Source organism: Leucoraja erinacea, chromosome 24 (assembly GCF_028641065.1).
Source record: "Leucoraja erinacea ecotype New England chromosome 24, Leri_hhj_1, whole genome shotgun sequence".
Taxonomy (NCBI): Eukaryota; Metazoa; Chordata; class Chondrichthyes; order Rajiformes; family Rajidae; genus Leucoraja; species Leucoraja erinaceus.
In genome coordinates, this window is record NC_073400.1 from 23,708,314 (window position 1) to 23,830,209 (window position 121,896).

General features: G+C 44.2%; 4 protein-coding genes across 8 annotated transcripts; all 4 read left to right on the forward strand.

Moving 5' to 3' along the window:
• Positions 1–4,555: 4,555 nt before the first annotated feature.
• LOC129708808 (uncharacterized) lies at positions 4,556–20,684 on the forward strand. 2 transcript variants are annotated; one of them, XM_055654797.1, is made up of 8 exons: positions 4,556–4,878; positions 7,112–7,873; positions 13,145–13,237; positions 14,458–14,592; positions 15,767–15,910; positions 16,279–16,340; positions 18,288–18,548; positions 19,366–20,684. In XM_055654797.1, exons 2-8 carry the CDS (start codon positions 7,135–7,137, stop codon positions 19,378–19,380), a joined length of 1,449 nt encoding a protein of 482 aa, XP_055510772.1. In that variant the 5' UTR covers positions 4,556–4,878; positions 7,112–7,134; the 3' UTR covers positions 19,381–20,684. The 2 variants fall into 2 exon arrangements, with proteins under 2 accessions (XP_055510772.1, XP_055510773.1); XM_055654798.1 differs by having other exon boundaries at positions 4,559–4,878; positions 13,163–13,237.
• A 10,771-nt stretch (positions 20,685–31,455) lies between these two features.
• Positions 31,456–54,496, forward strand: LOC129708809 (methyltransferase-like protein 27). Of its 4 annotated transcripts, none has more exons than XM_055654799.1 (6): positions 31,456–31,481; positions 44,596–44,716; positions 45,253–45,381; positions 49,501–49,639; positions 51,375–51,467; positions 53,392–54,496. In XM_055654799.1, the coding sequence occupies exons 1-6, from the start codon at positions 31,471–31,473 to the stop codon at positions 53,592–53,594; spliced, it is 696 nt and encodes a 231-aa protein (XP_055510774.1). In that variant the 5' UTR covers positions 31,456–31,470; the 3' UTR covers positions 53,595–54,496. The 4 variants fall into 4 exon arrangements, with proteins under 4 accessions (XP_055510774.1, XP_055510775.1, XP_055510777.1 ...); XM_055654800.1 differs by lacking the exon at positions 31,456–31,481 and adding an exon at positions 32,261–32,493; XM_055654802.1 differs by lacking the exon at positions 31,456–31,481 and adding an exon at positions 43,516–43,721.
• Positions 54,497–57,198: 2,702 nt separating this feature from the next.
• LOC129708811 (methyltransferase-like protein 27) lies at positions 57,199–71,825 on the forward strand. The gene is made up of 6 exons (XM_055654803.1): positions 57,199–57,353; positions 64,281–64,401; positions 65,599–65,727; positions 66,433–66,571; positions 67,721–67,813; positions 69,798–71,825. Exons 2-6 carry the CDS (start codon positions 64,282–64,284, stop codon positions 69,998–70,000), a joined length of 684 nt encoding a protein of 227 aa, XP_055510778.1. The 5' UTR covers positions 57,199–57,353; position 64,281; the 3' UTR covers positions 70,001–71,825.
• Positions 71,826–87,598: 15,773 nt separating this feature from the next.
• On the forward strand, positions 87,599–120,095 carry slc5a8l (solute carrier family 5 member 8, like). Its single transcript, XM_055654804.1, has 15 exons — positions 87,599–88,244; positions 94,365–94,430; positions 96,491–96,542; positions 100,506–100,573; positions 102,134–102,288; positions 103,775–103,915; positions 104,951–105,080; positions 106,415–106,503; positions 108,193–108,302; positions 109,453–109,520; positions 111,389–111,475; positions 113,746–113,948; positions 114,529–114,632; positions 116,047–116,141; positions 118,458–120,095. The coding sequence occupies exons 1-15, from the start codon at positions 87,891–87,893 to the stop codon at positions 118,581–118,583; spliced, it is 1,848 nt and encodes a 615-aa protein (XP_055510779.1). The 5' UTR covers positions 87,599–87,890; the 3' UTR covers positions 118,584–120,095.
• The last annotated feature ends 1,801 nt before the right edge of the window (positions 120,096–121,896 follow it).

Here is a 121,896-nt window from a genome sequence, read left to right on the forward strand (position 1 = left end):
CTCAGCAGGACAGGCAGCATCTCTGGAGAGAAGGAATGGGTGACGTTTTGAGCCGAGACCCTTTTTCAGTCTGAGGAAGGGTCTCAACCTGAAACGTCATCCGTTCCTTCTCTCCTGTCCCGATGAGTTGCTACAGCATTTTTGACTACCTTCGATTTAAACCAGTATCTGCAGTTCTTTCCTACACAATTGTTGGAGTAACTCAGGTCCGGCAGCATTTCTGGAGAATATGGATAGGTGCCATTTTGGCTTGAGACCCTTCTTCAGACTCTGAAACTGTGCCTGGAATCCAGGTAAGTTAATGGCCCTGGCCTAGGTGGCACGAGCTGGGGGAGGCACGGGTGGGCAGCACTGCAAGCGGAATGGGAATTGGCAGGAGCGTCCAGCACCACCAGGGACAGCGGAGGCAACACGAGCTGGGAGTGGCATGGGCTGCCGTCGGTAGATGCATCCACCATAACCAAAATCAGTTATAAAGAGGTCTGTTAAAATGGGGATTTACTGTACAGCAGAACCCTTCTGAAACACTGTACTTTTAGTAAAGCACTTTGGGGCAATCTGAGCCCATGAAAGACAATGATAAACGGTGCTCTGATATTTAGTAATCCTGATGGATCAGCATCTGTCTCGCTGGGGGCCCAGTTCCGAGGCTCACTTCCTGTTGACGGGGCATAAGGTCCTGTACTCTTTGCGAGACCCTGCTCCTAGGTTCTCTTACACTCGCTGGCATTCCAGTTGCCATGCTCGCTTCTGGTTCTCCAGAGCCCCAGAGAGGTCGCAATTCTCAGTTGAGCTGTGAATAACACTGAACATGTCTACTAAACTGTGAGTGATTTTACTGACCTGTCAGTGCCCTTAATGTGGTTTGAAAATGTAGTTTGAAATGCAAAAGTGTGTTTTTGTTTGAAAGTTCTAAAGCTGCGTTGCCTTTGGTATGAAAGTGCTAAAGCTGTGTTGCCTTTGGTTTGAAAGTGCTAAAGCTGCCTTGCCCAATTAAAGTTGCCTTGCCTAATTAAAGCTGCCTTGCCCAATTAAAGCTGCCTTGCGTAATTAAATCTGGCCATCTTACTCAGAGTCCCCCTCCACTCATCAGGTGCCGAGGATTTTTCCCATCGATGAAAAATTAAAGAGTTATTAGTATTTTTAAAATGTTGAGATTCTCTCTCCTGTCAATCACGCCATGAAGGCCATGCCTCTTCTGGTGTGAGAGGGAGGGACTATAAAACCCGGAAGTGTGGGCGTGGCTCAGTCTCTGCAAGATGGGGGAGGGAGAGGTCACGACTCGCTGTCTTTAGTGGCCTTGCACCCTGCTTGAAATGGTATGAAACTGCACTTGAATTTGGTGGCCTTGCACCCTGCTTGAAGTGGTATGAAACTGCACTTGAATTTGGCCTTGCACCCTGCTTGAAATGGAATTTCAAGGAATAGCCGTGAGTCAACTGCGAGCCCACCAGCCATGAGTGAATGAGCTGCCAGCACAACAGGCTTGAGTGACTGAGCCGCCAGCCCAATAATCCATTCGACCCACAATATCCATACTAGCCCTCTGGAAATCAATCCCTTCAGCGCACACACCCATACTAACGCTCCAGAAAGCCCCACCCCCCCCCACTGGTCACCAATATTGGAATTGGTGGAGAGGTGGAATATTACAATGGGGGACCAGCCCTCCCATGTGATGCTGGGACCCAATGGGTCCCACTTAGTCTAGTATGTAATATAAAAACAAGTGAATTTAAAGTGTGCTGGTGGTATTAATAGATTAACATCCGATAGTCTGGAAAATCTGCTAGTCCAGCACCACCAACAATCTGAATGTGTATGAAGGAACTTCCTATCGAGTCCACATCACAAGATTCGAAATTGTTCAGCCAGAGCTGAACACACTTCTCGGTATCTGCATACAATGGCGTGGAGCGCTTCTTGTGTTTCTTGTGCGTGGTGGGGGGAAGAGTGGTGGAAACAGGGCCGTGACGTGAATGCTCTTTCCTTGACCCCATGAAGGAACTGCAGATGCTGGTTTACACCGAAGATAGACACAAAGTGCTGGAGTAACTCCGTGGTCCAGGCAGCATTTCTGGAGAGAAGGCATGGGTAACATTTCATCTCGAGATCCTTCGTCAGACTGGTGTCAGGGGGACAGGTAGATACATAGATAAGGAAGTGTGAAGATGTGAAAACAGGGCAATGGGAATGGAGGTCAAGGAAAATGTAGAATAGATCATTGTTCGCTGGGAGAAGGTAACAGCAAAGCATACAGAGATAGAATGAAGTTGAGACAGTAAGACTGGTCGGAGAACTGGGAAGGGGAGGGATGGAGAGGGAGGCAAAGCAAGGGTTACTTGAAGTTAGAGAAGTCAATGTTCATAATGCTGGGGTGTAAACTGCCCAAGCAAAATATGAGGTACTGTTCCTCCAATTGGCACTGGGCCTCACACCGACAATGGAGGAGGCCCAGGACAGAAAGGTCAGTGTGGGAATGAGAAATGGAGTTAAAGTGTTTAGCAACTGGAAGTTTGCTAAATCTGCCTAAACCTACCTGAACATCAAACTCCAACAACCATTTCTCATCTTAAGTGATCAAGATCCTACTGCAATTTTCCTCGATGAAAGGAGAAACAAAGTCAATATTTTGGGTTGAAGACCCTTTGTCAGAACCACTTTATTTTTTAACACCATTTTTAAACTCGTCCTTTATCAAACCATCTCATTAACAAATCTCACCGTGCTTAACACAGATTCTGTCAGTATGTCTGTGTTAACTTAGTAATCATGCACACAAACAAATGATTCCGATATAAATTTTGTAGATTGGTTTATGCATACAACCAATCATATATAAGTTAGCATCACTAAACCTGCCTTACTATATCATTTATATTAACACCTACTTCCTATGCTACGTAGTTCGGTAGCAGACAGGAGTCAGTGACTACTAACATGCTGTTAAGTCTGTATATGGATCTTAAGGTACGTGTTGTGTAGATGTCATATTTACAAATTTTATGTCAGTACTTATAACCAGGGAGAAAGAGTCAGAGTCAGAGTCAGAGTCAATTTAATTGTCATTTGGACCCCTGGAGGTCCAAACGAAATGCCGTTTCTGCAGCCATACATTACACACAAATAGACCCAAGACACAACATAATTACATTTTACATAAACATCCATCACATAGCTGTGATGGAAGGCCAAATAAACTTATCTCTCCCCTGCACTCTCTCCCCCCCCCCCCCCCGATGTCAGAGTCAAAGTCATAGCCCCCAGCTGGCGATGGCGATTGTCCCGCGGCCATTAAAGCCACGCCGGGTGGTGCGAGGTCGCACACCGGGTCTTGGTGTTGGAGCCCCCGGTGTGCGCTCGCAGAGTCCGCGGCCATTCCAGCCGCGCGGGGCAGTGATGTAGGCCCCGCTCCAGGAGCTCTTCGACCCCGCAATGTCGCTCGGGCGGGAGAAGTCGCCGTTGCAGAAGCCCCGAAAAGCGGTCTCCCTCCAGGGAGCCGCGGGCTCCCGATGCCGTCGTCCGCAGACCCGCAGCAGCCTCCGACTCTCCGGTAGCAGCAGCAGCAGCAGCAGCGGCAACGCTCCTCCACCGCTCCGGACTCGGCCAGCTCCGCGACGGCAACGGTGAGTCGGCACCTGAGTCCCCGGCTTCTTCCCGTTGGAGGCCGCTCCTCGTTGCGGCCTCAACGACACCTGAGACCCGACGAGAAAAGGTCGGGTCTCCGGTGCAGGGAGAGATTCAAAAAGTTTCCCCCCCCCCTCCCACCCACCCCCCCCCCCCCCCACACACACACCCCAACATAAAATAACAAAAACTACATAAAAACACAGACAAAAAATAATAAAAACGCGGACAGGCTGCAGAGGCCGCTGCTGGCCAGAGCCGCGCCGCCTACCGCGCCGCCTAAAGGAGTCCTTTCAATATAACTCCTGATAACAGTTTTTGTTTTATTTCCGTTGGTACATATTAAAGTCTCAACTGATAAGAATTGCCAGCTAAATTACCCGACTGGCAGGCCCCAGATAGGAGACACACTGGTTTCTGTAAGTTGTAAATTGCAAAGAAGTTAAGGCACAAAGAGTTTGCAGAGCAATAATGGACCGTGATAACATAATCACATTCAGCAGAGGTTGGTCGGGGTAAGGTAGGAATATGTCATGATGACACAAGCAGGTGGATGAAAAATATTTATATTGGCAATGTGCTGATCTAAACTCTTTTCAGGGTAAAACCATCACCGTGTGTGTTCCTGCAGTTGAACACCAAAGCTCCCCGAGCACTAGTGAAAGCTGTGCAGGTAAGTTTATTCCTCAGAGAGTAATCGAGATTATCTGGTCATCACCTCATTGTTATTAGTTGGAGTTTGCTGTGCAAAAGTGAGCTGCTGTTGTTTCTGACACAAACTTTGAATCCAAATTTTGCCTGCAAGGTGTGTTGAGAAGTCTTGCGAAATATGCTTTGAATAACAAGTTTTTTCTTGCAAATGGTTAGTTGGGTTTAAAGATTGTGGTTGAGCTGTTTAATTATGTCAACTTACCTGTTCACAAACCTGTCTTTTGAGTTCAGCAGGAGATTTATTCCACAGACTGATTCCGAGGTTAAATATATCTATTTCTTCCTTTTACTTCCGCGTGCAGATTTCACGTGATTTACGGGAAAATTACTGCAATGGAAATCTGAACACCCGATAAAGTAATTTGCCCCTAAACTGATTACGTGTCCTCCTCTATTTAACTTGTGTTCATATTGGAACGTACACTTTTGTTTGTAATCTGAATGCATCCCAAGGTGAACGTTGGATGCTAAGTGCTCAGGTATACTGACACCAGTCTTTCTACAGGTAAGGGAGAGAGGTCTGTCCCTACCGTGGCACAGGTAAGCACCCGAGATTTAATTCATTATTTCAAATGTTTATTCAGTATTCATTTATAGTATTTGAGTATTGCTGGCAAAAATTAGTGGGGAGGCAGCTTCATGAGCCACAATAGAAACAGATTCCTACAATACTTGGGGAGAGGAAGTTCTGGGGTTTAGATCTAGTGATAACGAATGTTGTGATAAATGTGATAAATTTCCAAAACAATTAAATCTGTGCCTAAAGGTTCTGTCATGAGCCAATTTGATAGTTCAGAGAATGTTCTGAATGTGAACTTGAGCGTATTCAAACCCAGAAGAGTGGTCGAGGTCTACGCAGTTTAAGTCTAGGAGAAGCTGATGCCAAAATCAAGAAAATGAAGTGGAGATCTCTTCCAGAAAATGCTTCACCAAGAAAGGTTTGCAGGGAACAGATGGTGCGCCATGCTTGAAACCTTCCTCTTTCTAAAGAAAAATTAACTTAAAGATAATGACATAAAAGGGATCTGAAGAAGGGTCTCGACCCAAAATGTCACTCATTCCTTCTTTCCAGAGATGCTGCCTGTTCCGCTGAGCTACTCCAGATTTTTGTGTCTATCTTATAATGTTTAGTCCATCAGGTACCAGCTGCTCAGCATAGTGGTTTGGGAGGTATTGTTAGAATAGCTCAGGCAAGTAAACTGCAATACAATATGTAGATGGTGCAAGCTCCAGCTAATGCTTGGCAGAGTGATGGGAAGGAATGTTTAGGGTGGCGGATGGGGATGGAGACTAGTGGTGGAGAAGATGAGACTAGTGGCGGAGATGGCGAAATTGTTAGAGGATTATGTGCTATATGTGATGGCTGACGGGGTGAAAGGAGAGGTCGAGGGGGACTTTGTCCCTGTTGCGACTGGGGGAAGGGAGAGCAAGAGTGGAACTGCGGTACCGAGGACACACGTGTGAGGGCCTCATCTATGATAAACGAGGGAGACCCACGTTCTCATGGTCTGGTTAACTGCTAGTACACAGGAGTAACAATGACATACGTTAAATAACACACTTTTAAAGGCTGTGCTGGATTCAGCCCCTCTGTATGGATTCACTACTGTCAATTTCCTGTTATGTCTTTGTTCATAAATGCTTGCTAGTTTGGCGAACTAGAAACCAAGAAAACTCTACCCATCAAACAATTGTTAAAATCTTCAACAGCTGGTTAACTAATTATCCCTTAGTTTAGATTGTTGTCAAATCTGTCAAAACTATGAACGTTGCTAAAACATTAAAAAAACTTTCATTTAAAAACCACTCAGGTACAAATCTGAAAATTAATTAATTTTTTAAGTTAATAAAACTAAAGCTCTGAAAAACTCAACAAAACTTAAAAATTAATTAACAATATTTAATTGAACTACTTAAAAATTATATGAATGGCCCTGTGCCTCTTCCTGTAAATTAACAGTATGTTCCTGCAATGAGTCTAACTTACCCCAGACTGCTGGCTGGAGAATTGCGGCACCTTTACAACTTTGCATAAAGAATCCAAGTTAAAAGGACTGGCCAAACGTAGCAGTGAGTTTGGGACTTTACATGTGTAGAAATACCGAATGGCAAAGACTGATGGTTCTGCACGGAACTGTCACATATCCTCACTAAATCTAGACCAGTTCTACTTATGTGAATCACCAAACAATTATTGTTGAATTACTCTTCCTGGTGTATTAAAGATGGTTTATTAATGCAAATTGTTATTGCTAATAAATCTGGAAAATCTGGAACGATGGAAACAGAGAGGTTAATTAACAAGTGGCACCCCATCTAATAGAACCACTGTTTCACACAGACCTGTGTTCAAACCTGTGCTTGGGTGTTATCTGCATGGAGTTTGCACATTCTCCCTCTGGATACTTTTCACCAGGTGCTCTGGTTTCCTTTCACAGATGGTTAATTGGCCCTTGTAAATTGCCAATATTGTGTAGGCGAATGGTGGAATCTGGGATGGGGCAGTTGTTAAGGATTTGGGGAGAACAATAAAAAAAATGGATGGTTACAGTATGCTGTATGGCTGTGTTTCTCTGTAATTCTAAAATTTAGTGCACCAAGATACATAATAGTTTTTTTTTTTAAATTCTACAAGCATTTTGGAAAATTGGGTAATTTGAATGAAAATATGTAATGGAAAGTAGAATTGAATTTGTGTAAAGGGAAGGTAAGACAAATCCACTTAAAATTGCATGAATGAACATTTGAATGAATAAATACATTTTTTCAACAGAGTGAATATCCGAAACTGAAGCAATGGATTCTGTGCCTGAAGGTTCTGTCATGAGCCAATTTGATAGTTCAGAGAATGTTTTGAATGTAAACCTGAGTGTACTCGAACCCAGAAGAGTGGTCGAGGTCTACGTCAAACGCAGTATAACTCTAGCAGAAGCTGATGTCAAAACGAAGAAAATGAAGTGGAGATCTCTTCCAGAAAATGCTTCACCAAGAAACATGAAATTCAAGGGGGGATCTGGCCTGAGTCGCCGAGGGAAAAATCGCAGGGCTCAAGGAAGACAACAGACTGAGCGAGAGAACCAAAACCATAGAGATAAGGTGGTGCCTTCAGGCAGCAACTCTTCAAATGTTGACTTGTGTGTGGAGGAAGCACCAAGCAATGGCAAGAGTAATGAAGGGAGTAAATGGGAAAAAATTCAAACATTCTTTGGAAGATTTGCCAATTTCCTGTGGAGGAGGAAAGGTGACGAGAAGAAAGATGATGGGCAAAATGAAGTGAAGGAAGCTGGCCCTCATCAGGCAGAAAACCCTCCAGAATGCAACGGACAGCAGCACTTTGCTAACAAGAAGGAGCCACCTGGAGAGATGTCCCCCAGTCACAAGCTCAGGGAGAAGAGTAGCCGGTGGAGAGTTTTCTCTTTAAAGAAAAATAATTCTAAAGTTAAAGACATTGAATCTGAATCCAGTAAGCGTACAGAGGTGCAACCCAATGTGCAGGATCTCAAAGGTGGCCGCAAGCTAGGGCATAAAGAACCAGGTAGGTCTTGTTTGACTGTTTTTGCAGTACGGCATTTGAGAAAATAATTAACATGTTACACATGCATTGGTAGGAATTCAAATTTGCCTGCCTTTGGAAGGATTCCACCACATATCCTTAATATAATTGTAATTGGAATTAATTTTATTAGCCAAGTATAAAAACAAAACAAGTATGTAAATCATGCGAGGAATTTGATTAGACTTACCAAAAATGCAACAAAACATGCAACCACATAACAATTTAGCATAAACTTCCACCACCACAGCTCCTCCACACTCCTCACTGTGCTGGAAGGCAATAAAGTCTTATCTTACTTTCTCTGTTTTCTCCCGCGGTCGGGGAAGTCGAACTATCCACAGTTAGGGCGATTGCAGCTTCCGCAGCTGGCGTTCGATGCTCCCATGTCGGGGCAATCGAAGCTACCATGATTGGGGAGATCGAAGCTCCTGCACCTTGCAGCTCCCAAAGCCGGCCCCTAACCAGGGACCACGAGCTCCACAATATTAAGTCCGCAGGCTCCCAGGGTTGGAGCTTCAGAGGTCGATCCCTGGCAAAGGGATTGACAGCTCCGAGATGTTAAATCCGCAGACTCCCACTGTTGGAGCTCCCAAGGGCAATCACCAGCAAGAGGCTGCCAGCTCCACGATGTTAAGCCGCAGTGCAGATGGAGATACGATAAGGAAAAGGTCGCATCTCCATCAAGGAAAGAGTTAAAAAAAGTTTCCCCCACCCTCCCCTCCATCCTCCACATTATACAAAACTAAAGATACACTCAAACAACATTTAACTACAGGCTAAAGAACAACAAAGAGAGTAAGGGATTGTCTTGTCCGCAAACTTGAGAAGCTTGACAGAGGTGTCTGTGGAGGTGCAGTCATTGGTGTAGAGAGAGTAAAGTAGAGGAGAGAGTACGCTCCTTTACTGAGCGTTTGCAGGTCCGAGATGTACTTTCCCAGCCTCACATGCTGCTTCCTGTCTGTCAGGAAGCGGGTATAAACCTGAGTCTATCTCAATACCCTCTTAAGTTCATTGATATAATTTATTTTCCTAAGAAGACCAAATATTTTATAACCTGCTTGCGTCAAAACATAAAGCTTTTCACTGTACCTTAGTATACGTGATCATTAGAGCCAGGATTTTGCCATAAATGCCATGTGCCTTTTCATGCCTTTTTTGATAATTTCAAGAAGATATTGCCTTTTTCACGATTGAGTGCCTAAATCAGCCTTTTTTTCCATTTTAACGTAACTTACAAGATAATTTACAGCACCAGGGCGAACCCGGGCAACCAAAACCCGAACACCAGGGCAAGTGGGTGTGAAGTGGTGATTGGAGAGGGGTGCATGGGAAAGGGTCCAGTCTTTGCAGACTGGAGTCATGCTTTAAGTCGGTACTAGACCAAGTGCAGACCCGTTGGGTCTGCTCCCCCAATGGTGTGATCCCCCAACCCAATATTCCACCATGCACCCGTCTCCTCCATTGGAACTGAGCCCGTTCCCAAATGTAAGATTCCAGCACTGCCCTGCCTGCTGCAGCAGTGAAAAGTTCAGTATTCCTGTCTTGCAACTTTGCTTCGAAGTGTGTTGGAAGCTGACATGTAAATGGAGAAGCCTGTTTATTTTTGAAATACTTGGGGGTGGGTGGGGGGGGGGAGAAGGATTTGATTAAAAACATGTACTTCAGCACGACGAAATGAAATGAGGAGCGGATACTTAGAAAGAAAAGCGAAATCTCTACCGAAATGGAATAGATCTCGGAGATTGAGCGTCTGGATTGGGCGTGGCAATGAATCAAAGGAAGAAATGCAGCCGGCAGCCGTACATGCAAATGAATCCATTCCGATTGGACATGTGCGAGCATCGGCCATTCCGATTGGACATCTGCCAGTATCGGGCACGAATCGAAAGGCAGGAAGGGATCCGTACTGCAGGCGGACGGACGGATTTGAGTTTTATATATATATAGATAGATATAGATAGATAGATAGATAGATAGATAGATAGATAGATAGATAGATAGATAGATGAAGTGGTGATTGGGGAGGAGTAGGTTGGGAAGGATCTAGTCTTTTCAAACTGGAGTCAAGCTGTGAGTAGGTGTGAAGTGTTGCTTGGGGATAGGGTGTGGGGTACCAGGGTTACGTTTCTGTTTATCGAACCTGCAGTAGAACTCATTCAGGTCATTGATCAGCTGACGACTTCCCGAGGAGCGGGGGGTTTTCCTCTTGTAGCGTGATTTCTTGCAAGCCCTTCCACACTGAAGAAGAGTAATCTGCTGAGAATTTCTCCTCAACTTCTCAAGAGTACCTTTCCTTGACAGCTCTGATTCCTCTTGATGAGAGTGTACGGGAGTGGTATATTCTCTACAGACAACTGTGCAGTCATGCAAAGCATGTGAGAGACCAGTGAATCATGAGAATAAATATTTCGACTCCCAGCATGTACAGACAGCTAAACACAAGTCCACGGCAGAGAAACTGTAGGTAGGAAATACGCAAGCTTGTCTCCTCACAACATTTACTGCTGGCTCCAATCGCAACTATGAGTTTTCGAGTGATCTGTGCAAAGCATTCATTGATGCTGGAATTCCACTGTGGAAATTGGAAAACAAATCTCTCAGAGGTTTTTTAGGGAAATACACAAAGGAACCTATACCGAGCGAGTCATCATTACAGAAAATTTATGTTGACAGCAACTTCAACATTGTTGTGCAGAAAATTAGAGATGAAGTTGCATGCATCAAAATATGGATCTCAATAGATGAGACAACCAATGCTGTGGGGAGATATGTTGCCAATGTGGTCATCGGTAAACTGGAGGCCGGTCAACCGTCAAAGGAGTATTTCTTGACATTGGAAGTATTAGTCAAAAAGCACAACTATTGCTCAGTTGTTTACATCTTCACTTGCTTTACTTTGTCCTTAAAGTTCCTGGCGATGTAGGTAAAGACATACAAGGAAAATATGAGAGGGGGAGTTTAGTTAACAAAGATCTTGAAGAAGTACAAAACATGGCTAAATTTCTCAAAGGTAGTTGTAATGCACAAGATATCAACATGAATGTAGAGTTTGTAGGTTTTCAGGAATACACCAGTGACCTCAACTGGGGTAGAAAGATGTTTTTCACAACTGAAGCATATTCTGTCTGACGGCATAGTTTAACACCAGATATTTTGAAAAAAATGCTAGTAGTTATGTGCAACCAGGCAATAATGTAGTATACCTTTATAATTATAATTTTTAACCATATTTTGGTGGTGGAAATACATGCCTTTTTTGTCAATAAACGCCTTTTTCGTGCATTTTTGGTAATTTTTTTTTAACCTTTTTGCCTGCCTATTTCAGAGATTTTTAGCGCCTAAACATCCTGGCTCTAGTGATCATAAACAAAACTAAACATAATCTATGACTGTGGCAAATCTGTTTTCTGCAATTCAGAATAGATCTATATCAAGCAACACCGAATTGACAAAATTCAACATTTGTCATTGTGAATATACCTGTTATAGTAAAATTAATCCCTAAATCTTGCCTAAATCCAATTATGCAGTTATTTGCACATAACTACATCAGTTGTTATGTGACGTTTACATTACATTTTAATACATTGCTCCCAACTATTTGTTGCCTGTGCTTTGAGATATTCTTAGGTTTACCTGTGCAGAAGGTCAACCTGTTAGTCTTCTTCTTCTCGCATATGGCGTGCACAGCCTAAAGTTGTAGGACAACTTGTTCAACTTGATCTTATTTGATTGTGTACGCCAGGTTGATTACATTAATTGAAACAGGGTGGACCACGTGAAAGTTGCAATCTGCCACCCCAACCTGTTAGTCAATTGTGGTTCACAGAGATGAGATTTTCCCAGCAAGAGAACAGTTTCTACACAGCTATATGGTTGCACGCACTACAGTGGGACAGTAAATCACTTTAAAAGCCTCAATGGCACTGATCACTCTTTTCTGTGCAAATCTGTGCGAAATGTCATGTAGTTCCGAGACATGGGTCACAAAAGTTGCTTTCTAGACACATTTTTGGTGCTCAGCCCACAGCCTATACATTTTGACAAGGGCTTGTTTAGTTGTAGTTATTCTTTACTTAACATTGAAATCGCTGATAGTTTGGACTCAGCTTTGTAGGAATTATTGATCTTTCCGATATCTGTAGAGGGTTGTGCTGATATATACAACACTTATGTTTCAGGAATGGAAAGACTAACTTTTATAAACCCGAGTCTGTTCACAATACCCTCGTGTTCAGTAATATCATTAATTTTCAAATATTTTATTCCCTGCTTGCATCACAACATTCTGAATGTAGAAACACGCAGAATGTGGCAAATCTGTTTTCTGCAATTCAGAACAGATCCAGATCAAGCAACATCCAAATGATAAAGTTCAACATTTATCACTGTGAATGTACATTTTTATAGTGAAATGAATCCCCAAATCTCCATTAGAAATCTAGTTATGTACTTGTTCACACAACTACATCAGTTGGTTTTGAATTTTGAAATTTGAATTTTGAATTTCTTCAATTCCACCCAACTAATTGTTGCTCATGCTTGTGTGATGTTCTTGGGTTTACCTGTGCAAAAGGTCAACCAATTAGTCAATTGTGGTTCACAAAAGTGAGATTTACCCAGCAAGAGAACAGTCCCGATGCAGCTAAATCACTCAAAAACCCTTCCTGGCGCTGATCACTCTTTTGTCATTATCCCAGATCAAGCAAAAATCAATTTTACTAAACCAGTTACTGGCAATTACTGGACTGACCATCAAACTTCATCTGTCGTTTACAGGTCCTCTCCACTTATGAACATTTGTACACATAAATGAGCATTTGAGAGACTGGCAATCAGGATTTGCTGGCTGCAGCTATCTTCTGCCATGTGGAGATTAAGTTCATGTCTGTATTTCTGACTTCCAAACTATTTGGGTTACAAACAGTTCTGAGGAACAGAACCCTGCTGTAACCTGAAGAAGACCTCTATAGTGGTGCCAGTCTAATCCGAGGTCTCATGGTATTTCACCTACTTGAACATTGGGGCCACTTTCAAGGACCTGTAGATACATTAACTAATGTGCTGCCTGCCCTTGAAAATAGTGCATCCTTATTTTTCTCTGAAGAGACACAATAAATGTTCTCATGCTAATGGCATTCAACACAAAATAACATCAGGTTCCGATACCAAGCTCCCCATTAGCCACAGACTTTCATCTGCAAGTACTTTCAGAGACGAGCAACAAACTAATGTAAAGTTATTGTGTAGAACCTTTGTGTTTTCCAGAACGAGTTTCTGAGGATCCATCTGATCAAGTGTCTGAGGATGTCAAGGTGACTTTGGAGTCCAATGAGGAAAAGGGTAAGCAAAAAAACAGAAGTACAGAAGAAGTATTAGAAGCACAATCTTGGGTGGGTTTGGTGAGTGTGTGACACAGTGGCAATCATCAACACATGCACAATAATTAATAAACTACTGGTTAGCTACTTTGGGGAAGCTTATTTTGAATGGTGTATTAAAGCCCAACCTCTCCCCCTCCTTCCCCGCCCCTCCCTTCCCCCCACATCTCCCCTTCTCTGTCCACCCTCTCCCTCTCCGCCCCTCCCTCCCTCCCTTTGTAGGTGCTGTTGAGGTACAGACTCGTATTCCGCCTGGGTAGCCTGCGGCCGGCGGGCATGAACATTGAATTCTCCCAATTTTGCTAGCCCTTGCTGTCTCCTCCCCTTCTTTAACCCTCAAGCTGTCTCCTCCCACCCCCCCGCCCTCGGGCTCCTCCACCTCCCCTTTTTCCTTCCTTCCCCCCCCCCCCCCCCCCTTAGTCTGAAGAAGGGTTTAGGCCCGAAACGTCACCTATTTCCTTCGCTCCATTGATGCTGCTGCACCTGCTGAGTTTCTCCAGCATTTTTGTGTACCTTCCTGTATAGTGTTGCCAGTCCAATCTATGGTCTCATGATATTTCACCCATTTGACCATTAGGGGCCATTTTCAAAGGACTTGTAGATAAATTAACTGATGTGCTGTTTTAACGCATCCTGATATTTCTTTGAGAAGACACAATAAATGTTCTCATGATAATGGCATTCAACACGAAGTAACCATAGGTTTTAATACCAAGCTTCTTTGTAGCCACTAAGTTGTATTTCCATGTAGTTCCAGAGATGAGCAACAATCTAAAGTACAGACTTACAGACTTACCCTCTCCAAGACAGACGTGAAGCTCACCGTTTGACCTGTTTTTACAAAATGTTAAATGCTCAGCTCGACATAGACTACAAGACCTACATCAAACCCAAACCAATTAGGAGCAGACGAGGGCATTCGATCCAATTTGTGATCCCAGCTACAAACGCAGATGTGTACAGCAATTTGTTCTTCCCCCGCACAATTAAAGCATGGAATAATCTCCACCCTACTATAGTTGCCCAACCAGATGCAACTAAATTTAAAGTAGCTCTTTCTTCCTAATAACCCTTTCTGGCTTAAGTCCTCCCTCCACCACCTCCAGTTTAAATTCCATTTGGAATATTTTGGAGGACCAAGAAACCAAGAAAGTTAGTGTGTGTGAACTTTGTGTGTTCCAGAACACCTTTCTGAGGATCCATCTGATCAAGTGTCTGAGGATGTCAAGCAGACTTTGGAGTCCAATGAGGAAAATGACAATAAGCAAGAAGACAAGACAACAGAAGTATTAGAAGCACAGAGCTTGGATGTGTCTGGTGAGTGTGAGACACAGTGGCAATCATCAACTCATGCACAATAAGCTACTGGTCATATGCCCTCAGGATCAGTGACATTCAGGACTGACTGATAATTCACTTACCTGTATAGAACCTCGGGGCAGCTTTTTTTTTTGAATGATGTATGTATTAAAGCCAGCTACTGTATGAAGGGATTAATCATAATGGTTTATAATTCAGATACACATAGCAAGACTCAATAGTGTTTTATTGTCATATATTCCAAAACAGAACAATGAAATTCTTACTTGCAGCAGCACAGCAGGTTTGTAAACACAACACTCAATAATAATATAATAAACATTTTTTTTTAAGACATAAAATGTATTTGCAAAAAACAAACCAAAGCTCAAAGTTCCTACTGCAATCAAGGCAGTTCATAGTTTGGTTTAGCCTACAGCATTTAGAAATTACAGTATTCAGACTCCTATACCTTATTACCAATGGCAGGAATGAAATGACAGCATGGCCAGGGTGGTGCGTGTCCTTAATGATGCTAACTGCCTTATTGAGACAATGCCTCCTATTGATCCCTTTGATGGTGGTAAGGTCAGAGCCCCTGATGGACTGGGCAGCATTCACCATTTTTTGTAATCACCTACATTCATGGGCGTTCAAGTTTCCAAAAGGCCGTGATCAAACTGGTGAATCTATGCTCTCTACTGTACTCCCCACTTACAAATGCCCAGCTTGTGTACGTTTGTGCGCACAAATGAGCATTTGAGACACCCGCGGTATGGATTTGCTGGCTGCAGGCATCTTCCGTCATGTGGGTATTTGGTTCACGGCTGTATTCCTGACTTCCAAACAATTCAGCGTACAAACATTTCTCAGGAACGGAACCCTGCCTTGACTGGGGAGGACCTGTCCAATCTGTGGTGTTTTGACATTTCACCCACTTGACCATTTGCGCACTTCCAAGGATGTAGATACATTTATTAATGTGCTGCTTTCCCTTGAAAAATACTACATCCCTATTTTTCTCAGTACCCTGCTACACATGACTATAAACTAAACTCAAAAGATACGATAAATGTTCGCACCACAGGTTTCGATACAAAGCTCTCCTGTAGCCACTGCATTGCCAAGTACTTTCCATAAACAAAGAACAAACTGATGTAAAGTTATTGAGTGTGACCTTTGTGTGTTTCAGAACAAGACACTGAGTATCTATATGAGCAAGTGTCTGAGGAAGTCGAGTGGATTGTGCGGACTTTGGAGTCCAATGAAGAAAATATAGAGAAACGAAAAAGTAGGGCAGCAGAAATATTAGAAGCACATAACTTGGATGAGTCTGGTGAGTGTGTGGTACAGTGACAATCAACAACATATCGCACAATAGCTACTGATTATATGCCTCCTTGTCATCTTCCCTACAGCTTACAATGAACCATTCTATATTTCCTTATCATCGTCTGCTTTGATCTGCCGTTTTCACACTTTACCCTTCCATATCTGTAGACTCCCTCTCTCCCAACTCTTAGTCTGAAGAAGGGTCTCGACCCAAAACACCACCCATTTCTTCTCGCCAGAGATGCTGCCTGCCCCACTGAGTTATTCCAGAATGTTGTCTCTTTCAGGGGATCAAAAGGATCTTGGTGTCTCAATGTTATATTCCCCTATGAATGATATTAATTATATTCCATGTTATTATTTGTATATCAGATGATGGCACTTGGAAAATCATCCAATTACTTCAAATTATTGGTGATGGTGTTGAATTACAGGTAAGATGTGTGAAATATTTGTATTAATATTCTGAGTAAAGGCATTGCTGGTAATTCTGAAACTTGTGGTCCATAGTTGTTTCCTTTCAGGAAGTGTTAGTGAGCTTTCTGTAAGAAATAACACAATGATTTGATGAATTTGATATTACCATAGAGATGGAGAAGTTGTTGAATTTTAGATGGTGTGTGGTTGGTAAGAGAGGATGTTCCATTGCACAAGTTGCTCCTGTTTTTCTTCATGACAGATTTCATTGTAATGAAAGCTCCTGCTGAAACAGCATTTCGTTAATAAAGGAGAACTCCATCATTCTAGCATGCTCGGGACTTTGGTTGTGTACTGTATTCGTTGTTCAAGGTGTTGACTCTTATACACCAGCGAGACCAAACGTAGACTGGGCAATCATTTCGCTGAACACCTTTGTTCTGTCCGCCCATACCTACCTGATCTGCCGGTTGCCAATCACTTTAATTCCACTTCCCATTCCCACACTGACCTTTCTATCTTGGGCCTCCTCCATTGTCAGAGTGAGGCCCAACGCAAATTGGAGGAACATCACCTCGTATTTCGCTTGGGCAGCATACAACCCAGTGGTATGAATATTGATGTCTCTAACTTCAAATAACTATTGCATCCACACTCTCTCCATCCCTCTCCACCCAAGTCATACTAACTTCAGAGTCGTCTTGTTGAGTCTCATTATTTATAATTCGTTTTCACCTAGGCCCAAGCTAACAATGTAGGAACCGGAGAGAAGAAAATAAAGAAACGTAGAACTATAATGAATAATAGCATTTTATATTCATGATGAAGTAATGTTTCACTCAAAGGAAATGTATGTCGGGAAAGGATTCGTTAAATACGTACAGATATGTGTCCATGTCCAAAGTCTTCTATTTGCACGCAGTCTATTTTGTAAATATGTATCAGTAAAGATGAAGCTTTTACTAATATTCATGTCCACAAACTCTGTTTTAGCTTTGTTTAAAATGCACTATCCTGAAATTCCTTATTCATTTCACGGGCCCTATCTATCGCTGACATGGGTACAGTAGGCTTTTTTCCTTACATTGCTTCTACCATCTCCCTCAGCTGACCCAGTCTCTGAGTTCTGACAGTGAGAACTCAGGTAGTTCCATTTGCATGATGTTACCAAGTCATTCTTGCTGATGGATACCACTGAGAGTACAAACAGTGCTGTATTAACCTCAGAGCCTCTTCCAAGTAGCATTCAACACAAAGGAGTCCTTTTGGGGAGAGGGGAGTGGTTGGATGGTAGTCAACAAAAGATTGTCTTATCTAGTATGGTTGTACTGCTGCTGCTATAAAACTTCATGAGATACAGGTTCAATGGTGAGGAATCCCAAGTCTACACCTTCTTAATTTTATAACATAGTACTGGCATTTCTGCTGGGTTCTTGTTACCATGGGCACAAAGATGGTGATGGAACTGTCTGCGATATGGTCTGAAAAATATAATTATGTGGAATTGCACTCCCAATTGAATCACTATGATTGCTGTACCCATATCATCTCAGAAACCTGTTTAGATGAAAAGACGGAGAATGCTGGAAAAATTCAGCAGGTCAGACAATGTCTGTGGAAAGAGATACAGTTAATGTTTCTGATCAAAAACCCTTAATGAGAGAGTATCAACTCCTAATCTCCCTGTAACAACACTGACTCATTCAAACCTGTCTTGGCCCACAGTCCTATTCAATGCCATAATTGTTTACATTTGCCCTTCCTTACAAAACGCCAAGATCTCGGACTTCAATAGCACTTGAATTCCAACACTTTTTGGGATTTCCCTATCTGTTCTCGTTCCTCTGATCTCCTCTCTCCACTACCTTTTGATTTTTAGTAATCCAGACATATCAACTTGGCAGCGGTTTGTAATTCTTCACAAAGTCGTCGAATGCTGAATTAATCACACCACTACTTTGCAGCTCCAAGACAATTCGCAACTATCCACTTTCTTCACAAACATTAGCTACAATGCCTTCAAGGAACTGGCAGACCAATACATCCAAGAAGAGGTAAAGAACACGGGACAGGAGGAGAACATGGAGATTATGCAGCTGGCTTTTACACTTGATTTTACTGCAAAGGTTGCAGGGACCTGCCTCCATCAGATCAAGCGGATCACAGGCTTTGGGAGCCAGTACCTCCAAGAAACGTGTTGGCATCTACTCGGTTTCAGTGACCAGGTGGGTGGAAAATTGAGTTTTCCCTTCATATGATGTCCGCTTCTTTAAACGTGGAAATGTGGGCTAAAGGACCTGTTTCTGTGCTAAATTACAATATGACCTCTATTCCCTAAACCCTCTTATGTGCATAATCCCGGATAATATGAATATAATGTAGCAATGTATTAGCTGAAAGCTTTTAGCAGGGTAAGGATTGTTTTTTGTCATTCCTAGAATGTGTGTATTGCTGGGGATTATTGGTGAAGCTGTGGTTTAGTGCCCATTGTGTTTGGCCCAATAACCTGGTGCTGGGTCTCACTTGTGAGCCAGCAGTGCCTGCAGCACTTTGGTGCCATTAAGCAGTTTGCATGATCACTTCAGTGGGCAAGTTAGATTCAAGTTGGTTAAGAAGGAACAGCAGATACTGGAAAATCGAAGGTACACAAAAATTCTGGAGAAACTCAGCGGGTGCAGCAGCATCTATGGAGCGAAGGAAATAAGCAAAGTTTCGGGCCAAAACGTTGCTTATTTCCTTCACTCCATAGATGCTGCTGCACCCGCTGAGTTTCTCCAGCATTTTTGTGTACCTTCGATTCAAGTTGGTATTGTTATATTGGAGACTCGCTTAGGCCACTCCTATCAAAATATATGAATAAACAAAATGAGATTTCACAACAATTTGGTAATCCTTACATACCACACCAGCTTTTCAAAAACAACTTTATAAATCCTAATTTAGACCACAATGTTGGAAATGTAACTTTTATATTTTTTGGAAAAAATAACCACCGAGCAGAATAGTTTTACTCATTTTGTGCACAATTCCCTAACTTTTCAGCAAGAAACAGTCTAGACTGAAGATGGAGGCTGACTGGACAACTACTACTGCTTTACTTCCTGGAGGATCTGCTATTTCCTGAATCACGAGAGGGGTGCAGTCTAAGCAGAACAAGAGCACAAACTGCCAAGTCCACAGCAGTTCCATGCGACAGACAAGACACCCACACCATAGCTCCAGGTTCTGCAGGATTTCTGCTCTGAGAATTATTGTTTTGTTTAGTTCTGGTTTAAAATAGTTAGGCACCCCTGCACCCAACTGCCGAGACAATCGCATGAGTTGAGTTGTAGAATGGAGACAGTTCTGTGGTGCTATCTCCGATCTCAACATCCAGTCTTTAAACATTATCCGACAGTGGCCATGGCTAAATGACCACTTTCTCAAGGTAGTGTCTGAACATTCCTATTTTGCAGAGAGTTTGGGTGGCACAGTGGCACAGCGGTAGAGTTGTTGCCTTATGACGCCAGAGACCTGGGTTCGATCCTGACTCCGGGTTCTGTCCGTACGGAGTTTGTATGTTCTTCCTGTGACCGCATCGGTTTTCTCCGGGTGCTCCGATTTCCTCCCATATTCCAAAAACGCGCAGGTTTGTAGGTGAATTGGCATCTCTAAATTGTCCCTAGGGCATAGGGTAGAATTAGTGTTTGGGTAACGTGGACACGGTGGGCCGTATGACCTGTTCTATGCTGTAATTTTAAATTAAACTAAACTAAGTTCCCTGTCATCACTCATCCCACTGTCTAATGGGCAGAGTGAAACAACTGAACAACTTCTTGTCAGTGCAGCTGTTGGAATGGGAGAGTTGCCGCCTTACAGCGAATGCAGCGCTGGAGACCAGGATTCAATCCTGACTATGGGTGCTGTCTGTACGCAGTTTGTACGTTCTCCCCGTGACCTGCGTGGGTTTTCTCCGAAATCTTCGGTTTCCTTCCGCACTCCAAAGACGTACAAGTTTGTAGGTTAATTGGTTTGGTAAATGTAAAAATTGGGGATAGGATCGTGTTAATGTGCTGGGATCGCTGGTCGGCGCGGACCCGGTGGGCCAAAAGGGCCTGTTTCCGCGCTGCATCTCTAAACTAAACCAAAGTAGGGGAACAGGGATTCCTGATCAGTTTGTACTCTGACACTGTCTCAAAGCCAAATATACCCCTCCATTGAATATCCATATGCTTTACAATTCATATAAAGATAGTAAGAATTGAGTATGCAAACTGACTATTAGGTAGGCCAATCAGGCAAGTGATTTTATTTCTTCCTTAAAGAAGGATCACATTTGTAATCAATTGATTTCCACAAAAATACAAATTAATTCTATCAAATGTGTTCATAGTTGCGTCTGGACTATCTTATTTTGTTCAATGTCTTCTGTGTTTTTTATATTGTTCTATTTATTGCGTTATTCAGAATATCAATGTGCCTTTACATTTTCAGCGGGATGGTGTGAGTTAGGAATGCTATTTACGAGTGTGATTGGTTTAAAAAGAAGAGACAGTCCTTTTATGGAACTGATCTCCACCGAATATGGGTAAGAACAGAAGGTGGAATACATGTTGAACAGCGGGGTGAGGGAAGCATGGTGCGCGGAGCTGGGATTGAAAGCATGACAGGATGTGCTTGACACTTTGGAAAGCTTCTGTGGAGAAGTACCTGGTTTGAAATTGAAGGTGGATCTTTGTATTGAGCATTAATATTCAGAAATGTTTGTACTACCCATACCAGTTTTTAGTAGGCAAACTGCATACAAAAGCCACGGGATGATTTTCAGATCAATGGCGACCATCAGAGAAATTGCTCTCATTACTTCTGAAAAAGACACAAAGTGATGGAGTAACCCAACGGTGTCACCCATCCATGTTACCCAGAGATGCTGCCTGACCCACTGAGTCTACCAAGGTCTACTGGATTTCCTGGTTGCTAACTGTTTTAACTCCCCTTTCAATACCTATACTGACTATTCTGTCCAGGGCCTTCTCCATTGCCAGAGTGAGACCACGCAAAAACTCGAGGAACAGCACCTTACACAGTATTCTGCTTGGGTAGATTACAGGCCAATCATACGACATTGAATTCTCCAATTTTAGGTAACTAACCGCAACTCCTCCTTCCCCACACGCATCTTTTCATCTCTGGCCTTTATCCAGCCATCTGCATATTAAAACTACCCATCACCTATAACTCGCCAGGCTTTGTCATGCCCCTCCTTTTTTCCAGCTTCTCCCCCCCTCCTCCAACCACATTTAGTCCAAAGGGTCCCAACCTGAATCGTCACTTATCCATGTTCTCCAGAGAAACTGCCTGACCTGCTGAGTTACTCCATCACCTTGTCAGTTATTCCATGAGTTACTCCATCAGCCATGATCACATTGAATGGCGATGCTGGCTCGAAGGGCCGAATGGCCTACTCTCCTGCACCTATTGTCTATTGTGCCTTTTTTGATAAACTAGCAACTGCAGTTCCTTGTATCCTAACACAGCTCAGCATTTGTTGGACAGGTAATTATGTCACAGGTTGCCTGGTGAACATTTCCTCCTCCACTGGCAGAAACTGAAGTTTCTGGAGGAAACATCTGACCTATTGTGACCTTAACATTAGGTCATAAATAAAACAGTGCAAGGTTTTGGAATGAAACATTCAATGGTTCAATTGTACTTTATTGTCAAGTATGCACTGAACAGCAAAATTCGTCATATTTTGGCGCCATTTACAAAAGAAAAATAAAAAGTCCGATCCATATGCTGGAAATACTGGAGAGCCTCTGATCCGGGTAAGCCCAGATAAGTTCCAGGCAGCTGCAGGCCTCCTCTGTTGCCCTCGACCAACACAGCCTGCCAACCAACGTCCCTCTCCTCGCCTGATTGCCTCTGTCCCGAGTGGCACCTCCTGCGGCAGGCGGCGATCCTACCAGCCCACGCATTGCGTCCGTCGCCACCGGCTCTCTCCTCCTCGACTGTCCGGTCTTTGTGACCAAGCTTGGTAGCTTCCAAGCTTCTCCTGTAGTCAGCGGCCTGCCGGATCCATCTTTGCAGCAGCGAACCAGGCCTGAGCCATGAGCAGCCTGCCAGGTCTTCGTTTGTGGCGGACTTTGTTCCTGGCGGCCCGACGAGTCTTTGTTCTCTGCAGCCATGAGGTTTGAGTAGTGGGGTAAGGCTTCCAAGACTGCCTGCTATCATTTTGATTGAGTCCGAGGGGCAGAGAAGGATGACCTCAGACTTACTCTCACTGCCAATGTAATGGACACCAAATTTGGAAACAGAAATAAGGTTGAAATTCTAATCTAGATTGATGGTAATCTGCCAGTCAAGTGAAATGAAACTATAAATTTTGAAAAGAATATATAGAGATAACTATTAAAACATTTGAGGAGACAAAAGACTGCAAAACTGGAATTGGAGAAAAATCAAATCGTAGGAGGAACTCAGCAGATCGTGCAGCATCTGTGGAGGCAGAGGGATGCAGATGCAGGGTCACAACCCGAAACATGGGCCTCCACCGATGCTGCCTAATCTGCTGAGTTTCTCCATGACTTTGTTTTTTGCAATTAATTAAAAGTTATTTCTGCTTAATTTAGCATTAATTAATTCACAAATTGTAAGTATATTTCAGCGATTCGGAATCATCTGCAAAGGGAGGGTGTGTACGGCGGAATTATCACTTGGGCCCTGTGGAGTTCGATGGTAGCCATAGGGCCAGCAGAGTGCACAGGGATTTTAGTTTGGTGCTGGAAGAAGAGAGGCAGGGAAGTTCTCAATTGTCTTACACATTCTCTGAGGTCATGCCTATGTGTCTAAAAGTTAAGGACATGATCAGAGTTATCAGTGTTCATTTAAAAGGAATTACCATATTCTGTTGCCACCCACTTTCAAGAATATTAGTCAAAATATTAGTCCTGACATGCTTTACAAAGGATAGAATCCTTTGAGGTTCTTGTATGAAAATGAAATTGGTGAAAGTCGGCATTAGCTCTGCTAGTTACCACATGATCTTTGCTTTCACATACATAAACAAGCTCTTTGGCCTACCATCAATCACCCGTTTACACTGGTTCTATGTTATCCCACTTTCTCATCCTCTCCCCACACACACCAGGGGCAATTGTAAGAGGCCAATTAATATATGAACTTGCACGTCTTTGGGATATGAGGAAACCGGAGCACCCAGAGGAAGCTGTCATGGTCACACGGAGTAGTAAGTTCCATACAGACCATCTGAAATCAGAATCAACACCAGGTCGCTGTGAGGCAGTGGCACCACCACCATTCTGTGGAATATATGATTGCTGGGAATTCCAGCATTTATATCCTATCCCTGGCTGCCTGCGAGAAGGTGGTAGGGAGCTGGTCTCTCAAATTGTCACAATCCATCTTAGTAACAATGAAGGAATGGCAATATATTTCCAGTACTACCTTCAGGGTGCTATGCAAGCTGGAGGTGGTGGTAATGCCAGGTACCTGCTGCACTTGTCCTCCAGATTGTTCAGTGATGTGCTTCTAGAGGAACCTCTGTGACACACTGCAGTGTATCATGTAGATGGCACATGATGCTGTCAAGGAATGTTCATGATGCTAGATGGAGCATCAACAAAGGCAGCCTGTTAGCTGGCCTGCACCATCAGCAACAGTGTAGATCATCTTTTGAGCTACAGAAAATAGCTGGATGATCTACCAGAATTGAAGACTCCATCCTCAGTACTGCATTAAGGAGTTGCCAACTCAAGGGCATCATTAATGGCCTATTCCCACCAGCAGGATCTGACATACTTAGTATAAAGGAAACTGGCATTAAAACCTCATCTGAAATCTGTTGGGCCAAGAATGCTGAAGAAACTTGTACCTGAACTCAGACTGGAAGCAGAAACGTTCCCAACAATTTTGCAGACTAGAGCAGTATGTTATTGTCTAACAATAGGTTGACGCAATGAACAGAGAATCCTTTGTTCACTATTTTTAATCAACACCTAGGTTAGTTGGCAATAGTTGGCAATATAGAAAGTCGTTTGACACGTTTCACAGCAGCGTTGGGTTGCTGTGGAACATGTTACGCCTCATTTTTAAATTTTAATAAGTTTAATTTTAATAAGTTTAATTCAAATCGCCTACCAAGATATTAAACAAAACAGATATATTTAGGTAACAAATGGTCACATCAAGAGAAGGGGGACTTTCTTTAGCCATATGGAGCAATTCTGTAACCTTCACACTTAAGGAGCACTTCAGTACATCATTCAGAGAGAGTAAGACTTTGTCCAACCTCCATCACATGGCTTACGTTACATGTCAATTTGCACACCAGCACAGCCATTGCAGAGCAGCTTGTATACATTCTGTAGACATTTGTACATCGGTCATATACAGACAACAAACAGTAAGACTATGTGGTCCCACTCTGAAAAGGGGAACTGACACCCTGGCACCTTAAGCACCCTCCACATGTGAGGGTTAAAATTAACCCTTTTTTTCTTCCAATGACTGCACACAACTCACTCCTGCCTCTGCCAGAGAAGGAGAGAAGGCCATTGTGGTCAGTGTGTGTCTATGAACCATTTTCGATTCTCACACTCCTGTCCACTTGCCTGGCAGGCCAATTGGATTGTGCATGTGTTTTAAAGACATGTCACAGACTTCAACTCTGCTCTATCCACAGCCACCTGATGATGCCAGCTTCCAGTAAAGGTGCAGGGCTGCATTGATCAGATTGCTTTTTTGTGGTCCTGGTTGCATGATAATCTGATATACGGGAAATGCTTTAACAGAGCTAAGTGTTTGAAAAGCAACTTTGATGTTTAAACAACAGCTGCATTGAGAAATTTGTTTGCGGTTTTCTGCAGGCACACAGCTGCAGCTTGCAGACACATGAATGACGTCAATCATTGCATGAAGCTGCAAACTGTGTCACTTGTATTGAATTACCGCAGATTGTTGGTTGCAGACAGGAGACCACATCTACTGTAAACATCAGGAACAGGCTCTGCACCAGCCATCAGTAGAGGACTCAACAGTTATTCACAAGAACATTTGGGGACCCAGTTGGTGAAGCCCGGGGTGAAGAGTTCTGTTTTTATAACAAAATTGAGGCTTCCGAAGTCATCCCAAGGCCTGCGGAGGTGACTGTGCCTGAGGCTCTACAGCAGTTAGTGAAACCACTGTGACATCTCACCGAGGTACCATTTCCTTTGCACACCAAAACCAAGGTGACCCAACATCTCCCTGTGTCGTTATCACCCAGCTTGGATGTAGAACCCATAGAAAAGGGTCCATATTTTCATGTTTCCTTTATGACATGTCTATGCCTGGTCACAGAGCAATCCCATCCTTCCCCTTTACCCCAATAAATTTCCCTGTAATCTATACCCCTGCATTCCTGTCAACTGGACAGGTATATGAATAGGAAAGGTTTAGTGGGATATTGGCTAAAGACAGGTGGGACTAGTGTAGATGGGGCAACTTGGTCAGCATAGGCAAGTTGGGCCAAAGGGCCTGTTCCATGCTCTATGACATTATGACTCTAATTCTAACATTCATGTCATAGCTGGGGCAATTTACAATGGTCACCTCTCTCACATCAACCCCATTGTGAACATTGAACTTTGTCTATGGAACTGTTGCACTACATTGCTGATAACTGTATTCTGCACTCTTTATCTTCTCCGCTGCTCTATCTATTGTACTTGAGTTTGAATTGATTGTAAATATTTATAGTATTATCCAATCTGCTTGAGTAACATGCAAATACATTTTTTCACTGTACCTCTGCAGTTACGAGGCAGCACCACTGCAGGTCCTCAAATCGGGTGCTCCGATATTTACAGAGAGGGCCTCTGTACAATGCTTTGTGCTGATGTCCTTCTCCACCCTTACCCATTCTGCCTATCATAGAATCATACAGCACGGAAACAGGCCTAACTTGCCCATGCCGACCAACATGCCCTATCTGCACTTATTCCACCTGCCTGTGTTTGGCCCATATTCCTCTAAACCTATCCTATCCATGTATCTATCTAATGCTGCAATAGATTTCAACTGCAATGCGGCGTGGCAGTTGAAATATGGTGGGCACTGCAGAAAGCTTGAGAATAAAAGAGTCGCACAAACTCTGGGATACGAGTCAAAGATCGTGAGAAGTATCTTCTAATGGTTGACTTGCACATTCAGGGTTTATTGGCTCCTGTGCAAAATGTAGAGCTTAAAACTCTGAGGACAGTCTCTGGGACCGGGCAAGGATACTCCATGATTCTTGATCCCCTGGAAATCCTTGTAAATCCAGGGCACACCCAGACAAGCAATGAACATTGCTTATCTTTCAGTCTATACTGGTGATGGCTCGAGTACTTTTCTTGAAATCTTGATTTGTTCCTTGCAGGCAGCCTAGAGATCATGAATTCAATTTCTTGGAGAAAAATCAAGGAAACTTCAACGAGAACCTTTTGTAACCATAGCAATTAAAAACTAATCCTATGTCAGTTTCTGATCGATGACAATCTCCAGGAATTATGCTAATGAGAAAGCAGGCTATGATAGTTCCATAGAGTATGAAGTCTGTTGTATGCTGGAGTCATTGGCAGACATTGGGCACCAGGATCACTCTGTTTGAGGTCTCATTCAATAGATTCTTAATTGAACCCTGGGGAGAGTAGCAAACTAACAGCATATCCACTCTTCATTGCCCCTTTCTTGTTCTTTCACCTTGTTCTTTTTCTTGATGGTTTGAAAAGTTAGGTAGAAAGGAAGTGGAGAAGGGTGTTGCGTGAAATAGCATCATTATGAATGATGACATTAGGAAAGCAGTGAGAGAGGATCTTGGATCATAAGATCAGGAAGTAACATGGAGACAAAAAGTAACGAGAAATCCAGCACACCCTCCTTCCCCAGTCACCACCAGCTCCATTTAACACCGCCCCTCTCTCCATCACCGCACCTCGCCAGTTTCTTTCCCCACCACATCATGCAGTGACTAATCCAAATGCATTAGTTTACCATAAGATTTTGATTGAAAACCCCCTCCTCCTCCCTATATTTAAGCATCCTTGTTAACTTGATAACCACTGGCCTCACATCCTGCAGTTCCACACATTACCCCCAAATGATATCAGGGTCTAATACCAATAAACAATTAGCTTAATAATGTCAGCATTGTGCTGATGTTACCAGAATTTACGCTAGCAACCATTCCAGGGTCAAGTGGATGTGGTAATAAATCAACATTTATATAAGAATGAAGGACAAAATAGGCAGTTCATGCCATTGGTGTCTATGACCATATATGTGCCTCTCGCTGTGACTTCAGTGGAAAGTATAATCAAGATGTGTGGTAAATGAGTGTAACACTTCGTCCCTTCAGTTTTTTTCAGACAACCCTCTGTCACCACAAATGCCTTCCATCATCTAGCAGGTAGAATATTTCTCACTTGCCTGGGTGAGTGCAACTCCAGCAACATCACGAAAATTATCCACTTAATTGGAACCCCATAATCACCCTAAACATTCATTCCTTCCACAGAATGGCTCTGGTGTGTACCGTCTACAAAATGCACTGTAGTTACTCACCCATCAGTACCTCTATGTACCACCAAGAGGACAAGGATAGTAGGTGCATGGAAATGCCGCCATCTGCTGGTTCCTCTTCAAGTTTCCCACCACCTTGATCTGGAAATGTATTGCAGATCCTTCATTGCCGTTGGTTTCAAGGGACTACAGTGTTGACAACGGAACAATACAATTCTTTCCTGCAGCAGCTAAACAAGTTCATAAACACAATACGCACAAGTGCTAGATAATAATTTTTGTTAAATTTAATAAATTAATAACAGTAATACTAGTGAAAAAAAAAAGCCCTTAGTAAAAATCAAAGATAGTTCATCGAAGTTTATAGTTGCTGGGGTTAGTCTGTGTAGTGTTCAAGAGTCTGATGATTGTGGGAAAGAAACTTCTTAAACCTGGTGGTTATGGTTCTCAGGCTCCTGGACCTTCTTCCCGTTTATGATCAAAATGTTAGCATGGGCAGGGTCGTTTGGGTCTTCGATGATATTGGCTGCCTGTTTGAGGCAGTACCTACAATAGATGGAGGGGAGGTCAGTAACTGCGATGGACCAGATGGTGTCTACCCCTCTCTGTAATCTCCTTCTTTCCTGGGCATCTGAGTTAACGAACCAGGCCACAATGCATCAAGATTCCGTAACTCACAGTTCAACAGTGCTGAGTGAGTACCTTCACTAGCACAGCTCACGATAATCTTTCTCTCTGTTGCTGGTCTAAACTCACGTTCTGTGATTTTTTTCTCCTGCTTCAAATTTCTCACTGCAATTACCTTAAAAAAAAAAAATCATACAGCTTACTAAGGCGTTCACTCGTTTAGTTTATCCCACCAGTATTCGTTGCTTCACTGTTTTAAATTAACTACCAGCTTCCTTCAGCTTGCAAAATGATCCAGATAACAGGGCAATAACTTGACAGATAGAGAACTGGATATTCAGTTCTCCGTACTGACTTACAGCATTGGTCACAGAGAGATACTGCATGGAAACAGGCCTTTTGTTATACGAGTCCACAACAACCATTTATATTAGAGCTAAGTTAATCTCAATTTTTATTCTCCTCGCTTTCTCATCAACTCTCACTAGATTCTACAACATACTTACACACTGGGTTCACTTTACATTAACCAATTAATTACCAACCAACACGAAACTAGAAGATTGAACCAATGTCTCTGGTGCTGTGAGGCACCTGATTTACTAGTTGTGCCACTGTGCCATCTCAAGAACATCTGGTTTAGCAGACTGTCTAAAATTGAAAACTTTAATAAAATTATCAACCTGATAAAATTGACGCTGAGACAATTGACAATATTCAAGGCGACAAACCAACTGATGGATCAGCAACAACAGACTGAGTGTGTACACCAGCAAGAGAACAGAAGAGTTATTGGAAAGTTAAACTTGCGAGAGGACAGACGAGCTAGTGGATATATTAAATCAGTAAGGGACTGGGAGAGCGGCTGGTTAATTTATTCCAGTAAAGAAATTAGAAATTTGGTTGATAAGTTAAACAATGAGGGAAAGAGGGAATTGGTTGCTAATTTAAACCAGCCAACAGTCAAGAGTGTGTAGTTATCATATCAGGGCTGCCAACATTGGGTGAGAGTTGGGAGTGAGAAAATGCGAGAGACCAAGTTATTGGCATGGAGCTTTTGCATTTTTCAGCTTGAAATTGTGTAATCTGATGCCTACTGTAGCTAGTGTTTTAACGTACACTTGAATGCAATATTTATGCTTTAAATTGGATTAGCTATGAATAAGGTTAGGCTAAATCAACAGATGCAGCACATGAATGATCGTAGTATATTTTAGTATGGAAATCAGATTATAATCAAACACTCGGCCCATGTTGACCAACCTGGGTCTCACTGCACACCTGGTACTACTCCTGACCCCGACTCCAGTTGCATACCTTCTCTCAGTCTTGACCCGAGTCCAGCCTTACACCTGGCCACCTATTCTACCCTGATCATAGCTGCTGACCTGCTTAGGTTCCTAGTGCTGAACACTCCCATTGTCCCAGCTTTGACTGCACACCTAGTACTATTCCAGACCTTGACTCTGGATGCACACTTGGCCTTGCTCCTAGCCCCTTTGCACTGACAATATATCTGGCCCATGCATTAAACCACATATCTGACCCCCTGGACAACCTATTACGTTCAAGTCCACAGGTACTTATCTAATGCACTTTTATCTAATGCAATTTTATGGGACACTTCACGGACCAAATTTTGTATAACAAAATTTGCTACATCCATTGGCTTCCTTGTTATCTAACATGCTAGTTACTTTGTCAAAGTAGTCATCAATTGGTTGAACACAATTTCTCATCCATAAAATTATACTCACTCAACTATATAAGTATTTGTTACCATTTCCTTGATTTTCCAAACAATGAAGTCATTTTCACCCCCAATATTTTCAGTATTTTGCTATCTTCCTCACAGCTTGGACTTTTCCGAATGCAAAGTCCAATAACTATATATTTGAGCAATATTAATCTATTAAATGATTTTGAGAGTACTTAATATTTTCTGTGGTATTCATAACACAACAATTGTTGTTTTGATTGCACCTACCAACATGCATACATTATTGTATTACAGTTAATATGTACCGAGGGCAATTTTTTGTTCCAATGCTCCCCATTCCCAATTACTTTTACATTGAAGTGATTGAAATCCAAGTGAAGTTTAAATGGCATCAGAAAAATAAAACCTCCGGAATGGATGATATTCATTACATGGTTGGTTGGAGTCAGAATCAGCACAATTACTAAATTAAACTTTGAATCTTCAGATGTCCTAGCTCAAGCTAAAACTAAGGGCAAATAATAACCTCCTCACACATTCCCCTGCAAGTTTCTCTGTCATTCCTTTAAAATATTTCCCTTCTTTGAACAAGCCCTTAAACATCACATCTGAATCAGTTTCCATCTGATTACAGACGGAGCGTTTTTGAAAGTGCGAGGGCTGAGTGATCACTGAGTATTAGGGATACCCGGTGAGGGAGTGGAGCAATCGAGTGGGGGGAGGGTGTGGGGGAAATCTCTGATCATCGTTAAGTGATCAACAGCAACACACTCCTTAATCCAATGGCCAGAAGCACCTTCACCTGTGGGAGAGTCTGTCTGTTAAGGATAGACCTGTTCAGCCACAGCAGGAAATGCAACCTTTAATGAAAAACATTCCCTTCTCCAACCAGGGTAACGTCAAAGCCAACAAAAAAAAACCCTGTTTGCCTCCCGGAAGTGAATCTCATTCTTTATCTATCTTGGGTGTTCACAAAGTTGCTGTGTTTGTAGATTGTAATCTTCTGTGGCAGTGGCAGTTTTTCTACTACTTTTTTTGTTTTTTTAGTGTGTTTAAATGTGTGATTTTGATGTTCCCCTGTGTGTCTTGAGGGGCGGGGGCGGGTGAGGGTGAGGAGTCGGGGTGAGGGTGAGGGCTGGGGGGTGAGGAGTGAGGAGTGGATAAGGAGGAAACCAAAGATTATAGGGAGGTTTCACGGCAGTCGGGTCACGACCCATGACCAGTACTGTTGCTAGGCTACTCCAAATGGATTACACGCGATGAACTGCAGGTAGGCACTTACCATTGTTTCCAGCGTAGCGGGCCCGTTAAAACCCGCTGAAATTGTCAATTTTGCGCTGTAAATAATTATGGAAATCGGGATAAGCGTATGAGACATTTAGCCAACTTCACAATTCCAAAAGTGAGGAGAAATGACGGTAGATAAAAACGAGAGCTCAAGGGACAACAACAGCCAGAGTGCTTGGCGAACATTGGCCGTTTGCTCACTGCATTTAATCAACTAAGGCATTATTTGTATTTTTTTCTTGATTCCTTTGGCATCTAAAAAGTTTCAGAAGTGATAAATCTGGCTGTAATTTTTTTTAATTGCCCATGGTTCTCGTGGGTTTTTACATACAAAATGAAAACGCATCTGAAAAAAAATTTACAGCCAGATTTATCACTTCTGAGAATTTTTAGATACCAAAGGAATCAAGAAAAAAAAAACAAATAATGCCTTACTTGGTGAAATGCAGTGAGCAAACGCGATAATTCCCAATATTTTCAATGTTTACCAAGCACTTTAACAGCTGTAGTCCCTTCAGTTCTCGCTTCTCTATACCTTCATTTCACTTCACGTTTGGAATTCTAGTTGGGTACATGTCTCTCACACTTACCCCGACTCCCACAATTTTTTTCAGCGCAAAAATTCAACATTTTGGCCGTTTTTAACAGGTAGGAAAGTACGCGTTTCTAGCATTAATAACACGTACCGGAAGTGACGGATGTCTTCCAGTTGGATTTAGCGGCTCCGTGCATCGAGCCCTCACCTTTCGTGCAACCCCCCTATACAGGAGCAAGATAAACCACTCGACGAAAAAGCTGTGGTACGGTCATGGGCACATGTGGCGCGCCATTTTGGGAATCATAAATATTAGGGGAGTGTTTTGAATGGGCATCTGTCATAGTGTCCACATCTACACGCGTAGCGAGCCGTGCTGCTATAGCGTCCGAATCGCCAATGTAAGCGATTCAAGCACTTTATAGCAGTCTTTCTTCAGGTTCCCCACTAAAGACGAAAGGTAAGAAAAACATTATTACTTCATGTCTTGAGGCCGATCTCTTCCTACAGCTCAGATCGTGGAGCAGGGGGTCGCCAGAAGAATTGCTCTGATCGCTGGCCCCGCGGACTATAACACCCTGAAGCCGCGGTGTGTGGAGCTTCTAGTCGCGGGGGCAGCGAGCACTTTCCCTCGCGGAGTCTGGGATTCCTCGCCGGAGAAAAGCTCCGATCGCCGGCCCGCGGCCTATAACATCATGAAGCCCCGGTCTCCGGTAGGAGGCGGCCGATTCAGGACCTCCAAGCAGCGGAGATCCCGAATCGGCTTGTGTTTAAGCAGGTTTGAAATAGTGTTAAAGTACAGGGAAAAAATGATGTTAAATATACACAATGTACACGATCAGTGGTGTTTAAAATACATGATAAATAGAGTTATAGGGAACATTGACATGCCACGAGGAGCACACATTAAAGCCTTAATTTCCTTCCCAATGTATGATGACTGTAACATATATAATTCTATTCTTATGATCCTGACAATGTATTGTATTATATAAGACATTTTTGGGTACATCAGCAAGTTATTAGAAAGTCTTCTTTTATAGATGTAGACTTAGCACAATAAAAAAGGTAGACAAAAATGCTCCAGCTCCATAAGAATTTCTCCAGCATTTTTGTCTACCTTCGATTTTCCAGCATCTGTAGTTCCTTCTAAAACAATAATAAGGGTGTCAATTTTTACACTGCTGTACATTTTTGGATTGTTCTTGTCGTAAGGCAGGCATGGTATTGTAAGCATTTCTACATTTAAGTTAAATCAAGTCAAGTCAAGAGAGTTTATTGTCATGTGTCCCAGATAGAACAATGAAATTCTTGCTTTGCTTCAGCACAACAGAACATAGTAGAATAGAATAGTTTCTTTATTGTCATTGTAACATGAACCATGTACAACGAAATTTAAAATGTCAGCCAGTCAGTGCAGCATTCAAACATTTCTAAAAGCTAACGATACATACAAGGTAAAATATTAAAGATAAACAACTAAATAAATATCACGAACAAAGCACGCATACACACCCAACCCTACATCCTTCTGTCGATTTCACAGTTACCACAGTCCCTTAGTCTGTATCGCCCCTGCGTTCCTTGGCGGTTACATTTAGTGCTTTTATAGCAGTGGGGTAAAAACTTTTTTAGTCTGCATGAATACAGACTTTATTCAGTAGGCATATATTGACCTACTAGAGGAAAAATGCATCTTCAATATACATGTCTCTCTCCACCCCTGAAAACAATTGCATTTAAGTGACATATCATCCATTCTGCAGTTATGTAGTTATAGTCAGATTTGTTCTTGTAAGTTAATTCTATATGATATTTTACTGTAATTTCAGATGTTGACAGTGGGTCCAGAATACTTGTTGATAAGATATCCTACAGCCAACTACTTAGTACTTGTCAAAGAACTGCCGTCTTTGTTCTGAACACCCTGTATATCTCACACATAAAACAATAAATTATGTAAATCTTACCATAAATGACAGAAATAAAAAGTGTTATCCTTGTTTATGAATTTTGTTGTAGAATGATTTAAAATTGAGTGGATTGATGCAATATACTGCTAACCCACAAATGTTTAGGTATGAGATATTCACATTTAAAAACTCACTCAGAGCTCAGGTGGCTGCGAGCGGCTGCCGGGCCCGGACAGCGGAACCACAGCGAGACCCGGGGCTCGCAGGTGACCTGGGAACTGCAGCTAGTCCCGGAGGGTCCTGGCCCCTATGCAAAAAAGGCTGCGGACCCCTGGACTAAACCAAACCCTCGATCCTGTCCCGCCATCCTTTTTTTCAAAATTTAGCAACTCAAATGGTGGTGTGTCTTCATTGCCGGGAAGTAGGGTAACTCATTTCCCTCATATATGTAGATTTCCCTCAAATATATGTTAAATTAAAAACTAAACTATGGTAGCAATGCACAGTTTTCATGTATAATACTCGCACTTCTGCATCAATGTAGGTATGTATACACTATTTCTTTACACTAATATAGAATGAAAAAATATCTTGGCATGTGTTCATTTATATTTTATTCACAATATTAGGATTTCAGAGAGAGGTTGAATGAAAGAAAACGTTCAACAAAATTAGGAGATCACAAGAAAGAAACTAGAGAAACATACATATGTGTGTGTTCTATATTTATATACATATATATCACACATATATACGCATCATATATACACATCATATAATGAATATATGTGTTTATAAGAAACTAGAGAATTATGTATGTGTGTTATATAATTATATACATCAATATCACACATATCTATATCTGTCTATCTGTCTATCGATATTCTTTCTATCTATATATATATAAAACTCAAATCAGTCCGCCTGCAGTACGGATCCCTTCCTGCCTTTCGATTCGTTGACGGCTGCTCCTTCCTCAGCTTCCAACACACTTTGAAACAATGTTGCAAGACAGGAACACTGAACTTTTCACTGCTGCAGCAGGCAGGGATTTTTTTTAAAAAGGCAGGGCAGTGCTGCAATCTTACTTTTGAGAACGGCTTCAGTTCCATTGGAGGAGACGGGTGCATGGTGGAATATTGGGTTGGGGGATCACACCATTGGGGGAGCAGACCCAACGGGTCTGCACTTGGTCTAGTCTATATATATATAAAACTCAAATCAGTCCGCCTGCAGTACAGATCCCTTCCTGCCTTTCGATTTGTTGACGGCTGCTCCTTCCTCAGCTTCCAACACACTTCGAAACAATGTTGCAAGACAGGAACACTGAACTTTTCAATGCTGCAGCAGGCAGGGATTTTTTTTAAAGAGGCGGGGCAGTGCTGGAATCTTACTTTTGAGAACGGCTTCAGTTCCATTGGAGGAGACGGGTGCATGGTGGAATATTGGGTTGGGGGATCACACCATTGGGGGAGCAGACCCGTCTGCACTTGGTCTAGTATATATTTAAAACTCTGGCCCCATCCGACCGACTGCCGACCGGCGCCCTTCCTGCCTTTCGATTCGTGCCCGATACTCGCAGATGTCCAATCGGAATGGCCGATGCTCGCAGATGTCCAATCGGAATGGATTCATTTGCATGTACGGCTGCCGGCTGCATTTCTTCCTTTGATTCATTGCCACGCCCAATCCAGACGCTCAATCTCCGAGATATTTTCCATTTCGGTAGAGATTTCGCTTTTCTTTCTAAGTATCCGCTCCTCGTTTCATTTTGTCGTGTTGAAGTACACGTTTTTAATCAAATCCTTCTCCCCCCCCCCCACCACCCACCCCCAAGTATTTCAAAAATAAACAGGCTTCTCCATTTACATGTCAGCTTCCAACACACTTCGAAACAAAGTTGCAAGACAGGAACACTGAACTTTTCACTGCTGCAGCAGGCAGGGGAGGTGCCATTGGATTTTTTTTTAAAGAGGCAGGGCAGTGCTGCAATTTTGAGAACGGCTTCAGTCCCATTGGAGGAGACGGGTGCATGGTGGAATATTGGGTTGGGGGATCACACCATTGGGGGAGCAGACCCAACGGGTCTGCACTTGGTCTAGTATATCTATAAAACTCTGGGGCCATCCGTCCGACTGCTGTCCGGAGCCCTTCCTGCCTTTCAATTCGTGCCCGATACTCGCAGATGTCCAATCGGAATGGCCGATGCTCGCAGATGTCCAATCAGAATGGATCCATTTGCATGTACGGCTGCCGGCTGCATTTCTTCCTTTGATTCATTGCCACGCCCAATCCAGCCGCTCAATCTCCGAGATCTTTTCCATTTCGGTAGAGATTTCGCTTTTCTTTCTAAGTATCCGCTCCTCATTACATTTCGTCGTGTTGAAGTGCACGTTTTTAATCAAATCCTTCTCCCCCCCCCCCTCCACACCCAAGTATTTCAAAATTAACTGGCTTCTCCATTTACATGTCAGCTTCCAACACACTTCGAAACAAAGTTGCAAGACAGGAACACTCTGAACTTTTCACTGCTGCAGCAGGCAGGGGAGGTGCAATTGAGGGAGGCAGGGGAGTGCTGGAAACTTACATTTGGCAACGGCTTCAGTTCCATTGGAGGAGACGGGTGCATGGTGGAATATTGGGTTGGGGGAATCACACCATTGGGGGAGCAGACCCAACGGGTCTGCACTTGGTCTAGTTATTATATAAAAGTCTGTGGCTGCCGGCTGCCTTTCTTCCTTTTGATTCGCTGCTCCTTCCTATCAGCTTCCAACACACTTCAAAACAAAGTTGCAAGACAGGAACACTCTGAACTTTTCACCTCAATGAGATATCACAGCAAGTGCTTCAACAGGAGGGGGAGGGCCAATTGGTATTGCAATTGGAACTGCTGCAGCAGGCAGGGAGGTGAAATTGGAATTTTTTTTAAATCCACTGCTGAGGGAGGCAGGGGAGTGCTGGAATCTTACATTTGGGAACGGGTTCAGTTCCGTTGGAGGAGACGGGTGCATGGTGGAATATTGGGTTGGGGGATCACACCATTGGGGGAGCAGACCCAACGGGTCTGCACTTGGTCTAGTATATTACTAAAACTCTGATCTTGACCGCTTTTGGCACACTGTGGCGTGATTTCCGAGAGAACGCCGCCACCTAGGGCCGTCATTTTTGGCCACCTTGCTCAGAGCTCCCCGTCCGCCTTTCGGGGTCGGAGGATTTTTCCCATTGATGAAAAATCAGAGAGATATTAATGTTTTTAAAAGATTTGCCATTCTCTCTGCTGCCCCTGCTGGTAGGAGGGGGAGGGACTATAAAACCCGGAAGTGGTGTGCCTCACTCACTCTTCAAGATGGAGGAAGCCAGAGGTTCACGTTTCTCTGAGCTGTGAATAACACTGAACACATGTCTACTCAACTGTGAGTGCCCTTAATGCGGTTCTAAAATGCAAGCAAAAAGTGTCTATTGGCACTAAAATGCTTGCAAAAAGTGTCTTATGGTTCTAAAATGTTTGCAAATGGTGTCTATTGGTGCTAAAATGCTTGCAAAAAGTGTCTATTGGTTCTAAAATGTTTACAAAAAGTGTCTATTGGTTGAAACGGGGTTTGCAGTCTCTCCCTGCGGGGGAATACGACCTTTTTGTCGTATTCCCCTTCTCTGCCTCCGTCTACGCTGAGGCCTAATGGAGCTGACGACCTCGAGGCTCCGGAGGCAGAGCACCGTCAGGACTCGCTCTGAGCTCGTTCCCGTGAGGGTGGTCCGGCTCAGGGCTGGAAGAGGTTGGGACGCTCCCGTGAGGGCGGCCAGCCCGAGGGTGGAACGAGGCTCCCGTCGGAGCGGCCGAGCTCGGGAAGGTGCGGCGCTGGCAGCCCGAGGGAGGTTCGGCGCCCAAGTCGGGGCGGCCCGGTCCGGGGGGAGAAGCGACGCCCAAGTCGGGGCGGCCCGGTCCGACGTCCAAGTCGGGGGGAGGTTCGGCGCCCAAGTCGGGGCGGCCCAGCCTGAGGCTGAAGACGGCACAGTACTCACGTGAGGGTGGCTGGGACGGTGTTCTGGCGGCAGTGACCTGAGTCCGGGGTTCGGCCGCGGGCCAGCAGCTGCTTCTGCAGGACTGGTGGGCGGCAGCTTCAACCACCCCGGGCCGCGGTGTTTGAGCCGCGGGACTGTTCTTAACATCGCCGGGGGGGGGGGGGGGGGGGGGGGGGGTATCGCCCCCGCGCAGAGGGAGAAGAGGAGGGAAGAGACTGCGACCTAAGACTTTTGCCTCCATCACAGTGAGGAGATGCTGGGTGGACTCACTGTGGTGGATGTTAATGTGTGTTTATTGTTGTTTTATTGTATGGTATTATATGTATGACTGCTGCAATTTCGTTCAGACTTCGGTCTGAATGACAATAAAAGGCTATCTATCTATCTATCTATCTCTCTATCTAAAATGCTTGCAAAAAGTGTTTAATGGTTCTAAAATGTTTGCAAAAAGTGTCTATTGGTTCTAAAATGTTTGCAAAAAGTGTCTATTGGTTCTACAATGCTTGCAGAAAGTGTCTTTTTTGGTTCTAAAATGCTTGCAAAAAGTGTCTAATGGTTCTAAAATGCAAAAAGTGTCTCTAATGGTTCTAAAATGCTTGCAAAAAGTGTCTATTGGTTCTAAAATGCTTGCAAAAAGTGTCTATTGGTTCTAAAATGCTTGCAAAAAGTGTCTAATGGTTCTAAAATGCTTACAAAAAGTGTCTCTAATGGTTCTAAAATGCTTGCAGAAAGTGTCTATTGGTTCTAAAATGCTTGTAAAAAGTGTCTCTTGGTTCTAAAATGCTTGCAGAAAGGTCTCTATTGGTTCTAAAATGCTTGCAAAAAGTGTCTCTTGGTTCTAAAACACTTGCAAAAAGTGTCTTTGTTCTAAAATGCTTGCAGAAAGTGTCTCTTTGTTCTAAAATGCTTGCAGAAAGTGTCTCTTTGTTCTAAAATGCTTGCAGAAAGTGTCTCTTTGTTCTAAAATGCTTGCAGAAAGTGTCTCTTTGTTCTAAAATGCTTGCAGAACCTGTCTCTTTGTTCTAAAATGCTTGCAGAACCTGTCTCTTTGTTCTAAAATGCTCGGAGAAAGTGTCTCTTGGTTCTAAAATGCTCGCAAAGAGTGTCTCTTGGTTCTAAAATGCTCGCAAAGAGTGTCTCTTGGTTCTAAAATGCTCGCAAAGAGTGTCTCTATTGGTTCTAAAATGCTTGCAAAGAGTGTCTCTATTGGTTCTAAAATGCTTGCAGAGTGTCTCTTTGTTGTAAAATGCCTGCAGAGTGTCTCTTTGTTCTAAAATGCCTGCAGAGTGTCTCTTTGTTGTAAAATGCTTGCAAAGAGTGTCTCTTTGTTCTAAAATGCTCGCAGAAAGTGTCTCTTTGTTCTAAAATGCTCGCAGAAAGTGTCTCTTTGTTCTAAAATGCTCGCAGAAAGTGTCTCTTTGTTCTAAAATGCTCGCAGAAAGTGTCTCTTTGTTCTAAAATGCTTGCAGAAAGTGTCTTTTGATTCTAAAATGCTTGCAAAATTTGTCTCTATTGGTTCTAAAATGCTTGCAAAAAGGGTCTCTATTGCTTCTAAAATGTGTGTGTGCACGTCTGTGGATGAGTGTGTGTATGAATGTGTGTGTATGTGTGAGTGTCTGTGTATGAGTGTGTGTGATGTGTGAATGTCTGTGTATGTGTGTGAGTGACTGTCTCTGTGTATGAGTGTCTGTTTGTGTGTGTTCGTGTTCTGCTTGAAATGCTGTGAAATTGGCTTGGAGTGCTGTGAGGTTGGACTTGCTGCCTGCACTCAATGATGACTTTTGAGGTAAATTCTCAGATTTACTTTGTTAAAATTTGACTGCTTAATCTCTATATTAAAATTGTCTTTTTTTTAATATCAAAAGCAAAGTGTTATCAAATGGCAATGAGCAGCAGAACACAGCAAGAGACACAACAAAAAAAACTTAATAAATCTCATCTTTAACATTAAATTGTTGTTATATTTTGTCATTCACATTTTAAACTTTAATAAATCCTTTTTCCACTTGCCATGCCTGCGTGCTCTTCATCACAATAGTAACCTAATAGGCAGGAAGGGTTGCGCTGTCGGAAAGAGCCATTAAGAGTGCATGGGGGAGATTGAGGGGAGATGGACTGAATGCGTGTGGGGGAGGGGAATGGCATGGAGCACCTTAAAAAAAAAAAGGAGCACCTTATTTATTATAAACAAAGATAATAATATTCTAACAATGAAGGCTAAGAGAACTAGATAAGCTGCAAAATGCTGTGGTGGATGTTTGTGTTAGATTTTTATTGTGTTTTTTGTGTGTTTTTCATTGTACCGCTGCTGGCAAATTCATTTCACAGTGACGAATAAAACTGATTGATTGATTGAGTTCAGCCGGTCTTTTTTTCCCTGTTGCCAGCCGGGCAACCTCAGCAGCTTTTTAGGTTGTCAACTGATAGTTTAGGTGGTCATTTAAGACAGCTTGCATGACGCGTGCGATAATGTGCTCGGACGGGGTGCATAGTTACCAGTCGGAATTATGGTCAATGAATTCACATATTATTTCTGCTTCAAATAAAGTCACAAACATATTCACAAATCAAGACATTATATATACCACAATGAGACGCAGCAAAATTACAATACAGTATCTCATTTCTTTTTACATGTTGTAATAAATGCAATTTCTATTATTTTTTTCCACTTCCAAACAAAAATCTGGTTGGATTATTCAGCGAATGATCAACCTCGGTGAGACCAAGTGCTTCGCACAACACCTCCATTTAGTTTGCAATAACCAACCTGATCTCCCGGTGGCTCAGCACTTCAATTCCCCCTCCCATTCCGAATCTGACCTATCTATCCTGGGCCTCCTCCGTGGTCAAGAGTTAGGCCCACCGCAAATAGGAGGAACAGCACCTCATATTTTGCTTGGGTAGTTTACACCCCAGCAGTATGAACATTGGCTTCACCAATTTTAGGTAGTCCTTGCTTTCTCCCTCCTTCCCTCCCATTCCCAGCTCTTCCAAAGCCTACTGTCTCTGCCTCTTCCTTTCCTTTTCCCACTCCGCCTTCAAGACTGCAACAGTACATTGGCCATAAAGTTGCTGCCTAAAATTGCCAGAGACCCGGAATTGATCCTGAATATGGGTACTGTCCATATGGAGTTTGCTCCTTTTCCCTTTGATCGCTTTGAATAGTCTTCACCCTACCATAGTTACCCAAACAGATGCAACTAAATTTAAGGTACTTTTTTTCACAAGAACCCTTTTTTGCTTAAGTTCCAAGTCAAGAGTCAAGGGTTTTATTGTCATGTGTCCCAGATAGGACAATGAAATTCTTGCTTGCTGCAGCACAACAGAATGTATAAACATAAACAGAACAGGAGATAAAAGTTCAGTGTGTCTATATACCATAGACCATATATATACACAGATAGAGTGCAATAGGCCGGTAGATAAAAATGCTGGAAAAACTCAGCGGGTGAGGCAGCATCTATGGAGCGAAGTAGGCAACGTTTCGGGCCAAAACCCTTCTTCAGACTGATGAGAGGGTGGGATGGGGGGGGGGGGGAGGGTGAGGTGCTGCCCCTCCAATTTCCGGTGGTCCTCACTCCGGCCATGGAAGAGGCCCAGGACAGAAAGTTTGGATTCGGAATGGGGGGGGGGGGGGGGGGGTTGAAGTGCTGAGCCACCGGGAAATCAGGTTGGAGGAGCAGCACCTCGTATTTCGCTTGGGCAGTTTGTATCCCAGCGGTATGAACATTGACTTCTCTAAATTCAGGTAGTCCTTGCTGTCTCCTCCCCTTCTCAGCTCTCCCTCAACGCTCTGGCTCCTCTACCTTTCTTCTTCCCACCTCCCCACCCTCTCATCAGTCACAAGGAGGGTCTCGACCCGAAACGTTGCCTATTTCCTTAGCTCCATAGATGCTCTTCGCCCGCTGAGTTTATCCAGCATTTTTGTCTACCTTCGATTTTCCAGCATCTGCAGTTCCTTCTTAAACAAGTGCAGTGGGCTGTTATTTTTCAGAGTTTGGATTTTGGTGGTGGTGGGTCCATTAGTTTAAATTCCACTTGGAATATTTTTGGAGGACCGGGAAACCAAGAAGCAAGAATTGCTCCAGCTCCAGCGAGTGATTATGCATTGCTTTTCAGCGGTCGCGGCTAAGCGGCGACCGGACACCAATGGCAGCCAGATCTCCCACAATGCAAAGGGAGGGAGAAAGTGCCTGATGCCGACCAGTTGCTGTGGCAGTGCGCATCAAAGATCCTAGAGGAGCAAGTAGACCACTCCTCCGAAATGCAATAGGCTGGCGTGTAGTACGTGTGGAACGCCACAACCGCCATTTGTTTATGCCTCCCGCTGTGCACTCCGCTCTATCGTCTGGTGTCATCAGTGTTGTAGGGAACAGTGTTTGATTTAGCGCATCGATCACATCACATATTTTAGTTAATTTTATTGTCAATGTTTTCCTCCTGTTCCCCCATTTCCCTCCCATCTTTCCTCCCCAGCCGCCACCTTTGCGTAGTTTCCCTTACATTGTGTTTAAGAGGGAACTGCAGATGCTGGAGAATCGAAGGTTACATTGTATTGTGCAGTTTTCCTTCTATTGCTTTAACACACACTGTGCACAAAATTAAATTTAACATATATATATTTATATGAATGTGTGTGCCTGTGTGTGAGAGAGGAAAGTTAAGGGTCTGTCCCACCAGCATGCGATTGCATGCGTCTAGCGAGACCAAATGTGGTCGCTTGAAAAATCTTTCACTGCTACATAAATAAAAGTGACTTGACGTGACATATTTCTCTAGTTTCTTTCTTTTTCTTTCAATCTGTGTGTGTGTGTGTATGCAGCCGTCCCATTCCGTCCAAAGATTATAGAGCTGAGCTCCTCTAGTATCTTTGATTGTAACCGCCGCCGAACCACCATTGCACCCAAAGATGATAGAGCAGTTGTATAATCTTTGATTGCACCCTTCTTCACGGCGGGCTTGTGATGTGTCGACAATCCGAGGGACATAACGGGTAACAGTTCTCGGACTCGAATCTGAGCTCGAAAAATCTTGGTCCCTGGTGGTCACTGGTCCCAATGTGTCCCGCGGGCCATATTTTAGAGACCAATCCCTTACAAGAACAAAAACAAAAACGTACAGGTGTTAAAATTGTCTTTATTATTGTGGTAAGTAAAGATCTATTAAAAATAAGTCTACTAACTTTCTAATGTACCGACAAGCCTAGTTTCCCCAATGGCCGTTGATGGGAGAACAGAAAATAACATTTTCACGACAGAAAATAATAATAATATTTTCTTACTTTTCTTTTTTATTGGGGAACCTAAAGAATGACAGATCTGGTCGTTTAGATTTACGATTAGAACAGTTAGCAGAGCAGTGAGATGAAGATTTAGATGAGGACGCCATGACAGCCCAATGTCGACAATCACACACGTCATATTACGTGTTCTTCGAGGAGTGGTCTATCTTGCTCCTCTATAATCTTTGGTCTAGCTTGCTCCAATCTTTGGTGTGCATGTGCAGGGTGGCACATGCGTACAACCACTTTTTGTCCCTTTGTGTATTCACCAGCAACTGCAGTGTAGCTTAGTTTAGTGTCGTTATATAGTGTGCAAACAGGCCCTTTGGCCCACAGAGTCTGTGCTGAGCAGGGGCACGGGATAAATTTAACGTGGGAAGAAACCCGAGACCACACGCGGTCACAGGGAGAACGTACACACTCCATAAAGACTGCACCTGTAGTCGGAATCGAACCCAGGTCTCTGGCAGTGTAAGGCGGAACTTTACCGCTATGTTACTGTGTCACCCTTGCATTCTATGTTTCTACCTGATATCTTTGCTGGTTTGATTAGTGCAATCAATATACAGATTTAAATCAATTGCCTTCTAGCATAACAGTTATAATGATGCATTTCCCTTGTTGCGTGCTTTAACTTTTACTGTACGTGTTGTTCTACTGAGGGGCAACATTTTGCACAATATTTGTATGTAGGATCCATGTGCCAGTCTCTGCAGCAATTGTGGGCTGAGTCCATCTGTCTCGTTTCTTTATTTGCACATTGTTTTGGTGCAGGGTGTATCAGTACTGTTTCAATCTTTGTACTGCAGCAGGGTAAATTGGACACCAAGTGCTGGAGTAACTCAGCAGGTCAGGCAGCATCTCTGGAGAACATGAATTCTAAAGAAGGGTCTCGACCCTTAACGTCACCTATCCATGTTCCCAAGAGATAATTTCCTGACCCACTGAGCTACTCCAGCACTTTGTGTCTTATTTTGCAAACCAGCATCTGCAGTTCTTTGTATCTCCATTAGAACTGCTGCATCGCCTAATCTCATTTTAATCCCTCATAACTGGATATTACCAACAAGGGTTGTTTTTTTTGAACATCGAATTCTCCCAATTTTGTTAGTCCTTGCTGTCTCCTCCCCTTCCTCAGCCCCCCTGCTGTCTCCTCCCATCCCCCAGCCTTCTGGCTACTCCTCCTTTTCCCTTTCTTGTCCCCACCCACCCCCGCCCCCGATCAGTTTGAAGAAGGGTTTCGGCCCGAAACGTTGCCTATTTCCTTCGCTCCATAGATGCTGCTGCACCCGCTGAGTTTCTCCAGCTTTTTTGTGTAACCTTGTTTTTTTTTAAATTGTTTTAGGATGAATAAGGCTGGAATCAATGTGGTTGCTGCTAACAAGAACCTCCTCTTGATGTACAGTGACATGGACACAGAGGAAAAAGTTAATTTTTACAACTCTTGGGCAGAGAACTATGAAAAGGTAACGTGTATACTTTAAGGGCTAAGATTCTTTCCATCCAACTGTGCGGTAACGTTGCCACTGCTCCCACGACATCACCACGTATCCTCTATAATGCCGTTTACTCCTTTGCACAAATGTCAATGATGAACAAAGTGCCCTGCTTTTGGAAACTTTTTCCTCAAGTTTTCTCCAATTGAATTGTCTTGTTATGCGCTTCATTTCTCTACCTCTATGTGCAGTCATATTGAGTTTAGTCCTGCACCTATTGTCTATTGTTAGTGAACGGCAGCCTATTTATCAGCCTATTTATCTACAACATCACCATGGTTTTCAGACACCCCATTGCATACTCCAGATTGAAGAATGGTCTTGACTCCAAAATGTCATGTATGCATGTCTTCCCGGGTTGCTGCCTGACCAGCTGAGTTACTCCAGCACTTTGTGTCCTCCAGATTAGTCCTCCTCCTACCATCCTTAACTGTAAGGTGTAGATTGCACAGGGTAAAATCCTTTAACCATCGGACCTCATGAACAAAATCTCTTTCTCGCTACAGCACATGAGTGTGATGGATTACCAAGCTCCCAGTCATGGTGTGGAAACCATTGATTCAGTATATTCGGATGATCGAAGCAGTGCGCTGGTTTTCGATGTGCCCTGTGGAACAGGGAAGGTGGCAGAGCTGGTAAGAGAGAATCTCTAATCAAATATCACAGAGATAATGATGTGAAACTGTGCCACCTGTGCCCTTGCAGGTGTGTTAGTGAAGAGGTCCCAGAGTGAATCTGTTTCTTACTGTGGATGTGGACAGAAATAATGAAATTCACAATACCACGACCACACACAAAGGTTTTGTTCGCAAATCTGAATGAACATTTTATAAATAACTTCATTTTCAGCATCAAGCATGCCACGTCTAGAAGTTGTGTTGTTTACTGGAAATATCCCTGTATTGATTCAGCGATACCATTGCAGATGTTAGAATTCTGAACTATAAACAGAGCTTGCTGCAAATATTCAGCAATGCAGGCAGTGTCTGTAGAGAGAGAAGCAGAGTTAATGCTAGAGAACATTAAGTAGCAATGTTACAAAATTTTGCGATTTAAAAAATCAAGTCTGCAATTTATCCCATCAGATAAAGCATAACAATAAGTTTAATTTGACACCTAATTCACTTTCATATCTCAAGTAATAAAAAAGTTATGGCCATTCAAAAGCACATAACCTTCTTAAAAATTAAGAGAACTGAATGAAATTTTCAGTTATCATAGATTGAACCATTCTGAAACAAATATAAAATAATCTGAAGAAGGGTTTCGGCCCGAAACGTTGCCTATTTCCTTCGCTCCATAGATGCTGCTGCACCCGCTGAGTTTCTCCAGCTTTTTTGTGTACCATAAAACAATCTTACTTGGATAACTTGAAATTAAAGCATATAATTAGTTAGTTACCCAATTGTAGCTAATTTCAAACTTCAATTTACTAGATCTAAACATCTATCCATTTCTTAATAAATGATTAACATTTTTAAATAGCCCAAGTGTCCAAATAATATTCACAAATAATTCACAATAAAACATGATTTTTAAATCTCATTTACATCAATTTATAGGCCAAATGGAAGGAATTTAGTGTTCAATTGCTGTAAATTAAAGTCCATTTAAATCGGCTTTCTAGTGGGTTCCTGTGAACGCGCTGGTTTAGAACGTTCACATTGCGCTGGATTTGTGCCCTCAAATGCCCAGAAAAATACTGCAGGATATAAAGAGCCCAAAATGAGCTACTCGCTATAGAAAACGTTATATACAGGGTTATATACATGCCCCATTTAATGTAAAAATAAGGTACATACCTTTAATTGTTTGCTTTATAAAACCCTGGGGCTGCGAGAGGTTGCGAGTTTAGAGAGTGATTTTTAAACTACTCTAACTATTTTACAAGGCCATAAAAACTAATAATACCTTTTGCGACGGGGTCTTTCAGCGATTTTCCGTTAATGATTTACTAGGCTGAACATTTTCGATTGCAACAGCATAGTAAAAATCGCGTTTTAAACCCGCCCCCTCTAAACAGCGCCAAAATCACACACAAGGGGTGGGGCAGATGCTCAGCCACGATTCAGGTAGGTTTTGTAACATACCTACATTAAGTAGGTCAAACTGGGATGGCAATAGTTCTTTAGTACTTCCTTAGTTCAATGCCTCTAACCATTTAAGCTTCAACATAGCCAATAAAAAGACAGGCATAGCGGGAGGGCCCATGGCCAGAGCTTTGATTTGAAGAAGCTGAGAAAGATCAAAAGAAAAGTTGTTGATCCCTCAGGCTTTCCTGATACTCATAGCGTCAGACATACAGCATGGAAATAGGCCCTTCAGCCCAACTTGCCCATGCCAACTAACTTACCCCATCTACACTAGTCCCACTTGTCCATGTTTGGTCCATTATCTATATTACTAAAAGTAAGATCTTGACCACTTCCTGTTTTTCTGTTTCATGATTTTAGAAAAAACGCTGCCACTTACGGCTGTGATTTTTGAACATCTTACTCTGAGTCCTCCTCCGCTGCGCAGAACGAGGATTTTTCCCATCAATGAAAAATAAAAGAGTTATTAATGTTTTAATAATGTTGAGATTCTCTCTGCTGCCCCTGCTGGTGGGAGGGGGAGGGACTATAAAACCTGTAAATGTTGTGCCTCGGTGAGTCTCTGCAAGATGGGGAAGTGAGAGGGTTGCATCTCAGTCTGAGCTGTGAATAACACTGAACACATGTTCACTAAACTGTGAGTGTGCTTTTTTAATGACCTTGAGTGCCCTTAATGTTTGGGTTGAAGTATAAGGTCTACCAATGGTTGCTGGGGGGTGTTTGGGTTGAAGTAAAAGCTCTGCAAATGGTTGCTGAGGGGGGGGGGGGGGGGGGGGGGGGTTAGGTTAAATCAGAAGCTCTGCAAATAGTTGCTGGGGGGGGGGGAGGTTGGGTTGAAATAAAAGCTCTGCAAATGGTTGCTGGGGGGCCCACTTACGGCTGTGATTTTTGGCCATCTTACTCAGACCCCCTTCGCTCATCAGGTGCAGAGGTTCTTCCCAGCAATGAAATATATAAATGTTATTAGTATTTAAAAAATGTTGAGAATCTCTCTCCTGTCAATCACGCCATGAAGGCCACACTTTTTCCGGTGGGAGGGGGGAGGGATTATAAAACCCAGAAGTGTGGGTGTGGCTCAGTCTCAGCATGAGGGTGGAGGGAGAGGTCACGACTGTCTGAGCTGTGAATCAAATGAACACACTGAATGTCTACTGAACTGTGAGTGTTTTTCCACGTGATTTCATGGTGGTTTCACCCTGCTTGAAATGGTATGAAACCGCATTTGAATGTGGCGACCTTGCACACTGTATGAAATAGTATTAAACTGGATTTGAATGTGGTGGCCTTGCACACTGCATGAAATGGTATGCATTTGGATTTGGTGACCTTGCACCCTGCTTTGAAATGGTATGAAACTGCACTTGAATTTGGTGGCCTTGCGCCCTGCCTGAAGTGGTATGAAACTGCATCTGAATTCGGTGGGCTTGCACCCGGCTTGAAGTGGTAGGAAAATGGATTTGAATTTGGTGGCCTTGCACCCTGCTTGAAATGGTATGAAACTGCACTTGATGGCCTTGCACCATGCTTCAAGTGGTAAGAAACTGCACTTGAATTTTGGTGGCCTTGCACCCTGCTTGAAATGGTAGGAAAATGGATTTGAATTTGGTGGCCTTGCACCCCGTTTGAAATGGAATTTCAAGGAATAGCGCGAGTCAACTGCCAGCACATCAGCCGTGAGTGAGCTGTCAGCACATCAGGCTTGAGGGATTGAGCTGCTACCCCAAGAATCCATTTTGCCCACAATCTCCATACTAGCGTTCCAGAAAGCCCCCCACTGGCCACCAATATTGGAATTGGTGGAGAGGAGGAATATTGCAATGGGGGATCAGCCCTCCCGTGTGAACATGGGAGCCAACGGGTCCCACTTAGTCTAGTATCCCCGTAAACCTGTCCTATCCATGTAACTATCCAATTGTTTTTTTAATGCTGTGATTGTACCAGCCTCAACTACCTTCTCCCTCAGCTTGTTCTATATACCTACCACCCTTTGTGCAAAAATGCTACCCCTCAGGGTCCTCTTAAATCTTCCCCCCCCCCCCCTCACCTTAAACGATGTCCTCTGTATAAGCATTCCATTCATTCCACCCAGTGGCTTCCAATTATCACCTCCAGTATAGGTTACTATCTCTACCCTTCTCTCCCCCACCTGACACATCTACCAATCAACCCCTCCACACCTGCATCCACCTATCACTTGCCAACTCTAGCCCCACCCTTTCCGCTCACTTCTCTCCGCCAGCAATCTCCCCCTTATTCCATTAGTCCGGAGGAGGATCCTGACCCAAAGCATTGTCTGCCTCTATCCCATCTACATCACAGTTGTACTGGTAATGGGGGTGAAGGAATTTGAAGTTGTTCCAGTGCTAGTGAACGTATGAGATGTCCTCAATGTAGGTCGGAAGGGATTGGACAAGAGGGGATAAGATAGAGTTGAGGTATGCGGAAATGCAGTAAGTTCAATGGGGCAAGTTGTCCATTTCCTTACACAGATGCCACCTGACCTGTTGAGTTCCTCCAGTTGTCTGTTTTTGTTTTTGCTCAACTTTCCATAAGACAGGTTTGGAGGGACATGGGCCGAACACGGGCAGGTCGGACTAGTGTAGCCGAGACTTGTTGGCCGGTGTGGGCAAGGTGAAATGCAGAAAATTCTGGTTCTTTCAGATGCAGAAACTGGGCTTCAAGAACTTCCATGGAATAGATGGTAGTGAAGAAATGCTGAAGATATCTAAATCCAAAGGATTGTACCAGAAGCTGATGCACTGTCTGATAACTGGAGATAAGCAGCTGCCCGTAAAAGAAGGTAAATGACTGATATAATGTGTTTTAATGGAAATCCAGTAAAGCTGCACATTTATTCTGTAGAATAATCTTTGAGCGTAGAGTCTGTGGCCAATATTGAAGAGATCTACCAACACACCACAGGCCATTTACAGTGGCCCATCAGTTCACATGACTTTTGGATGTGAGAAGAAACTGGGGCGTCTCGTGAAAACCCAAGTAGATACAATTGAAAGATTAGGCCTGGAAACAGGCCCAACAGCCTACTGTGTCCATGGCGATCACCAATCACTGGTTCTATTTTATCCTACTTTTGCATATATTCCCTATACATTAAGGCCAATTTGCAAAGGCCAATTAGCCTACAAACCCAGTGAATGGAAACAAAACATTTAGAAGTGTTCATGAAATATCTGAGCCCACACCACCTTATCTATAGGAATCACAGAAAGGTCTTGACCCAAAACATCACCCATTCCTTTTCTCCAGAGATGCTGCCTGTCCCGCTGAGTTACTCCAGCTTTTCGTGTCTATCTTCCACCTTATCTATAAATTGCTTTTTGGCTTAAAGATAGTTAGTCCATCATCGCCCTGAAGCAGCCGAATAGTTGCACTGGTTGATGGCTATTAGGAAATGTGAAATTAGGATGAGGGAGAGGCTGGTTAGTGTTATCTCCATTTTGCACCCTACGCACCAGAGGCAATTTACAGAAGCCAAATAACCTACAAACCTGCACGCGTTCACATACAAACTCAGACAGCAGACACACATTATCCGTACTCAGGACTGAGCCTGGGTCTCTGGTGCTGTGAGACAATGACTATACCGCTGTGCCACTGTGTTATCACTTGATGGGTTGAAAGGCCCAATTCCATGCTGTATCTGAATGAAACATTGCACATCAAGGGGCCAGGTCCATCCTTCACAACACCAGGCAAAGGCAGTACCAGCGGTATGAATATTGATTTCTCCAATTTCAAATAACCCTTGCATTCCCCCCCTCTTCATTTCCCCCCCCCCCCCCCTCACCTAGTGATCCTCCTAGTTTCACTGTTCCTATCCCTTGCTTATCCCTCTTCCACAGCCCACAATGGACCATTGTGAACTGTACCTTTCCTGGACCAATGGTGCCGGCTCTGATTTGTTCTATCCCTTTTCATACCTCTAGTTTTCCTCTCCCCTGACTCACAACCTGAAGAAGCGTGACCTGGTGGTGCAGCAGTAGAGTTGATGCCTTACAGTGCCAGAGATCTGGGTTTGGTCCTGACTATGGGTACTGTCTGTAGGGTTTTTGTGCATTCTTCCCGTGACCACGTGGGTTTTTCCCTGGGTGCTTTGGTTTCCCCCCGCACTCAAAAGATGTACAGGTTTGTAGGTTAATTGGTTTCAGTCAAAATTGTAAATTATCCCTAGCGTGTGGGTGTAGGATAGTGCTAGTGTATGGGGATAGGTGGCTGGTGCAGGCTCATTGGGCCGAAGGGCCTGGTTCCCCGCTGCATCTCTAAATCTAAAACTAAAACTAAACATCTGGACCCAAAACGTCACTTATTTTCTCCAGAGATGCTGCCTGAATCTCTTGAGTTACTCCAGCGTTTTGTACCTATCGCAGGCAGTACCTCAACAGGTCAGGCATTTCATTTACTGTAAGTTAATTTCTAAGGGCATATGCATTTCTTTCAGATGTGGTGTGAATAAATCTCTGTCCTGTTTGCACTTCCTGTGTTGCACATCTGCTTGTTGTTGAAATATCTTGCAGGTACCTACGACGTTGTGATGGTTGTTGGTGGAATAGCCCAGCAACATCTGCCGTGGGAAATCCTTCCAGAATTGCTGAGAATCACCAAAACAGGTCCGTACAAAGATCAGAAAGGGCAGATGTCACTCAGTAGATCAGGCAGTATCTCTGGAGAACATGGATATGTGATGTTTGAGGACTCGACCCAAAACATCACCTATCCATGTTTCATTCATGGTTGATGCAGCGGTAGAGTTGCTGCCTGACAGCGAATGCAGCGTCCGAGACCCGGGTTCGATCCCGACTACAGGTGCATTCTGTACTGAGTTTGTAAGTTCTCCCCGTGAGCCGCGTGGGTTTTCTCCGAGATCCACCCCCCCCCCCCCCACACATTCCATATAACCATATAACAATTACAGCACGGAAACAGGCCATCTCGACCCTTCTAGTCCGTGCCGAACACATAATCTCCCCTAGTCCCATATACCTGCGCTCAGACCATAACCCTCCATTCCCTTCCCATTCATTTAACTATCCAATTTATTTTTAAATGATAAAAACGAACCTGCCTCCACCACCTTCACTGGAAGCTCATTCCACACAGCTACCACTCTCTGAGTAAAGAAGTTCCCCCTCGTGTTACCCCTAAACTTCAGTCCCTTAATTCTCATGTCATGTCCCCTTGTTTGAATCTTCCCTACTCTCAGTGGGAAAAGCTTTTCCACGTCAACTCTGTCTATCCCTCTCATCATTTTAAAAACCTCTATCAAGTCCCCCCTTAACCTTCTGCGCTCCAAAGAATAAAGCCCTAATTTGTTCAACCTTTCTCTGTAACTTAGTTGCTGAAACCCAGGCAACATTCTAGTAAATCTCCTCTGTACTCTCTCTATTTTGTTGACATCCTTCCTATAATTAGGCGACCAAAATTGTACACCATACTCCAGAATTGGCCTCACCAATGCCTTGTACAATTTTAACATTACATCCCACTCCAAAGACGTACATGTTTGTAGGTTAATTGGCTTGGTAAATGTAAAAATATCCATAGTGGGTGCAGGATGGTGTTAGTGTCCGGGGATCGCTGGTCGGCGTGGACCCGCTGGTCCGAAGGGCCTGTTTCCTCTCTGTATCTCTAAATTAAATCAACAGGGGAGAACACTGGACCTTCTCGGTCAGTTTATTATTTTACACTTATATTCATTACACAGATCACGGAGTGTGAAATAAAGCTGGCAAGCCGAGGTCATGCAAGAAACGGAGGAAAACGTGAGACAATTTATTCAGCAACTCCGTTCTGGTAGAACATCTATCCTGTGTTAAGAAACCTAACTTTCAGGGGATTTAAACCTTGAGTTCAACCTCTACCTGAATTTAATCAATTCATAAAAGCTTTGAAGTTCTCCCTGCAGTCCGTTTCTTAAACACCGTAAAGTTTTGCGCTTTTTTTAACAGCCAAGTACATTAAATGCCATTTATTGCATTGTAGCAATGATAGGCAACGATTTGATAAAAGGTTAATTACATGACAAGAGAAGCATGCAGCTACATAAGAGACACGGAGAAGCTGATCATCGGGGCAGTTCTGTCCATGGTCATGGGAGACTTTTTATAGTAAAAGACTGCATGACATTTTTATCCATGTGATGATTTTTCCACACGTCGGTAGTCGTTGTTGGCTCAAGAGTAACTCGGGAGAGGAACTTGGTAACTTGGGAGAGGAACTTGGTACATCGCAGAAATGAGAAGTAAACGACAAACTTAGACATACACGAGGGAACTCGTTTAAACTCGTGAACATAAACTTGGAAATCTCGTAGACAACCACATATCTGATTTTTTCTTTCACTTGGGATCACTCGTGGGTGGACTCGCACCGCAAGACGGGGCCATAAGGACCTGTGCCAATCCCTGCTGTTACTACATGCTGTTGGACTGATTCTTGTCAGGTAGACTGCATGCCTGAACACAGGACGTCTTTTCTTCGGCAAGGTGTGATGCCATTATTTATTTTAATTGCGACTGCTGGTCTTTCTTTCAGGAGGGCTTATCTGTCTCACAATGAAGACTGAGGTGAGTGACCACAGGAATAAACTGCTTGCTTCCATCCAAGAGTTTCTGAAGAAAGGGCTGTGGGAGGAGATTGTGAAGCGACGTATAGAGAAGTGGCAGAAGGACATGCTACTCACAGGAGTGTCTGAAGAATACGCTGATGGAATCGTATATATCCTCAGGAAGAAATAACCAGAAGTGATTACATATCTGGCACAGAAGCTTATGCCTATACAGCCACCATTTATCTTCTACATCAACCTTCTCTCCACTTTCATTATCTAATCTATCACTATTCATCCCATCCCCCTCACATGTGAGATCCTTCAACCTGTCGACTGTCTTCAACTTCGCCTTTGTCTGTGTAGTGAATTTCACATTCTATGACCCTCTTAGGAGACAAGTTTCCTCTTAATCAATTCCCCACTGAATTTTGTTGTAACTATGTTGCATTGAGCACCTCCTGTTTGGTTTACGTGGACCTTAAGACATTGGAGCATTATTTGTTATCTACTTGCCCATTCTCCTCATGGATTAATGTGCTCTTTTAATTTGTTGACATTCTTCTCAGTTTGACTGTCCCTCCATTTGCAACCCCTAACACACCTCCATTACCCCTCCACATGCACACAGAGAGGCATACACACACACACACACACACACACACACACACGCACACACACATGCACGAATGAACACAAACACACACATATATATATATGCAAACACAGATGGACACAGATACACACACACATTGATACACACACACACACATAAGTGTGCTTTGGTTCATAAATCATTCATGCAAACTATGAACAGCAGCAACCTCAGCACTGATCATTGCTCCCTCCTCTCCACCTTTCACTCTGAACATTTGCACATTTTCACTCTTAGTTCCTTGTTCTGAAGCCAGTCACCAATCCATCGTATCCCCTCATTCCCCGAACTTTGTCATCAATATATTATGGACTCCTTATTGAAGGGATTCTGAAAAATGTGCAAAATTACAAATACTGTAAAACCAATGTCTCCTATTTTGTTCTTTACTCAAAATTATTACCTCAAATAATTAAATTAAAACATTTTGAAATCCATTTTGACTATTCTGGTCGCTCTTTCATTACCTCCATTTATGGAAATCAGGTTATGTTTCCACCACAACCACTGTCAAAGAGTTGCATAGCGTCAAAGCAGGCCCCCTGATCAACAGTTAACGGGAATATAAGCAGTTTAGAAAAGGGATTCGTGTAAATGTGTTCCCAATGGCTGGTGAAGTCCTGATTTGACTTGGTTGTATTTATGCACAGTATGGGGCACAAAATACTGGAGTAACTCAGTGGGACAGGCAGCATCTCTGGAGAGAAGGAATGGGTGACATTTTGGGTCGACACCCTTCTTCAGACTGAGAGCCAGGGGAGGGGGAAATTAGAGATAAGGAAGGGAAGAAAGATCATGTAAGGTGAAAAGGACATATCAAAGCAGACAATGGTCAACAAAATGTACAATGGAGAAATCACGCGGGGCGGAAATTCTGGGAGGAACACCCCCCCCCCCTTGCTTTGAGCGGTGGGGGACGATGGCCCCCATGTTTTGTAATCCGGACTTTATCAGCAGCTTTATAAGGGCCCTCTGTCCCCTGTCTTGTTTTTCTGTTGTATTGAACCTATTGCCGAGTTCATCAGGAAGGACGCAAGCATATATTTTTTTGGGGGGGGGGGGGGTGATGGGGGTGACGAGGGGGGACCAGGGGGGGACGGAGGGACGGGTACACGGGGACCGGTCAAAGGCAGTGGTAAAAACATGGAGGGGGGAAACCGGGGAGACACTATTCACACACACACACACACTGAACCGTCAAATCTCGACCAGGTGAACCGCGACTGGGACCCGCCTGCAGGGTCGCCGAGGGTGTCGTGCAGCTTTGCGTCTTTTACCATCTCCATCAGGAGCTTGGAGGTGCTGTCTAGTCTGTTGTCGGCACCAATGATTATAGAGCAGAGCAAGATAGACCACTCCTCCGAAATCCAAAGGACTGGCGTGTAGTACGTAACGGAACATCACAGCCGCCATTTGTTTATGCCAAACGGGACATCTTTGGCAGCGGAGACGGATTCCCCAGTTATACAATCTGCTCTTATATCAGGTCGCAGGGAAAAGCAAAGATACTAGAGGATCCTCTAGTATCTTTGGGGGAAGAGGACGTTTCCTCCACTCCTGAGTTGATCCAGGACTGGTTCCCAGTCCCCCCGATACCCGATGAAGGCGGCCGGCAGGAGAGCCTCAAAGATTGATCCACTCTATCATCTTTGGTGTAACCAGTGTTGTAGAGAGTAGTGTTTTATACAGTATCGATCACTTCACATATTTAGTTAATATTATTGTAAATTTTATTAAAATTATTGTAAATTGCAGCTCAATAAAATGGCGTCATCTCATACCCATGTCATACTACGCTTTTTTCGCTGGGTGGCGCATCTTGCTCTGCTCTATAATCTTTGGCCGGCACTGCCAGATCGTCCAGCCGCATCAATGATGCAGTTGAAGTCACCGGCCAGGAGAGCCCCGGTACATTACATCCACCACCAGGAGACCCCCCCCAACCACCTCCCTGACCTCAATGATGGCGAAGTTCCCTCCCCGCAGCAAGATTCCCAGATCTGAAGCGCGACAGTCATTGCCCCCCCCGACCTGGAGGCAGTAGATGTCCTTGGCCTAGAATTTGCAGGCCTCCAGCATGACCTTCCTCGTGAACAGGTCCCGTGAGAAGGGAGTCCCCTTGCTGAGGTCCTTCACACTGACTCGCAGGGTATTGCGGATACCCTGTACTCCTGCTCCAGTTGCTGCTGCCATTGTGACTGGATGAGGTGTTAGGTTGGTTACCCAACCCGCATGGATCCACCTCTAAGCCAGCAACTGGCAGACTCCTCGTCACCGATGTGACCTCCAATTTTGATCCGTGATCCATGACCCTTGTCCCGGGAGGACCGCCAGAACCAAAGGTTATAGAGCAGAGCAAGATGCGCCACTCTGCGAAAAAAGCATAGTATGACATGGGTATGAAATGACGCCATTTTATTGAGCTGTAATAATATTAATAACATTACAATAATATTAACTAAATATGTGAAGTGATGGGTGCTATATAAAACACTGTTCCCTAATACACTGATTACACCAAAGATGATAGAGCGGATCAATCTTTGGAACGGATTACACCAAAGATACTAGAGGAGCATTGCCCGCTGCCTCCCTCGGGAGCGCCGACCCCGAACTGTTCTGATAAGAACTGACAGTCTCTTTTACTTAAGTAGCAACAGACGCTACACTTGATCCATCCTGGGACCATTTACGTGCCACCCCCTGTGTGGGATAGTTATCCCTCAGGTCTGCATCCCTCTCACCTTAAACCTAATAGCCCTGTCCCACGGTACGAGTTCATTCCAGGAGCTCTCCCGAGTTTAAAAAAAATCAAACTCATGGTGAGCACGGAGAATGAACGTAGCGGGTACGTCGGAGCTCGGGGACGACTCTTAGCGCTAACGGCAGGTACTCGGGAAGACTCGCTAATGGCAGGTACTCGGGAAGACTCATGAAGATTTTTCAACATGATGAAAAATGTCCACGAGAGCCCTGAGTACCGACGAGTGGCCATTACCGTAAATTTCCGAGTTCGAATCAGGGCAAACTCGGGAGAACTCTTGGAATGAACTCGTACTGTGGGTTTAAGCCCTCTCGTTTTAGAACTCCTCTTCCCCAGGGAAATTGTTTGGATACTGCAGTGCCTTTAAACTTTGCTCAGTTAATAAATAAGCGATTGTTTGAGTTAACAGTAACAATATATTCAGCCACTAGTCACTGATAACCTTAATGCACAGTCAAACTTAACGGGCATCAGTTCAAGCCTTGGGACCTTCTTCCGTGTGGTTGATTTGAAGACGAATAGAGTTTAAGGTTGGTTTACTGGTCTAATACTCCAGAGAAGCATTGTTGCCACTAAAGTTATATCGAGGCCAGAGTTTTGTAAGTGACCTTGGTTCAATCAAGGTTCCCACAATTACATTTTGCAGATTTCCTTTTTTGCTATTTGTGCAGTGGCATTTGTCGTTGAGGAGCCTTAGTAAATGTGCAGCAAGTCAGAACTAATTTCAATCTTATTGGTAGAGTATATCCATCCTGTTTCAATTTCTATACAATAATAATGAATTAGATCAATCTGTCCTTTTATATTCTCTGCACAATATTTGTGGATCGGTCGATCTGTTTCAATCTCTGTAATGTATTTGAGCTGCTTCAATCTCTACAGCACTTGTGGGTGGATGTATCTTGGCCCATTCCCTACTCAGCATAGTATTTATGGATGGGTGTATCTGGGCCATTCCCACCTTTGTACAGCATGGTCATTTCATCTACTTGACCTCACCCTCACTGAGATATCACAATGTTCAGGAAGTGTTGGACAGAATGACCATGACTGTGGCCATGGCCAGCATCCTGTTGATTGCTCAGTTTTCACATGGAAGATAATGTCTTTCATCGGATGGGCACTGTCTCTGTGCTCAGCAAAGTGATTCAAAACGGGTTAAGCAATTCAAACCAGGCACGCAGGAGTCTCTGCCATCCATCATCAGTGGCAGGATATCTTCCTGCACAGTTTAGAAGCCATCCTCCTGCTCTAACATTACCATCAAGCTAGAAAACCATGTGTAGGAAAGAACTGCAGATGTTGATTTAAATCAAAGGTAAACACAAAATGCTGGAGTAACTCAACGGGACAGGCAGCATCTCTGGAGAGAAAAAATGGGTGATGTTTCGGGTCGAGACCCTTCTTTAGACTGATGTCAGGGGAGTGGACGGTACAGAGAAGCTAGGAAACCAACCAGAGTTCAGCAAGGAATCCAGGAGGCCATGCCTGGAACCATGGCGTATCGGTAGAGTTGCTGCCTTGCAGCGTCAGAGACCTGGGTTCGATCCTGATTATGCGTACCGTCTGTACAGAGTTTGTACGTTCTCCCTGTGACCATGTGGGTTTTCCCCGTGTGCTCCAGTTTCTTCCCCCACTCCAAAACGTACAGCACTTCAACTCCCCCTCCCATTCCCAATCCGACCTCTCTGTCCTAGGTCTCCTCCATTGCCAGAGTGAGCAACACTGGAAATTGGAGGAACAGCACCTCATATCTGCCTGGGTAGCCTGCGTTCGGCTGGCATGAACATTGAATTCTCCCAATTTTGCTAGCCCTTGCTGTCTCCTCCCCTTCCTTAACCCTCGAACTGTCTCCTCCCATCCCCCCGCCCTCAGGCTCCTCCTCCTCCCTTTTTCTTTCCTTCTGCCCCCCACCCCCCATCACCCATCAGTCTGAAGAAGGGTTTCGGCCCGAAATGTCACCTATTTCCTTCGCTCTATAGATGCTGCTGCACCCGCTGAGTTTCTCCAGCATTTTTTGTGTACCTTCGATTTTCCAGCATCTGCAGTTCCTTCTTAAACATGTTTGTAGTTTAATTGGCTTTGGTAACATTATAAATTGTTCCGCGTGCAGGATAGTGTTAATGTATGGCCTGATCTGACTCTTGCTTCTTTTTGTTTTAATAATATGCATTAAAAGTATATTTTTAGTGTTCTTTAGCTTGTTTTATGTGGGGGTGGGGGGTGGGGGGGGTTGGGGGAAAACTTTTTCTAATTTCTTACCTCGACCGAAATGCACTTTTTTTTCACGTATCGTATCTCCGTCCGCACTGCGGCCTAACATCGAGGAGATGGCGGCCTACGCTGTAAGCCGACTTTTGAGAGCTCCAACGCGGGTGCCTATGGGAATTTAACATCGCAGAGCCCGCGATCCCTTTGCCAGGGATCGACCTCGGAGCTCCAACTGTAGGTGCTTGCGGACTTAACATCACGGAGCTCGTGGTCTCTGGTCATAGACTGACGTCGGAAACTCCAAGCCACAGGAGCTTCGACACCCTTGACGCAGGAGTTTTGATCGCTCCGACACGGGAGCTTCGACCGCCGGCTGCGGGAGAATTAAGAGGAAGAAGATGGACTGTTTTGCCTTCTATGACAGTGAGGAATGTGGGGAATCCACTGTGGTGGATGTTTATGTTAAATTTTATGTAGCTGTGTGCCTTGGTGCTTTTTTTTCCGTAGGGCTGTATGGTAATTCGCATATCACTGTACCTTAATTGGTGCACTTGACAATAAATGACCTTTGAAACGTTTGATGCTGCCAAACTATGCTTGGAATATAATCGATGTGATGCGGCACAAAGGGCCACAGGTTAATTGCACGATGATAATTCATCAGGAATCAAATGTCAAGAGTTTTTAATTGTTATATATACCAACAACGGAAAAATGAAATTCTTCCCTGCAGCGGCATAACTGGCTTGCATGTACAACAATGATAGATAACATAGAAACATAGAAAAATAGGTGCAGGAGTAGGCCATTCGGCCTGCACCGCCATTCAATATGATCATGGCTGATCATCCAACTCAGTATCCTGTACCTGCCTTCTCTCCATACCCCCTGATCCCTTTAGCCACAAGGGCCACATCTAACTCCCTCTTAAATATAGCCAATGAACTGGCCTCAACTACCTTCTGTGGCAGAGAATTCCACAGATTCACCACTCTCTGTGTGAAAAATGTTTTTCTCATCTTGGTCCAAAAAGATTTCCCCCTTATCCTTAAACTGTGACCCCTTGTTCTGGACTTCCCCAACATCGGGAACAATCTTCCTGCATCTAGCCTGTCCAACCCCTTAAGAATTTTGTAAGTGTTTATAAAATAATAAACAAAAACAAAAAACTACCAGAACAAAAAAACAAAAAGAATCCACAGTGCAACCAAGACAGCCCATAGTTTAGTGAGTTGTAGTGTTCAAGAGCCTGTTGTTTGTTGGGAAGAAGCTGTTCTTTAACCTGGAGGTCAATGGGGATCCAGAACCACAAAATCTCTGATCATTGTGAAGTGATCAACAGCAACACACTCCTTAATCCAATGGCCAGAGGCACCTTCACCTGTGGGAGAGTCTGCCTGTCAAGGTTAGACCTGTTCTGCCACAGCAGGAAATGCAACCATAAATGAAACATTCCCCTCTCCAATCAGGATAACGAAAAAGCCAACAAAAAAATGTTTGCCTCCCAGTAGTGGCGTTACATTCTTTATAGAAACATAGAAACATAGAAATTCAATGTTTCTATAAAGAATGAAACGCCATCCTAGTTGTCCACAAAGTTGCTGTGTTTGTAGATTATAATCTTTTGCAAACAGCTTCTGTGTTAATGATCGCCAGTTCAGCAGGTCTGTTCATCGTGTATACTTGTATAAAATATAGACTGTTCATAAGTGATAGGAGCAGTATTAGGCCATTTGGCCCATCAAGTCTACTCCGCCATTCAATGATGGCAGATCTATCTATCTTTCCCCCTCAACCCCATTCTAATGCTTTATCCCTATAACCCCCGACACCCGTACTAATCAAGAATCTATCAATCTCTGCCTTAAATTTATAACTTGATGGCCTTTTCCCTCTTGCCAGCCGGGCAACCTCAGCAGTTTTTTAGGTTGCCAAATGACAGTTTAGGTGGTCATTTAAGACAGCTTGCATGAAGCGTGCGATAATGTGCTCGGACGAAGTGCGTAGTTACCAGTCAGAATTATGGTCAATGAATTCACATATTATTTCTGCTTCAAATAAAGTCACAAATTAAACATATTCACCAATCCAGACATGATATATACCACAATGGGATGCAGCAAAATTACAATACAGTATCTCATTTCTTTTTACATGTTGCAATGAATGCAATTTCTATTATTTTTTTCCACTTCCCAACAAAGATCTGATTGGATTATTCAGCGTATGATCAACCTCGGTGAGACCAAGCACTGGCTTGGCGATTGCTTCGCACAACACCACCATTTAGTTTGCAATAACCAACCTGATCTCCCGGTGGCTCTTAAATTCCCTCTCCCATTCCGAATCTGACCTTTCTATCCTGGGCCTTCTCCATGGCCAGAGTGAGGCCCACCACAAATTGGAGGAGCAGCACCTCATATTTTGCTTGGGTAGTTTACACCCCAGCAGTATGAACATTGGCTTCTCCAATTTCAGGTAGTCCTTGCTTTCTCCCTCCTTCCCCTCCCATTCCCAGCTCTCCCTCAGCCCACTGTCTCCGCTTCGTTTCTCTTCCCTCCCCCCTGCCCACGCACCCTCACATCAGTCCGAAGAAGGGTCTAGAACTGAAATGTTCCATAGATGCTGCCTCACCCGCTGAGTTTCTCCAGTATTTTTGTCTATCCATTCACTCAAGTTCTGTTATCCCACTTTCCTCACACACTCCCTACACATTAGGGGCAATTTTACAGAGACAAGTTAATCCACAAAGCCAATGCATCTTTGGGATGTGGGAGGAAACCCACAGGCTTGCAGGGAGAATGTGCAAATCCAACACAGACAGTGCCCGAGGACAGGATCGAACTCAGATCTCTGGCGTGTGAGGCTGCAAGCCCACCAGCTGTGCCTGTATATTTTATTTTCCAACACACAAAAAATTATACGTTGATAACTTTGGTTACTAAAAAAACAAGAAACTATCCTTTTCAGTCTTAAATGTCTAAGTGATGCTATGACCCCTTTACAGCTACTGTATGTTTTAATTCAGTTCAAGACTATGGGGCAGTACATTGGCCATAAAGTTGCTGCCTAAAATAAATGCATTTGCCTTCCTTACTACTGATTCAACTGGCAAATTAAAATTTTAGGAATCCTGCATGAGCACTTCTGTAATCTGCATCAGTAAAGTCATAAGTATTTGACACAAAGTATAATAATTTGCCTCCTGTCTGGTGTGTGAGATCAGGGTGCAGTCTTGTGTCTGGCAACCATGCTTGCAGCCAACTTTTTGCATCTATATATCCCTTCATTATTATCTCTTCCACTGCCAACAATGGACCATTGTGGACTCCACCTTTCCTTGATCATCGGTGCCGGCTCTGATTTGTTCTAAACCTTTTCATACCTCTAGTTTCCTTCTCCCCTGACTCTCAGTCTGAAGAAAGTTCCCACCTATTCCTTTACTCCAGAGATGATGCCTGACCCTTAGAGTTACTCCAGAATTTTGTGTCTATCTTCAGTGTAAACCAGCATCTACAGTTCCTTCCTACACACTTGCAGGAAGTGTGTTCAGCCGCAGCTCATCCCAGGCACCATGAATTATTTGGAGCTGCAGCTGGACTCTCTGAGTTGAAGATGCTGATTTTAGACCTGGGCTGCTCACCCTCAATCTCTGCTTGGAATTCCACCGAGTAATGAACATTAGTTCCAATGAGGATCCTAAACTCTTATTAGAGTTTAAATTCCATTTGGAATATTTTGGAGGACCAAGAAAACAAGAGCCAACCAAGAACCAATCATCCCTTTATTACGCAGGACCAAATTTAAGATAGCCTGTTCCCTGGTAGATTCTGTAACATACTGCTGGTAGAAATGATCTATGCATTGCATGCATTCAAGTTTGATATCTGGTCTGAAGAAGGGTTTCGACCGGAAACGTCTCCTATCCATTGTCACCAGAGATGCTGCCTGACCCGCTGAGTTACTCCAGCACTTTGTGTCCCTTTGTGTATTCACCAGCAACTGCAGTGTAGTTTAGTTTAGTGTCGTGTGGACAACAGGCCCTTCGGCCCACAGAGTCTGTGCTGAGCAGGGACACTAGATCAATTTACAGAAGCCAATCAACCTACAAACCTGTATGTCTTTGGAATGTCGGAGGAAACCAGAGATCCCGGAGAAAACCCACAGGGAGAATGCACAAACTCCAAAAATAGAGCACCTGTGGTCAGAATCGAACCCGGGTCTCTGGCGCTGTAAGCAGGAACTTTACCACTATGTTACTGTGCCACCCTTGCATTCTATGTTTCTACCTGATATCTTTGCCAGTTTGATTAGTTCAATCAATATACAAATTAAAATCAGTTGCCTTCTAGCAGAACAGTTATAATGACGCATTTCCCTTCTTGTGTGCTTTAACATTTATTGTCCGTGTTGTTCTGCTGAGGGGCAACACTTTGCACAATATTTGTATGTAGGATCCATGTGTCAGTCTCTTTGCAGCAATTGTGGGCTGAGTCCATCTTAAGGGGTTGGACAGGCTAGATGCAGGAAGATTGCTCCCGATGTGTTGGGGAAGTCCAGGACAAAGGGTCACAGCTTAAGGATAAGGGGGAAATCCTTTAAAACCGAGATGAGAAGAACTTTTTTCACACAGAGAGTGGTGAATCTCTGGAACTCTCTGCCACAGAGGGTAGTCAAGGCCAGTTCATTGGCTATATTTAAGAGGGAGTTAGATGTGGCCCTTGTGGCTAAGGGGATCAGAGGGTATGGAGAGAAGGCATACTGAGATATGCCGGATACTCAGGATACTGAGTTGGATGATCAGCCATGATCATATTGAATGGCGGTGCAGGCTCGAAGGGCCGAATGGCCTACTCCTGCACCTAATTTCTATGTTTCTATGTTTCTATGTCTCATTTCAATCTTTGCACATTGTTTTGGTGCAGGGTGTATCGGTGCTGTTTCAATCTTTGTACTGCAGCAGGGTAAGTTGGACACCAAGGGCTGGAGTAACTCAGCAGGTCAGGCAGCATCTCTAGAGAACATGGATTCTAAAGAAGGGTCTTGACCCTTAACGTCACCTATCCATGTTCCCAAGAGATAATTTCCTGACCCACTGAGCTACTCCAGCACTTTGTGTCTTATTTTGCAAACTAGCATCTGCAGTTCTTTGTATCTCCATTAGAACTGCTGCATCGCCTAATCTCATTTTAATCCCTCATAACTGGATATTACCAACAAGGGTTGTTTTTATTTAATTGTTTTAGGATGAATAACGCTGGAATCAATGTGGTTGCTGCTAACAAGAACCTCCTCACGTTGTACAGTGACATGGACACAGAGGAAAAAGTTAATTTTTACAACTCTTGGGCAGAGAACTATGAAAAGGTAACGTGTATACTTTAAGGGCTAAGATTCTTTCCATCCAACTGTGCGGTAACGTTGCCACTGCTCCCACGGCATCACCACGTATCCTCTATAATGCCATTTACTCTTTTGTACAAATGTCAATGATGAACAAAATGCCCTGCTTTTGGAAACTTTTTCCTCAAGTTTTCTCCAATTGAATTGTCTTGTTATGCGATTCATTTCTCTACCTCTATGTGCAGTCATATTGAGTTTAGTCCTGCACCTATTGTCTATTGTTAGTGAACGGCAGCCTATTTATCAGCCTATTTATCTATATTATCAACCTAAGAAAGCGAATGGTATGTTAGCATTCATAGCAAAAGGATTTGAGTGTAGGAGCAGGGAGGTTCTACTGCAGTTGTACAGGGTGTTGGTGAGACCACACCTGGAGTATTGCGTACAGTTTTGGTCTCAAATTCTGAGGAAGGACATTCTTGCCATAGAGGGAGTGCAGAGAAGGTTCACCAGACTGATTCCTGGGATGTCAGGACTTTCATATGAAGAAAGACCAGATAGATTCGGCTTGTACTTGCTAGCGCTTAGGAGATTGATGGGGGATCTTATAGAAACTTACAAAATTCTTAAGGGGTTGGACAGGCTAGATGCAGGAAGATTGTTCCCGATGTTGGGGAAGTCCAGGACAAGGGGTCACAGTTTAAGGATAAAGGGGAAAACATTTTTCACACAGCCCTTAAGTTAATTTCTGGAACTCTCTGCCACAGAAGGTAGTTGAGGCCAGTTCATTGGCTATATTTAAGAGGGAGTTAGATGTGGCCCTTGTGGCTAAAGGAATCAGGGAGTGTGGAGAGAAGGCAGGTACAGGATATTGAGTTGGATGATCAGCCATGATCATATTGAATGGCGGTGCAGGCTCAAAGGGATGAATGGCCTCATCCTGCACCTATTTTCTATGTTTCTATGTTTCTATTTATCTGCAACATCGCCATGGTTTTCAGACACCCCATTCCATACTCCAGATGGAAGAATGGTCTTGATTCCAAAATGTCATGTATGCATGTCTTCCCGGGTTGCTGCCTGACCAGCTGAGTTACTCCAGCAGTTTGTGTCCTCCAGATTGGTCCTCCTCCTACCATCCTTAACTGTAAGGTGTAGATTGCATAGGATAAAATCCTTTAACCATCGGACCTCATGAGCAAAATCTCTTTCTCTCTATAGCACATGAGTGTGATGGATTACCAAGCTCCCAGTCATGGTGTGGAAACCATCGATCCAGTATATTCGGATGATCGAAGCAGTGCGCTGGTTTTCGATGTGCCCTGTGGAACAGGGATGGTGGCAGAGCTGGTAAGAGAGAATCTCTAATCAAATATCACAGATATAATTATGTGAAACTGTGCCATCTGTGCCCTTGCAGGTGTGTTAGTGAAGAGGTCCCAGAGTGAATCTGTTTCTTACTGTGGATGTGGACAGAAATAATGAAATTCGCAACACCACGGCCACACACAAAGGTTTCTTTATGAATGAACAACATTTTATAAATAACTTCATTTTCAGCATTGTACCTTCCATCAAGCATGCCACATCTTGAAGTTGTGTTGACTACTGGAAATGTCCCTGTATTGATTCAGAGATACCATTGCAGATGTTAGAATTCTGAACTATAAACAGAGCTTGCTGCAAATATTCAGCAATGCAGGCAGTGTCTGCAGAGAGAGAAGCAGAGTTAATGCCAGAGAACATTAAGTAGGTCAAACTGGGATGGCAATAGTTCTTTAGTGCTTCCTTAGTTCAATGCCTCTAACCATTTAAGCTTCAACATAGCCAACAAAATGACAGGCATAGCGGGAGGGCCCATGACCAGAGCTTTGATTCGAAAAGCTGAGAAAGATCAAAAGAAAAGTTGTTGATCCCTCAGGCTCAACTTTCAATAGGGCAGGTTTGGAGGGATATGGACCAAACACGGGCAGGTCGGACTAGTGTAGCCGAGACTTGTTGGCCGGTGTGGGCAAGTTGGGCACGGTGAAATGCAGAAAATTCTGGTTCTTTCAGATGCAGAATCTGGGCTTCAAGAACTTCCATGGAATGGATGGTAGTGAAGAAATGCTGAAGATATCCAAATCCAAAGGATTGTACCAGAAGCTGATGCACTGTCTGATAACTGGAGATAAACAGCTGCCCGTAAAAGAAGGTAAATGACTGATATAATGTGTTTTAATGGAAATCCAGGAAAGATGCACATTTATTCTGTAGAATAATCTTTGAGCGTAGAGTATGTGCCCAATATGGAAGAGATCTTCTTGTCTTCAAGCAATGAGATGCTAAGTCAGTCTTATCAAACTTTAATGGAACTCCATGTTAATTTTTTAATCTGGAAATTGTTCTCATCTTTTTTTGAATAAGGGATTAATTATTTCCCTATTTTCTTACACATAAGAGGAGGCCGTGCAACTCGCTGAGTCGATAAGTCAAAAGACGTACAGGTTTGTAGGTTAATTAGTTTCAGTAAAAATTGTAAATTATCCCTAGCGTGTGTGTGTATGGGGTAGTGCCAGTGTATGGGGATAGGTGGCTGATGCAGGCTCGTTGGGCCGAAGGGCCTGTTCCCCCGCTGCATCTCTAAATCAAAAACTAAAACTAAACATCTGGACCCAAAACTTTCTCCAGAGATGCTGCCTGAATCTCTGAGTTACTCCAGCAGGCAGTACCTATCGCAGGCAGTACCCCAACAGGCCAGGCATTTCATTTACTGTGAAGGGCCTGTCCCACGAGCATGCGACTACATGCGGCAAGCGCAACCTAACGTGGTCGCTTGAGCTGTTCGGCCTCGCGGGGCCGGTCCCACTTCGATCGCCGGAGCCGTATGGAGTTGTGCGGAGCTGGCTCCGAAAAACTGACCGTGTTTAAACATTCCACACGACAACGGCCTGCCGGCCCGCAGCCACCTCGACTCGCCGTACGCACCGCCTCGACGGGCGTACACAGCGTCTCGACGCCGGACGCAGCGTCTTGACGCCGTACGTCACGCGCCCGCGGACTTCGCTCGAACTTCACGTCACATTCGACCTCCGCGCGACCCCCGCTTCTGGTTTGGTCGCGCTTGCCGCATGCAGTCGCATGCTGGTGGGACCGGCCTTGTACGGGGATCACTCGACCTCCGTACGGCCCCCCGGTTCCGGTTTCGTCGCGCTTCCCGCATGCAGGTCGCATGCTCGTGGGACAAGCCCTTAAGTTAATTTCTAAGAGCATATGCATTTCTTTCAGATGTTGTGTGAATAAATCTCTGTCCTGTTTGTACTTCCCGTGTTGCATATCTGCTTGTTGTTGAAATATCTTGCAGGTACCTACGACGTTGTGATGGTTGTTGGTGGAATGGCCCAGCAACATCTGCCATGGGAAATCCTTCCAGAATTGCTGAGAATCACCAAAACAGGTCCGTACAAAGATCAGAAAGGGCTGAGGTCACTCAGCAGATCAGGCAGTATCTCTGGAGAACATGGATATGTGATGTTTGAGGACTCGGCCCAAAACGTCACCTATCCATGTTCTCTAGGTATGCTGCCTGACCCGCTGTGTTAATCAGCACTTTGTGTCCTCCAGAGTATTAACAATCACCTCCTTGTTTGTACTCAGTGGAAAGGTCCCACAAATGAAGTGGTATCATTAGAACAACCAAACGAAGGAGCACACAACCAAAATTAAAAATGTTTAATCGGTAGAGCAAAATGGCAAGGTCCTGAAGTTAGAGTAGGGTCACTTCACACTGACCCGTACTGTAGGGATCTGGTGTCACAGAAGGATCACTCTAACTGAGCTGCACTATAGGGTCCTGGAGTTACAGCAGGGTCACTCCACACTGAAGATGGACACAAAATGCTGGAGTAACTCAGCAGGTCTTCTTCTTGTGTATGGCGTGCACAGCCTAATGTTGTAGGACAAGTTGTTCTATTTGATCTTATTTGATTGCGCACACTCTCGTTGATTGCATTCGTCGAAACAGGGCAGACCACTAGAAGGTTGCAATCTTCCACCCTAGCAGGTCAAGAGTCCAGAAAGTCAAGAGTGTTTTGTTGTCCTATGTCCCAGATAGAGCAATGTAATTCGTACTTGCAACAGCAAAACAGAATATGTAAACATTAGGCAATGTAATACACGAGAAAAAAATGTTCTGTGTGTGTACATATACATATACATACACACCTATATACACACACACACACACATATACACACACACACACACACACACACACACACACACACACACACACACACACACACACACACACACACAGACATACATGCACGTAAAACAAACAAACATTTCATGTCAGGACCCTTCTTCTATCCATAGACCCTGACTACAGGTGCTATCTGTGTGGAGTTTGTACGTCCTCCCAGCGACTTGCGTGGGTTTCGTAGCAAAAGGATTTGAGTATATGAGCAGGGAGGTTCTACTGCAGTTGTACAAGGGTCTTGGTGAGACCACACCTGGAGTATTGCGTACAGTTTTGGTCTCCTAATCTGAGAAATGACATTCTTGCCATAGAGGGAGTACAGAGAAGGTTCACCAGACTGATTCCTGGGATGTCAGGACTTTCATATGAAGAAAGACTGGATAGACTCGGCTTGTACTCGCTAGAATTTAGAATACTGAGGGGGGATCATATAGAAACTTACAAAGTTCTTAAGGGGTTGGACAGGCTAGATGCAGGAAAATTGTTCCCGATGTTGGGGAAGTCCAGAACAAGGGGTCACAGTTTAAGGATAAGGGGGAAATCTTTTAGGACTGAAATGAGAAAAACATTTTTCACACAGAGAGTGGTGAATCTGTGGAAGTCTCTGCTACAGAAGGTAGTTGAGGCCAGTTCATTGGCTATATTTAAAAGGGAGTTAGATGTGGCTAAAGGGATCAGGGGGTATGGAGAGAAGGCAGGGATGGGATACTGAGTTGGATGATCAGCCATGATCATATTGAATGGCGGTGCAGGCTCGAAGGGCCGAATGGCCTACTCCTGCACCTATTTTCTATGTTTTCTATTTAAGTCTGAAGAAAGGACTCGACTTGAAAAGTCACCTGTCCATTTTCTCCAGAAATGCTGTCTGACCCCCTGAGGTATTCCATAATTTTGTCTATCTTTGGTACAAACCAACATCTGCAATTCCTTTTTATTTTACTCCACGCTGAGCAGTATTGTGGGGACCTGGTGTTACCGCAGGGTCACTCACTCCACACTGTGGGGATCAAGGTCACTCCACACTGAGCTGCACGGTAGTTTCCTGGGTCCATCTACAGGGTTCCCTGCTGTGACTACATGCTGTTGGACTGATTCTTGTCAGGCAGACTGCATGCCTGAGCACAGGACAAGGTGTGATGTCATTATTTATTTTAATTGCGATTGCTGGTCTTTCTTTCAGGAGGACTTATCTGTCTCACTCTGAGGGCTGAGGTGAGTGATCACAGGAGTGAACTGCTTGCTTCCATCCAAGAGTTTCTGAAGAAAGGGCTGTGGGAGGAGGTTGTGAAGCGATATATAGAGAAGTGGCAGAAGGAAATGCTGCTCTCAGGAGTGTCTGAAGAATACGCTGATGGAACCGTATATGTCTTCAGGAAGAAATAACCAGAAGTGATTACATATCTGGCACAGAAGCTTATGCCTATACAGCCCAGCTGTTCCTGCCACCATTTATCTTCTACATCAACCTTCTGCCCCACTCTCATTATCTAATCTATCACCACTATTCCTCTCTATCCCATCCCCCTCACATGTGAAGTCCTTCAACCAGTCGACAGTTTTCATATAAGACGGTTATCGACTTCACCCTTGACTGTAGAGAATTTCACATTCCGTGACACTCTTAGGAGACAAGTTTCTTCTTAATCAATTCCCCACGTTGTAACTATGTTGCATTGAGCACCTCTGTTTGGTTTACGTGGACCTTAAGACATTGGAGCATTATTTATTATGTACTTGCCCATTCTCCTCATGGATTAATGTGCTCTTTTAATTTGTTGACATCCTTCTCAGTTTGACTGTCCCTCCATTTGCAACCCCTAACACACCTCCATTACCCCTCCACATGCACACAGACAGACACACACACACGTACACACACACATGCATGAACACAAACGCACACATATATATATGCACACACAGACACACAGACACACAGACATACAGATGGACACAGATACACAAACAGATACACACACACACATAGACACACACACAATTTACAAATGTAATAAGTGTGCTTAGGTTCATAAATCATTCATGCAAACTATGAACAGCAGCAACCTCAGCACTGATCATTGCTGCCTCCTCTCCAACTAACAGCCTGAACATTTTTAAAATTTTCACTCTTTGTTCCTTGTTCTGAAGCCAGTCACCAATCCATCGGATTTCCTCATTCCCTGAACTTTGTCATCAATATATTATGGACTTCTTATTGAAGGGATTCTGAAAACGGTGAAAAATTACAAGACCTGTAAAACCAATGTCTCCTGTTTTGTTCTTTCCGCAAAATTATGACCACAAATAGACAATAAACAATAGGTACAGGAGTAGGCCATTCGGCCCTTCGAGCCAGCACGCCATTCAATGTGATCATGGCTGATCATCCCCAATCAGTACCCTGTTCCTGCCTTCTCCCCATATCCCCTGACTCCGCTATCTCTGCCTCCACCCCCCTCTGTGGCAGAGAATTCCACAGACTCACAACTCTCTGTGTGAAGAAGTGTTTCCTCTTCCCCGTTTTAAATGGCTTACCCCTTATTCTTAAACTGTGGCCCCTGGTTCTGGAATCCCCCAACATCAGGAACATGTTACCTGCCTCTAGCATGTCCAAACCCTTAATAATCTTGTATGTTTCAATAAGATTCCCTCTCATCCTTCTAAATATCATAGTATACAAGCCCAGCTGCTCCATTCTCTCAGCATATGACAGTCCCGCCATCCCAGGAATTAATCTTGTAAACCTACGCTGCACTCCCTCAATAGCAAGAATGTCCTTCTTCAAATTAGGGGACCAAAACTGCACACAATACTCCAGGTGTGGTCTCATTAGGGCCCTGTACAACTGTAGAAGGACCTCTTTGCTCCTATACTCAACTCCTCTTGTTATGAAGGCCAACATGCCATTCGCGTTCTTCACTGCCTGCTGTACATGCATGCTTACTTTCAATGACTGATGAACAAGGACTCTCAGATCCCATTGTACTTCCCCTTTTCCCAACTTGACACCATTTAGATAATAACCTGCCTTCCTGTTTTTGCTACCTAAGTGGATAAGCTCACATTTTTCCACATTAAACTGCATCTGCCATGCATCTGCCCACTCACCCAACCTGTCCAAGTCACCCTGTATTCTCATAACATCCTCCTCACAGTTCACACTGCCACCAACTCAGCTAATAACGAAATAAAACCATTTTGAAATCAATTTTGACTATTGTGGTTGCTCTTTTATTACCTCCATTTGCAGGAATTCAGGTTCTGTTTGCACCAGTTGTGTCATAGAAACTGTACATCCATGGATGCACATCTTATTGATTCAAGGCCGAGGTGGTGGGGTGACAATGTTGGTAAGGAATGAAATCCAAACCTTCGCAAGAAACGACATAGGATCGGAAGATGTGTTATCCTTCTGGGTAGAATTAAGAAACTGCAAGAGTAAAAAGATCCTTATGGGAATTACGTACAGGCCTCCGAATAGCAGCCAGGATGGAAGGCACAAATTACATCAGGAGATAGAAAAGGCATGTAAAAAAGGCAACGTTACAATGTTCATGGGGGATTTCAATTTGCAGGTAGACTGTGAAAAATAGGTTTATACTGGATCCCTAGAGAAGAGAAGCCATCTCGTACAATGCCTACGAGATGGCTTTTTAGAGCAGCACATGGTTGAGGCCACTATGGGGAAGGTCGTTCTGGATTTAATGCTGCGTAATGAACCAGATTTGATTAGGGGGACTTAAGGTGAAGGAACCCCTAGTAGACATTGATCATACTGTAATAGAAAGCAGTTTTTGAGTGAGAAGCTGAAATCAGATGTGTCGGTATTACTGTTTAGTTTTAGTTTTTAGTTTTAAAGATACAGCACGGAAACAGGCCGCTCGGCTTACTGAGTCTGTATTGACCAGCGATCCCTGCATATCAACACTGTTGAGTAAAGGTAACTACAGGGTCATGAGGGAGTCGAGGGGGGAGGTAAAGGGACAGGTGTTGCGTCTCCTGCAGTTGCAGTGGAAAGTACCTGGGGAGGTGGTGGTTTGAGTGGGAAGGGACGAGTTGACCAGGAAGTTGCGGAGGGAACGGTCTCTGCGGAAAGCAGAAATGGGTGGAGATAGGAAGATGTGGCCAGTAGTGGGATCCCGTTGGAGGTGGCAAAAATGTTGGAGGATTATATGCTGTACGCAATGGCTGATGGGGTGTAATGTGAGGACAAGGGGGACTCTGTCCTTGTTACAAATGGGGGAAGGAGGAGCAGCAAGCTGTGGGATATCAAGGAGACCCTAGTGAAAGCCTCATCTATAATGGAATGGACGAACCCCTGTTCCCCAAAGAATTAGTATATCTCTGATGACCTGGTATGGAAAACCTCAGCCTGGGCGCAGATGCGGCATATACGGAGGAATTGGAAGTAGGGAATAGAGTCTTTACAAGAAGCAGGGTGAGAAGTATAGTCTAGAAAGCTGTGGGAGTCAATAGGTTTGTAGTAGATGTTGGTTAATAGTCTGTTTCCTGTGATGGAGACGGAGAGATCCAGAAACGGTAGGGAGATGTCGGAGATGGTCCAAGTGACTTTGAGTACAGGATGGAAATTAATTGTGAAGTTGATGAAGTGAGTGAGTTCTGCATGGATGCAGGAGGTAACACCAATGCAGTCGTCAATGTAGCAGAGGTAGAGTTCGGGGATAGGGCCGGTGTACGCCTGGAGCAGTGAATGTTTGACGTACCGTACAAAGAGGCAGGCATAGTTAGGGCCCATGGGAGTGCCCAGAGCTACGCCTTGTATTTGGTGGAAGTGGGAGGAGTTGAAGGAGAAGTTGTTATGGGTAAGGACCAGCTCTGCTAGGCGGAGGTGAGTGTTAGTAGATGGAAATTGGCTGGTTCTGCGGCCGAGGAAGAAACGGAGGGCTTTAAGTAAAGATGAGGAAGTGGGAGCCTGGAAAACGGAAGTAATAGAAGAGACAAAGAGCATGTGAGGCGTCTTGGACATAGGTAGGGAGGGATTGGAACAGACGATAGGATGGAGTCGAGGTAAGTGGAAATTAATTCAGTGAGAGTGAGAATTAAACACTACAAACTCCAACTAAGCTCCAAACTACGTACACTTGGGGGCATTGACATTGACTTTGCACTATTATTGTTTGAATATGTACCTTTTTTTGTTGTTTATTATGGTGTTGACAGAGTTGTATGTTTACATATCTGTTGCACTGTTGCAAGTAAGAACATTCTGTTTTGGGATATGTGATTCCACTTTTTACCTACGTCCCAACCTTTGAAAATCAGGGCTGGATTTTGCTATCTTGTTGACTGTTGACAAATATTGATTTTAAAGATTTAAAGTCCTCATGGATGAACTCCAAAAATTGCTCATCCCTGTCTGGCGAAAAAATAAAATAGGGAAGGCGGCTGAACCGTGGCTAGCGAGGGAAATCAAGGATAGTATTAAATCTATGGAAAAGGCATATAAATTGGCCAGAGGAAGCAGCAGATATTTAGAACTCAACAGAGGAGGACAAAGGGGTAAATGAAGAGGGGGGGGGAAGGAGCATGAATGAAAGCTTGCGGGGAATATAAAAATTGACTCTAAAAGCTTCTTCAGATATGTAAAAAGAAAAAGATTAGTGAAGACAAATGTAGGTCCCTCGCAATCAGAGACGGGTGAATTTATAATGGGAAACAAAGAAATGGCAGAACAGTTAAACAAGTACTTTGGTTCTGTCTTCACTAAGGAAGACACAAACAATTTCCCAGAAATACTAGGGGACCGAGCATCCAGTCACTAGCGGGAGGGAGGAACTGAAGAGAATCCTCATTAGTCAGGAAATGGTGTTAGGTAAACTGTTGGGACTGAAGGCAGATAAATCACCAGGACCCGATGGTCTGCATCCCAGGGTACTCAAGGAGATGGCCCAAGAAATCGTGGATGCATTGGTGATCATTTTCTAATGTTCTCTCGACTCTGGATCAGTTCCTGTGGACTGGGAGATAGCCAATGTAACTCCACTTTTTAAGAAAGGTGGGAGAGAGAAAAATGAATTATGGACCAGTTAACCTTACATCGGTTGTGGGGAAGATGCTTGAGTCGATTGTTAAAGATGTTATAGGAGCGCATTTGGAAAGCAGTGACAGGATAGGTCAAAGTCAGCATGGATTTATGAAGGGGAAAACATGTTTGACTAATCATCTGGAATTTTTTGAGGATGTAACAAGTAGAATGGATAAGGGAGAGCCAGTGAGTGTGGTGTATCTGGAGTTTCAAAAAGCCTTTGACAAGGTCCCACACAAGAGATTAGTATGCAAAATTAGAGCACATGGTAGGATATTGACATGGATAGAGAACTGGTTGGCAAAGAGTAGGAATTAATGGGTCCTTTTCAGAATGACAGGCAGTGACTAGTGGGGTGCTGCAAGGATCAGTGCCGGGATCCCAGTTATTTACAATATGTATTAACGATTTAGACAAGGGAATTAAATGTGACATTCACAAGTTTGTGGATGACACAAAGCTGGGTGGCAGTGTGAGCTGCGATGAGGATGCTATGAGGCTGCAGGGTGACTTGGATAAGTTGGGTGAGTGGGCAGATGCATGGCAGATGCAGTATAATGTGGATAAATGTGAGGTTATCCACTTTGGTGGCAAGAACAGGAAGGCAGATTATTATCTGATTTTTGTCAGATTAGGAAAGGGGGAGGTGCAACGAGACCTGGGTGTGCTTGTACGTCTGTCATTGAAAGTAAACATGCAGGTACAGCAGGCAGTGAAGAAAGCTAATGGCATGTTGGCCTTCATTGCGAGAGGATTTGAGTTTAGGAGCAAGGAGGTCCTACTGCAGTTGTACAGAGCTCTGGTGAGACCGCACCTGGAGTATTGTGCGCAATTTTGGTGTCCAAAATTCAGGAAGGACATTATTGCTATTGAGGGAGTGCAGCGTATGTTCACCAGGTTAATTCCCAGAATGGCGGGACTGACATATGATGAAAGAATGGGTTGACTGGGCTTGTATTCACTAGAATTTAGAAGGATGAGAGGGAATCTAATAGGAGCATATAAAATTCTTAGAGGATTGGACAGGCTAGATCCAGGAAAAGTGTTCCTGATGTTGAGGGAGTCCAGAACCAGGAGTCACAGTTTAAGGATAAGAGGTAGGCCATTTAGGACTGAGATGAGGAAAAACTTTCCACCCAGAGAGCTGTGAATGCTGAATTGTCTGCCACAGAAGGGAGTTGAGGCCAAGTCACTGGATGTTTTCAAGAGAGAGTTAGATCTAGCTCTTCGGGATAAAGGAATCAACGGATATGGGGAAAAAGCAGGAATGGGGTACTGATTTTATATGATTAGTCATCATCATATTGAATGGCGGTACTGGCTCGATAGGTCAAATGGCCAAACTCTGCACCTATTTTTCTATGTTTCTATGACGGATCTTGAGAGATTGCTGCCAAGATATGTAGAATACTGAAAGCCTCTGAACATTCACAAGGGTGTTTGGTTCAGGTTCAGGTGTTGGAAACAGGTTATTTTATGATGTCTGTTTCGTTTGATACGAATAAATATTGAATTGAATTGAATAAATTATATTAGGGAAGTATGTATACATACAAGGAATTTGCCTTGGTGCTTTGCTCACAAGTACCAACACGATATACAGTAAACAATTAGGAATAAAACATTATTATTTAAACATGTGAAGAATGAAATAAAATACCAGAGCAAAAGGAGGCTACAGATTTTTGGTTGTTGAGTAGAGCTACTGCTAGTGGAAAAAAGCTGTTTTTACTTCTGGCTGTGACGGCTTTGACAGTCCGGAGTCACCTTCCAGAGGGAAGTGCTTTAAAGAGTTTGTAGCAAGGGTGAGAGGGTTCAGAGATGATCTTACCCGCTCACTTCCTGGCCCTTGCAGTGTACAGTTCGTCGATGGGGGGGAGGTTGCAGCCAACAACCTTCTCAGCTGATCGAACGATGCACTGCAGCCTCCAGATGTCATCCTTGGTGGCTGAGCCAAACCAGACCATGATGGAGAAGGTGAGGACAGATTCTGTGATGGCAGTATAAAACTGGGCCGTCATTGCCTGTGGCAGATTGTGTTTTCACAGCTGCCGCAGCAAGCACATCTTCTGCTGGGCCTTTTTGACTGTGGAGTCGAGTGGCCTCCCATTTAAGGACACTGGAGATGATGGTCCAGGGAACTTAAATGACTCCACAGATGTGACTATGGTGTTGTTGATGGTGAGTGGGAGTTTCTCCTAAACTCACCATTGTTTAGTGCAAATTGTGGAGAAATGTTGCCACATGTACTGGCAAATTTGTCCAGACCTTCCTGCATTTCAACTCTGAGTTTACACTGAATGTGTAAGAGCTAGTCCTTAAGGTTGCTTCTCGTAAGTTGTTTTAGGCTGAGAGTCTCCTAAGTTTAACAATGCTATATCCAAGTTTGATTATATCTTCTTTGTCAGGGTAGGATCAGACAACATTGCATAAAATGTGACAATCAACAGTGTGGGGCCAAGCCCGGCCCGCTGTGGTATGTTCAGGTGGAGGTGTCGGTAAAGTGGGCCGTTGGAGGCCCTACAGCAGCCTGGGGCTCAAGTAGATCAGGCGCCGCTCCAAGTGGATGAGCGTAGATTGGACACGGTCTGCAGCAACACGGAGCGGTGGATGACATCAACAACTGCCAGACCAGGCCGAACCCTGCAACTCCAACCCATGCTGTTGCCAGGACAACGGGCCTTCATGGCCAAGTTAATATTCTATACAAAATGGCGCCGGAACATGGGGACTCTTGTGTACTGTCTCAGAGTCATGCACTATTCCCACACACTTGTACTTAAAGATAGCAAGAATATTACTGAACTGTATGCAAAAAAGGAATTTCACCGTATCTGGGTACATGGGACAATAAAGCAACATTTAATAATTGATTCCCATAGACGGAGATGAGGAGGTGAGGACGAGCCAGGTGAGTGCAGTGGTTCAAAGTACGAACCTGAGGTAGGAATGTCATTGTGCCCTTCACCTGGTAGAGCTGCTGCCCCACAGCGCAGGAGACCCGGGTTCGATCCTGACCTCGGATACCGTGGGAGTTTGCACGTTCTCCCTGTGACCGCGTGGGTTTTCACCGGGTGCTCCGGTTTCCTCCCACTCTCCAAAGACGTGCAGGTTTGTAGGTTAATTGGCTTGGTAAAAATTGTAAATTGTCACACGTGTAGGAGGATAGTGTTGGCGTGCAGGGTGATAGCTCATCTGCACAGACTTCATGCATAGAAACATAGAAACATAGAAATTAGGTGCAGGAGTAGGGCATTCGGCCCTTCGAGCCTGCACCGCCATTCAATATGATCATGGCTGATCATCCAACTCAGTATCCCGTACCTGCCTTCTCTCCATACCCCCTAATCCCCTTAGCCACAAGGGCCACATCTAACTCCCTCTTAAATATAGCCAATGAACTGGCCTCAACTACCCTCTGTGGCAGAGAGTTCCAGAGATTCACCACTCTCTGTGTGAAAAAAGTTCTTCTCATCTCGGTTTTAAAGGATTTCCCCCTTATCCTTAAGCTGTGACCCCTTGTCCTGGAATTCCCTAACATCGGGAACAATCTTCCTGCATCTAGCCTGTCCAACCCCTTAAGAATTTTGTAAGTTTCTATAAGATCCCCTCTCAATCTCCTAAATTCTAGAGAGTATAAACCAAGTCTATCCAGTCTTTCTTCATAAGACAGTCCTGACATCCCAGGAATCAGTCTGGTGAACCGTCTCTGCACTCCCTCTATGGCAATAATGTCCTTCCTCAGATTTGGAGACCAAAACTGTACGCAATACTCCAGGTGTGGTCTCACCAAGACCCTGTACAACTGCAGTAGAACCTCCCTGCTCCTATACTCAAATCCTTTTGCAATGAAAGCTAACATACCATTTGCTTTCTTTACTGCCTGCTGCACCTGCATGCCTACCTTCAATGACTGGTGTACCATGACACCCAGGCCTTGCTGCATCTCCCCCTTTCCCAATCGGCCACCATTTAGATAATAGTCTGCTGTCCCGTTTTTGCCACCAAAATGGATAACCTCACATTTATCCACATTATACTGCATCTGCCAAACATTTGCCCACTCACCCAGCCTATCCAAGTCACCTTGCAGTCTCCTAGCATCCTCCTCACAGCTAACACTGCCCCCCAGCTTAGTGTCATCCGCAAACTTGGAGATATTGCCTTCAATTCCCTCATCCAGATCATTAAAATCGTTGCGTTGAAGGATCTGTCTCCACGCTGAATCTATAAAGTCTAAAGATACTTTTTTTGGGGAGGAGGTCGGTACCCATGATGGACAGTGTTCACCACTTTTTGCAATCCTCTTCGCATGCATTGCAAGTCACTGGATGAACCTGTACATATCACGGATGGGAGAAGGCGGAATGAAACTGACAGACTTTCATCCAGTTCCAATAAGATTCCAATTTTCCATTCAGGTTTTCATTATTAAAATTGAAATACTAAGCTGTTAAAACCTTTGCTTGATCCAATCTCTCACCACAAGTACATCAATGCCAAAATAAGGAAATAAAAAGCAGGCTAAAGTCAAACAACATAATTCAATTATCAACAAAGGTCATTTGTTTACCACCAACATGAAAGAAAAATCAGGGTAAGGTCTAAAAAATCACGCAATAAATAGTGAAATTATATAAAATACATTTGCTTGATATTTACAAAAGTAATTAACATTATATGCATGCCAGGCAATAAAAATACATGGGAGTTATAACTGATAAACTAATCCAAACCCAAGGTGATAAATTTCCTACATTGCCTGATAAGAGCAATCAAGTGATGAGACAGCAGAGATCCGTTTACACATGAAAAATAATGAACTAAGGGAATAATGCCAAAGGACCGTCAAAGAGCCGACGTGATGCTTATAGCAGGGTGGGTTTGAATGATGCAAAGGAACAACAAGCCACCATCTTAACATCAATTCAAAATGGAAGTCGTAATCACAGATGGAATGCAATGTTTCAAAATAGAAACAGTTATTAGATTCTGAAAAGGAAGATCATGCATGAGCTTTTTATAATAATATTTTATAATAAGAAAATATCTTTGAGAAATAAGCAGAAAATCAAGAAGATGGATTTATTAACTAAAAGCCTTTGATAGGATACTGCGCGGCTGAGGCATGGGTAAGAATGTGAATTCAGTGGACATAAATGCACACATACACACACACGCATGTGTACATACACACATTCACACACACAAGCGCATGCACACATCCTCATGCACATGCACACACACACGTGCACATACATCCATACACACACGTACATTCTCACATGCTAACGCTTGTGTACACACAAGTGCACATGCACACACACACACATACACACACACACACAAACACACCCACATACACATGCACATGCATGCACACACACATGCATGAGCACACACACACGCACACGCACACACACGCACACACACACACACACACACACACACACACACACACACACACACACACACACACACACACACACACACACACACACACACACACACACACACACACACACACACACACACACACACACACACACACACACACACACACACACACACACACACACACACTCTTTCCCTCTCTCACTTAGGAGTCCTTCGGGATCGTTGACAATTTGCTTCCAGATATGTGAATTCTGAGGTGGCTGATGAGTCCAATGTGGGAACTACAGACACTTCCAGAGTTGGAGAAAGACGTCCCCAACATTAGACCATGGGTTTTCTGCCAGGTCTGAAGCCTTGATCTCAAATAATCTTTTGCTCAATTACCAAAAGAACTGCCTGGTGGTGAATCCCAGCGCCAACATGTCCTTTTCCATGAGGTGACTCCCAACATTGGATATAGAAACAAAAAGCTGGAGTAACTCAGCAGGACGGGCAGCATCTCTGGAGAGAAGGAATGGGTGACGTTCTTCAGACTCGACCCGAAACATCACCCATTACTTCTCTCCAGAGATGCTGCCTGTCCCTCTTTGTTACTCCAGCTTTTTACCGTCCGGTGGGCGGCGCGACTCACGTCGCAGCGGCCTCTGCAGTCCGTCTGTCTTTTTGTTATTTTTTGTCCCGTTTTAATGTAGTTTTTATTTTTTTTGATGGGTGTATGTGTGTGTGTGTGTGTGGGGGGGGGTGTGTGTGTGTGTGGGGGGGGAAACTTAAAAAATTTTTCCCCTGCACGGAGAACCCGACCTTTCCCTGTCGGGTCTACGTTGTCGTTGGGGCTGCAACGTGGAGCGGCCTCCAGCAGGAACGTCCTGGGGCTCCAGTCACGGAGCTGCGGAGCTACTCACCATCACGGAGCTGGCCGAGTCCGGAGCGGGAGGAGCGGTGGTGGCGCGCTGCTGCGACCCAACCCCGAAGATTCGGAGGCTTACCGCAGGTCTGGTGGACAGTGACACCGGGAGCCCGCGGGTCCCTGCTGGGAGACTGCTTTTCGGGGCTTCCGCAGCGGCGACTTCTCCCGCCCGAGTAGCGGGGTCGAGGATGACCTGGAGCGGGGCCTTACATCATCGCCCGGCGTGGCTTCAACGGCTGCGGGACTTTGCCAGCGCCCGCCCGGGGCTCCAACAACAAGACCCGGAGCGCGGCCTTGCATCACCCAGCGCGGCGTTAATGGCCGCGGGACAATTGTTATCGCCCTCCGGGGGCTCTGACTTTGACTCTGACATCGGGGGGAGAGGGAAGTGCAGGGGAGAGATACGTTTTTTTTGCCTTCCATCACAGCGAGGTGGAGATGCGCTGTGATGGATGTCTGTGTAAATTGTGTTGTGTCTTGGGTCTTTTTTTTCTTGTATGTATGACTGCAGAAACATCATTTCACTTGAGCCTCTATGAGGTTCAAGTGACAAATAAATTGTATTGTGTATTGTGCTTTTTGTATCTACTGTTTAAACCAGCATCTGCAGTTCCTTCTTACCCAACATTGGAGAACTGGTCCTGCTTTGCCAGGTAAGGCAAGGTAAGGGAAACAGTGGGCTGTTTAGCTAAGACGTAGTTGCCCACAAACAGTTCTATGGAGAATTATTCAGGAAGAACTGTACTTCACATAGCCTTGGACCATGCAGCTGCAATAACAGGTTATAAGATAAGGTAAACCTCTTCTTCCTAGATAGCCGATCCTAGCTCAGTGCCTGATGTAACGAATAGCGTTTGTTTTCCTTATCAGGGAGGATAATTAGTTTTAAAACATTGCTGACAGTTGTATGTAGATTAGATAAGAGGTGCAGATTCATTCATTATGTAACGTGTTATTGAGTTGGATTTTTATAGTCATTGGACTTCTCCTTGTGTGGGACCTGGAGATGTGGCAAGACATTGCGGTTCTCCAGACCATCTATAACAAACCACAGTCCCTGATGTGCAGAATGGAGTGGGACATGTTGGTCTATTCACAAAATGACGCAAAGTGCTGGAATAACTCAGCAGCTCAGGTGACATCTCTCGAGAACATGGAGAATTGCATCTGGAGCATTGTGGGCAGTTCTGGGCCCCTTATCTGAGGAAGGGTGTGCTGGCATTGGAGAGAGACCAGAGGAGGTTTAGGATAATGTTCCCAGGAATGATTGGGATAACATATGATGAACGTTTGACGGTACTGGGCCTGGAGTTTTAAGGATGAGGGAGGACTTCATTGAAACTTACCGAATACTGAAAGGCCTGGATAGAGTGAATATGTGGAGAGGATGTTTCTACTCGTGGGAGATTCTACGGCCAGAAGTCATAGTCTCAGAATAAAAGAACGTACCTTAAGAAAGGAGATGAGAAGGAATATCTTTTGTCAGAGGGTGGTAAATCTGTGGAATTCATTGCCACAGAAGGCTGTGGAGGTCAGGTCAATGCACTATTTTTAAGGTGGAGATTGACAAATTCTTGATGAGTAAGGGTGTCAGGGGTTATGGGGCGAATGCAGAGGAATGGGGTTGAGAGGAAAAGAGTTTGTACCATTATAGTGTATCACCAAGAGCCTTTGATGTTGAAGGGCATTGGAGACCGGTTACTAATGGACCTCAACCTTGCAGATGTTGGGCATAAGGCTCATCTTCTCATAGCTTCAGTAGAAGTGTTGGTGATGTCTTGGAGTTCGATCTCTGTGCATGCATAAATTTAAATTATATCTGTACACTGCAGGTTAACTCTGAAGTTTGGGTAACATTGGTTTCATGTGCAGTTGCCAAAGGTGGACAACTTCCTACCAGTTCTGACTGCACTCACATGCATGCACACACTGCACTTACACCGAGGCATGCTGTTGGTGAATTGCAACATTGCAGCAAGAAAGCTTGATAGAAGTCTCGGACTACAAAATCACATGCATGCACACGCACATGCACACACACATGCACATGTACAAAAGCGCATGCCCGCATACAGGTGCACAAAAGGCACACATGCGCACATGCACACATATGCACACACACGTACACACAGGTGCACAAAAATACACAGGCATTCAAAAGACACACCACAAGACACACACATGCAAACAAAACACACCCCCACACACAGACACAAAAGACACACACACAGAGACATGCACTCGCAGAAACATATACATACACGCACGCACACATATTTGACAGAGAAACATAAAAGACACACACAGACATGCTTACCCACATACAGATATGCTTACACACATACACAAAACACACACTCAAACATACGCAATAGTCACAAACACAAAAGCCACCCAGTTTCTGCAAAAGTCTAGACGTGAGGCTTTCAAGATGGATGATCCCCCTCTGCGAGGTTATCCGGGATACCAGGAGAGAGGTCCACAGCAATCTGGACGCTCAATTCAATCAGTCCTGCCCAGATGACTGTGGCAGGGCCGGAAAACCATCATGGGCTGCAAGCCAAAATCAGGAGCAATATCTGGCAAAGATGCATCTATACCACAGGAGCCTAATGTTTTTTATACCCATTTTAAACAGACAAACCAAGTTTCACCTGGGTGCATGTCCCCATTGTCTGCTGACTCTGTCCCATATGTCATGACGGCAGAAGTCCGATCTGCTTTCAGGCAGGTAAACCCCCGGAGAGTGGCTAGTCCAGATTGAGTATCTGGATGGGTTCTGAAATCATGTGTTAATCAAAGGGCAGCACAGCGGTAGAGTTGCTGCCTTACAGTGTCAGGGACCCGGGTTTCATCCTGACTACAGGTACTGTCTGTACAGAGTTTGCATGTTCTCCCTGTGACCGTGTATGTTTTCTCTAAACTAAACTAAACTGACCACAGGCTTTGCCAACATAGAACATAGAACAGTACAGCACCAGATTGGGCCCTTCGGCCCCAACGTTTGTGCTGAACATGATGACAATATCTTCAGCCTCTCAATTCAACAGTCTGCAGACCACTTCTGCTTCAAGGAGTCTTTCTCAATCATTCTCTGGCAGCACTTTGGAGTGGCGGCGCGGCTCTGGCTGCAGCGGCTTACCGGCGGTCCCGTTGTTTTGTGTTTTTTATGTTGTTTATTTTGTTTGGTTAGTCTAGTTTTTTGGTTTTAGCTTGTGTGTTTTGGTGGGGGGGGGGGGTTGAAACGGGGTTTGCAGTCTCTCCCTGCGGGGGAATACGACCTTTATGTCGTATTCCCCTTCACTGCCTCCGTCTGTGCTGAGGCCTAATGGAGCTGGCGACCTCGAGGCTCCGGAGACAGAGCACCGTCAGGACTCGCCCTGAGCTCGCTCCCGTGAGGGTGGTCCGGCTCAGGGCTGGAAGAGGTTGGGACGCTCCCGTGAGGGCGGCCAGCCCGAGGGTGGAACGAGGCTCCCGTCGGAGCGGCCGAGCTCGGGGAGGTGCAGCGCTCGCAGCCCGAGGGAGAAGCGATGCCCAAGTCGGGGCAGCCCAGCCCGGGGGGAGAAGCGACGCCCAAGTCGGGGAGGCCCGGCCCGAGGCTGAAGACGGCGCAGTACTGACGTGAGGGTGGCTGGGACGGTGTTCTGGCGGTGGTGGCCTGAGTCCGGGGTTCGGCCGCGGGCCAGCGGCTTGCGTCTGCAGGACTGGTGGGCGTCAGCTTCAACCACCCCGGGCCGCGATGTTTGAGCCGCGGGACTGTTCTTAACATCGCCCGGGGGGGGGGTATCGCCCCAGCGCAGAGGGAGAAGAGGAGGGAAGAGACTGCAGACCTAAGACTTTTGCCTCCATCACAGTGAGGAGATGCTGGGTGGACTCACTGTGGTGGATGTTAATATGTGTTTATTGTTGTTTTATTGTATGGTATTATATGTATGACTGCTGCAATTTCGTTCAGACTTCGGTCTGAATGACAATAAAAGGCTATCTATCTATCTATCACTCCTTTAAGATTTTTATGGCGATTTGGCCATTGTGTGTCGCTCACTCAACATCTGCTGTAAGGGTTTATCTGTGTTTTTAAGTGGGAGCCTACTCTGTACAAATTGACCTGCTGGGCTCTGGAACTGCCAATACCATAGAAACATAGAAACATAGAAAATAGGTGCAGGAGTAGGCCATTCGGCCCTTCCAGCCTGCACCGCCATTCAATATGATCATGGCTGATCATCCAACTCAGTATCCTGTACCTGCCTGCTCTCCATAAATATAGCCAATGAACTGGCCTCAACTGCCTTCTGTGGCAGAGAATTCCAGAGATTCACCACTCTCTGTGTGAAAAGTGTTTTCCTCATCTCGGTCCTAAAAGATTTCCCCCTTATCCATAAACTGTGACCCCTTGTCCTGGACTTCCCCAACATCGGGAACAATCTTACTCCATCTAGCCTGTCCAACCCCTTAAGAATTTTGTAAGTTTCTATAAGATCCCCCCTCAATCTTCTAAATTCTCAAGATTCAAGATTCAAGATTCAAGGAATTTATTGCCATATCAACAAGTTGATAGGAATGTGTCTTGGTTCGCTCTCAGACAGACACAATACAGTGCAATACAACCATCACATACAGCACAATAAATAATACAGACAATACCGTACGAAGGACAATATATACAGGAAGGATAGTACCCAGCAGCGTCATATTAAGCGTAGGTGCAAGTGCAAAAGAAAGTGCAAAGTGATTAGTGCAAATTCAAATATCTGATGGTTTGGAGATAGGTGCTGTCTCTGAAGCGAGATGTTTTACTTTTAATGCTTCTATATCTCCTTCCTGATGGGAGGGGATTAAAGAGGTAATGTGCCGGGTGAAAGTGATCTGCTATGATTTTTTTGGCTTTTCTGGTGAGTCTTGTTGAGTAAAGTGATGTCACTGAGGGAAGTCTGCTGCAACAGATGATCTTAGAAGCTCGGCGCACTATTCTCTCCAGCCGAATCTTATCCTGCGAGGTTGTGTGACCATACCAGACAAGCATAGAGAATGTGAATATGCTTTCTATGGTAGACCTATAGAAGTGGGTCATGGTTGGTCGACCGACCCTGAATTTACAAGCCGAGTCTACCCAGTCTTTCTTCATATGAAAGTCCTGACATCCCAGGAATCAGCCTGGTGAACCTTCTCTGTACTCCCTCTATGGCAAGAATGTCTTTCCTCAGATTAGGAGACCAAAACTGTACGCAATACTCCAGGGGTGGTCTCACCAAGACCCTGTACAACTGCAGTAGAACCTCCCTGCTCCTATACTCAAATCCTTTTGCTATGAATGCTGACATATCATTCGCTTTCTTCACTGCCTGCTGCACCTGCATGCCTACTTTTAATGACTGGTGTACCATGACACCCAGGTCTTGTTGCATCTCCCCTTTTTCTAATCGGCCACCATTCAGGTAATAATCTACTTTCCTGTTTTTGCCACCAAAGTGGATAACCTCACATTTATCCACATTATACTGCAATTGCCATGCATTTGCCCACTCACCTAGCCTATCCAAGTCACCTTGCAGCCTCCTAGCATCCTCCTCACAGCTAACACTGCCCCCCAGCTTTGTGTCATCCGCAAACTGTTGCATTCAATTCCCTCGTCCAAATCCTGCTGTTGGTTCTAAAGTGTTTGGAGTGTTGAAAGAGAGGCAATAGTTATTCTAAATGTAATTAATTCCTTCTGAAGTTGAAGATGCATAAATGCCATGATTACATGTGGGGGAAAGGGATCGGAACATATGGTTGGGCAAAGTATTTTATAATGAACGTGAAGCCATTAGAAGTGGCACAGTGGCACAGCAGTGATGTTGCTGCCTCACAGCAGCAGAGACCCCGGTTCGATCCTGACCACGGGTGCTGTCAGTACAGAGTTTGCACTTTCTCCCTGTGAATGAGCGGGTTTCTCCAGGTCTCCAGTTTCCTCCCACATTCTAAAAAACTTGTGGGTCTGCAGGTTATTTGGCTTCTGTAAATCATCCCTAGTCTGTGGGAGCAAATTAGCGTATGGGTGATCGCTGGTCGGTACGGACTCGGTGGGCTGAAGGGCCTGTTTCTACCCTATTATCTCTGAACTAAACTAAAGTTGTTTACACAATGCTCTGTTTCTGTGGTACATTTGGGAACATGTGTCAGAAGAGACTGACATTCTCTAGTCTGGGTTATAATGGAGTGGGTGCAGTCACTGTGATTAATATCATTGGGTGGGGAATATAAATCATTATTTTCAGGAGTAATGAAGGAAGCATTCGGGAATAGGACTCAGATGGCACTGGCTGCGGAAACAAGTTTGGAAGTTTATCACGGAGGAATATAAGTATCAAAGGACAATTAGACAGCAGAAGGGTATTTACAGGAATGAGACCGGGAGAACATAGCCCCCCCTGAGCTTTTGTTGCGATTCCTGGAACAGGAGTCTCAATATTTATATGAACGAACAAACTGTGAATTAGGCAACACCATCTCAATGACAATCTAATGATTATAATTAGCAAGGGGTATTTACTCACTTCATTAGGACCGCAGAGCGTCGGGCCTGCTATGAATCAATGCTTAGACAATGCTTTCATTGTGAACAGCTTCAAAAGGAAGTAGGATGACCAATCTTTCAGGTGCAGTACAAAGGTTCGCTTGGATCTGTGCATTTTTTATTCACCGTGTGTAATGAGCTGTGTGTGTCTCTCTGTCTCCTTCTCTTTCCTTCGAGTTTGTTCCAGTTCTTTATCCATTTTACCTGTACTCTTACTTTCCTCAAATGAAACCTCTCATGGAATTCCTTTCTTCGGGATTGATTTAACTTTTTAGTCAGAGGTAGGAGCTTCATTTTAACTTTGGGAGTTTGTTTTACTTTTATTTTTGCATCGCCTGTCTCTCGCTCTGCTCCTGCCTGGAAAATGTCTATCCCTGGCCAGCCCGTGGCTCAGTTTGCCGCCTGGGATTATGTCGTGTTCATTCTCATGTTGCTGGTGTCAGTGTCCATTGGAGTCTATCACGCGATTAAGGCCAGGAGGCAGCAATCCAACCAGCAGTTCTTGCTGGGAGGCAGGGAAATGCGGGCATTGCCTGTTGCCATGTCACTCACTGCCAGCTTCATGTCAGCTGTCACGGTGATTGGGACGCCATCAGAGGTCTATCGCTACGGGGCCATCTTCTTGGTCTTCTGCATCAGCTACACAATAGTTGCCATTGCCAGTGCTGAAATCTTCCTGCCCATATTCTACAGGCTCAACATTACCAGCACCTATGAGGTAAGTCAAATAAAACCCCCCCCAGCTTCTTCAAATGTTCCTCCAGACTTTTGTCACCTCTGGGTTTGTTTATTTCTGTGCTCTCTTTGTTCATTGATACAGCCTTTACACTAGAATTCGTCCAGGACGTTGCTAACCAAACAAGGTCCTGCTTTGTTTATGTGTCATCGTTTTTCTTGCCAAGTTGGTGCAGTGCTGCCCTTACTTCTCACCATTGTTTTGAAATTCCTCCGTGGTCTTGCCACTCCCTGCTTCTGCAAATTCCTGGGAATGTTCTCCTCCAAACCCAACATTTTAGTTTCAAAAGATGTTTTTATAACACACCTCTTGATATGTCAGTTCCCACCAAAGGAGACTATTTTCCAATATAGTCATTGTTATAACTTATTATGACATAGAAGGAAGTTTATTTTAGTTTAGTTTAGTTTAGTTTATATTCACATGTACCAAGGTACAGTGAAAAGCTTTTGTTGAATGCTAACCAGTCAGCGGAAAGACTATACTTGATTACAATCGAGCCATCCACAGTGTACGAATGCATGATAAATGGAATAAAGTGAATAACGTTTAATGCAAGATAAAGTCCATTAAAGTCAGAACAAAGATAGTACTAGGGTCTCTGTTGGGGTAGATACTGGCTCAGGGCTGCTCTCTAGTTGTTGGTAGGATGGTTCACTTACCTGATAACAGTTAGGAAGAAATTGCCCCTGAATATGGAGATGTGCATGTTCACACTTCTATACCTTTTGCCTGAAGGGAAAGCGGAGAAGAGGGAGTGGCCGGCGTGCGACTTGTCCTCGATTATGCTGGTGGCCTTACCGAAGCACCTTAGTCACCTTTGTCACCTTTGCTGCTACAGTTGCAATGTAGAAGGCCAAAGGAACCAAGTTGCACACCAAAAAGGCACAAGATGCAGCAGCATGCACAGGCAAATCATTGAAGATGATCGGCGAGATACAGGAAAAGCAATTTTCTTTGTAGGATGAAGAAGCTGGCATGGTCACCACTGAATCCCCATTCCCCCTTTGCGGAGATGGCGTTGGGACAGATCAGCAGCTGAATATCCCCGATGAACCCATCTGAGTATCAATGAATAGATTTAGTACATGGTGAGTGAGTGTCACTTCATAACATTTTGTCCGAACCCCTGTAGACTCCCAGATTATTGGTGAGCCAAAGCCACTTGATAGCATTGTCTCCAATGTCCTACAGTCTGCACCCACGAATAGAGGAGTTAACAAAATGTAGGACACTGACCAATACCTCATGGATAATGACCTCCCCACCATCGAAGAGATCTCCAGGAGAATCTGCCTTAAAAAGGCAGCTGGTATCATCAAGGACCTGCACCACCATGCTCTCAATTCACTGCTGCCATCAGGCAGAAGGTACACGAGTCTGAAAACCGTGAGCTCCAGGTATTGGATAGTTGGTTAGTAGGTATTTTTAAGGCAGACATCGACAAATTTGTGATTAGAACAGGCATCGAGGGTTATGGGGAGAAGGCAGGAAAATGGGATTAGGAGGCAGAGATCACACATGATTGAATGGTGGAGTAGACTCGATGGGCCGAATGGCCTAATTCTACTCAGGTAACTTGTGAACATGTGAAGGTTCTTCCCAAAAACCATCAGGCTTTTGAACACTATAAGCCATAACTAAGCTATGACCTATAAATTGTCTTAGTTGCAGTAAAGACTTTGGGGGTTTATGCAATATATATATTTTTAATTTATTGTTTTTTTTGTTTATTATGTTATCTATGAGTACTGTGTTTAAGGGTCTGTGTTTAAGCTGCTGCAAGTAAGAATGTCATTGTTCCATTTACAAATGTCATTTAAACACTCTCGACTCTAGACTCTTGATCTTGTGGTGAACTTGTACTTTCTGATTTTACTCCTGAATGATCCAGCTCTGTTTTTCAGCTCCTAGTTCTATCATCCCCAGTCTGAGAAAAGTGTTTCAAACTCTGAAATAAAGCAAATATTTGAAATACTCAGGTAATGTTTATGGTGAACGAAGCAGAGTTAATGTCCCTGGTTGATGACACTTCATCAGCAATCTTCTGATCAAAGGTCATCAGAAGTAAATATTAACTTTTAAATATTTCCTTTACCAAAAATACTGCCTGGTTGATAAATCCTGTCATTTGCAGTTTTATTTCAGGTGAATTGGTTCTACCTGATGAAATCCTACAGTCATTTTAATGACCTTAATAAGATTACCTCCAGCTATTTCAGATTCACTACTGCCAAGGATTTTGCAATCTAATCTTGTGGTTAATCCTTTAAATCGAGAGACCAGACCAAGTTCTGATGCACGGTGTCCTTGATAATCCACTCATGGTCAGCCGTTACTGATCCACCCATGTTCAGCCATGACCAAGGGGGCCCCATATAATGTCCTTGATATCTCACTGCAGAGCAATCAGTGAGAGCATTAGACCTTAAAGGCACATTCCCATAGCAACCAGCACCAACAATGCATGCTAAAGCCGCTGTCCCACTTAGGAAACCTGAACGGAAACCTCTGGCGACTTTGTGCCCCACTCTAGGTTTCCGTGCGGTTCCCGGAGGTTTTTGTCAGTCTCCCTACCTGCTTCCACTACCTGCAACCTCCGGCAACCACCTGCAACCTCAGGGGGAACCGCACGGAAACCTTGGGTGGGGCGCAAAGTCTCCAGAGGTTTCCGTTCAGGTTTCCTAAGTGGGACAGGGAAATAAGCCCGCCACACAGAGGAGAGGGAGGGGGTGGGGGGGAGAGCTCATCGATTCATCCATAGTGGCTTGGAAACCTCAGCTGTTGAGACATTCAGTTAATGAGTGGCTCCATTGGATGTACTGGGTGATGGAGAGGCTAGCAAGTGTAACGGGACACAATGGGTTAAGGCAGACAATGGGTTAAAGTGCGCAGTGGGCTAGATCAGATAGAGATCAGCTGAAGATGTAAGATGATCTTCCAGCCTGGGTCAGGGGCCTCACTGAAATCTCGTTGAAACTGGATTATACCCGTCTCAGTGGCCAAATAAAGTGACCGCAAGTCAGCCTTCTCCCCCCCCCCCCAGCCAACAATGGGCCGTTATGGGCTCAGGTGGACAAATTCATTAGATAAAATCAACAAAAAGCTTTTCACTGTACCTCAGTGCACGTGACAATAAACTAAGCTAAACATGGCAGGAAGGAATAGAAACAAGGAACTGTAGGTAGACAAAAGAGCTGGAGAAACTCAGCGGGTGCAGCAGCATCAATGGAGCGAAGGAAATAGGCAACGTTTCGGGCCGAAACCCAAGGGGTTTCGGCCCGAAACGTTGCCTATTTCCTTCGCTCCATAGATGCTGCTGCACCCGCTGAGTTTCTCCAGCATTTTTGTGACCCTTCTTCAGACTGATCTGTCATTTAGATAGACACAATATGCGAAGGAAATAGGTAACGTTTCGGGCCGAAACTCTTCTTCAAACTGTAGGTGCTGTTTTTTTTACAGATCTTTGCTTCAGACTAAGTTCAGAGGCAGGACAAATGGTAGCAGGTAATAGGTGAACACAGAAGGTGGGGCGGGTGTTGATGGGCAGATGGTTGTAACCAAAGGTCAGAGATTAAAACAGAAAGTGTGAGATAAAATTATAGAAGAGTCAAGAGTGGAGAGTGTTTTATTGTCATGTGTCCCAAAACAGAACAAGAAATACTTACTAGCAGCAGCACAACAGATATGTAAACCTAGTGCTCAGTAGACACCATAATAAGCACCAAATATAAGTTCAACATAGAAAAAAAGAATGATATACTGCAAGACAAAGACACCGGCCCCAAGCCCCTAGTGCAATGAAGGCAGTTTGTACTCGAGAGTTTGTAGTGTTTGATAGCCTGCCGATTGTTAGGACGAAATTGCTTCTGACCCAGGAGTCACGAGTTGTGGAGCCAGAGGAAGGAATGTGGTGGTGGGGGAGGGGAGAAATATCTCCATTTCCCCTCCCCTGGAGTCCGTGGAGTGGTTGCTAAGAAGTATCCAGGCATGGGCCAATTTAAGATAGACACACAATGCTGCAGTAACTCAGCGGGTTCGGCAGCATCTCTGGTGAAAAGGAACAGGTGACGTTTCGGGTCGGAACCCTTCTTCAGACTGAAAGTAGAGGGGGGTGGGGGAATTGGAGGTAGGAAAGGGCCAAGGAAGGGTGGGGGTGGAGCCCATAATGGCCCACTGTTGGCTGAGGAATAGGGCTAATTTAATATCACTTTATTTGCATCTGGTCTGAGACTGGTATAATACAGTTTTAACGAGGTTTCAGTGAGGCCCCTGACCCAGGCTCGAAGATCATCTTACAGCTGATCTGTATCTGATCGAGTCCACTTTAACCCATTGTCTACCTTGACCCATTGTGTCCCTATACACTTGCCAAGCTCTCCAGCACAGAGCACCTTCAGTGGAGCCAGTCGTTAAATGAATGCTATAGAGATACACAAAATGCTGGAATAAATCCATGGGACAGGCAACATCTCTGGAGAAAAGGAATGTGTGATGTTTCAGGTCGAGAGCCTTCCTCAGACTGAGAGTCAGGGGAGAGAGAGACTAGAGACGTGGAAGGGTAAGATGTGAAAACGACAGATCAACACAGATCATGAACAGGAGAATGTAGAATGGTTCATTGCTGGCTGAGGTGAAGGTGACAATGACCCAAAACGTCACCCATGCCTGGTATTTTGTGTCTACCTTCGATGTAAACCAGCACCTGCAGTTCCTTCCTACATGTCTGAATGCTGGAGACAAGATCACCTGTCGTTTAAACACACCCTGTGTACCTTAGAAATAGTTTACCCAGCAGGTGCAGGTTCTGAAGCTGCACAGTTTGATCTCCTAACATCAGCAGACTGTCTCTTTAGATGGACACAAGTTGCAGCCAAGTAACGCAATGTACTTTTGAGTTTACTATTTAACGCCACTCGCAAGCTGTAACCTAAAGCATCAGGTTACTCCAAGAATAGAAGGCTTTGCACAATCGGTGATGAAATTTGTGGCTTGTCTGATGCAAAACAAATCTCAGAGCTGGTAGCATAAAGCATGCAGTGAAGTGCCCATTCCTGTTTCCCCCATGGGTGCAATTTCACTAGTGACAAAGGTCGGCAGTAAAATCCATCCCAGATTAAATTTCTTTGCTGGGCATTTTCCAGGCCTTGAGGAAAAGCAGCCACTCTGCCAGATTTGTCAGAACATAAGAAAAAGAAGTGGGTCATTCGATCCCTTGTATATATTCTGATGTTTTATAAGGTCACAACCTCACATCTCCAGAGACGCGGATTTGATCCTGACCTTGTGTGAATCTTACATATTCTCCCCGTGACTTGCTACTCCAGTTCCTCCCATTTGCCTGGTTGGTAGGTTAATTGCTCCTGGAGTAGGAAGGTGGTAGGAAAATAAGGAGGAAGGAAGAATGAATGGGATTTGAGAAGATAAATGGGATACATGTGAGATTACTGTAGATAGGTGCTTTATATATCCAACCAAGAATGACAACCAATGGCCACATTCCTTCAATGAATATATAAACATGGTTAAATATGTTTGCAGTAGGTTAGTCATTCCAAAGTCGGCATCAAATGAAGGACAAAATAGAGCAGGTTGTCAAATGTTGAGTCAATTAGATAACATGAAAGCACAAGTTAGAGATAGCGAGGCAAAGGAGTCAATGGTGAGACAATTACAACCAAGATGCTAGAACTGGAGCAGAATACTCCTTGCCAGGTTCTGTCAGACTGAAGCACCAAAGATTCTCTGGAGATGGGTAAGAGTGAGATAACGGTTCTATTGTAGAATGCCACATTGTATCTATGTAACCACATTACATCTTCCTTTTTACTTTTGCCAGTTACATTCACATTTGATATTCCCTCTGACCCAAGTCTGTGCCATCAAGTATTCATCCACACTAATCCCATTTACCAGCATTTGGTCTGTAACCTACTAATCATAATTAGCATCATCTCACAAATGAGTCTACTGTGCAAACAAGCCAGCAGTGTGACATTGGCATGCCGGTTTCATTCCATTCACAGAGTGCAGGTTACAGCTCACATACCTGTTTTATGTGTCAATTCAATGCAGTTTATTAAATATTTTTATTGTCTCTAGTATTTAGGATTAAGATACAACAAAGCAGCTCGGTACATTGGGACCTTTCTCTACATCATTCTAACAGTGAGTACCATTTTTGAGCTCCCATTATGCCCTTGTCCATATAGTTCCAAGTCACGACACTTCCAAAGCTTTTTTATTTACATTTCGGGGTTGGGACATTGCACTTAAGACCAGCATTTATTGGCCATCTTTGGCCAGAAGGTAATGGTTAGAGGTCTTCTTGGACGAACCACTGCAGTCTTTCCTGGGGAAACAGAGTTGGTAACTTATGAAGGTGTGTGACTTAGAAGGTGGCCTGTAAGCAGTGGTTTCCCAAAATATCGGCCAACTTTCTTTGTGCTCGACTAGCATAGTGTTGGACATGATGCTGAGAACTGGAATCTATTTTGTAGATTGGAACACATTGAAGATACTGTGCATCACTAACAAACAAAACAAAGGCTTATGGTGCTAATGGAGAGACAGTCATGTTTTACTCTGGATGGTTTGAGGATCTTTGAGAACTCATGCAAGCTCATCGCCACAAATTTCCTGCCCGCTCGGTGGTGCCAATGATTTTATCCTTACTCTGCCTGGGATGGTGGAAGGAAAGTCCGTAAAGGTTCCAGAGTAGACCTCACACTCCATAGTCCCTGGTCACTCAACAGCACTGAACACTTACATCAGATAATGAGAGACAGCGGCAAGCTGAGAGGTGTTGCCTTCCAAAGAGCAAGTGAGGAGACTAAGTGTAAAAAGACAAATATTCAGAAAGGAGATGTGGAGGAGTTTCTTTAGTCAGAGGGTGATGAATCTATGGAATTCATTGCCACAGACAGCTGTGGAGGTCAAGTCATTGGGTATTTTTAAGGCAGAGATTGACAGATTCCTGATGAATAAGGGTGTCAAAGAAGGCAAGAGAATGGGGTTGAGAGGAAAAGATAGATCACAATACAATACAATACAATACAATACAATTTAATTGTCATTTGGACCCCTTGAGGTCCAAACGAAATGCCGTTTCTGCAGCCATACATTACAAACAAATAGACCCAAGACACAACATAATTTACATTTTACATAAACATCCATCACATTGCTGTGATGGAAGGCCAAAAAAAAAACGTATCTCTCCCACCCCCCCCCCCCCCCCCCCCCCACCCCCCGCCCACCCCCCCCCCCCCCACCCCCCCCCCCCCCCCCCCCCACCCCCCCCACCCCCCCCGATGTCAGGGCCACAGTCAAAGCCCCCGGCTGGCGATGACGATTGTCTCCCGGCCATTAAAGCCACGCCGGGTGGTGCGAGGTCGCACACCGGGTCTTGATGTTGGAGCCCCCGGCGTGCGCTCGCAGAGTCCCGCGGCCATTCCAAGCCGCGCGGGGCGGTGATGTAGGCCCCGCTCCAGGAGCTCTTCGACCCCGCAACTCGGGCGGGAGAAGTCGCCGTTGCAGAAGCCCTGAAAAGCGGTCTCCCTCCAGGGACCCGCGGCTCCCGGGTGCCGCCGTCCGCCAGACCCGCAGTTGCAGCCTCCGAATCGGCATCAGCAGCAAGCAGCAGCGCTCCACCACCGCTCCACCCGCTCCGGACTCGGCCAGCTTCGCGACGGTGAGGTGAGTCGGCACCAGAGTCCCTGGCTTCTTCTGTTGGAGGCCGCTCCTCATTTGCAGCCCCAACGACAACGGAGACCCGACAAGAAAAGGTCGGGTCTCCCGTGCAGGGAGAGATTTAAAAAGTTGCCCCCTCCCTCTCACCCCACCCTCACCCCCCCACACACACAACCCAACAAAAAATAACAAAAACTACATATAAACATAGACAAAAATAATAAAAACGCGGACGGGCTGCAGAGGCCGCTGCTGACCAGAATCGCGCCGCCTACCGATCAGCCGTGAATGAATGATGTAGTAGACTCGATGGGCTGAATGGGCTGATTCTGCTCCAATGGCTGACAAACTTATGAGACAACGAGAGGAGTTGTCACCAATTCCTCATGTTTTGTTCAGCTCTCTCATCTTCACTCAAGTCTGTGTCACAATCTAGTGAGGCCTCGTGAACTCATTAAAGTCAATGGTACTGAATTAATATCAAATACCACTATAGATGAAAATGTTGATTAATGGTGCCATGTATCTTCTTGCAGGTGCTGTACACTGGCATTGTCATTTATGCCCCTGCATTGGCGTTGAATCAGAGTAAGTACAGATATATTGTTAAAGCATCTAAAAATTCCAGATATATCTATAGCTGTCCTCCACTGCCAGAGTGAGGCTGCATGCAAACTGGAAGAACAGCACCTCACATTCCACTCGGGTACGTACGTCCCAATGGCATGAACGTTGCATGCTCCCCTGCTTCCCCATCTACGTAGAAACATAGAAAAATATGTACAGTAGGCCATTCGGCCCTTCGAGCCAGCACTGTCATTCAATATGATCATGGCTGATCATCTAAAATCAGTACCCCGTTCCTGCTTTTTCCCCATATCCCTTAATTCCTTTAGCCCTAAGACCTAAATCTAACTCTCTCTTGAAAACATCTTGGACAACATCAGCCAACAACGGGCCATTATGGACTCCACCCTTCCAGAGTCATCTGTTGCCGGCCCTATTTTGTTCTGGCCTTCTCTATTTTTAAGTCTGAGGAAGCTGTTCCAACACATAATGTCACTTATTTATTTTCCCCAGAGATGCTGCCTGACCCGCTGAGTTACTCCAGCAGTTTTGTCTATCCACCTATCGCTTGCTGGTCCTTGCCCCACCCCTTCACCTGACTTCTTTCCACCAGTTTTCTCCCCTCTACTCAATCATTCTGCAGAAACATCTAACCCAATAAATTGTCTGTCCGTTTCCCTCCACAGATGCTGCCTGGCTCGCTGAGTTTCTCCAGCTCACTTTTCCTCACTGACCTGGGAGAAAGCGGGGAAACAATTCATAAACAATTAGACAAAAAAACAGGGCACAATTTAATTGTTTACCCCAAATACCTCTGCCTTTTTGGCACTGCCTCCCCTACCCTGGGAGTGTTTAGTGTGATGTAGTTTAGTTCAAGACAAATGCCAGAGTGCAGCATAATGTTACAGGATTATAGTTTAGCTTAGTGTACTATTATTCTCACTTGTACCAAGGGACAATGAAAAGCTTTTTGTTGCGTGCTGTTCAGCAGAAAGACTATATACATGATTACAATTGAGCGGTCCACAGTGTACAGATATTGGATAAAGAGAATCATGTTTAGTGCAAGATAAAGTCCAGTAAAGTCCAATTATAGACAGTCCAAGGGTCTCTAAAGAGGTAGATGGAAGCTCAGGGCCACTCTCTAGATGGTTCAGTTGCCTGATGACAGCTGGGAAGAAATTGGAGGTGTGGGTTATCACATTTCTGTACCTCTTGCCTGATGAGAGAGGGGAGAGGAGGGAGCGACCGGGGTGAGACTCGTCCTTGATTTTGCTGGTTTCCTTGACCAAGCCAGAGATGCAGGGAGAGCCTGGCACTACACTCAGCCCCCTCCCCCCAACACTACCGCCCCCTAACCCAACCCACCCCCCCTTCAGCCACAGGGGGCTGGATAGCTGAACAGAGCCGCTACCCACCAAGCTGAAGGCAGGGATCGGGGCTAAGAGGGGACGCTGAGAGGTTGGCTGGGAGAAGCCACCTCACTTACCCCAGTCACGGAGTGAGTACCATGTGCTGTAAACCAACTCTGAAACACCTCTGCCCCAAGCCCCCCTCACAATATCCTGATTGTTTCAGAGCCAGCTCCTTGTGTATTACACGAGTCTGATGGCGTCGCTCATGACTGACGGCTATTGTTATTGTTTCAACCCTTCCAAGCACTAGCAACACTCAGCCTTACAAGACACCGTGTGAATTCATCACATCTCGTCATCTAATACCTGACCACAGTGAGAAACCTCCTGCCTAGAATTAGTCATTCACATTCTTCTGTTTTTATGTGGGGCAAATGTAGGAACAGTGGATTTGAGACACAGGGAGTTGAAGATGCTGGAATCTTGACCAAAACACAAAGGTTATGATAGATGAACCTGAAGAAGGGTCCCGACCTGAAAACGTCGCCAACCCATCCCATCCCATCCCCAGATGCTGCCTGACCTGCTGAGTTGCTCCAGAATTTAGTGTTTTGATTAGGTGCAGTGTTTCATCTTGTCACTCGTGACAGATGGTCTGTCATTTCGTGAAACACAAAGTGCTGGAGTAACTCAGCAGGTCAGGCACTATATGGGAGAGATTGGACAGGCAACATTTCGGGTCAGGACCATTCTTCAGACTGTTTAAGAAGGAACTGCAGATGCTGGAAAATCGAAGGTACACAAAAATGCTGGGGAAACTCAGCGGGTGCAGCAGCATCTATGGAGCGAAGGAAATAGGCAACGTTTCGGGCCGAAACCCAAGGGGTTTCGGCCCGAAACGTTGCCTATTTCCTTCCCTCCATAGATGCTGCCGCACCCGCTGAGTTTCTCCAGCATTTTTGTGACCCTTCTTCAGACTGATCTGTCATTTAGATAGATACAAAATGCTGGAGTAACACAGTGGGTCAGGCACCATCTCTGGAGAAAAGGAATAGACGACGTTTCGGGTCGAAACTCTTCCTCAAACTGGTCTGTCATTTAGTTTATTAGCTGTATATCTATAATATCCTTAATTTTGTTCCTGTATTTAGAATTAAAATGTTATCTTCTGTGCTCAGTATATATTTTTGGTTTGGTAATGTTCCTGTGAACTGGTTTTGCTATGTTATATATATATTGTATAAAAGCAAATTGTTATCTTACTTTTCTGTAAAATAATTTTCCCATCTCCAATGTGGACAATCACCATTCTTTCTTGACACTCCCTCTCTGCTAGGACCAGTTTATTTTTCACAAATGTGTTTCATTTTTTTCTCCAGTTCACTGTTTAATTCTGTAAGCTTGCTTATTCGTTAGAATAATTAATATATGTGTGACATTGCAGAGTTCCATGTCATCAGTCCTCAAATGGAGATACAAACAACTGCAGATGCTGCAATCTTGAGCAAAAAACAGTGCAGGAGGAACTCAGCAGATCAGGCAGCGTTTGTGGAAGGAATGGTCCGAGCATGTTTCAGGTCGGGACCCTTCTTCAGACTGATTAGTCTGCACCCGCTGAGTTCGTCCGGCCCTTTGTCAGTCTAGTTTAGTTTAGTTTAGAGATACAGCATGGAAACAGGCCCTTCGGCCCACCACCTGCACCGACCAGTGACCCCTGTACACGAGCACTGTCCTACACACTAGGGACAATTTACAATTCTTACCGAAGCCAAGTAACCTACAAACCTGTACGTCTTTGGAGTGTGGGAAGAAACCGGAGTTCCCGGAGAAAACCCATGAGGTCACAGGGAGAACAATACAAACTCCTTACAGACAGCATCCCTAGTCAGGATCGAACCTGGGTCTCTGGGCACTGCAAGGCAGCAAACTCTACAGTTGTGCCACTGTGCTGCTCAAGTCCTCGAAACCTTTCTCATTGTCATTTTGGCAGTCTTTGCTTCCGCTGTTATTGGTGCCCGTTCAATGAAAAACTGAGATCTGCAAGCACCCTTCCTTAGGCAATTCTGCCCAAAATATTACCCATTCTGCATTAAATAACAATGAGAAAATTATATTTGAATTCTTGCAAAAGGAAAAATGTATGTAGGCCATTAGTATGTGAAACAAGGGTAGAAATAACAACAGCATTAGTGGTGGGAGAAAAAGAGTTCATTATTCAGGTTAATGGCCTTTCATCAAAACATGTTACTAAGCTCCAGTTCTACATTGATCTCTTCCCCTCGTGTTCAATATAGCTCCCTTATGACACATCTGCGTGTTCCTTTGTCTGGATGACATTCTGACCCATGTCTGGATGTCTCTCCACTTTTAATTTGTCTTTAGATTTTCATCCGTCTCTGCAAATCTCTCCAATCCACTCTTTAACCTCCCTGATCCTTCTGCACATTGTCGCCAGCTGAATCTGCTTTGTTTCTCTCATCGTCTTCAATTTGTTGCTTCCCTCTGGGATTACAGCCATGTAATTTTTTTAATTTATGACGAGATTTAATGTTGCCCAGTAAAAAACACACTGTAGAAAGGTAGAATCTTTCCGTGCACTAACTTGCAACACCTTTTGTTTTTTTATCAGTAACTGGATTCAATCTCTGGGGAGTTCTTGTTGCTACGGGGCTTGTCTGCACCTTCTATTGTACTCTGGTAAGTTTACTCCTATTAGATATGTCTTTTAGTAACTCAGCGGGACAGGCAGCATCTTTGGATAGAAGAAATGTGTGGCGTTTTGGAAGAAGGGTCTTGACCTGAAACGTCACCCATTCCTTCTATCCAGAGATAGAACACTAGCTTCGTCACTATATTCATTACCTAGCCAGCAGCGTTTGAGGTGGATCAGCCACCTAGGTGTCATCCAGCTGTGTCACTGAAGGCCTCTCCATGTATCTGAGGTCTGTACATTACGCATCAGTTGAATAACGGAATCCAGAACGAAGATCCCAAACTTTGCAATCAGTGTGGTGACTCCCAATTTTTGTTGACAATTTTTTCGCTGAATCTGGGTCATGCAGCATACAAAAAATGTGGCACTATATGATCCAATTTCTGGGAATCCATGTCCAATCTTATCACATTTGCTTTTTCTTCATCCCTCAATCATTAAATATGTTTCACATACCTTTACCATTGACTTCTGTCAGTGGCTATCCATTAGCTCTAGCTACATATTACATACATAGCATTAGCATTGCCTTTGACGCAGTGATAGTGTTGCTGCATTACAGTCCCATAGACCCGGGTTCAATCCTGACTACAGGTGCTATCTGTGCAGAGTTTGTACGTTCTCCCAGCGACTTGCGTGGGTTTTCTCCAGGAGCTCTGGTTTCCCCCCACACTCCAAAGACATACGAGTTTGTAGGCTAATTGACTTGGTACAACTGTAACTTATCCCTGGTGTGTGTAGGATAGCGTTAGCGTGTGGGGATCGCTGGTCAGCACGGGCTCGGTGGTTTGATCAAAAAGCACGATATGCTGGAGTAACTCAACAGGTCCGATAGCATCTCTGGAGAACATTGATAGGTGACAAGTGCATTTTAGAGAACGTTCTCCATGAAATCTCTATGCCACATTGCTGAGTGACTACAGTCACACCTAACTGGGGATGAAAATAAATAAAACAAGATAGACACAAAAGCTGGAGTAACTCAGCGGGACAGGCAGCATCTCTGGAGAGAAGGAATGGGTGGCGTTTCTGGTCAAGACCCTTCTTCAGAAGTCTGAAGAAGTTTCTCTACAGAAACATCACCCATTCCTTCTCTCCAGAGATGCTGTCTGTCCCACTGAGTTACTCCAGCTTTTTGTGTCCACCTTCGGTTTAAACCAGATCGACAGTTCCTTCCTACACATTAAAATAAATAACCCACCTCTGCCATTTACAGAGTCTGCATGGAAACAGTGTAATGTGACAGGTTTTAATCTGTTCCTGTGCAATCACACAAAGGAACTTGCATTGCATACATTCATCTGCTGCTAAATCACACTATCTCAGTCTTGGCTGGTTTGAATGGAAAGTTGCAGGAATGGGAAAGCTTTGATAGTAATAATGCAAGAACATCAAAGGAGTATGCTCACAATGATACACAATTTATTTGATGTAGAAGCACATCTATCAGATTAACCAATGTTGAGCAACAGGTATCTTTGTTTAGGTTGCAGATTCAACAAAGATGCCTGGCCGATTGTCTCAACCGTCTCTTGTGTTTGCAGGGTGGTCTGAAGGCCGTGGTGTGGACGGATGTGTTCCAGATGCTCATAATGATCTCGGGCTTTTTGGCTGTGATAATCCGAGGTTCGGTTGTCCAAGGAGGATTTCAACGGATCTGGAATATCTCTCAAGAAGGAGGCAGACTCAACTTCTGGGAGTAAGACTCTTGACTGTTTTTGGGAGCTGGAGGATAAAATGGTCAGAAAGATGTTTGGGGAAAGGTTTATAATCACTGGAAGATGAAGTTAGTTTAGTTTAGTTCAGTTCAGAGATACAGCGCGGAAACAGGCCCTTCGGCCCACCGAGTCCCTGCCGACCAGCGATCCCCGCACATTAACACCAGTCTCCACACACTAGAGACAATTTACAATGATACCACACCAATTAACCTACAAATCTGTACGTCTTTGGAGTGCGGGAGGAAACTGGAGATCCTGGAGAAAACCCACACAGGTCACGGTGAGAACATACAAACTCCCTACGGAAATCTGAGCAAATTGTCAGAATTACCGACAATTTCTATGGTCTAGACCCACCTGTGTGTGAAAAAGTTAAGGATAAGTCTTGCCCCATACCTCCACTCCAAATATGTCTGTGAGATTGAGGTTGAGACATCTCTGACTGCACCCATAAGTCACCTCTTGAAATGCAGACAAGGCCTCACTTATGAGGCTGGGAACGATTTAGAATCGAGACACAGGAGTTAGATTGAAGAGGTGCTCAAGATTTGACATAGCTGAAGTTCAAGACCTTTAGGTAGGACTGGAGGTGATGGTGAAGGGACAGGGAATGGGATCATTCAAGATAGGATTGAGCCCTGCTGGTGAAACAGTTGGAAATAGTATTGAGACCTGGGATGCTACCAGACAGATGCTTACTGTGGTGCATCTGTAGAAGTTTGTAAGAGTCATTGGTGACATGCTGGATTTTGTTAGTCTTGAGGAAATAGAGGGGTTGGTGTGGCTTCCTCACCATTACCTCAGTGTAGGTGGCCCATAGCAGATCGGTGGTAATATTTATGCCAAGGATCTTGAAGCTCTCAGCCATTTTCACTTCAGCAGCATTGATGCTGATTGGGACTTGAACTCCACTATACCGCTTGAAATTTCCTCTAGGTGTTCTATTTTCCATCCTTATCCCAAAGACATATGGGTTGGTAGATTCATCAGCCATTGTAAATTGCTGTTGTGTAGGTGAGGGATACAATCTAGGGGGGAAGTCAAAGGGAATGTGGGGAAAATAAACAAGTGGGAATCATGTAGGGTTAGTATAAATGGGCGCTTGAGAGTCGGCAAAGACTCAATGGGCTGAAGGGCCTGTTTTTCTGTGCAGTACAACTCAATGACCCTAATGCCTCTGTGGACAATGTCATAAGTTCCTAAGTTATAGGAGCAGAATTAGGTAATTCAGCGTATCAAGTCTACTACGCCATTCAATCATGGCTGATCTATCTTTCCCTCTCAACCCCATTCACCCGCCATGCCTTCTTAGCCCCTGGCATCCTTACTAATCAAGAATCCACCAATCTTGCCTTTAAAATATCCATTGACTTGGCCTCCACAGCTGCCTGTGGCAATTCATTTATTGGTTTAAAACAAGTCCACATCATGGCTCCTCACCGCCGTGCCTTTTTCTCTTCATAGCTTTGACCCAGATCCGTTAAGACGTCACACATTCTGGACAATTGTGGTTGGTGGGAGTTTCATGTGGACAGCGATCTATGGCATCAATCAGTCTCAGGTCCAGCGGTACCTTGCCTGCAGAAGCATGGGTGAGGCTAAACTGTAAGTAACAGCACACACATGCCTGGATTAATTGAGCTCAGGTTATATGTCGGACACACGGCAGGTCATCACACCGTATGATATTAAATCAATAAACACACAGCTGGTGAAGAGTCTCGACTCGAAACGTCACCCATTCCTTCTCTCCAGAGATGCTGCCTGTCTTGCTGAGTTACTCCAGTATTGTGTGTCTACATCCAGCATGTAATGTTAGATGTGTCACAGGCTCTCGGGCAGTGTGTGAAACAAAAGTATTGAACAAATGCACAATGGGGTGGCACAATGACACAGCTAGTAGAGCTGCTGGCTCACAGCACCAGAGACCCAGGTTTAATCCTGACCTCTGGTACTGTATATGTGGAGTTTGCACTTTCTCTCTGTGATGCGCAGGTTGGTAGGTTAATCGGCCTGTGTAAGTTGCCTGCCGTGTGTAGGAACTGGATGCAAACATGGGATAACATAGAACAAGTGTGAACAGGAGATCTATGGACCAAAGGGCACCTGGGGCTTTGAGCTTAGCATGGTAAGAGCTGGATGGTGGAGAGATGGCTGAAAGGCTAAATTCTCACTGAGAACTAGTGGTGCAAGTGGACCACAGTCTAGGGTCCTTCTGCTGCTGGACATGGGGGTCAGGGTGTGGTGGTGACACCCTCAAAAATAAGGGAAGGGATTCCTCGCCAGTGGGCCACATGAGTGGCAAGACTGGGGGATACATTTGTGTAATTTGTGTAGGCAGTATTGAATGCAGGTATAGCCTCCGAGAATGCCGATGGAGTTTTGTAAGGATCATGTATTGTGTATATATTTATTTCTCGAATAAAGTATATTTTTTGAAATAAAAAGGTGCAAGTTCTGAAGTTGGCGTCTCCAGGGCTGGATATGAATTACTGGAGGTGTTCTTCCCAGAATCACTCAATAAGTCTTATTGTTGTATATCGTGTTTGACCAAGCAATATATCCCCAGCATTTGTGAGATGTGCCTCTTCCAAACATTGAAGCTACCATTTCTCAGACTGGTTGTTTGAACTCTTCCAGATCTCTCTACCTCAACATGGTCGGCCTCTGGCTGACAGCTGTGTGCGCAGTGCTGAGTGGGTTGACCATGTACTCCATCTACTACCAGTGCGACCCAATAGAAGCAAAGCAAGTCAGAGCTGTAGATCAGGTAAGTAAGTAAGTTTATTGACCAAGTATTCACATACAAGGAGTTTGCCTTGGTGCTCCGCCCACAAGTAACAACTTGACATACAGTGACAGTTACGAATGACTCAGAAAACACTAAACATTAATAATAATAAAACATTAATGATAAAACACCATTGATCAAGCATGTGAACCAACAAAATACCAGATCAAAGGGAGGCTACAGATTTTTGGCTGTTGAGTAGAGCAACTACTCGTGGATAAAAACTGTTTTTATGTCTGACTGTGGCAGCTTTGACAATCCTGAGTCGCCTTCCAGGAGGGAAGTGATTCAAAGAGTTTGAGGCCAGGGTGAGAGGGGTCAGAGATGATCTTGCCCGCTTGCTTCCTGGCCCTTGCAGTGTACAGTTCATCAATGGAGGGAAGGTTGCAGCCAATAACCTTCTCAGCTGATTGGACAATTCGCTGCAGCCTCCAGGTGTCGTGCTTGATAAGTCCACAGCAATTAGGTTAAGACTACTTATCGCGGCTCTGTGAGAAATTGTACGTATGTGTACCGATTATTGGATGCAAGGAGGAAGAAAGGAAGAACCAAAATTGTTTTGCAATCTGTTGCTCCTGATCATCCTCCACATAAATGCAAATGCTATATTGGGAAACAGACTACTTTCTAACATTTGAGATGCTTATGAAAATTGAGGTCCTAATGCCTATTTGAGGATCTGGTCCTAAGTGCATCCTCCACTGTGTAGAACGTGTTTCTCACTTTCTCCTTCATTTGACCCAAATCAGAAATGACATGTTGCAGAAACGGGTTATTTGGCCCAACTCATCCGAGGAGTCTTCCTGAACTAATCCCATTTGCTTGCATTTGGCACGTATTCCTCTCAACCCTTTCTTATCAATTTCCCTGTCCCGAGAGAATCTTAAAGATTGTCATTATATTCGCCTCTACCACATTCTCCAATAGTTTGTTCCATATAGTCATCAGCCTCTGCGAGGGAAGTATTGCCCCTTAAATCCTCAATTCGATCCTCGAACCTTCCCCCCCCCCCTTCCCCTGATCCCATCTGCAACGCTTAACCTAGTTTTGTTTCTGTGGAGTCTCCACACAATGTCAGTACAAACCTGTCCCCCACCCCAATTCCTCCCAAGCTATCCTGGTTCTCCTCCAACTTTTCCCAATCTGGAATGTACATGTGGGTTGGAATGGTTTCACAGCCAAGTAGAATTCCATGTGCAAACTGGTATAGACTATATTCCCCGTAGTATCTTGCATCACAACGCACAGGCAGAATGCCCTGAAGATGTGCTCTACTGTACTGCCTCTAATTGTGATATATTCCTGTGTTATAGTTGCTCCCATATCTGGTGATGGATTTTCTGGGAGATTATCCTGGAGTTCCGGGACTCTTTGTTGCAGCTGCATACAGTGGGACTTTGAGGTATGTTTGCCTCCGTCGAACTGTCTTCATTTTCAATGTCCCGATTCACGGTTAGGTTTGTCTGTATTATTGTCACGTGTACCAAGATGCAGCGTAAAGCTTTTGTTTGTGTGCTTTCTAACCAATTCAGATAATACTACACATGAATACAACCAAGCCAAACATGAGTACAACAGGTAGAGCAAAGAGGAAAAATACCAGAGAAGCTTTTGTTTGCATGCTATCTAATCTACTCTGACAATACAACACACGAATATAGAGAATAGTGGGTATAAACCTGCCCCAAATATCTCTCCTTTCCAGCAATGTTATCCCTCAACTCCCAAAAGTCATTGTCAGAGTCTTATTCCCAGCAAAGAAAAAAATACCGGAGTGCAGAATATAATTTCACAGCATTCTTGGCTTTGATTCCAGCCTATGGACTTCATCAGTCAGTGTAGTTTAGTTTAGTTTATAGATACAGCGCAGAAACAGGCCCTTCGGCCCACCGAGTCCATGCCAACCAGTGATCCCCGCATATTAACACTATCCTACACATATTAGGGGCAATTTACACATATACCCAACCAATTAAGTTATGTACCTGTACGTCTTTGGAGTGTGGGAGGAAACCGAAGACCTTGGAGAAAACCCGCGCGGTCATGGGAAGAACGTGCAAACTCCGTACAGACAGAACACGTAGTCGGGATCGAATCCGGGTCTCCGGTGTTGCAACTGCTGTAATGCCCCTGTCCCACTGAGGAAACCTGAACGTAAACCTCTGGAGACTTTGCGCCCCACACAAGGTTCCCGTGTAGTTCCCGGAGGTTTTTGTCAGTCTCCCTACCTGCTTCCACTACCTGTAACCTCCGGCAACCACCTGCAACTACCGGGAACCGCACGGAAACCTTGGGTGGGGCGCAAAGTCTCCAGAGGTTTCCGTTCAGGTTTCCTAAGTGGGACAGGGGCATTAGGCCGCAACTCCACCGCTGCGCAAACGTGCTGCCAGTCAGCGTATTGTGCATAGAATTATGGAGGCAAAGTTGCAGTTATGTAAGACACATTTAGAGATTGTGTTCAGTTTTGGTCACCATTTTACAGGAAAGATGTTGTCAAGCTGGAAATGGTACTGAGAAGATTTACAAGGATGTTGCCAGGAATCTAGGGAGAGGTTGAGCAGAGTAGGACTTTATTCCTTGGAGTGTAGGAGGACGAGGCAGAATCTTATAGAGGTGTACAAAATCGTGAGAGGAATAGATCGGTTAAATGCACAGAGTCTTTTGCCCAGAGTAGGGGAATCAAGAAACATATTTAAGGGATGAGGGAGTGAAGATTTAATAGGAACCTGAGCGGTAACTGTTTTACACAAAGGGTAGTGGGTGCATGGAAACAGCACTGAAGGAGATAGTTGTGACAGGGACTATCACAACATTTAAGAAACATTTAGACAGGGACATTGGATAGGACAGGTTTAGAGGGATATGGACTATATCGAGACAGGTGGGAGTAGTGTAGATCATCTTTGGTGTAGATGTCAGTCGCCATGGGCAAGTTGGGTCGAAGGGCCTGTTTCCACACTGTATGATTTTATGACTCTCTGACTCTATTAGTCTCTCTTGCATCAACACACTGACTCCTGCCCATTGATCTATCTCTGGTACGTTGTCCTCCTGTCTCCTGGCACTGATTCTTTCCCATTGATGGCTCCAGTACAGTCTCCTCCAGCATCAACGCACTGGCTGCTGTCACAGTGGAGGACATCCTCAAACCTAACTTCACCTTGTCTGAGAAGAAACTGGCTTGGATCACAAAGGGCCTCAGTAAGTGAGACATTATGGTTGTTAGTAACCTAATATACATAGCATTGTTTTCACTCACTGTGTGTGAAGTGTATATCAGCACTTCATTCATTAATCCTCTTAACTAGTTTAGTTTAGTTTAGTATAGATTAGAGGGCAGAACATGGCTCTTCAGTCCACGGAGTCCGTGCCGACCATCGACCCCTGCACACGAACACTTTCCTGCGCACGCTAGGGACAATTTACAATTTAACTAATCCAATTACCTACAAACCTGTACGTCTTTGGAATGTGGGAGGAAACCAGAGCTCCCGGAGAAAACCCACGCAGGTCATGAGGATAATGTACAAACGAACGTGCAGCACCCGTAGTCAGGATCGAACCTGGGTCTCTGGCACTGTAAGGCAGCAATTCTATCGTTGCACCACCGTGCCACCCTAGGGAAGGTCTTAAGGGCATCTTATCTATAAAGTCAAAGGTTATATAACACCGAAACAGTTTGCTTGTGCCAACAAAGTTACCTACCTCAGTTAGTCCCATATCTTCCAAACATTTACAATCCACATGCTTATCCAATTATTTTTTTTGAGCATTGTAATTATAGCCGCCTCTACTACTTCCTCTGGCAATACATTCCGTAAACCTGTTCCCCTCTTAGACAACTCATCACATCTGAAGGCCCTCGAGCAGTGGATCAAATCCTTGGTCATCTGTTATAGAACTGCTGTTCTTGGGGGGCTGTGAGCAGAGTGGTGATAGTAAATGCAGGGGTAGGTTAGCTGGCCCATTCAAACCCTTGTTTCAGAGATAGGACCCACTTCATAAGTTCCAGGAGAAGAATTTGACTATTCGGTCCATCAAGTCTACTCCGCCATTCAATCATGGCTAATCTATCTTTCCCTCTCAACCCCATTCTCCTGCCTTCTCCCCACAACCCTTACTAATCAAGAATCTGTCAATCTCCACCTTAAAAATATCCATTGACTTGGCCTCTACAGCTGTCTGTGGCAATATATTCCACAGATTCGCCACCCTCTGACTAAAAATATCCACTCTTGGCATCCACAGCCCTCTGTGGCAATGTGTTCCACAGATTAACTACTCTCTGACTAAAGAAGTTCCACCTCACCTTCTTTCTAAAAGACTGCCCATTGTTTGTTTACTTTCTTAGGTCTCATGTTTGGAGTCATCTGCATTGGAATGGCTGCATTATCCTCCTTGATGGGAGCTGTGCTCCAGGTAGGATTCAGCTGCATTACAAAGAACTTTATACCTTTAAGCTGATGTTGGCGTTCGTAATCAAGAGTATTGTTGTTTCTGGTGAACAGTGCAACCTTTCCTAAACTTTCATGTCAGGGAAGCAATATCAATACACCTGGTCTATTCAGCCGTTCAATCATGGTTGATCTATCTTTCCTTCTCAACCCCATTCTCCTGCCTTCTTCCCACAACCCCTGACATTCGTACGAACCAAGAACCTGTCAAAATCCACCTTAAAAACATCCATTGATTTGGCCTCCATGCCTTTCTGTGGCAATGAATTCCACAGATTCAGCACCCTCTCAATGCCTTTTACTAAAGTACATGTAGATGATATCCATGGTCCTACCCTCATCACTCACCTTTGTCACCTCCACAAAAAACTCAATCAAGTTTGTAAGGCATGACCTGCCTGCACAGTCATGCCAATTGTCCCTAATTAGCTACTTTTCTCCCAAAAACGAGTAAATCCAAACCCTATGAATCTTCTCCAATAGTTTCTCTACAATGAAGTGAGGGTCACCGCCCTATAATTCCCTGGATCATTTATTTTTCCTTTCTTAAACCAAGGAACAATATTGTCCACTCACCAGTCCTCAGGGAGGTGGCCTTTGGCTAGAGAAAATACAAAGATCTTTGTCAAGATAGACAAAAAAAGCTGGAGTAACTCAGCGGGACAGGCAGCATCTCCAGAGAGAAGGAGTGGATGATGTTTCGGGTGAAGAAGGATCTCGGCCCGAAACGTCACCCATTCCTTCTCTCCAGAGATGCTGCCTGTACTGCTGAGTTACTCCAGCTTTTTCTGTCTATCTTTGGTTTAAACCAGCAACTGCAGTTCCTTGCTACACTCTTGGTCAAGGTCCCAGCTGCCTCTTCTCTTATCTCTCTCAATAACCTGGGATAGATCCCATCAAGCCTGGTGACTTATCCACTTTAATGTTGTTGAAGAGACCCTTGTTAATGTCACAATGCCCCAGCACATTAATCTACCCCACACTGATCTCAGTATCCTCCATGTTCCTCTCCTTGGTGCATACCAAGCAAAGTTTTCATTTAATACCTTGTTTACATCGACTCCAAGTTTCAAAAATATATATACTGAAATTATTATGTTGTTTATTATGGTGTTTACGGAGTTCTATGTTTACATATCTGTTGTGCTGTTACAAGAAATAATTTCATTGTTCCATTTTGGAACTTACGACAATAAAACACTCTTTATCTGACCATCTCCCTGCTTACTCTCTTGTTTATAATGTACGTATAAAATGCCTTGTTAATAAGGATCTGGAAATAAGCCCTTCAGCCCACCAATTCCACACCAACCACCAAGCACCCATATACTAGTTCTGTCCTACACCTTAAGAACAATTTATTGAAACCAATTAACCTATAAACCGGCATCTCTTTGTAATATGGAAGGAAACTGGACCACCATGTGGTCACAGGGAGAACGTACAAACTCTGTACAGACAGCACCCGAGGTCAGGATCGAACCTGAGTCTCTGGGGTGCTGTAAGGCAGCAACTCTACTGCTGTGATCATTGATCGGCGCGGACTAAGTGGGCTGAAGAGCCTGTTTCTACACTATATGTCTCAACTGAACTAAACTAACACAAGAGAATGAAATGTGGTTACCCATCTAAATATTTCCCAGCTCTTGTAATTTACCATATTCCATCATCTTATTTGACGACAGATCGATTCAAATGTTACAAAATAGGGAGAAAAATCCAAAACCGGATGCTTCCAGAATTTGTTCATTGGTATCACGGAGAGCATTTGAAGTGCCTCTGTCCCACATGAAGTACAAATGTAACAGCTCTGCATCTTCTCCTTTGTTCCAGGCTGCCCTCACAATATTTGGGGTTATTGGAGGTCCACTGCTTGGATTCTTTCTCTTGGGCATGATATTCCCTTGTGCCAATTCAACTGTAAGTATCTGGGAGAAATCTGGCCTCTAAGGCATCTTTTGTTTCCGATATTAACTCGCTTTTAAATTCTCTGCCTGACTCGCCCGGTTATAGAATGGTTAGTGAAATTCTGGCAAAATGATTCGGCCAGTTGTGTGGCTTTTGGAGCCTCAAAAGGCTTCTAATAATAATAAAAATAATAATAATAATAATAATAATAATAATAATAATAATAATAGTAATGTTCATAATATGTGATTGGAGCAGAAATTGGCCATTCGGCCCATCAAGTCTCCTCCGCTATTCAATCATGGCTGATCTATCTTTCCCTCTCAAACCCATTTTCCTGCCTTCTCCCCATTACTCCTGACTTGAAGGAGAGCTACAGTTAGTTGAGATCACTCACTTCCTGCTTTGCTGGCCGTGCCTGCTAACTTTACTGGGAGGAGGCAAAGATGGAGAGGGCTGAGGGTTTTCTAGAAACATTTTCCCACTTTATCTTGATGGGGGAGTGATGGCTTCAGTTCTCCCAGGACCTCATGAAGATCTGTCTCACCCCACAGCTACAGAGGAGGCCCATATCTGTTGCTCACAACGTTCAATATGATAGTGCTTGCAAATTATTTATACCTCCAGCTCTTTCCTGGCTGTAGATATTGGTTGTTAGCTCACTGTTTAAGTGAGGTTACTGAAGCTCTCTCTTCAAAGAGAGCAACGTTCACCTGCATCTGTTTGGGTGCCGAGTGGCAAACAGTTCCACCAAGAAGGCAGGAATATCCAAGATGCACAGAGCTAGTGGTGGTAAATGTGCACAACTGAGGGCCAGGAGGAGAAGCCAAGATGGTCCTCAATTTTGGGGAGCCCATCATCATTGTGCTGTCTCTCCAGACATGCTGCCTGTCCCACTGAGTTACTCCAGCATTTTGTGTCTATCATTGTGTCAATGACCCTTATCGGTAACCATGACCAGAAAGTAATGCTGGTCAATACAGATAGCCCTCATTATAATGAAACATGGGGTCAGGGAACAGTGCCCATTATTGCCGATTGTCCGCTATAACTAAGTAAGGGAAACAAGTTGTTTTCAAGTTAGTTAATTTAACAAAAACTGTAATTTTGTTACTGCAAGCTAAAAGCACTAAAGGCAGTTTGATACATTGTTTAATAGAGTATCATTGCACAAGTATCATTTGAATCAATTGCTTGTTTATTTCCATGGACTCCCGCAGTATAGTCCCTCCGTCACTATAACCAAATTCTGTTATAAAGAGATCTGGAATAACGAGGGTAGACAGTACTAAATTCCCATTGACATCTCCAGGATACACCTGCCTCCTGTGCCCAATACACAACAAACATCATGTTAAACCAGAGGGCCAAGAGATATCCCCATAGTACCTGCTTCCTCACAACCTCTGGCCCTTATCTACAAGTGCAAATGGTCGATATATCCTGCAATCTAATCCAACATCCAGCTAACATTTCAGGCCTCCACAACCTGCACCTAATACACAATAGAATTTAGCAACAATGTGCCTCAACAAAAATTGTTCGCCTGTTGAACACCAGAGTGGCGCAGCGGTAGAGTTGCTGCCTCACAGCGCCAGAGACACAGGTTCGATCCCGATTATGGGTGCTATCTGTACGGAGTTTGTACGTTCTCCCCATGACCTACATGGTTTTTTCAGGGATCTCTGGTTTCCTCCCACACTCCAAAGACCATACAGGTTTGTAGGTTAACTGGCTTGCAAATTGTCCTGACTGCGCAAAGGATAGTAATGGTGTGCAGGGATCGCTGTTTGGCGCGGGCTCAGTTCCCGCGCTGTATCTCTAGACTAAACCACTATTCAATGGACCTTTCCCAATACCAGACATTCCAAGAACCCCACGTCACCAAGTAAGGAATCCAAAGAACCTCGCAGAGATTACTCTTTTATTGTGTTTAAAAGTGTTTTATTAACACTTTTATTGTTGATGGGGTCTTGTTCTATTAAAATTGGGATTAAAACTGTATTTTACTCCTCGTCTCCTTTTTTTAAAAGTCAACTTTCTTTCATTTAGTATTCCCACCTTCCTGGTGGACAGAAGTCAGCCTGATAATTGCATTTACAAGTTCCAGAATTCCTTCCTTCTTCTTCCATTTCCTCGTTTTGAAGATATCCCTTAAAACCCACCTCTTACCTCATCTGATATCGTTCTTCCCTAACATCTCCTGTTGCTCAGCCTCAAATGCTCCTGGGCGATGTGTAAGGAGCTATGTAAATGGAAGTTGTTGTTGTATTCTGTGGCAGGGTGCGATATCTGGCCTCGTTGTCAGCTTTGTGGTGACGCTCTGGGTTGGGATCGGAGGGCAGATCTACCCTCCGTTCGATGATAAAACACGGCCCCTTCCCATCAGCACCGCGGGGTGTCTGTTCAACGTCACTGAGCCCACGGGGACTGCCACTGTAAGCACCTGGACAACAATGAGCCAAGTTACAGAGCCGGACTTCAGGTAACAGCTGATTTAGACTGTTCAACACATGCGAGTTAATATGTCTTCAGATTTCAGATGGGTTAGCATGGATGAGTTGGGCTGAAGGGCCTGTTCCCATGCTGTATGACAATGGCTCCAAGGGATGTATTTTGAATTTGCTTTTAAAATTGTATTCTATTCTCTATGGGGTTTTTTTTTAAAGTCTGCTTTCTTTGATTTATTATTCCCTCCTTCCTTGTGGACAGAACTCAGCTTGATAACTTCATTTACAATGAAACTATCTAAGGACAGCACAGTGATGCAGCTAAGGGGAGCACAATTGCTGAGTTGTATCAGGGAGTAGCAAAGACCTATTAACAAAAAAAAACACAAGCAAAGAAGTGGAGGCAAATAAATAGTGTCATTTTAGGTTGTATCTCCAAAGGCCCAGTGGCTTGACTTGTGTAGGAACCAAGGCTCGGTACTTGGGAGAATATTTTGGGCAAATTTCTCTTTATTCCATTTTTAGTTGACCTTTCGTACACAGTTTTTGCCATTGAGGTCTTTGCCACCTGAGATCTTTGCCATACTTAAATGCAACTCAATTCTTCGATTTCAGACCAGGAATCGCCAACACATGGTATTCACTCTCCTATCTCTACTTGAGCCCATTAGCAACCTTGATTGTTTTGATTATTGGGCTCATCGTCAGCTTTCTAACAGGTTGGTGCATTCTATACAAGCAACTCTTTATTTTAAAGGGGCATAACATCATTTTAACCTCTGAGTGCGTTCAAAAAATGCAACAACCAAATGGTACCAACCAGAGAGAGAGATTTGTATTTGTGGGGTGGCACAGTGGTGCAGCGGTCAGGTTGCTGTTATTAATAACCCATTATCTGTTATTTGCACTTTGTCAGTTTATTTATTCATGCGTGTATATATTTATATTATATTATATGGACACACTGATCTGTTTTGTAGTAAATGCCTACTATGTTCTGTGTGCTGAAGCAAAGCAAGAATTTCATTGTCCTATCAGGGACACATGACAATGTGCCAGAGACCCGGGTTCGATTTTAACTATGAGTACTGTACATACGCAGTTTGTATGTTCTCCTTGTGACCTGCGTGGGTTTCCTCCAACACTCCAAAGACTTACAGGTTTGTAGGTTAATTGGCTTGGTATGATTGTCAAATTGTCCCTAGGGTGTAGGATGGTGTTAGTGTGTGGGCACCGCTGGTCAGCATGGACTCGATAGAACCTGTTTCCACGCTGTATCTCTAAACTAAACTGAGATTAAACTACTGTGAAATTCCTAAATTGGAGCTCTGGACTTTGAACTAAACATCCATCCCAGCTGGAATGATTTTGGAATGTAGCACATGGAATGGGAATGATAGACCTCTGTATTTTGTATCAGACGCCCATTTGAACTCTAAACATGAAACAAACTCCTTGCTTGTGGAAGATAGACACAAAAAGCTGGAGTAACTCAATGGGACAGGCAGCATCTCTGGAGAGAAGGAATGGGTGACGTTTTTGGGTGACGTTCAGACTGAAGAAGGGTCAGACTGAAAAATGGTCTTGACCCGAAATGTCACCCATTCCTTCTCTCCAGAGATGCCTCCTGTCCCACTGAGTAACTCCAGCTTTTTGTGTCTATCATCGATTTAAGCCAGCATCTGCAGTTCCTTCCTACATGTCCCAGACTTATGGAACCATGCTTGAGTTTCGGAGTCACCCTGAGAACTTTACACGTTGCACCAGATTTTTAATGAAATATGCTGGAGATTCAAGCACGGCATGAATTTCCCATCACCGTCCCGATAGGAATGAGTTTAAGTCACGTTGCTGGTATCACATTTCCTCCCTAATACGAATAACTTTGAAATTCCTATTTCTTGGAGAAGATACAAAAAATGTTCCCATGAAGATAACGCCCCTTTATAGGTTAAATAAAAGCCCTGTTTTTAAAAAACTTTCCAAAGCCGTATTCTAACTATTGCATTTCTGTGGTTTATCGCAGAGAGGAATTGTGTAATGCCGTGATCGCCGTGGATGTAAGCTTTAGGAGCTGATGTTGTTTTTCTCAGTGGATTGATGCACTCTGCATCTTGAAATTGTTTCTTACAGGAAAAAGCAAGCAGGAGGTGGATGAGAGGCTCCTGATCACGAGGAAGAGTCTGGTGTGCTATTCCTACTTTCGCAACAAAGATGATCACTCAGAGGTACTCAACAGGGAATGTGGGGTTAAACTCTGCTTTCCATATAGGCAGCATAGTGGCGCAGTTAGTAAAGCTGCTGCCTCACAGGACCAGAGACCTGGGTTCAATCCTGACCTTGGCTGCTCTCTGTGTGGAGTTTACACGTTCTCCTTGTGACCATGTGAGTTTCCTCCGGGTGCTTGGTTTCCTCCCACATCGCAAACAAATGTGTGGATTTGTTCGGTTAATTGGCCTCTGTAAGGAGTGGATGTGAAAGTGGGATAACATAGAACTAGTGTGAACGGGTGATTGGAATGTACTCCATGGGCCTTGGGGCCTGTTTCCATGCTGCATCTCTACACTCCAGACACATTTTCAGTGGAGTTATAAACCATACTAGATATTCACTTGTGACCAAAGACCCTGAGCCTCTTACTGCCTGGAGTTGATTTTTACATTGCTGTAGAGCTGTTTAGTCTAGCGAAGAGGGGAGGAGGTACTGGGAGATCCAGGTTGAAGTGATGACAATCCGATTATGTGAACGGGATAGTGTAAACTAACTCATGTTGCCACAAGCCGATGATGATGGTGACCGATTAAGAAGAGGCTCACATGGGACATAGGTGCCTGCACCAGCCAATTGTTCTTCATTCATTCTCTTCATTCATGCAATCAACATTTGGTCAAACGCCCATCTGAACTTAGATCATAACATCATGGGGACAAGAACGGGCCAAGCTGCTCCTCAGGCCCACTGTCAATTCACTCGTCCACCTCAACTCCATTTCCCAATCTTTTACCCAAAGTAGGTGAATCAAAAACCAGAGGATTAGGTTTAAGGTGAAGGGGGAAAGATTTAATAGGAACCTGAGGGGCAACTTTTCTTCCACAAAGGGTGATAGGTTTGTGGAACAAGCTTTCAAAGGAGGTAGTTGAGGTAGGTACTGTCACAATGTTTAAGAAACATTTTAGATAGGAACCTAGATAGGATAGGTTTAGAGGGATATGGGCCAAGCATAGGCAGGTGAGACTAGTGTAAATGGGACATGTTGGTCGGTGTGGGCAAGTTGGGCTGAAGGATCTGTTTCCACGCTATATGACGCAGTATGTTCAAGATTTAGTCAATGTTTGTACACTAAATCACATAATATGGAGATTGAGCATGAAAGTAGACCCAAGAACAACGAACGGCCATGAACCTATTGCGTGGTGGAGTTTGTTCTTCCTGCAGTAAGGCCTTTACCTGCTTCCTTCATGTCCTTTCAGTGCATGCATTATGGTGTGGCACTGCCACCTGCAGGCAATCTGTGATACTGCAGATCGCCCCACATTGTGAGCTGCCATTGAAAACATTCCTCGTTATTCTCAATGGGTTGTCGCCACTTCAGACGATGATCGGCAGAACTCCCAGAGATAGCAAGTGAACTGGGATTTTATACAAGTGATTGTAGTTCCCTGAGAAGAACCTCAGAAAATTCCTGCTGGTGTATAATCAACAGTTTGAGATGAGTTTAAGTTTGAGTTTATTTTATTGCCACGTTCACTGAGGTACAGTGAAAAGCCTTTGTTGCGTGCTAACCAGTTGGCGGAAAGACAATAAATAATAATAATAATAATAATAATTTTATTTATAGAGCACTTTAAAAACAAACATAGCTGCAACAAAGTGTTGTACATCACTAATCATTGACAAAAAAGTTAATACACACCAAAAATAACAATCAAAAGAAATAGTAGGAAAAGACATGCAAAATAAAGAAACATCAAAAACACCACAAACAGAAGCAAAGCCTCAGGCATGTTCAAAAGCCAGGGAGTACAAATGTGTTTTAACACTGGATTTGAAGATGGACAGTGAGGGGGCCTGTCTGATGTGCAACGGCAGGGTTGGATACGATCGGGCCATCCACAGTGTACAGATACAGGATAAAGAAAATAACATAAATAATAAAAAGCAAGGTAAAGTCAGCAAAGTCCGATCATAGAAAGTCCAAAAGTCTCCAATGAGGTCGGGTCCTTGAGTCATTGCGGTAGGTATTCTGGTCCTGGGAGTCAGAGAATGGACAGACCTGAGAGGAGATTAAGAAGAGCATATTTAAAGTAAGACAACCTTGCTGTGGGAGTAGAGATTTAAAAGAGTGGAGCGATTGTAATGCATGATTGCAAATCCACTGCTGTGACTAACACACCAAGATTCGCCTTGGTTGGGCGCTGTTTTGGGCAGATTTCTAGTGTAGGAAGTTGCTTCTAAAAGGCCTCTAATTACCCCGTCTACCCGTCTTGCCTCCGTGATGATCTGTGATCTTGCTCCTTCAGCGTGTTCTTTCTCCGTGCCCACAGGTTAAAGACGTCACGGAGAAGACACACAAGGAAGAAGATAAGGGCCAGGAAAATCCCGGCTTCAGTCATCCAGAGGTCAACAGTTTTGAGAAACAGAGTCCCATCCTATCCACAACATATTTATAGACAATATATGTTTCACCTTTCAACACAATTATATTGCATGACGTATTTCCCAAGTTGGGGAATTTTATTCCTTTGTATTCCATGTATTCCATGTATTGCCTGGAACATCTATGAGATGGGTTTACCGACTATCTTAATGAAGTTCTGCTGAGCTGTCTCACTATCCCCCTTCACACACACCCCACTTACTGAACTATGAATGTTTCCACTGCATTTCAATGAGACAATCCCACCATAAACAGCTCTGAGGATTTTTTTGGCATTTAATTTTAACCAACTGTTGCCTGTGAGTGAAAAGTGGATAAAGACTTTATTGAACATAAATATTGGAGTGGAATTAACTTGGTTGTCAACTTGCACTCAACTGCACACTTTTACATTCTTTCACTTCAATGCATTGTGAGACCAATGGCCAACAAAAAATTACACATTTAATGCTGGCGCCCAAAGATGAATTATTCTTCCAGCATTTGCCAAACAACTGCCAGATCTTCGTTTAGTTTAGTTTAGTTTATTGTCACGTGTACCGAGGTGTGGTGAGAAGCTCTGGACACCCGCTCAATTTTGAACACTATTGTGCTGGCTTGTGTTGATTGTGTCAATGTTTATGCGCCCATGCACTGTTATTTTGTGAAGAGCTTCAAATAATATAACGTAATCTATAATTACTAATTGTTACTTTGATAATAGTCTTAATTCAGCATCTCTATGCATGGACTAAAGACTTAAATGAGACAGGTACGTCTGGTCAAACCGTATTAACTTCTTCTTGCGTATGGCGTGCACAGCCTAAAGTTGTAAGACAACTTGTTCTGTTTGATCTTCTGTTTGTGCACGCCAGGTTGATTGCATTCGTCGAAACAGGGTGGACCACGTGAAGGTTGCAATCTCCCACCCCAACCGTATTAACTAGTAGAGGATTATTCTACATAAGATGTAGTGTAATCTGTTACTTGCCAGCCAGTCAGTGGAAAGACTATACTGTACATAATTACAATTGAGAAAACCACAGTGTATAGCGATTGGTTTAAAATAGTGGATGGATTGTAATGAATGATTACAGATCCACTTCTGGAACCAGCACTTAGAGGGTCACCTGACTTGGGCGTCATCTTATGTATTATAAACCTCTACTGGTTATTATGGTTTGACCGAGGTACCTTTCTCATTTAAGTTTTTAGTTCATGCACCGACCGAGGTGTTGAATTAAGACTATTATTAAAGTAACAATTAGTAATTATATATTATATTATTTGAAGCTCTTCACAAAATAACGGAGCATAGGGACATAAGCATTGACACCATCAATGCACAAACCAGCACAAACGAGTTCAAACTTGAGCAAGTTTCCAGAGGTGAGTTTTTGCACAAGTTTCTGCTCAATTTAATTTGTACATCCTCACAACTTGAAATCCTCCAGGAAGAGTACAATCAGGCAACACTTTACAGTGTCATTTAAAAATACATTTTAAAATGTATTATTCATTAAATTTGAGTAAAAATGTTTCAGTCTCGTTAATAAGATAACTTGGGTTTATTACATAAATAAGCACCGTTAATCAATCTAGGCAAATCATCTGACCAGATTACTGAAGACGATTTATAAAATCCATGCCGAACAGGCTACTAATTACACTTATACCCTGGTGAATTTCATTGTAAACTAAAACGACTGATAGGCCTCTAAAAACTTGTTTTTATTCTTTTAAAGAAAAGTTTTATTTTAAAAGCCTTCAAGTGGATAAAGTTAGTGGAAACTGATAAAGGTGATTGCTTGTGTAGGAAGGAACTGCAGATGCTGGTTTACACCGAAGAGAGACACAAAATGCTGGAGTCACTCAGCGGGTCTGACATCATCTCTGGAGAAAAGGAATAGGTGACGTTTCAAGTTGACACCCATCTTCAGACCGATAGTCTGGTTATATACCCAGTTTTATGGCTTGAGTCAATTACCAGTGTTATGTCATTTTTAACAGGCCCAAACGATTACAGTAACTCAGCCATTACGAGGTGTAATTTGTGCTCTGACTGTGCTGCCTTTTCAACTGATTTAACAGAAGTGGGGAAATTGGCTGCGGACAAACCCCCCCGGCCCCTCCAGCATTAACTGTTGGTATTTGCACAATCATATTATTGGCCTCAGTCCCAGCAACCAGTCTGGGAGACACACCAGCTCATTGACTTCAGCCAGGTGAGTGGAGCAGGATTCCAGGTCAGGCAAGGGGCTCGATCTACTGCATGGTGCCTCTTGCATGCCAGCTCGGGGGACTATTTCTGTACACTTGCTAATCGAGGATGTGCTAATCGAGGATGTGCTTGGGTATGGGAATATGATATTGGGTATGTGGAGTTGTACAAAAGTAGTTAATTAAATTCATTCTGGATAAGTAGTCAGGATAGACGGTCAGAACCATTTTCCCAGGATGGAAATGTCAAGCACTAGAGGGCATTGCTTTAAGGTGAGAGGGGCAGAGTTTAAAGGAGATGTGCAGTGCAAGTTTTCTACACAAGAGGGTGGCGAGTGCCTGGTGTGCTGCCAGGGATTGTGGTGGAGGCAGAAAAGATAATGGCATTTAGGAGACTTTTGGATTAGGACTTAGAGGAATATGGATCATGTGAAGACAAATAGGAGTTGATCTTAACATCATGCTCAGCACAGACATTGTAGACTGAGGGCCTGTTCTGTGTTCTATGTAAGTGTGAGGTAAAAGGAAAATAAGACAAGGGTACAAACTATATAATGGTGGGATACTATGAAGTGCAGAGAAACAGAGTGGTATTGTTGCAACCTGCTGAACCTGGTCTGCATGTTGTGCCAGTCATGTAGGGCTAGAAGGCACCATTCACCCTGGCAGTACCAAGCCCGCAATGTAACGTTGATGGAATGAGCCTTGTCCTCCACAGTGCCACAGTAGGTGATGCTGCTGTTCACCGTTCCAGGGACCTGGGTTTGATTCTCACCACAGAGGGTGGCGTCTGTGCAGATTTCTGCCAGGTGCTCCTGAACGGGACTGGTGGGATTGTTCTGTATGGGAGCTGGCATAGACTTGATGGGCCCAATATCCTCTTTCCAGATCATAGAGGAATGTGGTAAAGAAACAGGCCCTTCGGCCCACTGTCTGTGCTGACCAAGCACCTGTTCACACGTCCCCTGCATTGTCTTTCCACTGACTGGTTAGCACGCAGCAAAAGCTTTTCACTGGACCTCGGGACACGTGACAATAAACTAAACTAAAATGAATCCCATTATTTATTTTCCCTACATTCCCATCGATCCCCTCTAGATTCCACCACTCACACACACGCTGGTGGC

What these genes read in the sequence shown, in the direction of transcription:
- LOC129708808 (XM_055654797.1), top strand. Translation starts at nt 7,135, where the DNA reads ATGGATTCTGTGCCTGAAGGTTCTGTCATGAGCCAATTTGATAGTTCA. An exon ending in ACAGAGCTTGGATGTGTCTG is followed by an intron (nt 14,593 to 15,766) that starts GTGAGTGTGAGA and finishes TGTGTGTTTCAG; the next exon opens with AACAAGACACTGAGTATCTA. An exon ending in GTGATGGTGTTGAATTACAG is followed by an intron (nt 16,341 to 18,287) that starts GTAAGATGTGTG and finishes ACTACTTTGCAG; the next exon opens with CTCCAAGACAATTCGCAACT.
- slc5a8l (XM_055654804.1), top strand. Translation starts at nt 87,891, where the DNA reads ATGTCTATCCCTGGCCAGCCCGTGGCTCAGTTTGCCGCCTGGGATTAT. An exon ending in GTTACAGAGCCGGACTTCAG is followed by an intron (nt 113,949 to 114,528) that starts GTAACAGCTGAT and finishes CTTCGATTTCAG; the next exon opens with ACCAGGAATCGCCAACACAT. An exon ending in CATCGTCAGCTTTCTAACAG is followed by an intron (nt 114,633 to 116,046) that starts GTTGGTGCATTC and finishes TGTTTCTTACAG; the next exon opens with GAAAAAGCAAGCAGGAGGTG.
- LOC129708811 (XM_055654803.1), top strand. Translation starts at nt 64,282, where the DNA reads ATGAATAACGCTGGAATCAATGTGGTTGCTGCTAACAAGAACCTCCTC. An exon ending in GGGCAGAGAACTATGAAAAG is followed by an intron (nt 64,402 to 65,598) that starts GTAACGTGTATA and finishes TTCTCTCTATAG; the next exon opens with CACATGAGTGTGATGGATTA. An exon ending in CAGGGATGGTGGCAGAGCTG is followed by an intron (nt 65,728 to 66,432) that starts GTAAGAGAGAAT and finishes TGGTTCTTTCAG; the next exon opens with ATGCAGAATCTGGGCTTCAA.
- LOC129708809 (XM_055654799.1), top strand. An exon ending in GGGCAGAGAACTATGAAAAG is followed by an intron (nt 44,717 to 45,252) that starts GTAACGTGTATA and finishes TTCTCGCTACAG; the next exon opens with CACATGAGTGTGATGGATTA. An exon ending in GCTGAGAATCACCAAAACAG is followed by an intron (nt 51,468 to 53,391) that starts GTCCGTACAAAG and finishes TCTTTCTTTCAG; the next exon opens with GAGGGCTTATCTGTCTCACA.